The 144,179-nt window shown below is 42.9% G+C and overlaps 1 protein-coding gene across 1 annotated transcript; it reads right to left on the reverse strand.

Annotated features, from left to right (window-relative positions):
• Window positions 1-8,325: 8,325 nt before the first annotated feature.
• Window positions 8,326-79,340, reverse strand: LOC146045091 (mucin-2-like). Its single transcript, XM_083163774.1, has 12 exons — window positions 79,216-79,340; window positions 73,493-73,631; window positions 73,298-73,411; window positions 71,477-71,656; window positions 66,632-66,871; window positions 64,994-65,150; window positions 59,060-59,188; window positions 54,844-54,988; window positions 23,334-23,368; window positions 11,154-11,300; window positions 8,858-8,926; window positions 8,326-8,492 (listed from the first exon to the last, which is right to left on the reverse strand). The coding sequence occupies exons 1-12, from the start codon at window positions 79,338-79,340 to the stop codon at window positions 8,326-8,328; spliced, it is 1,647 nt and encodes a 548-aa protein (XP_083019900.1).
• Between the last annotated feature and the right edge of the window lie 64,839 nt (window positions 79,341-144,179).

Consider the following 144,179-nt stretch of genomic DNA (forward strand, 5'->3'; position numbering starts at 1 on the left):
CGTTGCCTCTAACAGCTTCTGTAGCGCTGTTCCAGCGCTACAGAGGCTGAGAGCGCGATTGGCTGAGCTATGCGTCTCCATGGAGACGCATAGCTCAGCCAATCAGGACTGAGCTATGCGTCTCCATGGAGACGTATCGGCCAATCGCGCTCTCAGCCTCTGTAGCACTGGGACAGCGCTACAGAAGCTGTTAGAGGCAACGGAGAAAGACGGTTCTCTTCGCTGCCTGTCAGTGCGGGGGGAGCCGGCTGTGAAGCAGCCAGACCAGCGCTGGATCCAGGAATGGTAAGTAACGCTGGTGTAAAAGTGAGGTGTGTGGATGTGTGTGTAATAAACTTTTACTTCTCTGTGTGTGTGTTTTTTATAAACATTCTTTTTACAGGTGGACTACAAGTCCCAGCGGGCCCATTAATGCCCCGCATGCTGGGACTTGTGGTTCTCCAAGTCCCAGCATGCGGGGGTGGTCTGCTGGCACTTGTAGTTCTCCGGTATAAAGCAATGTAACGTATGATCGATTTAACCCTATCAGGCCGGCGTCCACTGGCCACGGACGCCGGTGACAGCCCCGGGCTTCAGCCCTGGACGGGTGAAGCCTGGGGGGGGGGGCCCTTTATTGGGGGGGTCCCCACTCCTCCAGATACCCCCTCCAAGGCTGACCAGCCACGGTGCTCATGGTACGGCCGGGGGACCTTGTGTAAAAAGTGTCCCCCGGCTGTGGCATGACACCGCGGGCTGTTGGAGCCCGGTGCTGGTTTCAAAATACGCGGGACCCCCAGATTTTTTGTCCCCCGTATTTTTGGAACCAGGACCGGCTCATTGAGCCCGGGGCTGGTTATGCTTAGGAGGGGGGACCCCACCCGGTTTTTTTTTAAACTTTTTTTTTTTCAGCACAAAATCGCATTTATGAAAATGCGCACATTTTCATGACTGAAAATGCGCACATTTTTATGACTAAAAATCGCCCGAAATCGCGGAAAATCAAATTTTTTTGCCGCAAATTCGCATCTCATTACATATGCGAATTCGCGGCAAAAAATGCGATTTTTAAAGCTGCGATTTGGTGCGATTTGTTTTTAGTCTAAAAATCGCACCCTATTACATTTCGCCCATAATATATATATATAAAAAAAAGGGAGAGATCGGCATGATGAACCAGAACCGGCCTGGACAATACTATGTCTGCAACATGGATATTAATATGTAGCACTTTTTAAGAGAATGCCCCACATTGATGGGACTATACCAGTAAAATCTTAATCACACAATACCCGGTCCTACATAGAAAGATTCCGGGATTAATACCAAAGGGAAGATACGTACACATGCAATCATATATAGTAAACCAGAGCGAGTCGGAGACATATGAAATGAGGATAGATCCTAAGAGGATACATTAAGAATGTTTGGAAAATGAAATTTACTAACGCACATCTCCGAACGTGATTCAAAATTAGACCCTATGACGGCAACCAATGAGAGAGCGTGTACACGCCCAGAATCATGAATATTAATTAGGGGTTGGTATATAGGTGACCTGAGCGCGCCCGCTCGGTTAGCCTTGAAAAAGCAAAATTGCGAAACGCGCGTTGGCGTGGATCGTTTAGTGGGGGTAGCTGGGAAATGTAATTTTGATTGTTTGTTTGTATGTTTAAAGTGCCCGACCAGTAGCCGGAGATAGATGCGGGTCACATCTCTGTGACAGCATATACCACCGCCGGCTATAACACGCGATGGTTATCAGTGTAGCCATTTGCGCCGTAGAGAGCTTGACTCTCCTGGCGATTTTTCGGTGTGCCTACTAGCCCTCACCAGCACTTTGCGCAGCCTCCTGGGGGTGATAGCTGCAGACGGGACGCCGTCCCTGCAGAATCTCCTCCAACTACGATCGTAGCTGATGATCTCGCAGCACGGCGCGTATGAGAGGCATTGTTTGTCTGGCCATTGTTAATTTGTTCACTTAAACAGAAACAGTGAACAAGTTACTATTACACCGCATGTATCGGATACAAACTAGGGTTTTGTCACTTTGTATAGGTGTGTTTATATAATACAGGGACACGGTTCCCCTTACATTTTGAAAAAACACCAGTGACTACAGATTGTACACCCCATTGCATTAGGGTACACACCAAACAATCAGCAGATTTTGTGATTATATATAAAAAATCCAGATATCTACCCCCACTACGATAAGGGGAGTTTCTCTCCCCCTTTTTAATGAGTCCAGTGTCAATTCATGTTGTATGTTTTGATTTTATATTTCGCACCTAATTTCTTAAACTAATTAATAATAGTTATATTTTAGAAAAAAACTTTTCTCTCCTCCCAGTGCACCGCCAAAAAAGACTTTCTGTTGTTTCCCTTGTAACTATTGTATTACTGTCTGGTGGTAGCACACCTCATGATTACATAGAACATCTGCTACGAATTATAATAAAGAGGTTCAAATACATTATCTTTAATTCCAGTGCGATCAATCACCCCTCTTCCCCCAGTACTGGGGACATCTGTACAATCACTACTGAGGATACGATATGTAACTGGCAGTACTGGGGACATCTGTACAAACACTACTGAGGATATAATATGTAACTGGCAGTACTGGGGAAATCTGTATCTGTCAGTACTGAGGATATGATATGTAACTTGCAGTACTGAGGAAATTTGTACAAGCACTACTGAGGATATGATTTGTAACTGGCAGTACAGGGGACATCTGTACAAGCATTACTGAGGAAGTGATATGTAACTGGCAGTACTGGGGACATCTGTACAAGCACTACTGAGGATATGATATGTAACTCGCAGTACTGGGGAAATCTGTATCTGGCAGTACTGAGGACATGATATGTAACTGGCATTACTGGGGACATCTGTACAAGCACTACTGAGTATATGATATGTAACTGGCAGTACTGGGGACATCTGTACAAGCACTACTGAGGATACGATATGTAACTGGCAGAACTGGGGACATCTAAACAAACACTACTGAGGATATGATATGTAACTGGCAGTACTGGGGAAATCTGTATCTGTCAGTACTGAGGATATGATATGTAACTGGCATTACTGCGGACATCTGTACACGCACTACTGAGTATATGATATGTAACTGGCAGGACAGGGGACATCTGTACAAGCACTACTGAGGATATGATATGTAACTGCAGTACTGGGGACATCTGTACAAACACTACTGAGGATATGATATGTAACTGGCAGTACTGTGGAAATCTGTACAAGCACTACTGAGGATATGATTTGTAACTGGCTGTACAGGGGACATCTGTACAAGCATTACTGAGGAAGTGATATGTAACTGGCACTACTGGGGATATCTGTACAAGCACTACTGAGGATATGATATGTAACTGGCACTACTGTGGAAATCTGTACAAGCACTCCTGAGGATGTGATATGTAACTGGCACTACTGGGGATATATGTACAAGCACTACTGATGATATGATATATAACTGGCAGTACTATGGACATCTGTACAAGCACTACTGAGGATATGATATGTAACTGGCAGTACTGGGGAAATCTGTACAAGCACTACTGAGGATATGATATGTAACTGGCAGTACTGTGGAAATCTGTATCTGGCAGTACCGAGGACTTGATATGTAACTGGCTATACTGGGGACATCTGTACAAGCATTACTGAGGAAGTGATATGTAACTGGCAGTACTGGGGACATCTGTACAAGCACTACTGAGGATATGATATGTAACTCGCAGTACTGGGGAAATCTGTATCTGGCAGTACTGAGGACATGATATGTAACTGGCATTACTGGGGACATCTGTACAAGCACTACTGAGTATATGATATGTAACTGGCAGTACTGGGGACATCTGTACAAGCACTACTGAGGATACGATATGTAACTGGCAGAACTGGGGACATCTAAACAAACACTACTGAGGATATGATATGTAACTGGCAGTACTGGGGAAATCTGTATCTGTCAGTACTGAGGATATGATATGTAACTGGCATTACTGCGGACATCTGTACACGCACTACTGAGTATATGATATGTAACTGGCAGGACAGGGGACATCTGTACAAGCACTACTGAGGATATGATATGTAACTGCAGTACTGGGGACATCTGTACAAACACTACTGAGGATATGATATGTAACTGGCAGTACTGGGGAAATCTGTATCTGTCAGTACTGAGGATATGATATGTAACTGGCAGTACTGTGGAAATCTGTACAAGCACTACTGAGGATATGATTTGTAACTGGCTGTACAGGGGACATCTGTACAAGCATTACTGAGGAAGTGATATGTAACTGGCACTACTGGGGACATCTGTACAAGCACTACTGAGGATATGATATGTAACTGGCACTACTGTGGAAATCTGTACAAGCACTCCTGAGGATGTGATATGTAACTGGCACTACTGGGGATATATGTACAAGCACTACTGAGGATATGATATGTAACTGGCAGTACTGGGGAAATCTGTACAAGCACTACTGAGGATATGATATGTAACTGGCAGTACTGTGGAAATCTGTATCTGGCAGTACCGAGGACATGATATGTAACTGGCTATACTGGGGACATCTGTACAAACACTACTGAGGATATGATATGTAACTGTCAGTACTGGGGAAATCTGTATCTGTCAGTACTGAGGATATGATATGTAACTGGCAGTACTGGGGAAATCTGTATCTGTCAGTACTGAGGATATGATATGTAACTGGCAGTACTGGGGAAATCTGTATCTGTCAGTACTGAGGATATGATATGTAACTGGCAGTACTGGGGACATCTGTACACGCACTACTGAGTATATGATATGTAACTGGCAGTACTGGGGAAATCTGTATCTGTCAGTACTGAGGATATGATATGTAACTGGCAGTACTGGGGAAATCTGTATCTGTCAGTACTGAGGATATGATATGTAACTGGCAGTACTGGGGAAATCTGTATCTGTCAGTACTGAGGATATGATATGTAACTGGCATTACTGGGGACATCTGTACACGCACTACTGAGTATATGATATGTAACTGGCAATACTGGGGACATCTGTACAAGCACTACTGAGGATATGATATGTAACTGGCAGTACTGGGGAAATCTGTATCTGTCAGTACTGAGGATATGATATGTAACTGGCAGGACTGGGGACATCTGTACAAGCACTACTGAGGATATGATATGTAACTGCAGTACTGGGGACATCTGTACAAACACTACTGAGGATATGATATGTAACTGGCAGTACTGGGGAAATCTGTATCTGTCAGTACTGAGGATATGATATGTAACTGGCAGTACTGGGGACATCTGTACAAGCACTACTGAGGATATGATATGTAACTGGCAGTACTGGGGACATCTGTACAAGCACTACTTAAAATATGATATGTAACTGGCAGTACTGGGGACTTGATATGTAACTGGCACTACTGGGGACATCTGTACAAGAACTATTTAGGATATAATATGTAACTGTCAGTACTGAGGACATGATATGAAATTGCAACTACTGCGGACATCTGTACAATAACTATTTAGGATATAATATGTAACTGGCAGTACTGAGGACATGATATGTAACTGGCACTACTGGGGACATCTGTACAAGAACTATTTAGGATATAATATGTAACTGGCAGTACTGGGGCATATTTATCTGGCAGTACTGAGAACATGATATGTAACTGGCACTACTGGGGACATCTGTAAAACACTATTGAGGATATAGGGCCAGATGTATCAAGCTTCAAAAGTGATAAAATAGAGAGTGATAAGCACCCAGCCAATCAGCTCCTGCCTGCCATGTCACAGACTGTGTTTGAAAAATATCAGGCAGGAGCTGATTGGCTGGCTGTTTTATCACTTTCCATTTTATCATTTTTGAAGCTTGATACATCTGGCCCATAATGTGTAACTGGCAGTACGGGGACATGTGTATCTGGCAGTACTGAGAACATGATATGTAACTGGCAGTACTGGGGACATCTGTAAAACACTATTGAGGATATGATATGTAACTGGCAGTACTGGGGACATCTGTATCTGGCAGTACTGAGGACATGATATGTAACTGGCACTAAATATTAGGGATGTGCACCAGCCACTTTTCGTGTTTTGGGTTTTGGGTTCTGATTACCTTGAGGTTTTGGGTTTTAATGGGTTTTGCCAAAACACCTCCTAAACGTTTTTTTTGTGTTTGGATTTTTTGGGTTTTGGGTTCTGATTTTTTTTTTTTTGAAAGCATAAAAACTGCTAAAATTGCAGAATTTGTTTTTTTTTTATCCTACGCTATATTAACCTCAATAACATTCATTTCCACTCATTTCCATTCTATTCTGAACACCTCACATCTCACAATATTGTTTTTAGGGCAAAAGGTTGCACCGAGGTAGCAGGATAACTATGCTAAGCCACACAAGTGTGCGGCACAAACACGTGGCTCATGTAAGAGTGGCACTGCAGTGGTAGATTCGGCAGTACTAGGCACCAGACGGTAGATACGACAGTATTAGGCAGTGGGCCCCAGACCAGACAGGTAGATACGGCAGTACTAGGCACCAGATGGGTAGAAAAGGCAGTACTAGGCACAAGACAGGTAGATACATCAGCAATACTAGTATGTGCACCAGCAGAATTTATAATAATTAATTTTATTATTAGGTACTGCTTGGCACTCAGTGGCACACGTCAGTGCACCAGCAGCATGGAATTTTTTTTTACAGTCCCACGCAGCACAAGTAATATTTTTTTTTAAATTTAATTATATATAGCAGCCTAGTATGTAGTTGTACTACTAGGTAGGTACACTTAGACAGTAACACTGCCAGTGGCAACAGTGTCCTGAGTAAATAATACTGGCAACCTCTATTCACAGTATTCAGTGCAGGCAGCACCAGTGGACTATATATGATTAAATTAATTTAGTATTAATAATATAGCAGCCTAGTAGGTAGAGAAACTAAACTACTAGGTACTGTAGGTAGGCAGTAGCACTGCCAGTGGTCACCACAAAAGGTAGTTACACACCACCAGTAGCATACTATTATGCAGTGCACCATCAGAATTTATAATAATTAATTTTATTATTAAGTACTGCTTGGCAGTGGCACTCAGTGGCACACGTCAGTGCACCAGCAGCATGGAATTATTTTTTAGTCACACGCAGCACAGGTATTATTTTTTTATTAAATTATATATAGCAGCCTAGTATGTACTAGGTAGGTACACTTAGGCAGTAGCACTGCCAGTGGCAACAGTGGACTGAGTAAATAATACTGGCATTAATATAATATATAATATTACAGCACAGCACCAGAGGTAGTCCCCAGCACAGAGGAGACAGTATTACTACAAGTACACAGTTAGACTGTCCTCCTTGCTAGGGAGATCCCACCCTAAGCAGAGAGGAGAACAAAGTTCACAGCAGCACTGAGAGACAGCCCCAGCGAATAAAATAATTACAGCACAGCACACACCAGAGGTAGACCGCACAGAGGACAGGAGACAGTAGTTCTACAAGTACACAGTTAGACTGTCCTCCTTGCTAGGGGGATCCCACCCTAAGCAGAGAGATGAACAGAGTACACAGCAGCACTGAGAGACAGCCCCAGCGAATAAAAAATATTGCGTTCAAGGTCAAGCTCAAGTTTAAGCCCCAGCAGCAGCACCAACTCTCCCAACCCACTACTAGACTGAAGGGAAGATGGCGGGCGCGGCAGCCGCTGTTTAAAGCCTTGCGAAATCCGGTGCCGTGCGATGACGTTCTGCCCACGCGGCCAGACCCAAGTCAGGTAGGAATCTCCAGAGCGCTGCTCGGAACTGGGCTCGGAATGATGACGTCCGTGGGGGGCTCGGATCTCTGGAATCCGAGTCTGCACATCTCTACTAAATATGTGCAAGAAAATGATTGCTTGGCATTTAAATTCAGTATATGAGATAGAATACAAACTTTCTTTCATGTTTTAAATCTTTCATGTTTTGCTATTTATGTGTATTTCATGTGTTTGCTGTGTTTGTACAACATAAATGCAAGATACCTCATTGAAATATAAAAATATTCTGAAATACAGAATAATCCGTTATCCAAAATTCTTCTAGTCCCGAGCATTTTGGATAAGGGATACTCAACCTGTACTACAAAGGAATCACACACAAGTACAGTAACATACGGTCCTGTCTGTTTGGACTATGGTCTATCTATCTACAGTACCTAGAGCTGCCCATCCTTTTTCTGTTCCTAGATGTTATGGCAACTGGTGCCGAGCCACAGTTACTTTGAGAGCCCTCCGCGTTATTGGTTCAATTTTACATCTTAGTGTAGGGAACTGGAGCATTCCTTCCCACTGGGATAATTACTGTACCTAACAAAGTAGAAGTTGTTGGCTTTTCACTGGTTTCCTTTGATGCAGTTGATAAACCAGCAGTTGTTGTTTGTTGTCCAGTAGTTGTTGTTTGTTTTCCAGTAGTTGTTTCTATTTGTTGCCAATGAAGTGGAAAAAAAGAAACATTACTGAATGCTGCAACTGCTTAAGAACTCTCCAGAAAAAAATAAACACCTAAGGAACCACTTCACTGAGTCCAACATATGTTTGGTCTGTATTATGGATATATTGTACTAGACTCTTCTACTGCATATCTTGTACACTTTAGAATGTATTTGGTAGACATAACTTACATTGTATGTACTGTTTAATATCCGGTTTTATTTTATCTGTATGTAACATTCGAAACAGCTTTACCACTTTGCTTTGACAAAGGCTGTTACTAGTTAAAACTCATTGCTGTCACTTAGGACAATCTGGGGAACTGGAACATTACTTTACACTGGAGTAATTACCTAACAAAGTAGAAGTTGTTGATGCAGTTGATAAACCAGAAGTTGTTGTTTGTTGTCCAGTAGTTGTTCCTATTTGTTGCCAATAAAGTGGAAAAAAAAGATACATTACTGAATGCTGCAACTGCTTAAAAAAAAAAAAAAAAACTTAAGGAACCACTTCACTGAGACCAACATATATTGTTGTATGGATATACTGTACTAGACTCTTCTAATGCATATTTTATCTGTGTGTTATATTCTAAAGAACTTTAGCACTTTGCTTTGACAAAGGCTGTTACTAGTTCAAACTCATTGCTGTCCACATCACCATAGTATTCAGTATACAATACCACACGAAGTATGAATAATTTCCACAGCGCTAGTAGTGATGTTTCCTTATTCTCATATGGGGTGAACCCGAAAAATGTATTTCATTTATGTTACATTGATGGGTATTTTTGAAATGTGCCGATAGGGCATGTGCATCTAAACCTTTTTTTAATGTTCCTTAGATGTTCACTTAGTCTGATTTTGAAAGGCCTTGTAGTTCTGCCAATATAGAACTTAGAACAAGTGCATTCAATTGCATATATCACATTGTTGGAATGACAGGTCAAGAAATCCCTTATCTTGAAGGTTTTCCCATTGATCTCAAGTTCCTCTATCTTCATTCCAAAAGTGTTAGGTCTGTTCTTACACACCACACAATCTCCACATCGATAAAAACCTTTGGAGGAAATGGTTGATTTTTTGGGGGAAAGTGGACACATGCTTTGAACCAACTTGTTTTTTAGGTTCATAGCCCATCTGAAAATCACATTGGGGACTGGGGGAATTTTATCACCAACTACTGGGTCCTTTCTGAGGAGATCCCAGTGTTTTTTGAGTATTCTCTTAACGTTATAATGTTGGGAGGAAAAATTAGTTATAAATTTGTACTATTGTGCTATTTGTACAATGGATGGATGCTGATGTAATGAGGCACTAAAATAGAAATAGTGGTATGAACAAAGATACGCCAATACCATCTCCATTTCCACCTTGAGCGTGACCCGCAAGACGGCTAATGGAACGCAAACGTCATATCCCTTCACGAACAGAGACGCCGTAAGTTCAGTCTCCGGCGAGACACTGCTCTCATTTGAATCAGCTGCGGCAGCGGGGAGAATTCTAAACTACGTAACGGAATGCTTTATATTTGTATATGTTTTACCCTGGGAGTTCTTAGTGGATAGGTAATCTATGGCCCTTATTTAGATCTGATCGCAGTACAAATTTGTTCTCAAAATGGGCAAAACCATGTGCACTGCAGGTGGGGCAGATGTACCATGTGCAGAGAGAGTTAAATTTGGGTGGGGTGTGTTCAAACTGAAATCTAAATTGCAGTGTAAAAAGAGAGCAACCAGTATTTAACCTGCACAGAAACAAAATAACTCACCCAAATCTAACTCTCTCTATACATGTTACATCTTCCCCACCTGTAGTGCACATGGTTTTGTCCATTTTGAGAACAAATTTGTACTGCGATCAGATCTGAATAAGGGCCTATGTCTGGAATTAGGCTGAACCTCTGCACTACTCCGTTTAGGTATTAAAACCCCACAGGGTGCCATTTCATTCACAAACCTTGAAGAAGATACTTAGTATTGAAACCGGTCGGCTCTTTGAATGCAAAGGAGGATTGCAGAGGTTCTCATCATTGTGGAGGAGCTTCCAGGGACGCCTGTGTTTACCATCTTATGCTCTGACTGTCTGCAAGTTTTGTGGACATATTCACATGGTGAGAGTCCTCTGATCATATCTTCTATGTATTTTAAACTATTTTTTAATTAAAACGTATTGCACCATGATGTCTCTCTTATCCTTCTGAGTTTAAACGGCATATTGGAAGAGAAAGACAAAGGGAATCCTCTGGTGGTTTTTATCCCCCTCAATCCAAAAACGCTGTTGTCTACTGATATTCAAGTAGACAATATAATCTGGTACGAGTTCATCACTTCAGGTGTTTCATATTGTTGCCACGTAATTCAATAACAATATTACACTATTGTTGTTTTTGATCTTTTTTTCTTTTTTTGGGTTCACCCCATATGAGAATAAGGAAACATCACTACTAGCACTGTGGAAGTTATTCATACTTCGTGTGGTATTGTATCATTGTGTGTGGAGTGGTTCTTCACTAATTGGATTAATTTCCCTTAGCTGCTTATTAGCGCACGGTCTATTAGTCTGAATTCTATTTTTGCTATTCAGTATACAGTTTGGGGGTTATTCTGGTTGACATGCAGCGCTGCGAGGATTATTAGTAATGCTGTACCCGTGTAAATTTCTGTGGTTGTATAGCATGAAGATATCACAGTTCCATTCAATCCACAAATCACAATTGTACAGTTGTCGTAACCTTCGTACACCTGGATGCGGTCTCCAATTTTCAACAATTGTCCTTGATATATACAGTTGCAAGCTGAATAATAAATGCAGTAATGTAACAGTCAGAGGGAAGAAAAATATTTTCGGACCACAGGACCTTAACAATGTTGTATAGTTAGGACGCCTTCTTTCTACATCAGATACCTAAACTTTTTTATATTTTTTAAATATGACATTGTTAAAATAAATTATTCAATTGAAAGTTAGTATAATATATTGAAAGAAAAATCAATAATGTTTACCTACATCGCCACGCCACCGCCCCCATTGGCACTTAGACTGCAGTCACATTTTTCAGAATGAGACCACGGTTTATGGGGTCATGCATGCATGCTGCTGCAAAATTGTAAAATTGCCCATTTGTGGGAAGCTGGAATAGCCCCTAAGAGTGATCACTAGCACAATTTATATCAAGGCACAGTGAATATAGAAAAAAGCTACAGTACCACTAATAAATTCTACCATATAATGAATAAGTTGTACACTCTTGAATATTATGCTTAAAATGATGAGCTTAGAAGAATTTTCATTGTGATCCATATAACAGAATATGGAATATGGAACTTTGAACACTGGGTATTATTCAGACCTCTTTGATAGGCTGTGCATATTCACAACCTAGCTAATAGGTAAGAGATGTACCCGCCCCGCCAAATGTCCACACCCCCACCGCCAGTACAAGAACACATGCATTCGCATGTGGCCAAAGGGGAGGGAAATCATTAGATGGTCGCTGATCATCAAATGATATTTCTCGTCTTCGGTATTAAATGTCAGTCTAAATTGACTTTTATTACCAACGGAGATGGCCGAATTTGGGGCGGACACTGGTGACATGTGATCCATCAGCTGCGAGCAGGAATCAACGATCTGCATTTCCAGGGGAATGTCCAGCGTTTTTATGGGGATGCCCATAAAACTCTGGGTGTTGTCCTTCTTCAGCCCCCTGCCCATCCCTTCCCTCCCCCTCTGGAGCAAATGGCCCGGCGAGGGGGAAACCCATCTAAGCAGTTCAATCCCAGGGTTTGCACATGCGCATACACGTGCATGTCCAAAGCCAAAACATTGGAGACGGGCGGAATTCAGACCAGAACTAATCTGAATCGGCCCTATTGTGTCTGTAATAAATTGAGTTTACCACAGATGAACAAATATATATATATACTCCAACTTAAATGATCCAGTCACCTCGGTGCCATCCGAATAGTAGTGATAGGTAGTAAAGAACAAACAGCGGCACTCATAGGTTTTTTCAAAAATATATTCAAAATGTGACCATAAACCAACGTTTCGGGGACTAGCCCCTTTGTCAAGGTGTAGGTAGAACAGTTCTACCTACACCTTGACAAAGGGGCTAGTCCCCGAAACGTTGGTTTATGGTCACATTTTGAATATATTTTTTAAAAAACCTACGAGTGCCGCTGTCTGTTCTTTACTACATATATATATATATATATATATATATATATATATATATATATATATATATATAGACTTTCTGCGGGGCTGGGCACTCCTCCTAGAAACGTAGTACTTTGTTGAGTGCCCTCAACGAAGGAAATGTAGACTTTGAAAAAAGGCTCTTTTATATATAGACTTGTAGAATGAAGCGGCACTCCAACCAATGTAGACAGTGAAAAAAGGCTCTTTTATTGGCAACGTTTCAATACGGGTGTATTATCTTCAGACTCCTTCAGCCTGAAGATAATACACCCGTATTGAAACGTTGCCAATAAAAGAGCCCTTTTTCACTGTCTACATTGGTTGGAGTGCCGCTTCATTCTACAAGTCTATATATATATATATATATATATATATATATATATATATATATATATCGAAACAGGTTGTTGTTTGATGCAACAAAAGCGCACTCACCAGACTTCATCCACTGTTAAAAGGCAAATCTTTAATCCATGTCACTTAAAATCATCAAGCACAATCGACGTTTCGAGTCATACAACGACCCTTTGTCAAGACAGCTTATGGTGTTTTACTCCATCTGAACAGCAGCTGACTGAACAAGTCACAGACCCCCTGAAATACCAATGCGCTCCGCCTCCAAGGTCGGAGTCTCACAATCTTAACCAATCATACAACTATAATCAGAGGACCAAAGCAGTGATCTCAGGTGCAGTATTACTTACCCCATCAGAATAAAGGAGATACACCTGCACGCTGCCGCGATCTCATAGCAGACAGCGTGCGTTCCATCTGAGTAGATGGATTTCCTCTTCCGGTTATGCGTGTCATTGCCGCATCATCGCGTACCCGGAAGCTGGTCCGCGTCATCACTATAGTGATGCGCTATACATATCAGCCTATCGGCAGCGATCTCCCTGCGTTCCAGTATATTATATACACTTCCTGGTGCGGCCATTTGCGTTCCACACACGGAATACACTGATATGTATATTTTAAAGCCATAAATCTTTTAAATTGTGGTTTTATCAGGGTGCATTGTTATTGCTCAGCCAGCATTCGCCCAGTACAATAAAAACATTAGTCTACACATTTAAAATTTGCCACTATCGATGCGATGGCTACCACCATCGGTCATCACCATTGCAATCGATGTTGGCAAAAAATCACTCTCCAGTGTTTGATATCACTATCTACCTAGAAAATAATACATAATACAAACCCAGGCAAGGAAAAAATAAACAAGAACTCTACTTATAGAAAATTGCAAAATAACAAATATCACAAATCATAGAAAATCACTAATGCTGTGTACTTGTCATCAATATTACTGCTCCTCCAGGAACATGGTCAGAGTGTTCTTCTCATTTAGCCCTTTCGGTGCTACGGTATCAAGATGATGTATCCAGAAAGCCTCCTTTTTAAGGAGTGTCAGTCCGCGATCACCCCCTCTTGGTGATGGGGGTATCCAATCTATCACCATATAACGGAGATTCGAGACTTGATGCTTGGCACTCAAAAAATGCATTGCTACTGGTTTATCTGTAGTGCCCGTAGCTAATGCAGCCCGAATGGTGGATTTATGCTGGCTTATCCTCTCGCGCAAAGTTCTTATAGTTTTTCCCACATATGACAATCCACATGGGCACATCAAGTAGTAGATTATGTGGTCTGATAGGCAATGTAGCCTATGGCGCAAGTAGATCTTCTTCCCACTATGTGGGTGGCAGAAGAATGTACCCACCATCAGTCCTTGGCAAGTCGAGCAACCTAGACACTTGAAGCATCCTTTCTTCTTGGTCATCCAGTTGCTATCTGGTACTTCTAAGTGTCTCGTGCTTGTACGATACAAGGTATCCTTTAGGTTACGACCTCTCGTGATACTCAGTAATGGCTTGGTTCCCTTCAGTTTTTTGAAGGCCGGATCGGTATCGATCAAATGCCAGTTCTTACGTATCGAGTTTTGTGTTGTACTCAGATTTGTATCACAGTGTACATTAAGTACCAGGCGTTCCTGTTTAGTCTTGTCACTCGTATCAAGCTTCGTCTGGTGAGTGGCTCTAGCTTTCCTGAGGCATCTCTCGACATCTTTCTTGTTGTATCCTCTTGTTAAAAATCTCTCGAAACACTCCGCCACTTGTTCCTCAGCAGTTTCACCATTGGAGTTATTGCGTAGTACTCGAAGAAATTGGGATACAGGTAAATTCATTTTTAACTTTGGTGGATGGTGGCTTGTAGCCCACAATAATGTATTGCGGTCAGTCTCTTTCCTGAAGAGTGTATATTGAAGTACGCCATCTTTCTGTGAAATAGTCACATCAAGGAAGTTTATCCCAACAGTACTACAAGTAGCTGTGAAGCGCACTGGACTCGCAATTTCATTTAAATGAGTCACCATGTCATTAAATGTATCCACATCACCACGCCAGATAACAATCACGTCATCTATAAAACGCTTAAAGTACAATAGGCGATCACCATATTCAGGTATTATATGAGTTCTCTCGTAATGGTCCATGTACAAGTTCGCGTAGCTAGGGGCCACATTGGACCCTGCAGCTGTCCCCGCTAGCTGTACAAAATGGCTGCCTTCATACATAAAGTGATTTTCCTTCAAAACCAGTTCAAGTAATGACAATAAAAATTCTACTGGGGGGCCTTTACTCTTACGTGTTTGTAAGGCTTCTCCCACTGCAAAAAGACCATCATTGTGGGGTATAATTGTGTACAATGAGCACACATCAAGTGTGCCCAGCACCACATCATCTGGTAAAACCCCAATTTGGTCTAAATCCTTTAGCAGATGGCCGGTGTCTTTTAAGTAGGTAGTGGTGTCTCTGACCAGGGGTTGTAGATGGTAATCTAGAAATTTGGCCAGGGGCTGTAAAACTGAACTCCTGGCCGAAATAATGGGACGTCCTGGCGGGTCCACAAGTGTCTTGTGGACCTTTGGCAAGGTGTACATTACCGGACAAACCGGGTGTGCCACTGTTAGAAATTCAACTTCGTCCTCATCCAACCATCCCTGGTCACCACCTAATTTAATCAAGGCATCAGCCTTGTTTTTTACCGTCTGCATCGGATTCTTTGTAACCTTCTGATATGTCATGTGGTCCGCTAATTGTCTCTGGACTTCTTTGTTGTATGACACAAAGTCCTGCAGAACCACTGCCCCTCCTTTGTCTGCATTTCGTATTATGAGTTTATTATTATTTTTTAAGGAGGTCAAAGCTTGTCTCTCACTTGGACTCAGGTTATCAAAACATTTTTTTTGTCTGGCTTTCAGTTTCTCGGCAATCTCTATCAATTACCCTCAAAAATGTCTTGAGAATCGCATTTCTGGAGGGAGGGTCAAAGTGGCTGTTTTTCTTAAATTTTTTAGTCAAAGTTGGGGGGATTTGGGGAGTCTGTATAGTCTGGGGTCTCTTGGGTTGGTTGTCAAAATACTCTCTAAGTCTCATCTTCCTTCCAATTTTGTAGTGGTCCACTGACCAATTGAAGGAATTGAAGGGGTTGGTAGGGATAAATGATAATCCCTTTGACAAGAGAGATTCTTCAGCTGGGGTTAGAATATGGGAGGATAAATTAAAAATTAATTCCTGCCCCCCTTCCCCTTTCCCCTTGGATGCCCTCTTCCTCTTCCACCCGCCACGCCTTGGGTGCGGCCTTTTCTTGGACCATCTTTTAGGCCCAGGCCACGATCTAAAAAAGCCGTGGAGGTGGATGCTAGACCAGATGGTGGCAGAATATCATTAGATTCTGCATCTGACGATGAATAAGAGTTATATCTATCGGAATCATTATCCCTCTGCCATCTGGGTGCTCTCTGCGTTTTACCAAATCTTCCCTGATTATTTCTCTTTGTCCCATCACCTGCGAGCCAGCGGTAAACGCTGTGTAATTGGTAGTCTTGGTTGACCTGTTCCAATTTTTTCCTTTTAAATGCCACTAATTCGATCTTATACTTCTCTATCTGTTCCTGCAAACGACCTAACCAGTCCTCATTTTTGTCATTTTTCAGGATATTAAGTGACTCTCTCACAATTTTTAATTTCACTTTTTACTTTAGTTAGTTCACCCCGTACTTCTTCTATCACTAATGCTATTAGATCTAGGGAGCATTTATTCAATACCCCACACCACCTGACGCAGAAGCCTGGGTTCCTGCGCCCGATGGTGATGGTATTGGCAATCCTAAATCCCCGGGGTATCCTCTTTTTTCGGTAATAATCCGAAAGGAATTGCCCATGAAGAAGTAGATCTATTTCTCGTTTTTTTAATTTATTTAATTTATTATAACGATCTGTTGGAGTTTCTGTGGGGAGTTTACTAAATTCTAATTCGTTGAAGAGTATTTTATCAACCTCATCATCTGTGAGACTAATCTGTACATTTTCAGCGTCACTTAGCATACCTTCATCTAAGAGGCCTATACTGGCGGCCATCCTGCAGTAATAAGATCCTAAAAAGTAACTAATCAAACACTGGAGAGATATAAAAACACTGTAACAATTCTGCTTAAATGGAGTACTGCACACATAAATGCATATTAGAAAACATACAATATAGCAAAAAAAGAAGTATTAAGATAAATTCAATTATATCAACTTCATGTTTTTCTTTCAAATGGGTGCCCCTTTAAGAGAGACTCAATCCAATAAGTCCTCCAATATATCCTGGGTAGCAAGTAGCACTCACAAAACTCCTTAGTGACAACTGCTGGGGTGCTTCATACAAAACTTAGGTCATAGCAAAGTCCTCCAATGCATGCCATAGATATCCAAACAGGTTGTTGTTTGATGCAACAAAAGCGCACTCACCAGACTTCATCCACTGTTAAAAGGCAAATCTTTAATCCATGTCACTTAAAATCATCAAGCACAGTCGACGTTTCGAGTCATACAACGACCCTTTGTCAAGACAGCTTATGGTGTTTTACTCCATCTGAGCAGCAGCTGACTGAACAAGTCACAGACCCCCTGAAATACCAATGCGCTCCGCCTCCAAGGTCGGAGTCTCACAATCTTAACCAATCATACAATTATAATCAGAGGACCAAAGCAGTGATCTCAGGTGCAGTATTACTTACCCCATCAGAATAAAGGAGATACACCTGCACGCTGCCGCGATCTCATAGCAGACAGCGTGCGTTCCATCTGAGTAGATGGATTTCCTCTTCCGGTTATGCGTGTCATTGCCGCATCATCGCGTACCCGGAAGCTGGTCCGCGTCATCACTATAGTGATGCGCTATACACATCAGCCTATCGGCAGCGATCCCCCTGCGTTCCAGTATATTATATACACTTCCTGGTGCGGCCATTTGCGTTCCACACACGGAATACACTGATATGTATATTTTAAAGCCATAAATCTTTTAAATTGTGGTTTTAACAGGGTGCATTGTTATTGCTCAGCCAGCATTCGCCCAGTACAATAAAAACATTAGTCTACACATTTAAAATTTGCCACTATCGATGCGATGGCTACCACCATCGGTCATCACCATTGCAATCGATGTTGGCAAAAAATCACTCTCCAGTGTTTGATATCACTATCTACCTAGAAAATTAAAAATTAGAAATTAAAAATAAAAAATTGTGAGAAAGAGTCACTTAATCCTGAAAAATGACAAAAATGAGGACTGGTTAGGTCGTTTGCAGGAACAGATAGAGAAGTATAAGATCGAATTAGTGGCATTTAAAAGGAAAAAATTGGAACAGGTCAACCAAGACTACCAATTACACAGCGTTTACCGCTGGCTCGCAGGTGATGGGACAAAGAGAAATAATCAGGGAAGATTTGGTAAAACGCAGAGAGCACCCAGATGGCAGAGGGATAATGATTCCGATAGATATAACTCTTATTCATTGTCAGATGCAGAATCTAATGATATTCTGCCACCATCTGGTCTAGCATCCACCTCCACGGCTTTTTTAGATCGTGGCCTGGGCCTAAAAGATGGTCCAAGGGGAAGAAAAGGCCGCACCCAAGGCGTGGTGGGTGGAAGAGGAAGAGGGCGTCCAAGGGGAAAGGGGAAGGGGGGCAGGAATTAATTTTTAATTTATCCTCCCATATTCTAACCCCAGCTGAAGAATCTCTCTTGTCAAAGGGATTATCATTTATCCCTACCAACCCCTTCAATTCCTTCAATTGGTCAGTGGACCACTACAAAATTGGAAGGAAGATGAGACTTAGAGAGTATTTTGACAACCAACCCAAGAGACCCCAGACTATACAGACTCCCCAAATCCCCCCAACTTTGACTAAAAAATTTAAGAAAAACAGCCACTTTGACCCTCCCTCCAGAAATGCGAGACATTTTTGAGGGTAATTGATAGAGATTGCCGAGAAACTGAAAGCCAGACAAAAAAATGTTTTGATAACCTGAGTCCAAGTGAGAGACAAGCTTTGACCTCCTTAAAAAATAATAATAAACTCATAATACGAAATGCAGACAAAGGAGGGGCAGTGGTTCTGCAGGACTTTGTGTCATACAACAAAGAAGTCCAGAGACAATTAGCGGACCACATGACATATCAGAAGGTTACAAAGAATCCGATGCAGACGGTAAAAAACAAGGCTGATGCCTTGATTAAATTAGGTGGTGACCATGGATGGTTGGATGAGGACGAAGTTGAATTTCTAACAGTGGCACACCCGGTTTGTCCGGTAATGTACACCGTGCCAAAGGTCCACAAGACACTTGTGGACCCGCCAGGACGTCCCATTATTTCGGCCAGGGGTTCAGTTTTACAGCCCCTGGCCAAATTTCTAGATTACCATCTACAACCCCTGGTCAGAGACACCGGCCATCTGCTAAAGGATTTAGACCAAATTGGGGTTTTACCAGATGATGTGGTGCTGGGCACACTTGATGTGTGCTCATTGTACACAATTATACCCCACAATGATGGTCTTTTTGCAGTGGGAGAAGCCTTACAAACACGTAAGAGTAAAGGCCCCCCAGTAGAATTTTTATTGTCATTACTTGAACTGGTTTTGAAGGAAAATCACTTTATGTATGAAGGCAGCCATTTTGTACAGCTAGCGGGGACAGCTGCGGGGTCCAATGTGGCCCCTAGCTACGCGAACTTGTACATGGACCATTACGAGAGAACTCATATAATACCTGAATATGGTGATCGCCTATTGTACTTTAAGCGTTTTATAGATGACGTGATTGTTATCTGGCGTGGTGATGTGGATACATTTAATGACATGGTGACTCATTTAAATGAAATTGCGAGTCCAGTGCGCTTCACAGCTACTTGTAGTACTGTTGGGATAAACTTCCTTGATGTGACTATTTCACAGAAAGATGGCGTACTTCAATATACACTCTTCAGGAAAGAGACTGACCGCAATACATTATTGTGGGCTACAAGCCACCATCCACCAAAGTTAAAAATGAATTTACCTGTATCCCAATTTCTTCGAGTACTACGCAATAACTCCAATGGTGAAACTGCTGAGGAACAAGTGGCGGAGTGTTTCGAGAGATTTTTAACAAGAGGATACAACAAGAAAGATGTCGAGAGATGCCTCAGGAAAGCTAGAGCCACTCACCAGACGAAGCTTGATACGAGTGACAAGACTAAACAGGAACGCCTGGTACTTAATGTACACTGTGATACAAATCTGAGTACAACACAAAACTCGATACGTAAGAACTGGCATTTGATCGATACCGATCCGGCCTTCAAAAAACTGAAGGGAACCAAGCCATTACTGAGTATCACGAGAGGTCGTAACCTAAAGGATACCTTGTATCGTACAAGCACGAGACACTTAGAAGTACCAGATAGCTACTGGATGACCAAGAAGAAAGGATGCTTCAAGTGTCTAGGTTGCTCGACTTGCCAAGGACTGATGGTGGGTACATTCTTCTGCCACCCACATAGTGGGAAGAAGATCTACTTGCGCCATAGGCTACATTGCCTATCAGACCACATAATCTACTACTTGATGTGCCCATGTGGATTGTAAGAACTTTGCGCGAGAGGATAAGCCAGCATAAATCCACCATTCGGGCTGCATTAGCTACGGGCACTACAGATAAACCAGTAGCAATGCATTTTTTGAGTGCCAAGCATCAAGTCTCGAATCTCCGTTATATGGTGATAGATTGGATACCCCCATCACCAAGAGGGGGTGATCGCGGACTGACACTCCTTAAAAAGGAGGCTTTCTGGATACATCATCTTGATACCGTAGCACCGAAAGGGCTAAATGAGAAGAACACTCTGACCATGTTCCTGGAGGAGCAGTAATATTGATGACAAGTACACAGCATTAGTGATTTTCTATGATTTGTGATATTTGTTATTTTGCAATTTTCTATAAGTAGAGTTCTTGTTTATTTTTTCCTTGCCTGGGTTTGTATTATGTATTATTTTCTAGGTAGATAGTGATATCAAACACTGGAGAGTGATTTTTTGCCAACATCGATTGCAATGGTGATGACCGATGGTGGTAGCCATCGCATTGATAGTGGCAAATTTTAAATGTGTAGACTAATGTTTTTATTGTACTGGGCGAATGCTGGCTGAGCAATAACAATGCACCCTGATAAAACCACAATTTAAAAGATTTATGGCTTTAAAATATACATATCAGTGTATTCCGTGTGTGGAACGCAAATGGCCGCACCAGGAAGTGTATATAATATACTGGAACGCAGGGGGATCGCTGCCGATAGGCTGATGTGTATAGCGCATCACTATAGTGATGACGCGGACCAGCTTCCGGGTACGCGATGATGCGGCAATGACACGCATAACCGGAAGAGGAAATCCATCTACTCAGATGGAACGCACGCTGTCTGCTATGAGATCGCGGCAGCGTGCAGGTGTATCTCCTTTATTCTGATGGGGTAAGTAATACTGCACCTGAGATCACTGCTTTGGTCCTCTGATTATAGTTGTATGATTGGTTAAGATTGTGAGACTCCGACCTTGGAGGCGGAGCGCATTGGTATTTCAGGGGGTCTGTGACTTGTTCAGTCAGCTGCTGCTCAGATGGAGTAAAACACCATAAGCTGTCTTGACAAAGGGTCGTTGTATGACTCGAAACGTCGACTGTGCTTGATGATTTTAAGTGACATGGATTAAAGATTTGCCTTTTAACAGTGGATGAAGTCTGGTGAGTGCGCTTTTGTTGCATCAAACAACAACCTGTTTGGATATCTATGGCATGCATTGGAGGACTTTGCTATGACCTAAGTTTTGTATGAAGCACCCCAGCAGTTGTCACTAAGGAGTTTTGTGAGTGCTACTTGCTACCCAGGATATATATATATATATATATATATATATATATATATATATCCAGCGATACATATACACTCATATATGTGAACACCTTATTCATTTTGTGGGGTACATTTCTTAAAGCTTCTAAAATGTAAAAATGTGATGTTGCCATATCAACCAATTAGATTCTGTCTATTATTCCTCTATTGCATCATAGAAAATGAGAAACACAATCTTATTGGTTGCTATGGGCAACATTACTTTTTTTTTATAAGGTTATTAAATATACTGTACCCTAAATTTACACTACCTAATTGAGTACAGTGTAACTGATATTCTATTATAGTGATTCCCATACTGGGGCAGGTGTATTAAGCCTGGAGAAGAGATAAACTGGAGATAAAGTGAAAGGAGATAATCCACCAGCCAATCAATTCCCAACTGTCATTTTCAAACACAGTTGATTGGCTGGTGTGTTATCTGCTTTCACTTTATCTATATTTGGGGCCTCATTCAGATCACTTTGCTCGGACATGTGCACGGACGGAAGCAAATGAACCATACCCCGCCTAGTGTGTGGATCTCCCTTGCCACCCATTTGCACACCGAATTTGGCCGCTCGGCAAACGAACGGATGTTTTATGTGGACACCCATTTGCATGCCTGTGGAAACCTCCCCTATCATTCAATGGTCGCGCTCGCCCCTGCACGAGTGTTCTAGACCACTCATAGATATGAGTGAAGGGATATGGGAAGGCAGCTGACATCCGGTTAAGTCAGCTCTCCGCCCCCCTGCAGGCACATCACATTTCCCTGTGATATGCCCATGAAATGCGGGGCATGTTCATATGGTAATGGTTCTGATAAGGCCGCAATGCCCATCTCCACCCCCTGCTGAGAAGGCTAGGAGCGAGCACTTGGCGACTGGACCTCTGGCCACGTTCGCTCGCTCCCTGCATACAGACATGCGCAGAAATGGTTCTGCGCATGAGTATACACAGAACATTGGTACAATGGCCGAATTTGCGCCCAAGTGAAGCGATCTGAATAAGAACCTTTATCTTCAGTTTATCTCTTATCCCGGCTTAATACATCTAGCCCCTTGTTAGTTGAACAAAAACTGCGACAAGGGAGAGACATTTGGCTGCAGCGCAGGATTTATTTTCTTTTTTATAGACTCTTGCATTCTTTGCACATATTTCTTGAACTATTATGTTTCCAGAAATACCAATATTTTGCTTTCACAAATAGTTGATTCAATAAAAGAAAAACATTTTGCAAACAATTATTTATTTTAAATGAAGCGTTACCTTTTCTTTTCAGACAACATTTAATAACATAATTAATATATTTCATATTCTTTGCTCAGATTTGTAGTTGGAAGCAACGTACCATAATAACACTGAATTCCTGTTAATGTGCAAACGCTGGAAAAAACAAAAACATTAAAACATAAAGAAGAACTCAAGAATAAAAAAGAAAAACATAAAATAGCCAGAAATCATGAAATGTAAAACATATTTATGTTTAGTATGATTTCAAATAATGAACAGGGGTGGATTTGGGGGTGAGGGCGCCCCTAGGCTCAACAATAACCCCCCTCCTAATTGTATTATTTTTATTGATTACTTATAACCCCTCATTTGATAATAGTCAATTGAATGGATTAATAAAGAAGCCCCTACAGATGGAGCAGCTGAATGGCATTCATCAGAAGGGGGCGCGCACCCACAAGACGCCCGTCGCTGCCCTCCGCTGGCTTCCCGCTGTTTCCCCGTCTCCTCCGTAGCTCCTGACAGCCCCCACTCGCCTTGCCCATCTCCCTGAAGCAGAGACGGGCAGGGAAGCCTCTCCCCGCTGCCATGCTGATGGGGGACACACGAGCGTGTGAGACACTTGCACGTCCCCATCAGATGGAGCACCTCTCCACCAGCCTGGGCCAGCCCAGGACATCTGGTGATCCTGTAGGCTTTCTGACAGATGCTCCATCTGATGTAGGGCAAAGTCTGAGAAAGGGGCAGGGATACACTGCACTGTGCAGTCAATGCCAGCAGTATTGGATAGAGTTTCACTGTAACTAGTGCTCATGACACCTTTTGATGGCCCTTCCTCCTTTGGGTGTGATGCCAGGGGGCGAGGGTGATGACACCTGGAAACCACAAAGGTCTTCGGAGTTCGGCCGTTGTGGTGAGCACTGCTTTCATGGCGCCATTCCATGCAGCCTGCAAGCCACAATAGCCCACAGACATGTAGTTATGGCCCTGGGAAAGCAGAAGCAATGGCAGTGTACCAAGCGATGATGTAAGGTAAAAAGGAGGAGGTGGTACACTTTTTTATGTTTTATGCCTTTCTTCCAACAGGACCCCTTCCAGTTCCAGTTCATGAAACCGGATACTCTGGTCTCTCTGCTTGCACTCCATACTTTCCTGCTCACACTCTAACTGCCTGGTTCTGCTGCTGCAGAACCCCCATATTGGACAATCTTAACGCTGTTTTTGCTCAGCAATGGCATGTCCTCTTTGCATTTTAGTGTACAGTATAGTGGTTCCAATACTCAGCAGATGGAAATTGAGTGAAACATAAAGGTGTATATCCAGTGTCTGACTGGGGCATGAAGGGCCCACCAGGGAAAAGCACTCACAGGGGCCCACCGAGGGGCATGGTCTTTTTGGAGGGGTGCGGCCACCTGACCATAGAGGAGTGGCTATACACTATGCGATTTTAGGCCAATTACATCCGATTTCGGCACTTTGGGACGATAATAGGGCGAAATTGGCCCAAAATCACAGGTGTGTGACATCCGATCCGTACATCCCCCACCCTGATAATAATGCCCATACGTCCCACATATAATAATACAGCAAAAAGCCCCCCCCCCCCAGATAATACAGCACATAGGTCCTCCACACTCAGATAAAGCCCCCCAGATAGTACAGCACATAGCCCCCACCCCAGAATATAATACATTACATAGGTCCCCCCACTCAAATAGTACAGCACATAGGCCCCCCATATGGTACATTACATAGGTCCATCCACTCAGATAATAGAACAGCACATAGGCCCCCCATATAGTACATTACATAGGTCCTCCCACTCAGATACTAGTACAGCACATAGGCCCCCCCATATCATACATTACATAGGTCCCCCCCACTCTAATAGTACAGCACATAGGCCCACCATGTAGTACATTACATAGGTCCCCCCACTCAGATAATAGTACAGCACATAGGCCCCCCATATAGTACATTTCATAGGTCCATCCACTCAGATAATAGTACAGCATATAGCCCCCCCCCCCATATAATACATTACATAGGTCCCCCCCACTCCAATAGTACAGCACATAGCCCCCCACATATAATACATTACATAGGTCATGCCACTCAGATAATAGTACAGCACATAGGCCCCCCATATAGTACATTACATAGGTCCCCCCACTCATATAATAGTACAGCACATAGCCCCCCATATAATACATTACATAGGTCCTCCCACTCAGATACTAGTACAGCACATAGCCCCCCCCCCCCCTTATAATACATTACATAGGTCACCCCACTCAGATAATAGTACAGCACACAGACCCCCTAAATAGTATATTACATAGGTCCCCCACTCAGATAATAGTACAGCACATAGGCCCCCCACATAATACATTACATAGGTCCCCCCACTCAGATAATAGTACAGCACATAGGCCCCCCATATAATACATTACATAGGTCCCCCCACTCAGATAATAGTACAGCACATAGCCCCCCCCCCCATATAATACATTACATAGGTCCCCCCACTCAGATAACAGTACAACACATAGGCCACCCATATAATACATTACATAGGTCCCCCCACTCAAGTAGTACAGCACATAGCTCCCCCCATATAATACATTACATAGGTTCCCCCACTCAAATTATAGTACAGCACATAGGCCCCCTTCATATAACACATTGCATAGGTCCCCCCAATCAGATAATAGTACAGCACATAGCCCCCCCCCTTATAGTACATTACATAGGTTCCCCCACTCAGATAGTAGTACAGCACATAGCCCCCCCCATATAATAAATTACATAGGTCCCCCCACTCAGATAATAGTACAGCACATAGCCCCACATATAATAAATTACATAGGTCCCCCCACTCAGATAATAGTACAGCACATAGCCCCCCATATAATACATTACATAGGTCCATCCACTCAGATAAAAGTACAGCACATAGCCCCCCCATATAATACATTACATAGGTCCCCCCACTCAAATAGTACAGCACATAGCCCCCCCCCATATAATACATTACATAGGTCCCACCACTTAAATTATAGTACAACACATAGCCTCCCCCATATAAAACATTACATAGGCCCCCCACTCAGATAATAGTACAGCACATAGCCCCCCCATATAGTACATTAGATAGGTTCCCCCACTCAGATAGTAGTACAGCACAAACCCCCCCCCCCCCATGTACTAAATTACACAGGTCCCCCCACTCAGATAATAGTACAGCACATAGCCCCCCAATATAGTACATTACATAGGTCCCCCCACTCAGATAATAGTACAGCACATAGCCCCCCCATATAGTACATTAGATAGGTTCCCCCACTCAGATAGTAGTACAGCACATACCCCCCCCCCCCCATGTACTAAATTACACAGGTCCCCCCACTCAGATAATAGTACAGCACATAGCCCCCCAATATAGTACATTACATAGGTCCCCCCCACTCAGATAATAGTACAGCACATAGGCCCCCCATATAATACATTACATAGGACCCCCCACTCATTAAATAGTACAGCACATAGTTCCCCCATATAATACATTACATAGGTCCCCCCACTCAGATAATAGTACAGCACATAGCCCATCCATATAATATATTACATAGGTCCCCCCACTCAGATAATAGTACAGCACATAGGCCCCCCATATAGTTCATTACATAGGTCCCCCCACTCAGATAGTTGTACAGCACATAGGCCCCCTACATAGTACATTACATAATTCCCCCCACTCAGATAACAGTACAGCCATAGCCCCCCCATATAGTACATTACATAGGTCCCCCCACTCAGATAATAGTACAGCACATAGGCCCCCCACATAATACATTACATAGGTCCCCACTCAGATAATAGTACAGCACAATAGGCCCCCATATAATACATTACATAGGTCCCCCCACTCAGATAATAGTACAGCGCATATGCCCCCCCTATAATACATTACATAGGCCCCCCCCACTCAGATAATAGTACAGCACATAGGCCCCCATATAGTACATTACATAGGTCCCCCACTCAGATAGTTGTAAAGCAAATAGGCCCCCTATATAGTACATTATATAAGTCCCCCACTCAGATAATAGTAGAGCACATAGCCCCCCCCCCCCCCATATAATACATTACATACAGATGGAGCCGGCTTGTCTTTGCAGGGGATGGCTGCAGAATCGCCAGACATCATCTGCTCTGCGAAAGGGGACGCACGCGCACAAGATGCACGCGCGTCCCCTTCCGATGGCGCTTCCCCCGGGTCCCCCCGGCTTGTCGGCGGTCACCGGGGTCCACACCGCCTCCCCGCACCCCCCCCCCCCAACCCTGTCCGTCTCCCTGAAGCAGAGACGGACAGGTTCCCGTCGCCCCGCCGCCCGGAAACTGAGACGCGCGTGCGAGTCTGGCGATTGCCAGCAAGAGGGAGCCCGGCTCCATATGTAGGTCCCTCCATTCAGATAATAATACAGCACATAGGCCCCATATAATACATTACATACAGTAGGTCCCCCCACTCAGATAATAGTACAGCACATAGGCCCCCCCCCCCATATAATACATTACATAGGTCCCCCACTCAGCCACCACCACCATTTTAACTATTATTCACGGGTCTCTTGTTTTTTATGTGAGAGACAACATATTTTATTTTACCTGTGGGGACCAGTTTGATTGTTTTTTCATATGGGGGCCAATTGTTTTTTCTTTCCCTGTGGGGATCAATGTTTTTTTTTATGAAAGTCAAGTGGTTGTGTTCTGGCAGTTTTTTTTATCTTGTTGGTGTGTCGTCAGTTAAAAAAGGCTAAAAATCACTGATTTAGGCAAAACAGTGCAATCACACCAAATAGCAAAACCAACATTGAGTAAATATACCTTGCTAACATACAACTTATGACTTACAGTATACCCATGGGTAGTATTTACAAAGAAAATTGATTTGATTTTAACTAAAATACTTATGTTAGACGCCGCCGTCCGGGTGCTGGAGATCCCGACGGTCGGCGGATGTCTGGCGGGCAGCAGAGCGCTGGGATGTTGCCCAGCAACGTCCCAAGCCCTTCTTTCAGTCCGGGGCATCAGGGCGTTGCCCAGCTACGTCCACAAACTGACGTCACAGCCAGCGGGTGCCAGTTTTTAATAAATAGCCGGCGTCTGTTGGGAACAGACGCTGGTTATAGCTTCTCTCAGCCTGCCTGTTATATTGTGTTCCTGGTTCCTAGATATCCTCGCCTGTCAGCCTTGCTTGGTCTGGTGTCCTTTGGATGGTCGCAGCTTGCTTCAGCCTGTTATCAGCTAAGTCTGGGGTTACGAAATATGGAGAAAGAGAACGTGTGTCTGGTTTGTGGTGCACAAAGAGAATTAATTAGAGTCAATAAAATTTAACCTTTAATTTGTTTATATTTAAAAAAACTGTGAACAATAAAACCAAAACACATAAATTGACAAACAAAGTGAAAACATAGTGCGTGTTAAAAACAGCACATGCGGGGACTTGTGTGTCTTCATTCAGTCTTTAATTGATATGTTCCTGTTGTGTTGCGTTTTATTGGAAACAATATATGCTCCAAGTGTGGGACAATTCCTCTTGTAACACTTGTTGCTGTTTCTGTAAACACTGTTATTTCTTCATTAATTGGTAATTGTTTCAATGATTTATACACTCCTGCTACCTATTTGTACAAAGATTTCAATAGTTGACAATGTGTCGACACTCTGGTACAGTGGTGAAACGGAGGGTCTATACGTAACCTCACAATAGTACAATCCCTAGATAGTAAGATACTGTATGCTAGGGGACTGACTATGTCCATTTTAAGTTTGTTTGTACTGTGTTGACACTTCCGTGTCGATGGTGCTTGTTGACAGGTCGCTGGACTAATGCAGACACTCAAACAATATGGGATATACAATTCATGTATGTTATGCTGCCAAATTGATATAAATGGTCAGGCAATTTACTGTACCCCAATATTGGGATTTGTTATATTATGCGAATTGAGCTGTCCGCAGGTTTATCACATGCATAAAATTAATAATTAGCATGATATGTCAAACAGTAGAGTATAAATAGCAATGCTACTCTTTTAAGGTCACAGCGTTTTTAATCGTATCATAGTGCTGTGGCTTGCTGGCAAGTGAGTAATGATTTAACAGCCACACATATATTGTGTTACTGTTGTGCTTCTAGTTTGACTCTGCTGCTATGTATGTGCAGACATTCAGCCAAGTCGCAGATCTCTAAGCCACAGGGTCTGTACGGAAACTCACAATAGTACAATCCCTAGGTAGTGAAATGCTATACGCTAGGGGACTAACTGTGTCCGTTTTCAGTTTGTTTGTACTGTGCCGACACTTCCGTGTCGATGGTGCTTGTTGACAGGTCGCTGGACTGGTGCAGACACTCAGGCAAAATGGGATATACAAATCGTATATATTATGCTGCCAAATCAATATATGGTCAGGCAATTTACTATACCCCAATATGAAGATTTGTATTATGCGTATTGAGCTGTCCGCAAGTTTATCACATGCATGAGATTAATAATTAGCATGAAATATCAAACAGTAGGATAGAAATAGCAATGTTACTCTTTTAATATCACAGCGTTTATGATCATGTCACAGTGCTGTGGCTTAATGGAAAATGAGTAATGATGTACGGAAACTCACAATAGTACAATCCCTAGATAGTAAAATACTATATATTAGGGGACTAGCTGTGTCCGTTTTTAAGTTTGTTTGTACTGTGTCGACACTTTCCGTGTCGAAGGTGCTTGTCAACTGGTCGCTGGACTGGTACAGACACTCAAGCGATATGGGATATACAATTCGTATAAATTATGCTGCCAAATTAATATAAATGGTCAGGCAATTAACTTTACCCCAATATGAAGATTTATATTATGCGTATTGAGCTGTTCGCAAGTTTGTCACATGCATGAGTTTACTAATTAGTATGATATGTCAAACAGTAGAATTAGCAATGCTACTCTTCTAAGGTAGCGGAGTTGTTAATCATGTCACCGTGCCGTGGCTTAATGGGAAATAAGTAATGGTTTGACAGCCACAGATACGTTGTGTTACTGTCGTGCTTCTAGGTTGACTCTGCAACACTGTTATATATGTGCAGACATTCACCACCACCGCAAGATAACAGATCTCTAAGCCACAGGTATGAAGTTGGTAAGTCTGCGCTAATATCTAGGGTGCCTACCCACAGTGTTAATTATTCTGGAAATACAGCGTATATGCGCTGCTGTCACAGCGTGCTGACAGACGCAATATAGACTGTCAGATTAGACGAATTTTACAGCCCTAAAAAGGGCTAACATAGATAGACGCAAACACAAATGTAAATTCTGAGACTGTGCACACAAGTGAGCCCACACGGCCGTGCTGCCGGCGCGCGCGTTTCGCTCCCCGCTTTTTCAAGGCAAACTGCCTTGAAAAAGCGGGGAGCGAAACGCGCGCGCCGGCAGCACGGCCGTGTGGGCTCACTTGTGTGCACAGTCTCAGAATTTACATTTGTGTTTGCGTCTATCTATGTTAGCCCTTTTTAGGGCTGTAAAATTCATCTAATCTGACAGTCTATATTGCGTCTGTCAGCACGCTGTGACAGCAGCGCATATACGCTGTATTTCCAGAATAATTAACACTGTGGGTAGGCACGCTAGATATTAGCGCAGACTTACCAACTTCATACCTGTGGCTTAGAGATCTGTTATCTTGCGGTGGTGGTGAATGTCTGCACATATATAACAGTGTTGCAGAGTCAACCTAGAAGCACGACAGTAATACAACATATCTGTGGCTGTCAAACCATTACTTATTTCCCATTAAGCCACGGCACGGTGACATGATTAACAACTCCGCTACCTTAGAAGAGTAGCATTGCTAATTCTACTGTTTGACATATCATACTAATTAGTAAACTCATGCATGTGACAAACTTGCGGACAGCTCAATACGCATAATATAAATCTTCATATTGGGGTAAAGTTAATTGCCTGACCATTTATATTAATTTGGCAGCATAATTTATACGAATTGTATATCCCATATCGCTTGAGTGTCTGTACCAGTCCAGCGACCAGTTGACAAGCACCTTCGACACGGAAAGTGTCGACACAGTACAAACAAACTTAAAAACGGACACAGCTAGTCCCCTAATATATAGTATTTTACTATCTAGGGATTGTACTATTGTGAGTTTCCGTACATCATTACTCATTTTCCATTAAGCCACAGCACTGTGACATGATCATAAACGCTGTGATATTAAAAGAGTAACATTGCTATTTCTATCCTACTGTTTGATATTTCATGCTAATTATTAATCTCATGCATGTGATAAACTTGCGGACAGCTCAATACGCATAATACAAATCTTCATATTGGGGTATAGTAAATTGCCTGACCATATATTGATTTGGCAGCATAATATATACGATTTGTATATCCCATTTTGCCTGAGTGTCTGCACCAGTCCAGCGACCTGTCAACAAGCACCATCGACACGGAAGTGTCGGCACAGTACAAACAAACTGAAAACGGACACAGTTAGTCCCCTAGCGTATAGCATTTCACTACCTAGGGATTGTACTATTGTAAGTTTCCGTACAGACCCTGTGGCTTAGAGATCTGCGACTTGGCTGAATGTCTGCACATACATAGCAGCAGAGTCAAACTAGAAGCACGACAGTAACACAATATATGTGTGGCTGTTAAATCATTACTCACTTGCCAGCAAGCCACAGCACTATGATACGATTAAAAACGCTGTGACCTTAAAAGAGTAGCATTGCTATTTATACTCTACTGTTTGACATATCATGCTAATTATTAAGTTTATGCATGTGATAAACCTGCGGACAGCTCAATGCGCATAATATAACAAATCCCAATATTGGGGTACAGTAAATTGCCTGACCATTTATATCAATTTGGCAGCATAACATACATGAATTGTATATCCCATATTGTTTGAGTGTCTGCATTAGTCCAGCGACCTGTCAACAAGCACCATCGACACGGAAGTGTCGACACAGTACAAACAAACTTAAAACGGACATAGTCAGTCCCCTAGCATACAGTATCTTACTATCTAGGGATTGTACTATTGGGCCTTATTCTGATCGGAGCGGCCAAACGTGCGTACGTTCACAATTACCGCACGCTAGCCGTACGCGGCCGTTAGGGTTAAGTCCGCCCACAAATCGGCCGCTTGCGTACGGGCAGAAATAACGTAGAAGGGGAGTGGTGTACAAATGAGCGTACGGCAACGTACGCGGTCGGCCCAGCCCTTACACTCCGTCGACTAGCGTACGACTGAGCGTACGGCGCCGTCTACGGCCGTCTTTCCTCCGTCTCCCCACCGCCTTCTTGCGGCGATCTGAGCGTACGCCAGCTTGCACGGACGGGTCCCTATTGTTTTCAATGGAAAACTCAGCTTATGTCACCGCTCGTGAGAGTGAGCGTACGTCCGTGCACGCTGGCATACCCTTCACATATATGGACCTGCAAATCTTGCCTCTCAACTACTAATCTGACAATTGATTAATTAATCTATTTGTTATTCACTTATTGTTTTCTATTAACTCAATTGTCTACCTTAATAAAGACCTAATAAAACTACATTTTAAACCACATTACATGTATATTTGTTATGTTCTAATGTGGCATTTTAATCACTATCTATGTGTCCCCATATTGCTGTTACTTTTAAATCAAGTTATGTTGGTGTTTCTGTATATGTACTAAATTATGTCCATAATTAGTTTGTCCAAAATGTGTAACATGTATACCTACCCTGATGTTATGTGTGATGTTTTAATCGAAAAACATTAAACATTCATGCATTTTCACTATGTGTTATTTTACTCAAAAACACACACATTTACACATCAATCATTACCCCTCACCTCAAATTACTAATATAACTTACATTACACATCTGTATGTACCTACCCTTACAAGCCCTCTAACATATTTATTATTAAAAACACAGGCAATTTATAATACAATATCAACTTTTATTTCTTACAAACATAATAAGGGGGGGGGGGATAAAAAAAAATTAAATGCGGGCCTCCAGTAGGCCAAAAAGAAGTTGCAAATAAAAAAGGGTCAGGAAGATCTCCCGAATAAGGGCTGCCACCTCCTCCTGCTGCTGTTCAGTGTCTGTAGTGAAGGGATAAAAAAAAAAAAAAATATATAACATAAACAAATGTTTGTTGTATTTGTACATAATAAAAAGTTGTGAGTTATGTGTGAAGGGCACATACATTTTTAAACTACATTGAAGATGGGTCTGCTGTAAACACAGTACTAAAAAAAAATATGTTAACACACACATACTGTACATAGTAAATAACATTAATTCAATTACTCCTTCATCAATGAATGTATGCTGTATCCCAATTGGTACTTTGTTTTTGGGGGACTTTCCTCTAACCTCACAATTAGCCTGTGCTATTTAAGGGTTATGACATTGTTGTGGCTTAAGCACTCCTTACTATTTTAAATTTAGGACATTGCTGTACAAATTATAGGCCTACAGCTGTAGGCCTATAATTTGTACAGCAATGTCCTAAATTTAAAATAGTTTGTAAAGCATGCATCCGCATGGCCTCACACACTATTACCAAAACAATCTCGACATTTAAGTTGCACCAGTGGCAGATTAAGCCTTTGGGGGGCCCGGGGTACTTTAGAGCGGGGGGCCCCCTTGCACTTGTCATTACTGGCCGCACACTGCATGGCCGAATATTATACTGTCAAAACATAGAGTAAAGGCAGAATAAACTTGGTCAATGGTTACCTGCAGGGGATATATATATATATATATATATATATATATATATATATATATATATATATATATATATATATATATATATATATATATATAGACAGGGGGTTGGCGGCACTCGGAATAATAATAGACACCATATATATATATATATATATATATATACACACACCACATGAAAAGCCTGTGTTTGTCCCTCTGCCCCTTACTCTGGAGGAGACCTCACAGTCCTAGTGCTGCCTCTGATTAAAAACCCTCCTATGACTAAGCTGCTGCTGCTGTTCTCCATGGACCTGAGAAGTATGTAATGAGCTCCACCAATCAGAGCTCAGCACAAACTTCTCAGCCTCTGTCCTCTGGTGCAAAGTGTCATGGGACTTAGTCAACTCCCAGAAAAGCACTGCACACTTGTGCAATCAGTGTGCCTTGCCTCCCGATGCTCAGCACCATAAATCATTGTCACATTGGCAGATAGGTGAAGCTGCAGCACTACCCCACCCATGCGCAAAACATTTAGCAACAAAAAAAAAAACATAACTTAAACATTGTCTTTTTAAAAAAAAAAAATGACAACCACAGGGGGCCCATAGCTAGAGGGGGTCCCAGGGGCACTGACCCCTTGCGCCTCCATTATAATCTGGCCCTGTGTTGCACATCATGCTGGGAACTGGAGTTACCCAACACCACATAACTACCACACCACTAATGTCGGATATCTCATTGGATGTACTGTTATGTCAATTATTCAAGGGGTGAGGCATGGACACACTCAAAAAAACCACCAAGGGGACCCTTGTTCCTGGAGAAGGACAGGACACACCTCATGGTCGCCCTGCAGTGATATGTTGCAACTAATGTTGATGTTGGATACACATATGTGGTTGTTGTGATTGCTTATGTGTAGAAATGTGTAGGTCAACATTAGACACATTATTTACTTACGGCTACTTGAGCCATCCTGGGCGCCGCTGGTTGGCTGTGGAGTGGTTGGGGAAGGCAGGAGCAAGGAGGATGGTCCTGGTCTTTGGCCCGAGGTACTGGGTGTTACTGGGGAGTGGAGAGGTTTGGGGGTGGGTGGTGGAGAGGTGTAGGGGGGTTGGAAATGGGGTGGGGAGGGGGGGGGGGTGTGGGTTGTGGAGGGGGGGGGGGGGTTGTGGAGGGGGGGGGGGGTTGTGGAGGGGGGGGGGGTTGTGGAGGGGGTGGGGGATGGGGAAATTGTGTGGGTGAAAACTGCACCCTGGGTCTCCTCTTCTTCCTCCTCCTCTTCTTCCTCCTCCTCCTCTTCCTCCTCCTCCTCCTCCTCTTCTTCCTCCTCCTCCTCTTCCTCCTCCTCTTTCTTCTCCTCCTCCTCCTCCTCCTCCTCCTCCTCTTCTTCCTCCTCCTCTTCCTCCTCTTCCTCCTCCTCTTTCTTCTCCTCCTCCTCCTCCTCCTCTTCTTCCTCCTCCTCTTCCTCCTCTTCCTCCTCCTCCTCCTCGGCTGCCTGGTCCCGGGCTGCCTGCTCCCGGGCTTCAATGCGTGCCCTTGCCCGTGCTGAAATGTTCATGTTGATGGCATAGAAATCGAAGATTGGGTTTCATAAAAAAGGGGGAAAGAAAAATTCACATTAGTCATGCTCATAACCTTCAAAATTATCATTGCTGTGAAATTTCAGACATTTATCATGCAAACTATTTGATATCCTACACCCAAAAACTGATCAACTACTTAAACCCCCCTATACACCCCCATATACACCCCCTATACACCCCATATACACCCCCTATACACCCCCATATACACCCATATACACCCCCTATACACCCCCATATACACCCATATACACCCCCTATACACCCCCATATACACCCCCTATACACCCATATACACCCCCTATACACCCCCTATACACCCATATACACCCCCTATACACCCCCATATACACCCATATACACCCCCTATACACCCATATACACCCCCTATACACCCCCATATACACCCATATACACCCCCTATACACCCCCTATACACCCCCTATACACCCATATACACCCCCTATACACCCCCATATACACCCCCATACTCAGGAACATATTTATAAAAAGTACACCAAACATTGCTAAAAAACGCTGACATACTAGTAATCAAAACTTACATCGGGCAATATGGCGGCGAAGGCTGCTGAGTAGAACCGGCTGCCGCCGGCGCAGGTCGGACCAGCGCCGCTCAACCTGTCCCAGGCTTCTGCGGACGCCGGTTGTTGAAAATATCAGGCGGCGGGCAGCATTATACGCCCGCCGCTTGTCCGCATTAGATACATATGGGCCCCTGGGCCCCAGGTGACGATCCATCACTTCCACCAGGGCCAAAAGCTCACATGTAGAAAAGGGCCTGGCTCTTGTAGAAGTCATATTGGCAATGGCGCAGTTATTAATTGCAGGTACATATATCACTTTTGGTGCTTGCTGATTGGTCGAAAAAATTGTTTGTTTGGTATTAACTTTATTAATCCCTCTTATATTAACAAACTGGATGCGAATAGAAACTTACGCGGACCGTTCCGATATACACACCACAACCAACAGCATGCATTCAATGAAGAGAGAAGTACTGTATTTACAGTGTGCGGAAAATAATACACGCACCCCGTCTACTCCTAACTACGCTGCTTAAAGGGGGCTCAATACACCAATTGCCATGAAGAGAAGTACTGTATATATATATAGTAAGCGGAAATTAATACACGCAACCGTCTACTTATAACTACGCTGCTTAAAGGGGGCACGATACAGCGATATGCATGGGGAGGAGTACTGTATATACAGTAGGCGGAAAATGATACACGCAACACTCTACTTATAACTACGCTGCCTAAAGGGCCACAATGCAACATGTTGCTGTATGACAATTTCATACACATTACATATGTAAGGAAAGCATTATAACGTGATGTTTTGAAATGTGACTCACAAAGCATACACGAACTCCAACAGATACCAGCTGACAACACTCATCATTGGAATGACAGGTGCACACATTTCACGATGTAGCCCACAATGCTCCACAACCTGAGTAGATACATATACGGGTGATTGATCAGGTGCATTGAGACCTGCGTAATTTAAGCGGCAATTATCGGCGGGAAATATCGGCGTAAATTTGCATATACCTTGCGGGGAAAAATATACGCCCCCTTGTTCGTGGCGGGAGATTAACATATAAATATTCAGTCAGATGCAGGCCACAATTGCTGCAAACATGTCTGACTCTGACGATTCAGCAGCAGAGGACGCTCTGCAGAGAGCACAAGCCGAATCCATGCTTCAAGCATTACAGAAGAGGGAAGAGGAGCGGAGAAGGAGGGCCCAAGAGAGGAGTCGCCTGCAAGATCAAGCGGGCCCCTCAGTAACAGGCCCTGGTGAACCTCCACCAGCTCCACAAGGGCCAAGCAGCCAGCCAGAACAAGAGGTTGCATCTCTCCAAACAGGTGTGACCCAGCAGGTGCATGGTGAGAGAGCTGGGGCCACCAGAAAACGTGCTGCAACATCTAGGGTGATGACTGAGCAGGATACCACCACCAGAAGGAGAAACCCTGCATTTGTAGAGGCCGAAATGCGAATTCTCGTGCCCAGGGCACGCGAATGGATTGAATTGGCAACCAGGAAGCCAGGTGCCAGTGCAAGGAGAAACCTTTGGGACAAGATCACAGAGGAAGTGAACCAGGTGTCACCAGTGGTCAGAACTTGGGACGCGGTGAAGAAAAGGTTAGTGTGTTTGTCAGGGCAATTTGTTCAGCAGTCTCCAGCAGGAACTGAGGCCCTTATTCTAGTTCTCTCTTTCTGGCCAAATATTTCTTAGATGGACAAAACCATGTGCACTGCAGGTGAGGCAGGTGTTACTTGTGCAGAGATAATCAGATTTGGATGGGGTTTTACACCTGCCTCACCTGCAGTGCACATGGTTTGGTCCATCAAAGAAATATTTGGCCACACATGGCACAAAAGATCACCCACACTAGGAAATGTCACGTAGCTAGGGGTACCACCTAGTCCCTTTAATTCCGGACACATATTAATTACACAGGTTCTGTGGCTGGCTGACTTCAAGACTCCACTTCACCTAATTTTAAACTGCCACAGAACCTGTGTAAGTAACATGTGTCCAGAATTAAAGGGACTAGGTGGTAACCCTACACGTAGCACAGTGGTGCACATATCTCATGGTGATATTTGTATTTTTAAACTTGTAGGTGGACTGACTTCAAAAGTGCCCTGAAGAGGAAGATGACTGACCGGTACAACCACAGCATGTCCACCGGGAGCGGTCCTATGCCTGACCATTTGGAGTTTACCCCCCTGGAGCTGGACTCCTGTGACGTGATCGATGTGGGGGAGATCAGGGGGATCTCCAATATGGACAGTGAGCTCCCGGTGGAGGTCTTTGCTGCTGCTTTTGATGGTAAGTCACAGTAATGCATTGTATTTAGAAAGATATTTTTTATTGCGTATGTGATGGTGACATTGTTTTCAATTCTTATCCTAGCAGAAGCAGAAAGTCAGGATGTACCGGCAGCATCGGCCTCTGCAGAGCCACAGGTGGAGCAGGTGGTCCAGCCTCCATCAAGACGTCGCCCCCAGCCCCAGCCACAGGAGACATTGAGTGAGAGCCTGTTGGTGACGCTGGACAGGATCGAGCAGCAAGGGGTGGATGCTGCGATCCGTCAGCAGCAGGTGGCGGATTTTCTGGCGGAGTGGAAGGCCACAAACCAGCTGCAGGTTGAGGCGTTGAACCGCATTAATGAAACTCTGGCGGCTGGCATGCTAAGCATTGGCCAACACCTCAGCCGCCAGAATGAACTTCTTGCGGAGCAGCTGTCCACCGCCAGGTCCCTAAGGGACAATCCCCCATCTGCTGCCCCACCCCAAGCTGCTCCCCAACCTTCCACCTCGGCTGACCCTCCTGTGGCGACTAGGGGAAGACGCCGAAAGCCAGCTGACCCAAAGGCCCCTGTCCCCAAGGCCCCATCTAAAAGGGGCAAAAAAGGGCCCAAATGAGACCTGGGTCACTTCCTCTGTGGTCGGAGGCCAAAGGTTTAAATTGCACTGGACATCCGCTTCCTGAGTTGCCCATCGATCCATTTGCGTGCCATGGGCATGAAAGTTCGTATTTTGACCTCTACAAATGCAGGTTTTTTTTTTGGTGGTGTGTATCTTGCTTAGTAGTCACCCTGGTTGTTGCAGTACGTATTCTGGTGTCCCCATTTCTTTCACCATTGCATTTGCAGGGTAACACATGTTTGGAGATATGCAACCTCTTGTTCTGGCTGTTTTATTATTTGTGTGTATATTTTTTTTTTTTTTTTTTGATTTCTCACATTAAAGTGTCAAGCTGTGATGCTGAACAGCAAATAAATTAATTTTACAAATTAAATCTAAATGGTGGTATGTGTAATTTCTTGTGTGAAACAAATACTAGATTTATGTGTACTTACTGACCAGGGTATTTTTGAACATTTGTTGAAGTGTGGTGGAAGTTTCCCATGTGTAACCCTCTCCATGGCCATTCCCATGTTCCTATCCAACTTTTCCCTGCTAATTAGTTTGTGTCAGCACATGTGCAGAGCAACTTAATAGGTGAGAAAGCAGTTTGTGTGCAGGTGAGGTAGCTCCTACAGTAGTAGGTAAAAGCAGGTCCAGAACAATGCTTTCCTCATGGAGTGGGTGAGGCAGACAAACAAGGGTGAAAAGGTACATTTGTGTAGGAATTCATATGTGTCCTCCCTAAAAAAAGATGTGTGAATGGGCCAAACATGATAAATTAGCTTGTGAACAAACATGCATAACTTTTAAAATATATATGATTTGACAGTGTCATAAGCAGATGTAGGAATCCTTTGTTAGAGAGATGAGAGTGCAATAATGTGATTGGTGGCATCTTACATCCAGAGTGTAGTGAAATCCAAATCATAGCAGATGAGATAGTGGTACAGGTCATAATTTGGGGTACTATACAAAGATTGTGTTGAAAATAGTGGTCATGTGCTTCAAACATTGCAGAAACATCGTTTGTAGCTGTTAGATGTGGTTTATGTTATTGTATCCTAAATACAAAACCTATGTTAGTATTAGAGTGAACACGTTGACACATGTCGACTTGTGTAGATTGAGTGTGCTACTGCGTAAAGTCTATGAAAGCAGGTAGTGAATGTGTCAGTTTATCAAATACCTACCTTAGCGTATAAAAAGATTCTTACCTTAAATTAAACAAACCTTTAAATGTGGAGAAGTATAGAAACATAAGCTTCCAATGTGTTTGCGTGCTGCATGTGTGGCTTGCAGGCAGTGAAATCATGGTTTGGAGTTAATAGACTGCAGCATTGCTTATTACATTCAGGTGTATGTGTTTGAGTACTAATCAGCGTTAATTAGCCAACTCAGGCGCACGCTGGCAAACGGTATCTGTAGGAGTGGTTTTAGCTGTCGGTTGGCGGCCGCCTGTTTGGTGTCCGAAACGAACGGTGCCTTAGTCGATCGTGCGGTAGTAGCACCGCTCATTTCTGGTGCACACCCCCGTGTACGCCCATATTTACGCCCATTTTCCCTCATTATTTCGGCCGCTCCCATCAACACGCCCCTATGCCGCCCCATTACCCGTACGCTCGCGTATAGGTTTTTTCGCACGTTGAGACCCCGGCCGTAAGCGTTGTGGCGTGCTCGCGCCGGCGCATTAGCGTATCTGCACATGCGCAGATCGTAAAAAAACCCGGAACGTACGCGTACGGCCCGGACGCTCCAACCAGAATAAGGCCCATTGTGAGGTTACGTATAGACCCTCCGTTTCACCACTGTACCAGAGTGTCGACACATTGTCAACTATTGAAATCTTTGTACAAATAGGTAGCAGGAGTGTATAAATCATTGAAACAATTACCAATTAATGAAGAAATAACAGTGTTTACAGAAACAGCAACAAGTGTTACAAGAGGAATTGTCCCACACTTGGAGCATATATTGTTTCCAATAAAACGCAACACAACAGGAACATATCAATTAAAAGACTGATTGAAGACACACAAGTCCCCGCATGTGCTGTTTTTAACACGCACTATGTTTTCACTTTGTTTGTCAATTTATGTGTTTTGGTTTTATATTTCACAGTTTTTTTAAATATAAACAAAATAAAGGTTAATTTTTATTGACTCTAATTAATTCTCTTTGGTGCACCACAAACCAGACACACGTTCTCTTTCTCCATATTTCGATACATCTTTTTGTGTCAGTGGTAGCACACCCCTAGGAAGTACTACGATATTAATCAATTATCTCAACAACAGGGGGCCTCTATTCATACTCGAATAACATAACAACCGATCCTGTGCGGAAGATTAACCAACTAAGTCTGGGGTTACCCTGCATATCCTTTGTGCTCTTATATTTTGATTATTTACCACAACTGTTCATTGTTGCGTCCCACTGTGTATTATTCTACTCTGGTACCAGTGCGTATAGTGTTTATCTTTCCTTCCACTGAGTATTGTTACTCCTTAGGGGGCTTCAGAGGTTCCCTGTCTCTGGAGGGGTCCCTGGCCTGCTCTTCCCGGGGTTACATATACAGTTACATAGAAGGTGAGGCTGAATTGCATCCATCTAGTTCAACCTATGTTTATAGTAGCTTATTCCTTGCTATAGAGTATGTACTGGTATTTTAAAGACAGATTATGTTACTTATTCGTATCCATGGATGTTTTTAACCAATAAATGTTTATCGAACCTTATTTAAAATGTATTTATAGTGTCTGCCGACACCACTTCTCCAGGAGGAGAGTTCCAAAGTTTGACTGCTCTGACTGTAAAAAAAATTTTTCTTGTGGATGAACAAACTCTTTTTTCTTCTAATCTAAACTCATGCCCTATCGTCCTAGATTCCCGTCTAGTAGAAAAAAGGGTGTTTGACAGTTCCTTATATTGGCCCCTAATCTCTTATATATTTAGCCAGATCTGTCACTCATCCCCTGTGTATATAACATTCCCGCCCAGCGGGATACACAAACCCGCCCTCCTAGGGAAAAGACCAGTGTTCTATGTTTATAACGTTCTCGCCCAGCGTTATGCACAAACTCGCCCTCTCTAAGGAAAAGACCAGTGTTCTACTCACCCCACCCCCTTGACATCACCTTCCCCCACCCAGCCAGGGCTACAGTACATGCCCACCATCCACCATTTCTCCACAGCCACCATCCACCGTTACTCCCGCACCCCCCTAGGCACCCGCGACCCCCCTCCCGCAATTCGCGGCTCCCCCGCGACCCCCCTCCCGTGATTCACGGGACCCCCGCGACCCCCCCTCCCGTGATTCACGGCACCCCCGCAACCCCCTCCCGAAATTTGCGAACCCCCCTTCCACGATTCAAAAAAACCCCTCCCGCGATTCATGGCACCCCCGTGATTTGTGGCCCCCCCATGACCCCCCTCCCACAATTCATGACCCCTGCACCCCCCTCCCCTACCACCCCCTGCGCCCACCCCCCTCCCGCGATTCATGGCACCCCCCGCGCCCCTCCCGCGATTCACGGACCCCCACAACCCCCCCTCCCACAATTCACTGACCCACACAACCCCCTTCCGGAATTTGAGGACCCCCCTTCCCGCGATTCAAGCCCACCCCTGCACCCCCTCCCGCAATTTGCGGGCCCCCTCCCGCTAATCGCAGATCCCCGCACCTCCCGCAATTTGCAGACCCCCCTGACCCCCTTCTGGCAATTTCCCCCCAGCGGACCCCCGCGACCCCGATCCCGCATTTCACATACCCCCGTGAGAATGGGGGATCCTGTACCGCCACAAGCATGTGCCGACCCTTGGTGGTGTTAATGTCGAGTTTTATACACGCCATTTTAGGATAGTATGGCCGCCATTTTGGTTCGCAGAGTTGCGCAAATAAAGTATACATACCCGAGTCTGTGTGACAAAGTGGACCAGAAGCGCAGCCATACTATTACACATAAATTCACAATACCATGTTTACACCAAATAAAATATAGTTAATTAAAGGATTAGTGCACTACACATAGTTTAATTAGAAATACACGATTGTTTCTGTACATGTTTGGTATCATTATGTTCAGTGTCCCATACGCAGCATTCCGGTCGCAGCCAAATATTCGCAAGTCCCATGGTCTGATAATTACGGACAAAATACCTATTATATGTATTTTTATCATGTGTCCTGAGTGAGGCCATCCCTGAGCTGGTTCTTTCTTTTATATTTTTGGAACTGCTGATGAATCCCCTCACCAATAACCCGGGCTATAGTTCAATCTGAACATGGCGAGCTCCGACCGGACTGCGCTGCGCTATTTTCCCTGACGGTAAACATTTGTATTCCCATTTTATGTGATGTGGCTGATTATGATTGTACTGTTTCTGCATCTTTGTAAGTGTTTTAAGGTACTTATTTATTGTTAGATAAGTGAGTCACGTGTTACCCTGTATATTTTTATTTCTGTAATCCCCTTTTGTCCATTAGGGACTAAATACACTATTTACGGAGTTTCTATCTCCTCACCTTTTTACTGTGGTCTCGTCTATTATTCGCATCTAGCGATAAGGTGTATTACGGACATTGTCCTTTAAGGTGTATTCGCAGATTGGAGACAAAGTACTGCGAAGGGATCTCCTATTAATGCATTGGTTCTTCCGTGTATAATACACGATAAAGGTACGCTACGCTGCGCTAAGTTTTGTTCGCACGTAGCTAGAAATAAAGGGTACGCAGGTTACGGACATAATACGTAACCTACGCTTTTCACTTATTGTTCTTTGATCATATAAAAATCGGTATTGACAATTGGGGGCTGGCGTCCGGCCGTTTCACACTCAAGAACTCGGTACCAAACGCGTGGCTTGACCTATACCAGCAAAAGGGTGGAAGTAATTATTATCCATTGCTGGATAGGCCAGGTCCGCGGGGGTGCAGGGTTTGAGAGGTGCTAGCGTTTGAACTCGAAGTACAATAAGTGAAATCCAAGGAAACATTAAGCCACGTGTTTTAAAGTATATTTAAGTGTTTAGTAAACTGTACTTCTGCCTGCCACAAGTAGTTTAACGGGGTATAGTGTCTTGAGTTGCTTGTTCATTACAGTATATGTGCCACGTGCAATAAGGTTCGCACACGTGGAGACAAAGGCCTTTGTTTATTATAGTACATAGAGGATCCCTTCTGTGCAAAACTATAACTTTTATTGTTAGTTACTGCAGGGCCAGGGACTCCGCCATGTGGCGATAAGTTCTGGGACTTTTACAGTAACGTGAAGCGTCTATTGTGTATTACGCAAGGTGCGCGCGAAATTTTCGCATCTTTGTACGTAATTTACGGATTGAGTGCGGGATTTATTTCGCATCTTTGTACGTAACTTTCGGACGGAGTTAAGGGATTTTTTCCATATTTATGCGCAATTACTGCGTATAGCGAAACCCGAGCGCGACCTTGCAAATACACTATAGAACACGTGGGTGGCCGATTCATCGGCGGCCTGTGAACAGGTTTAACAAACGCACGTACACTCGTGGCTGTTCACTGGCACTGCACATGCAGCACACATAGGAACCCAAAGGTGAACAGTATTAATCACTAGCTTTATTTAAAACAGTATAGTAACATACTGTGGATAAGGCGGTGATTAATAAGAGAAAATAAGTTTTTCTTTTATTGTTCATTTTCCCAAAAACAAGCAACCCAAACATTATTTTAATAGATTCCTATAGCCATTTTAAAGGGATTTATACCTGCATAAGTATCTAGTGAGAAACTACCAACCTGGGAAGATTTTTCTGTACAGAAATATTTCAAGTTTAAGCGTAAGACCAAGGTGTAACTAGCACCCAGTGTGAAACAAAACTGAGGTGAACGGGTGTGTGACGACACGACTCAAGCGTAGTAGCGCAGTCCAGTGTAGGACAGTCCAGTGTAGGACAAGGTGCACGTGACGACGTGCCCATAGGAACTGCCCCTTCCGTGGACCTACCTATTTTGATCCACCGGGAGGGTACAAGAAGCTAAATCGGAACCCCGTGATCTGATTAGCTGCTTTAGAAAACCAGTTTTTGGGGACACAGGAAAAACAAGTTTTGTTGTGTCCTGGAAAAATTTGGCCGCACCTTGCAAGTTGACTAGTAGTTCGCTACTAGCCGAAAGACTTGGTGATTGAGTACATTACCTCGCATAGTGGGCTTCACGCTTAATTGCGGAATAGTGCCATTTTGTGGAGGAGGAGTGTTTTGGGAGCGACTCACTGAATAAATGACCCACCGGTGTCTACTAGTTGTGAACGTTTATTCCTGTAACCATGGGTAATAACGGGTTGCACAGGGATGCCGTGCTAGTTAGGGAGGAATCTAGTCGACCCAAAGGGTCGGCAGCTTCCATAATGTGTTGGAGCACAGTGAACGAGCAGTTTTTTACCAAAAGAAATGAAGAAAGATTGACACAAGGTAGCAAGTTAGAATTTCCCAGTGTTGGTGGTTTCGATCCAGAAGTCTTATCAGCAGTTAGAGATCAGATATGTTTGCTCATGCTAACTCGAGGAAAGAGTTGAACAGAATGAATGTCTAAAATTGTGGCAGAAGGAAAGTACAATCCAAAGGGAACATAGTTATCCGTCAGATGCAAGTATAATCAGCCACAGGAATACGAATGTTTCCACTCCCCAATATGTAAAAAAGGGAACAATTCAAGTCCAAAATGAAACCAAAAATAACCTGAAAATGAATAACTTGTGTACTGTTTTTACCCCCTATAAGCAAGATACAGAAGATCCACAGGAGGGATTCCTGACATCAGCCATTTCTTGCGAAGCTAGCGGAAAGGAGAGAGAGGCTGAGACAGCCCAAGCTGCTGCTGCCATTCTGGTCGAGGAGATGGCTGATGCCAGGAACACAATTGGAGACACAGGTAAGTACACACAACACAGCACAGAGATAGTTATTCCTGGGATGTTGTCCAATGGTGCAGGGGGGATACAAATCCACCCTCTGCACACAGTGGAACCTCCTTGTGGACGGGGAGACAGGGATGAGGTAATGCCTGTAAAGGATAGCAACATGCACAATACGTGGACACGATTGGAACGTCATTCAATCATCAAAAATTTCCCTGATCCCAGCAAAGATCTGGCAAAGTGTCAGAAATTTGTAAGGGAACGGGGAAATTCAGATGAGCCCACCAATAAGGATTGGCGATACATGTTGAGAGCTTGCCTCCCTTCACACATAGATGTCCAGAAATTCATTCGAGACAGTGGTGTGGAGGGCGATAAGATTTTAACTGAACAGGGCAACCAGGAAAATATACGCCTAATAAATATACAATTGGGTGTATATTTCCCAGCGACGGTTGAAGATACTCTGATGTTCACCATCAAACAAAAAGATGGTGAGTCTGCCAGCGGATATTTCAACCGTGCTTTGCAGGCATTGCCAAAACACTCTGGTATCCCCGACCCCAGGGACAACATACATCTTAAGGGAGTGATTGTCTCTGTGCTGATACAAGGTCTTAGGGAAAATTTGAGAACCAGCATAGAAACCATTCACCCCAACTGCAGACAGATGACAATACATACTTTAAAGAAATCTGCTGTTGATCTGGACAAACGATTTATGACAGAAAGACAGACAAACGGCATGCAGAAACTGATAACAGCCGATAGTCACACTTTTAGTAAGGATCCAACCAATAACATACCACACCCAAGGCAAGACACGATAAGACAAAACCAAACGGTATGTTTCAAATGTGAAAACAAAGGACACATAGCCAGACATTGCAGAGTAAGTAACCATAGGAAACATAACACATATGTAAGTAACTGGGAGACACAATGGGAGAAGACAGGTAGGTCTCAACACATAGCCATGGCCCCACCTAGTAGCCAACGCCGCCCTAAGCATGACACATATATGCAAACAGGGAGTAGGACACACACATACACCCCACAACCAGGTAACGTAAGACAATATCTGAGGGAGGAGCCTCAGATATGGGTAAGTGAAATGGTTTAAATGTAAAAGTTTTTTTTAATCAAACCCGTTAAACAACATTCCCTCCTGGTCTAGGTTGTGCCAAGCAAATAGCAGTTACAATTGGGGTAACAGGAAAAGTGCAGCATTACCCATAGGTAAAACAAATAGAGATCATAATCGGGCCCTTGCATATCAAATGCTCTGTCTTATTGACTGCAGCGGCTACGATTGACCTTCAAATTACAGAACTACCTTGAAATATAAGTTATGTCTGCTGCTGGACTCCAGAGAATTCATAACTTAGAGACAACAGGACCAGTATGCACGAACTAGATGCAAAATTGTTAGATATACCCCCATGACTAATGCTGCACTGTACTGTTATAGATTTTTTTTTTACCCATCTAAGGTAGCTAAAAACTTCAGCACAAATACCGAGTTCCCTTTGAACTAAAGATGGGCAGGACACAGGATTAATGGCAACGATAGCTTCAAATAGAAACCCATTTAAAAACAAAGAGCATAGCCCCCCAAAGTACAGCGTCACCATTTGGAACCTGAGGTTGAGCGGGAAAAATACCCAGTGAAATAACAAGGTTCCCAAAAGAGAACTTTTAGCTAAATACCCCTAGACACAGCCCATAGTCACAACCACACTGGGAAAGAGAAAGAAGGGAGGGCTTACAGATCAGAACAGGAGTTGAAAAGGGTAAGAACCAAATAGTTGAGAGCCAATTCCCCCATAGTGCCAAATCCTGGTGTCATCCAAATAAAAGAGAAATTTTCTGTTGAAAATAAATGTACACATAACTGTCATTAATTTTTCCTACCCTTTTGAGTTTTTCTCTCTCTCTTTTTCCATTTTTTTTCCTTCCCCTACTCTTCTGTTCCAGCAACTTTAGAGAGCCACCAAGCCCCTCCCCCAGGTCTTGCAGGATCGCACACTGTCCTTACGGCCCACCAATGGGTTGATACCAATACAATGGGTTAATGATCTATTGTTATGTCCTTTTCTCATCCACAACACCAGCAGATGGCGATTGACAACTTCTGGTGTATCCTCCTGAGGCAGGACATAAGGTATCTCAGGACGGATTGCGGTTGTGCCTGAACAGGGGGGGGAGGGGGGGAAATCTGGGACACATTAGTAACAAAACCCACAAATGATAGAAAGAAATAGTTCGAAAAATCTGTCGCACTCCCAGCAGAGAAATACCCATTGTGAATATGCGGTAACCCATAAAGCGAGTAGTCACAAAATATAATTTTTCAGTACATTTTGAACAAAGTCCCAGTAACCTTAAGCATTGCTCCTTATGTTACCCAGGGCAACCACAGCCACCATCTTGTGAAAAGCAGTCCAAGTAGTGCACAAAGCATTCCCCTTCAACAGAGAATGAAAAGGGTTGTAAAACGCATTTACATATAAATAGGTGCAACCACAAAACCCATGTCCTCACAGACAGATGTGGATAGTAAAGAATGAGAAACAGGCCTGATTACAGCCTTTGCACTGGGTATGACTGACACAAGAGACCATGTGATTTGGAATACTAGACCTGCTGAGGGGGCGACAGATATAGTGACGTAAGAAACCTGGTGATGCCAGGCTGACCAATGTCGTACTGCAGTGTACAATTAAACCCAGTTACTCGAGCACTTCCTACTTGTCTACACAGTGTAGTTGCTATAGCACTACCGGTAAACAAAACTGAGAATGTGGTGTTGGGGTGTGTTTTAACTGGTTATGCTCCTCATATAGTCTGGACACTCCTAAAATTCTGCCTAAACAGGTGAAAAAAAAAATATTCATCAGCCAAGTTCACTATATGGGAACTTGCATTGATGAATTCTATAAATGTTACCAGTAAAATGGGTAATATTGTAAACCCAGCAACACTCTTACCAGGTGTGCCCTCCAAGGCACAAAGGGTGGATTGGTGCTGAGGTTGCTGGAATGGTGGAGTTTAGTGGGAGCTGAGACGAATATGATTGCATGACATGTTTGAATCAGACCTTTGCAGCATGCCCCCAAAGGGTGGTAACAACCCATTGGAAGAGGTAATTCATTTTTTTTTCTCTCCCTCCCTCGTTCTTTCCACAACACTGAGAGGGGAAAATTGTACACTGGCTATACCGTAATAGATGGAAAAGGCATAGTAGAGGCTGAACCCATTGGACGTCTCACTCAGCAACAGCAGCCTCATTAGTAGTACTGCAGGCTGAGAGAAAAACAGCCAATATTCATGCCGACTCCAAGTACGTTTTTTGGGGTAATGCAGAAGATCTTAGGCCCTATGGCGCCTTAGAGATGTTTGTTTCAGTAGCTGGCACTCCAGTGGCGCAAGCGTTGTAAGTTTAAAAGATTCCTGACAGTCACACAGCTGCCGGACAGAGTGGCTGTTATCAAGTGTAAAGCCCACACCTTCGATAAGGATTCAGTGTCACTTGATAATGAACATGCTGACAAGGCAGCTGGGTGAGCCATGCGCTCTGCGGATAATGTTTGTGTTCCCCCTGTAAATATCAGTGTATTCACATAGAAATACAAGATTTGTGTCCCCTGCAGGAGAAGCAGTCTGGAAGCCGAAGGGATGTGGACAGGAATAGAAAGATGGACAAGGAAAACCAGTGACTCTGAGAACATGCCAAACTGTCAGGGCAGAGATAGCCCATGGCCTGACTTGTCTTGACAGGGAAGGTATGTGGAAAATTAGTCCGAAATTACTGGTGTGCCCACAGACAGGTAAGACGACAGGGTCATGCCTTACTTGTCTGGGGAAAGAAACTGGAACGGCTGTTCCCACAGAGCCATCTCCACATCCCTCCTCCAGCAGGATCCTCTGCAGGTAATACAAATTGACTTTGTACAGTCCACTCTAGAAGCGTTTTAGTTATTTATTTACTTATTTTTATATATATATATGTGTTGATGTTTGTGCGTATAGATATGGCAGCCCAGAAGCACCCCTGAGTATGCAAGTATATATGAAAGATTTTAAGTCATGTGTAAACCTCTAGGGACTGATGGTACACCCCACAATCTCTTTTGTAGTGGGTAGAATCACTCTCAGAACTCCACCTCATTTGTCCCCATCGAAACATTGCTTGGCGGGCAGCCACACGTTATGGTAATCCCACAAGGAGATCCTAGACCACACCACGAAAAAAAATAATAATGCAAATGATGTATCCACACCTGGAAAACTGCAGCAAAAGGACTTTGTTGACACCTGTTGTGAACTGTCATAACCATGAACCAGGAGATGTTGTTGTTTCCCCTGCTTTGCCATATACAGGTTGCTTGATAGACCTTTGGAAAGAACCACCCCAAGTCTTGTTGACCAGCACTACCTCAATAACAAAGTCGCAGAGAGAGAGATTCGGGTACGTTCGTCCTACTGCCAAAGACCAGAAACCCAGAAGGTCCTTACATTCGAGGGCGAAAGAAAGAAATCGCTAGAGGCACCATTTCGGGAGGACTGGAGAGCAGCAAAGGTCAAGCAACCTGTACAAGCTACAAAAGGGACTGTGACACACCCCACTGGTAACAGGTTGGAAGGATCACTAACAAGTTTTTTCCTTTCTCAGTTTTCTCTATTATTTTGGGTCCTATTCTTGTCCCCCCCACTATCCGTTCTTATCTTCAAAGTCAAGGATACTGCTGTCGCACTGCTGCCAGGTATTGGACAGACGATACAGAGTTCTGAGAGTGTGTTACCCGTCCAAGTTTAGGTCAAGGTAGAAACTATAAGCTTGACATGTTACCCAGGACCGGATGTTTGATAGTAATAATACCAGCATACTTAAAAAAAAAAAGCATACCAAAAAGAGAGACAACAAAGAATTCCAGGGTCTGTTGTCACAAACAACGCCTACCAAAGGATGCCATATCTGAAAAACAATTGTATATGTTGTAACCTCCCTTGTTTTTATTTTTATCCCAAAAATTGTACATTATCCTTCGTCACCCTGAGATTGTTCGATAAATGCGGCCCATCATTTATCCATGATCCTGGATCGGCCAAAGAGCAGATGGTTTACTCCCCTTATATGTTTAATTCACTGATCCCAATTTCTCTGTTAGGATTATGAATTTCTGTGTTGTTATGAAAAATGTTTGTTCTGTGACAGTTTTATATTTACTGTCAAAGGGTGGACTGTCAATGTCGAGTTTTATACACGCCATTTTAGGATAGTATGGCCGCCATTTTGGTTTGCAGAGTTGCGCAAATAAAGTATACATACCCGAGTCTGTGTGACAAAGTGGACCAGAAGCGCAGCCATACTATTACACATAAATTCACAATACCATGTTTACACCAAATAAAATATAGTTAATTAAAGGATTAGTGCACTACACATAGTTTAATTAGAAATACACGATTGTTTCTGTACATGTTTGGTATCATTATGTTCAGTGTCCCATACGCAGCATTCCGGTCACAGCCAAATATTCGCAAGTCCCATGGTCTGATAATTACGGACAAAATACCTATTATATGTATTTTTATCATGTGTCCTGAGTGAGGCAAAGGAATGCAGTTGTAATTAGTTTGTGTTGCTGTTTACGACCCCCGACGACATGCCAGCAAACAAAAGGACACCAAAGTACCCTTCCCGCCCCCTGCACGTCTCCAAGCCAGATGTAATACCTTGCCCAATCACTGAGGACTGGACATTTGAACCCTGACCAATAGGAATGGCCTTTGTCCTCCCCCTTCTGACCCTATAAGATAGCCATCCCTGAGCTGGTTCTTTCTTTTATATTTTTGGAACTGCTGATGAATCCCCTCACCAATAACCCGGGCTATAGTTCAATCTGAACATGGCGAGCTCCGACCGGACTGCGCTGCGCTATTTTCCCTGACGGTAAACATTTGTATTCCCATTTTATGTGATGTGGCTGATTATGATTGTACTGTTTCTGCATCTTTGTAAGTGTTTTAAGGTACTTATTTATTGTTAGATAAGTGAGTCACGTGTTACCCTGTATATTCTTATTTCTGTAATCCCCTTTTGTCCATTAGGGACTAAATACACTATTCAGGAGTTTCTATCTCCTCACCTTTATACTGTGGTCTCGTCTATTATTCGCATCTAGCGATAAGGTGTATTACGGACATTGTCCTTTAAGGTGTATTCGCAGATTGGAGACAAAGTACTGCGAAGGGATCTCCTATTAATGCATTGGTTCTTCCGTGTATAATACACGATAAAGGTACGCTACGCTGCGCTAAGTTTTGTTCGCACGTAGCTAGAAATAAAGGGTACGCAGGTTACGGACATAATACGTAACCTACGCTTTTCACTTATTGTTCTTTGATTATATAAAAATCGGTATTGACAGTGGGAAATCCGGCCCTAGCTGCCACGCTGCTCCGCCCCCCCCACACTGGGAAGTCCCGCCACCGAGTTCTGATTGACCCACGGACTATTTAGTCAGATATAATAGATGACCATCGATAGCTACAACAATCGATGGTTATCCAAGTAATATGTTACTACTATCGATGGCAGGGTGCAAAATCACCATCAATGCCAACCATCGATGGCGTCTGCACCAATGCCCATCTCTAATCTGCAACAGCCAAAAACATTCACAACCCCTCATGCCCACAAACCTCTATCACTGCCCTGCCTCCTGTTCTCCTGCCCCGTAATTTCCACCAGTGGGGACCCGCTCACCCTGTGTTGCTCACATTCCCCTGTCATGCTTTACCCCCCAGCCTCCTGCTCTCATGCACCCTAACACCCACCCAGTAGGAGAAGACACTGACTCAGGGGCACCATACTGGACTCCTGTGCTGCCATGCTGGACCCTAACCCACTGGCAGAAGCTGTACAGTGTCCCCCACCCTCCTCTTTAGTCCCCTGTATGCCCACACACCCCTATCACTACCCAGCTTCCTGCTCTCCTGAACCGTAACTTCCACCACTAGGGAGTCGCTAACACTGTGTTGCCCACATACCCCAATCATGCCTCATAGCCCAGCCTCCTGCTCTCATGCACCCTAACTCCCACCCAGTAGGAGAAGACACTGACTCAGGGTCGCCGTCCTGTACTCCTGTGCTGCCACGCTGACAAAAGCTCCTCTTTAGTCCCCCTTATGCCCACACACCCCTATCACTACCCAGCCTCCTGTACTCCTGTGTCGTGACCTCCGCCAGTGGGGAGCCGCTGACCCTAAAACACCCTACTATACTATTGCGCACACACACACCTAAACAACCGCTTTTTAATTAAATAAAACAATACACACCCCCTTCCAAATCATATGCTCTCTATTTCACCTATAACTCAAGTTGCAATACAGGCATCTTTCATACAATTCTAACCATATTTCTCACATTACAAACGTTCACAAATTAAGGGGGGCGCAGCCCCTTACGACGGTGTGAAGAGCGCCCAAAGGGCGCGATGAATCACCTAGTATATTTATACATGTTGAGCATATGCCCCCTTAAACATCTTTTCTCTAGTATAAACAGTCCCAAATTGTTTAATCTTTCCTCATAGCTTAAATTCTCCATTCCCCTATTAAGCTTTGTTGCTCTTTTTTTTATTTTAATTCTATGATGTCCTTTTTATAGTGCGGGGCCAAGAACTGAACTGCGTATTCGAGGTGTGGTCTAAACAATGATTTGTACAGAGGCATATTTACTTTTGAGTCCCTAGTTTCTATGCCCCTTTTAATACATGCGAGAATTTTGTTATGTATCCCAAGGTGCATGACCTTGCATTTGTTCACATTGAACCTCATCTTCCACTTTTTTGCCCACTCATCTAGATTGTCAAGATAATTTTGAAGCGTGGTGACATCTTCTGATGATTTAATAACTCTGCTCAGTTGTGTATCGTCCGCAAAGATGGATACATTGCTGAGTAATCCCAGCCCAATATTGTTAATAAATATGTTAAATAAAATGGGCCCTATTATCGAACCCTGTGGCACTCCACTTAGTACTGGTGTCATATTTGATACGGCACTGTTCACAACCACTCTTTGTTCTCTATTACACAGCCAGTTCCCTACCAATCTACAGATATTTGCCCCTAATCCCATGTCCTCCATTTTATTTATCAACCTCTTGTGTGGTACTGTGTCGAAGGCTTTAGCAAAATCTAGGAAAATCACATCTACAGCGTTTCTAGTAAGTTAGTAGTCCTCTTGCTCCCGGTCAGCCCCCACGAATACGTTGTCCCATCCTAAGACCTGCCTGTAACGGAGTCTGGGCGGACCTAATTCGCCCTTACAGCTGGGACGGGTACAGGTGAAGACTAGGTTTGCACTGGTTTGTGGACTCTGAGCCGGGGCAACAGAGTTAGGGAGCAGGTTCGGGGATACTCTCCTAACAACTTTTATATAAGCTTTCATATGTTTTTCATTACCATTGTCACACACAGAAACGTGTTTAAGTGGTATTTGATTCACTTTTTCTCATATTGGTTTTCATTATGGTCACCTACAAAGCACACACTGCTGGGAACTATGATGACCAATGCTTGATCTAATGTTCAAATATTTCATTGTATTAAAAACAGCTTTATTTTAAAACTGATACCCATGAATGTCATCAAAAACATTGGGGGACATCTATTAAGATGGGAGTTCTATTTCACATCTGGTGGTGCTATGGGCAACCAATCAGAATCTACTTCTTATTTATTTAGCACCTTCTACAAAATAATAGATAGTATCTGATTGGTTGCCTATAGCAACATCCCATCTAAAATAAATGTCCCATTTTAGTAAATTTCCCCCATTGTGTTTTTTTCCGTATGCATTGAAAGCTAAACATTGTACCAGATTTCACAGATATTGCACGATTCAATCTTCTCTCCAAGTGTGTAATAATTTTCCTGTTTGTCCAGACAGCCGCATTGAGCCACACATTGCATTTCATCTTCATTAAAGTATGGCCTGTCCTTAGGACAGCTGGGATAGCAACCTATAGTATATAAAAATCATAATTTTATAAAATTACTTTGAAACAATAAAATAAACATATTTGTATTCACATTTTTTTAACTAGGATGATGCCATGACATGATGCATTTTTTGCCATAGTACATTGTATTTCCTATATGAGGTAATCTTTACAGGTCATTATGATGAATAAAGATGCTTGCTTGTCAATTTTCACACCTATTTTGACAAATTGGCACTCAAAGGGTTAAACATCAGGGAGTATAATTACTAAAGTGCCGGTTGATAGAAGTGGAGATGTTGCTCATACAGTAGAAACCAATCAAATTCTACTTATAGTTTATCTAACACCAAGTAGAAGATAATAGGTAGAATCGGGGTAACTTTGGCAACATCTCCACTTCTCTAATCCCATCCCAAACACCCCCGCCCCTCCCGAAGTACAGAAAATTCTATATATTGGAAACACAGATAACAATCTCTACAAATCATTTGCTCAGCACATGGTTTTTAAAATGGTAATAATAATAATAATAATAATAATAATAATATCTTTATTATCATAAAATGCTCACATACATGAACATTAAACGAAATTCAGTTATGAACAATACAAAAGATGAGAAAAAGACAATAAAAGTAGAACAATATGCAAATAAGATCTGTACCCAGAAAAATTCCGACTTAGAATTTAAAACACGAATTGCTGTTGGGAAGAAGCTCTCTCTGTATCGTTTAGACTTACACAAGACAGAACGATAACGCTTGTTGGAGGGGAGTAAGGAAAACATGTCGCTACTGGGATGGGAAGAATCCCTCAAAATACTGTTAGTCTTCTTGAGAAGCCGGGATTCGAATACATGGTGGATACTTGGCAGAACAACCCCCACTATTTTGCTTGCCACTGACACCACCCTCTGGAGGGCTTTACGATCAGCTGCGGAACAAGAGCCGAACCACACCACAATACCGAAGGTTATTACACTCTCGATAACGCCAGTATAAAAATTCACCAAGGTTCTTCTGCTCATACCAGCCAGACGTAGCTTCCTTAAGAAAAACATACGCTGGTGGGCCCTTTTTGTTGTGGCGTTTATGTGGGCACTCCACAGGAGGCCTTGTGTATTTTGGCGGCGCCCCCGATGTCCGTCGTACGATGAACGTATCGCATCGCATGCCATATACCCGATGGCATGCGATGCGACGCGATTTTGACCCCCTATACGATAAAAAATCGTATAAGCACCCTAAAGGGTGCTTTTGAGCACCCTAATGGGTGCTTACAATGTTAAATGCACCCCCACGCCACCCCCCCACTATAAACGTGAACCCGAAGCGTGGCGAGCGCAGCGAGCCCGCGAGGGGCGGCGGTACGCGTCCTACGACCTTTTCATACCCCCACTATCCACGTCGGCGTGGAGATGAGAATAGAATAGTGTGGCGAGCGCAGCGAGCCTCCGAGCCCGAAGCGTGGCGAGCGCACGCGGATACCTTCACAGGTAAACGCGTCCCTTCGCGGGCTTCACAGGTATCCGCGTCCCCTCGCGGGGCTCGCTGCGCTCGCCACGCTTCGGGCCATTAGGGTGCTTATACAATGTTTAATCGCATCGCATCGTATGGCATTGTATGCCATGTACAATGGCATACAATTTCAAAATTGTATGCCATAGTGCACTATCGTACGATATCGCGTTGCATCGCATACCATCATATACAGTACGTTATGGTATGCGATGCGATGGGCGCCGCCAAAATACACAAGTACCAATGGTTCCATTTTTATTATGGTGCTACCTGTAAATTCTCATATTATTGCTCTCCCTGAAAAACCTTGAAGCAAACATGATAAAAATCCTCCAAAATGGCTGATTTGGGAAAGCTGCACATTTTTGTGTCTCGGGCAGGATCAGACTGGCCCACAGGGGTACAGGCGAAATCCCCATTGGCCCCACTGCCTGGGGCCCCATCTCTTCTTCTAGGGATCATGTTCCAGCCTGCACATTTCAATTTTACAGTATGCATATGTAACCTTATACTGCACAGGACTGTGGTGTTTTATCTACATTGCATTGCTGTTATTAATCTGGTACATTGTAATGCATGCACTAACAGTATTTAATGTTTAAATGTATCAATGGCTCTTTAAAAAGTTAGCCACATACCCTCTGAGGACTGGTCACACCCCTGAATGTGGGCCTATACTGCTGCATTCCCCAGTGGGCCCTATCTGCCCCAGTCTTACACTACTCTCAGGTATTTATCAAAGGGATTTCACTGTAAATATGGGAGCTGTTAATATGGACTAAGTAAATTGCCATTTTCTCTTTCGATGGCATTAGCCTAGTGAAGCATATGGGGTATATCTTAGTCATTTTAATAAGCACTTGTATATGCATGGCCCAACCGACCCTCAAATGGGTTAAGGCCTCCATACACTATGCATTTTGCCCCGATTTCCAATGGATCGGGATGAGAAATCGTCCCAAATAGCATGTGTCTGACATCCAATATGATCCAATGCGAGGTCCCATGCGTACCGGATCGGTCTCGGACCACGCTGCACGTGAGATCTTGCACCCTTGCAGCAGCATGAAGCGGGGATTGTATGCATACATTGCATACATTGCAGCTCAAGGGGAATTGGATGCGTCTTCTCCCATAGGAGAAGTCGCATAGTATTTGAGGGCCTTTAGAATCATAGCCAGTGTCCTGGCATTTCACTAATGATACATACAGTACTAACAAAAGTAAATTCCAAATTGCTGCACTATACAGGGATAAGGAATGTTACTTTTTGGGGATTGGGTGCAGTTTTTATTAAATAGCCCCCCTTATTTTTTCAGACCTAGGGCAAAATGTAATAGGGTGTGAGAATCAGAAAGTGAGAGATTTTGGAGAGTTTCCCATTTTTTTTAAAAGCAGCAATCAATTACATGGCAAAATCAACCTGGTGTTTCAGTGTAAATGATTGCCGCTTTAAAAAGAATGGGGAAAAATCTCCCAAAATCTCTCACTTTGAGTTTCACACCATATTACATTTGGCCCCATTGTTAAGTAGCTTTTATATTTAGATAAACTACTAGAAAAACTCCATCTGAATAAGCCAAAGGTAATAATATTATGATATACTATATGTAGTGATGAATGGAGATAAAAATAAGCCAAGGAATGGATACATTTTAACACAGTAACTCTGTACTAGATCACACATTATCCCTTATTCTAGTTGACTCGTATTTTCGGGTGGCCACAGATTATTCTTAACCCCGCCTACCGTACGGATCGCTCACACCGTCCGAATGCGGTAAGAAGCCCAGAGAACGGACCATGAGTGGATGTTTCATGTGAACAATTCACCCATCCTCCGATGGTCCCCGACCATCGAATGATGGACCAAGAGGTCAGACAGCTCCAAGTGCTCCAGACCACTTGGACGTTTCTCCATGCGAAAGCAGGGATATGGGCGGGCAGCTGGCATCAGGCTATGTCTGCTGTCCACCCCCCACACGTGCGTCACGGCCGGATTACCATACGTATGCCCAGTGTTTTCATGGGAACGCCCATGAAACGTGGGGCATACGCATATGGTAATGAGCCAAAACAGCCTGTCACGCCCCTCTCCACCCCCTGTTCGGATTGTTCTGCCGGATCGTTTTCTGTACGTAATTCACGCCATATTCGGACGTGCGTGGCATTGGCACATGCACAGAAACGCCTCTGCACATGCGCAAACACAAAACATCGGCCGTCTGACTGAACACGCAGCCATCCGACTCAATCAGAATAAGGGCCACAGGGTGAAATTTAAAAGGATGAGAGATTCAGAAAGTGAGAGATTTGGTAAGAAATCTCCAGTATTTGTAAAACGGCAATCATTTACATTGCAAAACTAGTTTGATTTTGAAGTGTACTCTAGATGATTGCCGCTTTAAAAAAACTGGAGAATTCTTGCCACATTTCTCTCTGAATTTCTCATCCTATTAAATTTCACCCAATTTTGGAATGCCTAAGCCATCTACATAATCTTTAGATGCTATCAAGAAAAATATTATATGATTTTAAGATAACATTATACATTGTCTTATTGTTTTACCTTCCAATCCTTTAAGGTTATATTTGCATGTGCCACTGGGATTCCTGCAGGTTTTCATACAAGGCGCTCCACAGGCCTTATAGTGCCACTCACACTGATTCTTTTTATTGTAGTAATCACAGGATATAGCTGGGGTGTTTAAAAGAAAAAAAAAACATAAGGAGACTCACTCAGAACACTGTGTTTGGCAAAGCCTTATGGTATTGACAATCAGGTGTTTATGTAATAACCTGTGAGATGCAGTCAGGGGGGGAGATTTTGTCGAGTTTGCCCATATTTATTATTATAGGAGCAATTATTAATTTTATTTATTACCAGCTACTTATATAGTGCAGACATATTCCGCAGCACTTTGCAGAAAATATTTGAACATTCACATCAGTCCCTGCCCCAGTGGAGCTTACAATCTATATTCCCTACCACATGTACACGCACACACATTTTAGGATTCAATTTTTTTGGTATGGAGCCAAATAACCTACCAGTATATTTTTGGATTGTGGTAGGAAACCAGAGAACCCGGAGAAAACCCATGTAAGCACAGGGAGAATATACAAACTGCACACAGTTAGGACCATGGTGGGAATCGAACCCATGACCTCAGTGCTGTGAGGCAGTAATGCTAACCATTACACCATCCATGAGGCCAAAATCATTTAAGCCAGAGCCAACCTTTTTCAATTACTACTGATTAATAAATATGGCCAAACCTGCCAGAATATCTACAATAAATGCATCTGGCAGTCTATTACATAAGCCACTGTCTCTGAATAGACTAATAGCATATGAAATCGCCAATGACCACTTTAATTTTTTTACATAAAAACTGGTGAATAAGAAAGCGGAGTAACCTGAATAATCAATCAAATTGATTAATCAAGTTTACTGTTTAATTATAACTAATAGAAACTGCCATTTCCCACGACACATGTGTTTCATATACTGTCATGTTACTATTGCAAAACAGTCTGAAAACTACAGAGGTTGGAAATGTGCTTCAGAGCCGCAATTATTGACCTTGGCATTACTGCTGCTGAAGATCTGCTGATCACATGGCTTGGCCCACAGTCCACAGAACATATGAAGAGACTCAGATCTGTCCACATTATAAATCCTGCAGCAGGCCTCATTGTTGCTTGGGAAAGGTTAGAATGAAGCTTTGGAAGTCCTGAAACCATAGAGAATTCTCTGTTCAAACGGTTGTGAAATTTCCCAAAGATATCCGGAAAGCACAATGAGAAATTCCAGAATCTCAGAGACTTACTCTTTGAGCTGCTCCTGGCCAAAGCAGATACTCACTTACCTGGCCTCTGCTCATGGGGTAAACTCAATAGTTTCCAAGCTGCCATACGGTATTGAAGAAAAGTGGACTACACTTGGGTCAAGATATGTGGAAATAAAGTCTCCTTTCCTACTTTTTTCTATTTTTTTTTTTTACGTTTTATTGTTTCCATTTTAAGATATCAATACATACAACAGGGGTGTACATTTCCCTGTAAACATTTTATACAAGACAATACATAACATACCAACAAACAACAAAAAAGAAAGAAAAGAGAAAAAAAATTACAAGTCTTGACAGTCAAGTTTACTTGATAGATATAGTCAGCTCTATACATTTGTATTTATACTTTCGGGGTAAAGAGGGCTGGAGAGGGGAAGGCAGAAGTTAGGTATGTCTCCTCGCTTTCCTGGTATCTAGGTTTCTCTCTAAGTTTCTCTTGGTGTCTTTCTATATTCATCTATATTTACTGGTGGTGTTATATTATTATCTGGAAATTCTCCCATTCCCTCCATAGGTTACATATTTTGGAGTTTTTTCTATTTCTGTGAGTTTGTCAAGAATATTGCAGAAACCAAGAATGACCCAAACTTCTCCTACAGTGAATCAAGTCATGCTGGTTCACCTACTTACAAGTATGACAGTCCAAACTCTAACTACAAGAATCACAGAATTCCAGTGTCAGTGAAATAGTTCTTCCCACACCAACATCAGCTCCTGACAAGAGCAACCAATGTGAAATGAAAACTCATAAGAAACAAAATCCCCTCAAGAAATGCATTGATTTCAGAAAGAAACCACTCCAGGAATGCAAGGAACTTCTAAAGGAATTTGTGGTATGATTCAGATGTTGTGCTTCTACTGAATATTTTGCTAAGAACTGTAAAACTGCTATGAAGTGCATAGAATGTGACCATGAGGACCACTCGCAGGCATTTCATCCTTCTCAACCCAATCCTACACCACCTGCACATCTCCCTCCTACACCAAAGCATGACGGGGAGATTGCAGATCAAACATCAAGTCCTACTACTATATCTTCTTTGTGCACTAAAGTTTGTGAGGAAGATCTTTGTGAAAAGTCTTGTGCAAAGATATGTCTAGTCAATGTATATCCCAAGAGACAGCCAGAAAAGACTTTAAGATGTGTATATCATTTTGGATGACCAGAGCAACCAATCACTCGCAAGTCGAGAACTTTTTGATCTGTTAAACTTAAAAGGAAATGCTTACAATTTGGGTACCTGTGATGAAATTACAGAGGCTTCTGGAAGAAAAGCCAGTAAACTGGTTGTAGCTTCTCTCAAGGACAAACTTGAGATACCCTTACCCATACTTGTTGAGTGTAACCAGATACCATCCAACAGAGAGGAGAGTCCAATACCCGAAGTTGCTCTTCATCACATTCACCTAAGACCTACATCCAATGAAATACCTACAGATGGAGCGCTTCTTATTCTTGCCCAGGGATCGCCAGAATCTGTCCGCTGGCGATCGCCTGCGGAGAGGCGATCCATCTGACTGGGACACACGTGCATCTCACACGCACGCGCGTCCCAGTTTCCTGTCGGCGGGGGGACGGGAACCCTGTCCGTCTCCACTTCAGGGAGACGGACAGGGTTAGGGGGGTGCGGCAAGGCGGCGAGGACCAGGGCGACCATCGGTGAGGCTGCGGGGACCTGGGTGGAGCCCTGTTGTAAGAGGACCCGCGCGCATCTTGTGCACGCTTCCCCTTACGGCGGCTTGCGGGGGATGGCGGATGGCGACTCTTCCGCCATCCCCTTCAAAGATGTCTCCCGCTCCTTCTGTAACTTCTGCACGGTAGAGACATTCTCAGGGTACATAAAGTCTGCCAACATATCAAAGGCCAAATGATGCTTCATTTGCCCAATGCCTTGAGCTAGGTTGGGTTATCTTAGACAATGTCTGCATAGAGAGGATGAAGAAGCCAACCAAGATTTCCTCACTTAAGACATACGTCTTGCCTAATGGTCGCAGCACTCATTTCAGCCATGCCTATATCATTATTGGGTGAAAGAGAAACTGGGCAGCAGTAATTTGCAGCATGACCATCAAGATAACATGAACATGATCTTGTCTTGGGATGACAGTCTTGGATCAATTGTGTTTAATTCAACAAGTGAGGACAGCAAGTTAGCATATGCAAGAGAAGATAAAGAATTTCTCAAGATATTGGACAAAGATTTTACTCAGGATGATTGCAGCAGCTCGGTAGCACCTTTACCCTTCCGCTTTCCAAGAGTGAAACTATCAAACAATCTACAGCAAGCAGTTGATTAGATCTCCCTTTTTAAAACAAACTCTAAAGGGGAAACCTGAGATGGAAAACATTTTGTGGATTTCTTGTAAAATATATTTCATAGAGATCACACAGAACCTGCTTCATCAACATCCAACCTTTGTGAGATATGGTTGTCACCTCCAAGATTCTTGTATGGTGATTTTTGCTTAACTCCTACCAATACCAACTACGAGCTGGTCGATCCCGAGTCCGACAAAGAAATTGGGCCCACAAGCTCTACACTCTACACTACCGTGACTACAAAACTGAAGCTGAATTCACATCATTTTGACCATTTCTCAAGTTGGTCATACTTATTAGGCGCTGCCGCTCACCTAATTCACACTGCTTACTGCTTTTCAAAGGACACTTTAACAGAGTGTCATGGTTCACATATCTTCAAGGAACTGCAATTAAGCAATTTCATATCTAACAATGGGTGCACCCTCATTCATCCCATATTGGAGGATCCTGGGAATGCATAATTGGAATCACATACAGAATCCTTGATTCAATGTTGCTGGACCACAAGTCATCTCTTAACCATGAAGTTTTAGTCACCATTCTTGCAAAAGTATTTGCCATAATTACTGCAAGACCACTTGTCCCAGAATCTTAAGGCTCTGATTCTCCAACCATTCTTATTAAAGAAGAAAGGAGCTGCTTCAATTCCTACTGAAATCTTTGACCACAATAACATTTACAGGCACCAATGGAAACATGTTCCACCTGTCCAATGTGTTTTGGCATCACTGGAACACATAGTATCTACATATGCTTCAAAATTGTCACAAATGGCAGATGTCCTTTGTTCTTTTGAAGGATAAAGAGGCCCATCACAATGACTGGCCAATGGGACTTCTCACCAAGGTTGTCATCAGTGATGATGGAAAGACTCGTAAGGTGGAGGTCAAAGTGACCAAAGGAGGCTCTGTCCGAGATTTCTTCTGTCCAATCACTGAATTAGTGCTTCTTTTTTAATGGAAGATTTCAGATAAAGATGTGCTTGGCTACTAGATTCATCTCATGATGGGAAGAAATTTACTTCAAACTTACAGCTATGATATACTATTGACACTTATTATTTGGATTACAGATGGAGTGCTACTCATTCAGGCAGGGACTGGTTTTGGATTCGCCAGCCGCCAGCCCCCTGCCAGCCAGCGGAAGGGGATGCACCTCCACAAAACGCGTGCACATCCCCTTCAACCGGAGCTCTTCCCGGGTCTCCACCACCTCGTCGCCATCCCCCATCATCGTCCCCCACCTCTCCGCTCCACCCCCTAACTCTGCCCATCTCCCTGAGGTGGAGATGGGCTGGGTTCCCATTCCCTGCTGACAGGAAACTGGGACGCGCATCTGTGTGGGACACTCGTGCTTCCAAGTCAGATGTAGCGTCCGCTCGCCAGTGGGGGTGGTCTGGCAACCTTTCTGGTGTCTCACATCTACAAGCGCCCTGTGTGGGAAGTGGGTGGGCAGCTGACATCCACTGACATCAGCTGCCCACCACCTGCACCTGCGACATCAGCCCATATCCATAGGAGCACCCTATGTTTTCATGGGAACACACATGAAAAGCTGGGTGTTCCTATTGGTGCAGCCCGTTGCCACCAGCCCCCGCCCGTGCTGCTAGCTGTGAACGGGATGGGGAACAAGCATTGTCGACCTAACGACCTTATACCCTCTTAATACTCTAAATATATCAACTTTAAATCTATGGGTGGCCATAGTTTAACTACAAATTGGCCACCCTCTATATAAAATAGATTTATTAAAATCTGATTCATCCAGGTTAGCCTAATTCAAGTTTATATATTAGTGCAGATATTGCATTGAACATTTGGTTTTTGGTTTCAATTTATTTTGAAACCTTGTATGCCTCCACAGGCATAATTTATATCAACAGCTTAAAACATAGGCCTGTATTCAATCCCGGACAAAATTTTCACCTCTCATGTTTGTGGGCAAATTGGATTTGCCTATTCAATCCTAGTGTTTATTTTTCGCCTTTTTGTGAAAACCGTGTGTACTGTATCAGCGAAATTGCTGCAAATTCATTTGTTTTGAGGAATTTGCAGCCGTTTTCACCTGTTTTGCTGCAGCTTTTGCCCATGCCGATGAAAATGTACTAAAAAATGGGCCTTAGGGCCTACATATTTCACTAAAGGGATGATATAAAAATAGTAATATTTACTCACTACTACAACCCAAAATAAAGAATGAAATTGTGGTTCCTTGTGTATCCAATACAAAAACACAAGTACAGTAATATATATCCAGGTACAGGTGCATTAAATGATCAAGATACATTTTTAAGGTAACAAATCTATTTTCTTACAGCTTTACTCACGGCAGAAAGATGGCGATCTCCACTCTATACACACACACTCTTCTGCACAAGCCTGGGCGTAAGCGGAGATCGCCGTACAGGAACAAGAACAATCTCCACCAATGTCACAAGAACACGTGTCTCTGACACAAGCTTCATAATATTTCTCTGGGTCAACCTGCAATAAAAATATCAGCATTAAAATTTAGTAAGGTAATTATATGATATAAAGGGGGGTAGTCAATCCCGGGTCACGACTGTTGGTACGTCCTGACAGCCGGTGCAAGTACCTCAACCGGGCTGCAGGATCAGAACCACACCAGAGTGGTGGGTGGCCCACCCATGGAGGTGTGGCCTGACGTCCCTAGGGGTCCGACCCTGAGACACTCCCCCGGAAGCGGTGCGCACCTGCCTCGGTGAACAGCCGATTCATGCTACTTCTCTGGCATATAAGGTCAGCATATGGAACTGTTCTGTTTATTCTTTTTTGCACTATCACTCTAGCACTTTACTACTGTCCGTCCTGATGAAAAGGCCATTGGGCCTTGAAACTTTGACATACTGTAATGTGACAACTTTTTTCTGCATCACTAAAAATGTATATTCTTTAAAGTCAGGAGAGTGCAGCTCATTATTCCCAGGGGACCTGGGGATGCTGTGTTCTACATTAACTTTCTAGTGAAGGCACCCTGGCAATGTGACACAGTATCCGAGAGTGCCAAACTTCAACATTGATATATATATATATATATATATATATATATATATATATATATATATATATATATATGTGTGCGCTGCAGATTTTATTAGGAGGTGCACTATCAAAGGGGTATGTGTGTGGCAACCACTGTTGTGCATGTCTATTACTGCCCATTTGGTGTGTCAATCAGGCGTGTCTACCATCATCTATTGGCACTCAGTACAATATAAAACGTCTCTCAGCCACAGCATAATCTCCTGCCTATTTCAGTTTTAATCTTCTCATTACTCTGTGTAACAGTAAAGGCAAATAAAGTAAAAAACATATATGGATGACGCAGGTATGTAGTGATATGACAATGGTCTAGTACAAATAATAATGCAAAACACGTAACTGATTGATGGGCGCTTCTTTTAATGGAATACAGTTCTAAAAAGCAAAAGTCTTTGGTAAAAGGTATTGCAGATATTGCTAGCGGCAGGGAGGTGTTTATAAGGTGGGAACAGCATTAGGGGGTGCGTGTGCACCCCTAACACTCAATGTGCGCACACCTATGTATATATATCTGGGCAGCACTGATGGTGTAATGATTAGCATTACTGCCTCACAGCGCTTAGGTCATTGGTTCAATTCCCACCATGACCCTTACTGTCCGGAGTTTGTATATTCTCCCCGTCCTTGCGTTGGTTTCCTCCGGGTACTCCGGTTTCCTCCCACAATCCAAAAATATACTGGTAAGCTAATTGGCTCCTAACAAATTAACCCTAGAATGTCTGTGTGTGCGTGTACATGTGGCAGGGACTGATGTGAATGTTCAACTATACTCTGTAAAGTGCTGCGGAATCTGTGTGCGCTATATATAAAAACTGATAATAAATAAATATAAATATATATATATATATATATATATATATATATATATATATATATCTGAGCTAGATACATTGGTATAGTACCTCACTGTGGCATTTAGCAAACACATCACTGATGATAATATTGCACTGCTTCTGGGCCCAGGAAATTCTGTATGGGTTGACAAGACATGGGTCTTTTGATATGTAAACTTCCGGGCATTCTGGGGACACTTTCCAGCTATCTCTGAACTGTTTCACATCTTCAACCACACATTCACTTCTTGTAGTGAAATCATTGTTGCTGTTGCCATCAAAGTTTCCACAAAGACCACAAACTTTTCCCTGGAGAGTAAAAAATCAGATAAATGCATCAGATAATCTATTAGACTTATACATGTTATACTCATTTGTCACTTTACACGTATTTAATACAAAATGTAATAAATGATAAAAAAAAATGTTCTTTAAGAGGTAGTGGGGGAAATATACTTATATATATTCGTATAAGCTAATTACGCCTATTTTAGGCATCTTCGTATTTTCGGCATTTACTATGCCGAAAATACGCCTATTCATATTTGTATTCATATGAATATTAATGTATACGCCATTGAAAGAATACAACTAGGAAGCACCATTCTTTCGAATGGTGATTCCTAATTTATGGGATATGGACGCTAAATGCCGGTAAAATATGCCTGGAAAATACACTTCATTTTCCAGCCGTATTTGCAGAAGCCTGGATGGATCAGTCAGATCCCTGCAGGCTTCAGTGTAAAAAAAAAATGGTGAAAAATAAATAAATAATTAAAAAAATGGCACGGGGTCCCTGCCCCATTAACATAACCAGTGCCAGGCTCAAAGAGCCGATCATGGTTTTAAAAAACCAGGGAACAAACCAAGTTGGGGTTACCTAGATTTTTTTAAACCAGCACCAGGCCCAAGGGCCGGACCTGGATCACAATATATGGTGGACAAAATGAGTAGGGGCCCCCTGTATTTTGTGAACCAGCCCCAACCAGCCAGCAGGGTATTTCCACAGCCGGGGGGAGACTTTTTATACAAGTCCCCCTGGCCAAAGCAATTGCCTCCTGACCGATCAGCCTGGGCAGGGATCCTGGGGAAGTGGGGACCCCCCCAATGAAGGGGTTTTACTTTCATTGTGTGTGTGTTTTTACTTTACTATTTGTCTTGTACAAGTTCCCGTGGGCCCTTTAATGCTCCACATTCTGGGACTTGTGGTTCTCCAAGTCCCTGCATGTGGTGCAGGCTTGCTGGGACTCATAGTTCCACAGTAATATGCAATAGTTTAATCTATTTTGTACATTACCATCGTCCTGGTGCCCACCTCCCAGGGACCCCGGGGACAGCCCCAGGCTTCAGCCTGGGCAGGTAAATTCTGGAGGGGGAGGACCCCTTTATTGGCTGACCAATCAGGGGGTAAATGTTTTGGCTTGGGGGACTTGTATAAAAAGTCTCTCCCCCCCCCCCCCCGGCTGTGGCATTACCCTGCTGGCTGTTGGGCCTGGTGCTGGTTCACAAAATACAGGGGGACCCTACTCATTTTGTCCACTGTATTATGTCAACCAGGACCGGCCCTGGAAAGTTTGGTGCTAAGTGGGCTGCTTCTGCCCAATGTATGACCAGTAATCATAAAGCACCATACTCATGGTTCTGTGTATTCCTCCATGTAATGAAGAGTCCCTGAGTGGTGAGGAGCTCAAGGTTACTGGGGTCCATCCCCTATGCAAAGCTGCCGCAGGCTGATGTGGTAGAAAGCTTAGGGGCAAGAGTTATTTATTGGATTTTCCCCCTATGTATATGGAGGTGGTGGCCATGGGTTACAAGGGCCCTTTATAGTGTATGCAGGTGCTAATGGTACCCCACATTTACCATCTCTGCAGTGCAGTGGTATCTCTTTACCCTCATGTAGTATACTTTAGTGGGTGGTCTGTTGTGTCTACTATAAGGTAGCTTAGTTATTTGAAAATTGGGTTGATTTGGTTGCACATGGCAGTGGAATCACCACACCTATTTTGAGCTCCAGTCCTTCATCTTTGTTAGGCGTGCCTGCAGCAATTCTTTTTCTCAGCATTTTTCAAAATGACCATGTCTCCAGACTTCTTTGGAGCTTCTAAAACCTGTAGCCATGGCCCCACATCCACTAAATTTGGATGTTCATCTTCCTGCAAAGAGCTCTCCAACCCTTTATCGGCTATGACCACCATCTGTAGATCAGTGTCACTGGCTGGTACTTTATCTCCATGGGTGGCTGTCCAAGTGCCTGACGTAGTGGCTGCCAAATTGTACAACAAAGTTGCATGCCCACAGCTTGTTCATTTTCAAAAATAGAAAGGGCCATGTGCTGGTCATATTTTGTTTCCTTTGGGTGTTCATAGCCCAATTTTTCATTCATCCCTCTATCACATTCATCTGCTTCTGTCTTTTTTGATGATTTTATGTCAGCTGATGTTGTGGATATTTCTGCAGGTGACCTTTATGAGGTCCTGGTGGATTTGCCTAATGTGCCCAGTAATCAAGAAGATGGTGACCACCATGTTTATACTGGTGATTCCATTGTAGACACTCAGCAATATGGCAGATAAACTGTACTGTATCTTCAAGCCTTTAAGAATGGACTCCTACCAGAGGGCCCTTCATGCTCTGGTCCTACACTGTCTATACCCAACATTCAAAAGAGACTATTTCAAGACTGAAATATTGTTTCATGCAAATATTCTCATGAGGATTTGATTAATAATTTATTATATCTTAATAACTAATCATTTTACAAAATGCCTTCCATTACAACTAATAAGTGACCACATAGACTATAGAAAGCATTTGGCATCTTCATGATTATTTTTAGTTTTCATTTATTTCAGGTTTCTGTTATTTGTTAATCATGTTTAATTTGAATAATTTTCACATTTTATATTATAAAAAATAAAAAGTTCCTTCAAATACAGTAATGTAAGGAATTCGAATGTATTTGTTTGCTTGCAGGATAAATACTGGCTGCTTTTGTGTGTAGTTCCAACTTGACAGACAGCTTTATTATGTACAAATTTGGATGCACCTCTTTTAAATCCAGGTAATTTTATGGAGATCAGATTCAGCAACTACTCATTTCAGCTTCTGATACCTACCTTACTCCCTACCTAAAAGCTAAGCATTGTCTTTTCTAACCTTTTTATCCCACGTATGAAATTTGTTCTTATACATAAAAAAATTTTGTTCATCATTCTTTCTTTTCACACTGTGTTTTTTTGTGCACTCTTTGTACCACCCTCATTGGATGAAATACATTTCCTTATCTGTTTTTATACATTATAACTCATAGTCTTATTATTCATAAACTTAAAACACACATTGCCGAGTTCCAAAATATCTTTAACTATATATGTGTATATGTATATATACTACATATATTCCAATTGAAAGACCGCACTCTCACTTATAATAGGCAACAGTGGAGTGCCCATAAGGGATGCATAGGGAGCATATGGACCCCTAACATAGTCCAATTCTCATTATGAGATATGGGCACTCGCCAGTATAACATAAAGATCCGTTTGTAATAAAATCAATGGTTGTGTTAGGAACCATTAATAATGGTTCAGTTCTGTTTTGTGTTCTGTTCAGTTTGTGTTTGGCATTTGACTCTCTGGTGGCCTCCAGTGGTAGGTCTGTGCCATTACAGCTCAGTATTCTGTGAAGTTAATTTATTCACAAGTCTGAGAGGTAAAGAGATTGTTATCACAGCTTGGGAGCTGCCTGGATCTCTCCCATGTAAAACTAATTACTTGAGCCATTCTTAAGGCATTCTCCTTAGCTCTGCCCTGCCAGTGATAGCTTCAGTTCCTGAGTCCTAGCTTCCTGTTACTTTTTGCAGGTAGCTGCTAGTTTCTGTTTCCTGTTTCCAGCTGGCCTCTGTCCGGTTACTGCTCTGGTAGGAGCTCACCAGCCATCTGTAGGTCTTTACTTCATTTCTCCCTGCACTCAGCCCAGTGTGCAGCCTTCCTGGCCTGTGTCAGTTCCAGCCTGCTTACTTTCAGTAGCAGAATCCTGCCTGTCTGCTCCAGCCTGTCAGTGCCAGGGGATTCTTCCCTGTGGTGGTTTCCTGTCTCTTCAGCTGGTTCCTGGTCTCGTGAGTACCCATGATAGGGGTCTGGTTTATTTCCTTATTACTTGTGGCTCTCCTGAGCATATCTTTATTTTCCCACCCTCTGCTTGGTGTGCAAGGGTGTCAGCAGTACGCTATATCCTTATTTGCACCGGAGCTGTAGCGGGCCTAGCTAGCTATTACAAACGTGGCGACTACAGGCGAAGCCTAGCATCCGCAGGAGTCAGTCATCTCACCTTGGGGGTCAACAGAGTCAGTGTAGTATATTGCTGTGGCTGTCCTAAACAGCAGTCACGGCTTCACACCCGAAACCATAACAGGTTGTTTATTGTATAGATTCCATCATTGTAATTTGGAAATAATTGCATAACCAATGTTCCCCGACGTTTTGGTCCGTCAGAAATGGACCTTTATCAAGGAGCATTAATTGGTGTAACACGATAAATAAGGTTCAGCATGGTGAAGACAGACCATCATGGTGGGTTGGTGAAGGACATGGGTCCTTCCTCTCACCGTGATGGTTTGGGTCAGAAAATACATAAAATGCAAAAACACTTTAACCCTTTGAGTGCCAACTTTGCTGTGAGAGATGTGCAAAATATCTGCAAAAAATGCCAGCTCTGATGTCGAAAGAATATGAATCACTTTAGTTATTGTCGGTAAATGACCTGGTCAATTAATTGAGGTTTTCTTGAACACTGCATCAAAAAAAGAACAGTCACTGTGAGAGCCACGTGGGCATTTTTAGCGGATATTTTTCACATCTCTCACAGCACGGTTGGCAATCAAATGGTTAACATTTAATTGGATTTATAGTTTACCTTAAATTGTTTGCTTAGGTGAATATATATGCTTGTCATTTTGTCCCATGTAAGAACTAGTCCATTCTTGAACTCTACGACTAGAAACAATCCCATATGTTCAAACTTGTAAGGTATCTCAACGTCACTTGATCTTTCCACAACCTCTATCTGTCCTTCCGTGAGAATTAAAATATTGTCCTAAATAAATACGACAAACTTTTTATTTGGTAAAACAGATGGATAACGGATATCTCAAAACAGCATAAACATATTATTTTAGGCAAAATTTTAGGAAAAGTCATATATCCACCATATCATTATACCTCCTGATATCTTGAAAGGAAACATTGGAATGCTCCCAAAAAGGGTGTGTGGCCTTGACAATAGCTTCGTAGCCATGCCATGCTAGCTTCGTAGCCATGCCATGCTCGCAACCATGTACCATTTTGGATGCAATTAGGTGTAGGGTTAATTTTAAGCTAGCATATGTCCATAAAAATGTCAACATTGTGTCAATGTCGATATTGGTATGTGATCTGGTGACATTTTAAATATGTCAACTTAATAAATGTCAACATTCTGGTTGAACATGTCGACATTATGGTCTCAACATTTTGAATATCAACATATTGTACAACTCCCTTGAAATTATGTTTTCAGCCCTCAGGATCAACATTATTTTGCAAGAATGCATCAGTATGACTGACTTTAAATACAATTAAAGCAGTGCTTTTTGCACTAATGATATTTGTCTTGGATATTTTAGAAACCTTCTAACTAATCTTTGTGGGCAACAACACCAAACTAATTTCCCCAATAATTAAAAGGTTTGCAATGTCTAAAAGAGCCATCCCAAGGCATAAGCAAACTAGGCAAATACCTGAGAGCAAGCATTCAAAGCCTAGCACCGGCTCAGATTTACTATGGGGCAGAATCCGCTGCCTGCTCTGCCTAGTGTGGGGTAAAGCCTAGTGTGATGACGATTGGGGCACGTTACTTATGATGCCACTCCACTTCCTTCAACAACAAGGAGCTCCCTCCTTTTTCCAGAAGGAGGGAGCCATCAAACACTTTCTTGCAAAATGCACCAACATTTTTATTTGTGGCTCCACAATATGCTGTCTTGGAATGTTAATAAGGAGCAATATGGTGTGGTGAATGGGAAAAAGGAGCAACAGACACTACTGTGTGTCATCATGGGCACTACTGTGAGTCATAAGTTGTATAAGGTAAAGTTGTACAACTTTGTAACATAAGATGAATAAGGGACACTACTGTATAGCATAACTTGTATAAGGTAAAGGGGTACTACTACTGTGTGGGGTTATGTGAATAAGGGATGCCAATGTATGACGTAATGTGAAAAAGGGACACTATAATATGATATGTAAATAAGATTGCACTACTGTGTGTAGCTTAATTTGAATTGGGTGCACTATTGTGTGTAACCCCTTCCCAGCAAGCGCACAGACTTTTATTATGGTGCTCAAATTTGTTGCACCCTGTTCCTACTGGCACAGGGTACCAAGTTGAAGATTGCTATGAATAAGTGGTGTTGGGTAGTGCTTTCTGCTGTTGCTGGATGATGGGTTCTGTGCTGGTAGAGGGGTGCTTGATCAGAGACACCACCAGCACCCCTGCTATGGGGCAGCAGCCAAACTCTTGCCTATGAAATACAATTAATTAAGGTCAGCTTTGATGTCAAATATATAGTACAACCTTACTTTGGAATATATATTCTAATATTAAGATCCATAATCCCTTGCACAGCCATCATTTGTACAGTACATTATCTTTTAGCACTTTTTAGAAGGAATTTATATATCATGCAATACTCACTTCCACATACACGGTTATTGACTTAGAGCAAGATGTTCCTGTTGTCCCACAGGGTACGTTCTCAGAGATAACTTTAAAGGTTCCTTTGTTTAAATCATCAATATTGCAGTAATCCTAAATTAGTATACAAAAAATGTTGTAAAATGTATTGTACATGGTGTCTAATGACTTCTCATTGGAAGTTTCTCACTGTACCTGAACCAATGTATATTCACAGTCTCCATTGATTGTATAGCGTTTATTGTCAAAGGTTATACAATGACCTTCTCCATATACAGTGCATATTCCTTCTTTTTCTATAATGTCACACTCCCAAGTTTTATTCCGGCATACACTGTAGAAATATCAATAGTGTACAGTATTTCTTAGCATAATAACTTATTTCAATGTAAAATATAACATACACAGAAAAATACTGCAAATAAATAATTTAAAGCTACCTATCTAATATTAATATTATTAGTGTCATGCTGTTTGTCTGAGCAGTAAATATCATAACCAAATTAAAGGTCTTGGTTTGTAGATTTGGAGAAAAATATTGGCACTGCTGTAATTTGCATCATTTTGGAGTTATGTTACAAAACATCCACCTGCCATTTACAGTGCATCACCATGGTTCTCTGGAAAATGTGACATTCGGTGAACTTTCCTGTGCACATGCTGGCTGGTATGGAACATGTGACCTGCTGGGTGATGAGGAAATGGTGACATTTATTTGAAACCTCCCATTAAGGAGGGATTATTCAAAATTAGATTTTAAACAAACCTTTGCCCTGTTGAAACTGGGCACATGATCTAATTTAGTGTTTATTCTAGCACCCGCTATCTTTGAAAACCCATGCAGTTTCTCTTCCCTGCCTGGGGTGTCACTGTCTGCAGTGGTGTTTCTGGCAAGCATATCTATCCATCTTCGTCAGGAGGTGTGGTTAACTCAGGTACGTATCAAGCTTTTATACTTTATCCTATCCACAGGTGCCGTCATTATACCATTAAATATTTGTTGAAGGCGCTGGCAAGCATTTAACAACATCAATTATAGACAAATTTACAATCATATATCAGGCAGGCTGACACCTGGCAGCAAATATATACACATCCATCAATTTTTATAATACATCAATTTCAGGATAAAAATACATAGATAAAAAACATATGTATATACATATATAATAAATAGAAAAACTACAAAAATACAAATATATCAAAAGCTAAAAAACAGTTAATAATGTATATGAAATCTGGTGCCGGGTCTCAGTCTGTAACAACAAAAAACACATTAGCAGCAGAAATATTCAAACACTTATATCATGCAGTTCTGCAGTCTTAACAATATTAGAAATATGTCCATTTGGTAGGTCCTATGCCTATTTAATTGAAAACCCGGTACTTGTGTATTTTGGCGGCGCCCCCGATGTCCATCGTACGATGAACGGATCGCATTGCATCGCATGCCATGTACCCGATGGCATGCGATGCGATGCAACGCGATTTTGACCCCCTATACGATAAAAAATCGTTTAAGCACCCTAAAGGGAGCTTTTGAGCACCCTAATGGGTGCTTACAATATTAAATGCACCCCCACGCCACCCCCCCACTATAAACGTGAACCCGAAGCGTAGCGAGCGCAGCGAGCCCACGAGGTGCGGCGGTACGCGTCCTACGACCTTTTCATTCCCCCACTATCCACATCGACGTGGAGTTGAGAATAGAATAGTGTGGCAAGCCCGAAGCGTGGCGAGCGCAGCGAGCCCCGCGAGGGGACGCGGATACCTTCACAGGTAAACGCGTCCCATCGCGGGCTTCACAGGTATCCGCGTCCGCTCACCACGCTTCGGGCTCGGTGGCTCGCTGCGCTCGCCACACTATTCTATTCTCAACTCCACGCCGACGTGGATAGTGGGGGTATGAAAAGGTCGTAGGACGCGTACCGTCGCCCCTCGCCACGCTTCGGGTTCACGTTTATAGTGGGGGGGTGGCGTGGGGGTGCATTTAACATTGTATGCACCCATTAGGGTGCTTAACATTGTATAAGCACCCATTAGGGTGCTTATACAATGTTAAATCGCATCGCATCGCATCGTATGGCATTGTATGCCATGTACAATGGCATACAATTTGAAAATTGTATGCCATCGTGCACTATCGTACGATATCGCGTCGCATCGCATACCATCGTATGCGTTATGGTATGCGATGCGATGGGCGCCGCCAAAATACACAAGTACCGAAAACCCTGTAAATATAACGGTGAGCAGCATTCTTATAAAGACAATAGCCTAAGCAATTTTTTGGCATGTATATATACATGAATAGCAGCATACAAAGACAATAAAGAGAAAATAGAGAAAATAAAGGCAGGGTCAATTCTAATATTAATGAGATATGTCAACATAATAAGGTCGACACCACCACTGTGAACACAATGTCAGATCGCAACTTCTTATCAGCCCGAGGCACAGAGCACAGCTCAACAGTGTCCTTCGGACCAGACAGCTGACGATACAAAGACATCGATCAATCACAGGAAGGGGGTGATGTCGCATCCCTCATTTAAACCCCACGGGGCCATAGTTCCTAGCGTGTAAATCCAGAATGTTTCTCTTTTACTTAGTTTTTTCTGGATATCCCCGCCACACTCATCCAAAGTAACACGCTCTATCGCTTTAAATGTTAAATTATACACATTGGAATCACAACAGTTCATAAAGTGTCTGGGTACGCTATGTAGGACAACCTTATTCTTTATGCTTCGAGCATGTTCTAAAATACGCAATTTTAGTTGCCTCTTAGTTTTGCCCACATAGCGTCTCCCGCACCTACACTTTAAGAGATAGACCACATTAGTTGTGGTACAACACATACGGCTTTTAATCTCTAAAAACTTACTGTTATCATGGTTGTAAAATTTGTGTCTATCACGACTAGCATGTCGGCAGATTTTACATTTATTACATGGGAAAAAACCTTTGGTTGAGCACAGCCAACCATTACTGCTTTCAGATTTTAGAACAAAAGGTTTTTTCCCATGTAATAAATGTAAAATCTGCCGACACGCTAGTCGTGATAGACACAAATTTTACAACCATGATAACAGTAAGTTTTTTGAGATTAAAAGCCGTATGTGTTGTACCACAACTAATGTACACATTTAAAGCGATAGAGCGTGTTACTTTGGATGAGTGTGGCGGGGATATCCAGAAAAAACTAAGTAAAAGAGAAACATTCTGGATTTACACGCTAGGAACTATGGCCCCGTGGGGTTTAAATGAGGGATGCGACATCACCCCCTTCCTGTGATTGATCGATGTCTTTGTATCGTCAGCTGTCTGGTCCGAAGGACACTGTTGAGCTGTGCTCTGTGCCTCGGGCTGATAAGAAGTTGCGATCTGACATTGTGTTCACAGTGGTGGTGTCGACCTTATTATGTTGACATATCTCATTAATATTTGAATTGACCATGCCTTTATTTTCTCTATTTTCTCTTTATTGTCTTTGTATGCTGCTATTCATGTATAAATACATGCCAAAAAATTGCTTAGGCTATTGTCTTTATAAGAATGCTGCTCACCGTTATATATACAGAGTTTTCAATTAAATAGTTATAGGACCTACCAAATGGATGATATAAGTGTTTGAATATTTCTGCTGCTAATGTGTTTTTTGTTGTTACAGGCTGAGACCCGGCACCAAATTTCATATACATTATTAACTGTTTTTCAGCTTTTGATATTTTTGTATTTTTGTAGTTCTTCTATTTATTATATATGTATATACATATGTTTTTTATCTATGTATTTTTATCCTGAAATTGATGTTGTTGGATGTGTATATATTTGCTGCCAGGTGTCAGCCTGCCTGATATATGATTGTAAATTTGTCTATAATTGATGTTGTTAAATGCTTGCCGGCGCCTTCAACAAATAGTTAATGGTATAATGACGGCACCTGCGGATAGGATAAAGTATAAAAGCTTGATATGTACCTGAGTTAACCACACCCCCTGACGAAGACCGTAGTCGAAACGCGTTGGGCGTGGCTTATTCCTGCTGACGGAGTGACATCCTTTCTTCCACTTCTGGTCTGCAGCTGAGCGGCGGTGCCCTGTACATCCTGGAAGGCTCCACGGTGACTGAGTTTCTACTAGGCTGGCAAGCATATCTAATTAAACTTTCAATGTACGTGAGCCTTATTGTACAGTAAAATTGTCTTTGATTATATGCTCATAGTCGCGTCTCTTCTCTTGTTTTTTTGCACTTATATATATATATATATATATATATATATATATATATATATATATATACATTTCCTGGTTTGGATCTCACACAGCACACTTCACCCTACCACGGCTAAAGTCTGTATTGTGAAACCTATACTTGATAATTTTGTGAAAGAGGATCTTATACATTGGTGGCGACTTATTCAAATTCTGGTCAGCCCTAAACATCGAAGTCAGTCTAAGGACCCTATGGATCACAAACTTGAGAAAAAGAAAGGTTTCTACTGTCCGTATTGCCCCTGATGAAGTCACGTGTGTGACGAAACGCGTTGGGTCACTTGTGTTTCTGACATCTGACAACTGTGAACAAAAGAATCATTGTGCTGATCCAAATGGACATTTTGAAGTGTTATTAAATTTATGTTTTTATCAAAAATTGCTCTCTTATTGGGGAGCGCCCTCTGAACACCCATTGTTGCATTTCTAAACCCCAGGTCCCGTCTAACAGGGGACCTCTCAGAGGTGCTGCTCCATTTTATATTTGGGGTACCCTTTCTTTTTCTATATATATATAAATGTATATATATATATATATATATATATATATACGTCCATATGTTCTGGCACTCACTGATAATGGAGGTAACTGCTCCCATTGCTATCCTCATATTGGGACTACATGTACCATGTCTCCCATATAGACTGCAGATAGATGGCGGCACTTGGGATAAATAAGCCTGGTCTTATGCCAAGGTTTCAATGCTAGTGTACATTTGTCAGGGCGTTACAAAATGAACATGAATAACTCACAATTTAAGTGCTCTCTCTCCCCCCACCCTCGGCGCCTGCGGGAGCCGTGCGGCAGCGTTGCAGCGGCGGCTGCTCATGATGACGTCACCAAAGTGCACCCGTCACCATAGTTACATATGTAAAGTGCGTTCACATCAAAGAAGGGAACATGCTGCTAAACAGTACTGACAAAGTGTGGCCGTACTGTTACCTACAGCATAGATGATGTGCCTGTAGATATTTATGGATAGAGCTTGCTTGGAGTAAGATGCCTATACAGATATTTATTTAGATTGCAGAAAGCATCCATAAGAGATGCCTTCATTAAGCCATCTAGGGGGCGATGGCATCTAAAAGGGCAATCCACCTGCTTTCACATTAGATAAGTTTTAACCCCCTATTTCCACCCCTAACCGAAGGGAGGATGATATCTATCATGCGGTAACATAATGAATTATAGGATGTTTGAGTGCCGAGAAATGGTGAGCAACTGGTTGCTCGCTGGTCCCTTTCTCAACGGCTTGTCGGATGGCCCACCGATGGGCAGCCATTCTGTCTTTGAATCTACACTCTGTTTTGCTGATATAAACTAGGCCGCATGGGCATATATGTTGATACACCGGAAACTGGCTGGAGTGAGCGGCAGAACGTGATGACGTTGGTCTGCGCTGCCTGGTGAGAATCCGTAAGGGCGCACCTGATGACGTCACAGATGACGCGAAGCATTAACGGGAACGCCCACGATCGGAGAACGCTGGTGAGTACCCTTAAGTGGGTGTGCCTTTTAGTAAGGTGGGTTTTCCTTGAGTATTTATTTGTTTCATATTTTATTTTCCTAGATGCCAGAACTGCACTTTTTGCTACCATTTAACATATTTCCCAGTTATTACAAGAACAGAATATACTTACCAATTTTCACAATGAAATATTGCTGTTTCTCCTGGTTGATAACTTATTCCATGGTGAATACAGGGACATTCTTCCTCTCTTATGCACGTTCCATTTTCACTTAGACGTAATCCCTCTGGGCACATACAGCCTGATGCGCACAGTGGGCTGTACTGTTATGGCACCATGATTGAGAATATGGATATAGGGAAATAATATATCATACAAATATTACATAAGAGAGGCAATTAACATTACATAACTACAGTATATAACTAGTGTTCATTCTAGCAACCTTCATCTACCGAAACCCATGCAGTTCCACTTCCCTGCCTGGGGTGTTGCTGTCTGCTGTGGGGCTTCTAATACATTGTGGTCTGTATTTCTGCATTACTATCCAGACCAGAGCTGTACTAGAAGCACCACAGCAGGCAGCGACCCCATGCAAGGAAGAGGAACTAGACAGGTTTTGGAAGATGCAGGGTTGCAGTATATGATGAATACTAATAGAACTATATCAACTGGAAAGTGCTTCCTTGGTAATTTAATTTTTTTTTTTTTATAATCTTTGTATTAGAGTTTTCAATAAAGAATGAATATTACATCAATTCAGATATTATGTCGGCATGGTAAAATAAGGTCAACACAATTATACATATACATGAGCTATCAATGATCTTAGTGAATGAACATTTTTGGTATATGTTCTACGTCAAGAACCATTTCTCGCTGTGCATGAGGTGTTACAATATCCACGGAGGGCATTGAGTTGCTATCTGTAGATTCCTACACAAACTAAAGGTAACAAGATCCCCAATCAGAATGTCTGAGCATTAGTCTCAGTTAGCTGTGGTAAGCTTATGAGGAGAATGAAGAAAATAGATTGTTGTAATCATCCTGAAGAAGTCTGTATGGAATTCCAATACCTTCTGTTTATCTTATGACCAGAGGCCAACATCTAGGGATTCTAGGAGTTTCAATGTAAACAATATACCCTTACAGTAGTAAGATTGAGTATCTTACTGTATATCAGCAAATGCAATAATTACAGCAATAATTGTGATAAGTTTTAGCAGGTTAATGTAATCTGACCCATTGTTATAATAGAACAATTAAACCACATCGTAGTTAAACTAAGGAATGATTTAAACATTAGTTAGACACAAGGACATAGGTAAGAACATAGAGGGTAATAATAATTAGGGATGGAAGAGAGATAAAAAGGGGGGGAGGGGAGCGACCAAGACATCCGGAATAATTGAAGTAGAGTACTTGATAGAGTGTAACCAATAGAGAATAGATCACGTAGCAAAACCATGGACTTAGTATTTTTGGTGAGTGGCGTGTTTCCATTCTTTATGGATTTGAGTTTGAACATCGGGGTCTAGAGTATCGACGAAGAGTCCCCATTTTTTGAAGAAGGAGGGGTTTCCCTTTATCTGAGTTGGCAGTCGCAGATTTTCTATCGAAATACATGAATTGCAGTAATTTGTTATGTACTCCAGTGACCGTTGGTGAAGATTTGTTTAGCCAATGAGTAAGTATGTCAGCAGCTGGATGATATTTGATTGATTGTGACCCAGATTCCAATTAGAGAAGTTGACTAATAGGCAAGCCACAGGGTCCAGGACCACTTGTAATTGATATGTGCTGTTAATGTAGTATGTGAGCTTTTTCCAGAATTTTTTGATGTATCCACATTCCCAAAAACAATGAAAGTATAAGGCAGAAGTAATACTCCACTTAGGGCAGTGCCCTGTATTAGAGTCAGCGAAATGTGCATAACGAGCAGGTGAAATGTATGTCATGTGTATGGTGCAGAAGTGCGTTTCTTGTAAATAAGCAGAGCTTAAAATTTTCATAGTGTATTCGTCGTTTTTACTAATAATTTGTGAGGAGTATGTAACGCGTCATTTGAGTAAATATTTTTCCCCACCTATTTTCTGTAGTTGTATCCGTCAACATGGTGTCGAGGGCCCCAATTCGATATTTGGATATGTGTGTCAGGAATAGGGGTTGCAGTCGAGACATGTAGGTTTTCATGTAGGGGACATAGGTAGTGTCTGAGTTGTAGATACATGAAAAACTGTGTGGGATGTTATATTTGGTTTGCAGTTGAGTGAAAGATAGACTATGACCGCCCGGGTCAAAGACCTTGGAGGAGTTTGAAATTCCTATATCATGCCAATGTCTGAAGGTTGTGTTAGGGGTGGCGGAAATGCTGGGTTGCCCCAAATGGGAAAATAACTGGTATGTAACAGGTTTCTAATTAAGGTTTTGTTGACTGATACACAAGCCATGTATATGTCTTTAAAAAGTGGGTTTAGTAGTATGGTTTGGTCTGTCTTTTTTAGTATGTAAAAGGCCACTCGGGGAGAAGGGGTGGAAGTGAGCCTCATCTAGTCTGGAGTCTGTGTAGGAGTTGTTGTCCGTCAGCCAATCAGCAATACATTGGAATGAAGTTAAAGTGTTATACTGTATACTGAGAAATTAGGTAAACCGAGTCCCCCAGCCCGTTTTGGGGCCAATAATTTACTGAGGGCAAGTTTACTTTTTTTCCTTTCCATAGGAATTTAGTAACAATTTGTTAAGTTTGCTCAAATCTGCCCTAGATAAACTAAGAGGAAGTTTCTGCATCAGATAAAAAAGTTTGGGGAAGATAATGCTTTGGATCACAGCTACTCTACTAAAAAGGGACAGTGGGAGCAGTGTCCATCCATCAAGTGTTATAGATATTTTGTTTATCACTGGGGAGTATTTTTTCTGGTATAGGTCTGACAAAGCTGCGGGGACTCTGATTCCCAAGTATTTTATATCTTAGGATGTAGTAGTGAACGGAAGGGAGTCTATGTATTTGTAGAGGTGTCTGTGTTGGGGAAGTAAAGAATCTCAGATTTGGAAAGGTTAATGCGGTAGCTGGCGACAGAGCCAAATGAAAATATAAGGCGTAGTATTTCAGGGATGGTGGATGAGGGGTTAGAGATAAAAAGGAGCATGTCGTCGGCATATAAAGACAGACGGAGCTCCTTGTTACCGACCATTATTCCCTTGTATATCTCAGATGTTCTCAAAGCAATAGCCAGGGGTTTGAAGGTGATAGCAAAAAGGAGGGGAGAGAGGGGGCAGCCCTGCCTCGTGCCCTTTTTTATAAGAAAGGTGTTAAGAGTTTACCTTTACTAGCTATTTGGGTGTGAGGAGATGAGTATAAACATTGGAGTATTTGAATGAACTGATCTGGGAAACCGAATTTGTAAAGGGTATTATATAAATGGGGCCACTCTATGAGATGAAATGCTTTTTCAGCGTCTAATGAAAGAATTCAATTATTTGAGGAGGGGGAAGAGTTGGAGGTGGAAGTGTAGACTGCCATAAGAATCCCCTTAACACTATGATTATGCCTTTGGGTTTGGGGACAGTAATAAAGTAGACAGAGATGGCCATGATGTCTTCACTTTCAATAAGAAAACCGAAGATTTTGCACAATTAATGGGAATATACACAAATATCCCCATATGGCAGGTATCAAATAAATACACCTGTAAATGGAGATTCTCTGACCATGTCATAGCATGCTTACTGTGATTTACAATTCACCACCATCAGTGACAGCTCCAGAGATTGGGGCTGCAGCACAATACAAAATTCAAAGAGGAGAGAACCACCAACTGCTAGTGAGCCAGTTTGGAATTGTGCCTCCCCTATTTGAATTTTGAACTGTGCTGCAGATCTCCCTCTGCAGCCGCCACTGACCGCAATACAAAAATGGGAGGGAGATCCAACTTTAACTCCCTTAAATAGGCATTCACATATCCTATACTCAACATTCCATTGGATCAAACCAAATGCACCAAACACGATAATTCAGTCACATGCCCACAATCCCAAACACCACCTTGAGGTTTAATCTTACTTAGGATTATTCAGCCTTTCATTCTTCAGTCATTCACTCAGCATTTTTCAGCATCAGTGTGAACAGGATGCAGCCAGCATCCTGAAGGTCAGTATGGCAGATTTCAGTTTAGTGATGCCGGCATCCTGACTGCTGTGTAAACAACAGCACTGCAGCTTCTAAAGAATAGGGCAGTGTTAGGGTTAGGCCCCTACCAGGGAGGGTTAGGGGGGAAGAATGAGGGTAAGTATACTTTCCTAATCCTTGTTGGGATTTCCTCCTTTGGGATGCCGGCATCAGTATTCTGATTGTTGTGTGAACAATCAATTTCTTGACATTAAGTCCCTGCAGTTCTCTAACATATTAATAAGCAATATCTTTCAATTACCTTGTTATGGGGCATACACATGGATTGATTTAAGCCCCATCTCTTAGTGATCTGACCCATAGCTATAACGATGCACTGGCCATCGCCCACAGATATAGCGCATGCACTGTCTATCCTTCTTGATCGCTCAGCTTACATCGTGGGCGCATCGCTTGTGTGCCGTGATCTGTGCTGAGCGATCTGTGCTGAAGCACCTTGCTCAACACGAAGACTGAGGCGTCCCGTGTGTATGGGGCTTAAAACTAATTTTACAGTAGCAGCAATGAATCTTTGTGTACCCTCAGTAGATGTCTCTGCCGGTGAATGGTGCTCTTTGTAAATTAAACACAAGGAAGAGTGCATTTACTGTGCTGAATTAGCCAAGAATAAACTGCATACTCACGCACTGTGCTTTGGATGTGTGACAGGTCTGAGGACACTGTGCTCCCATAGCATTTGAATCAGCCATTTCACAATCAAAGTAAATCATTGGATATGGACACACTAAAATAAAGACATGAACACTTGTATTAACAAATGTAATAGAAATGTATCACTTCACTAGTCATCAAAAATAGAATGATATATTTCACTACAATGATTGTGGTACAATTTTTTTTTCATTCATATTTAAAAGAAACAAGTATACTACACAGTTATCTGTGTACTCTATTGCCCCATTCACACCAGCCTTTTTTTCGGGTTGGCCTCGGGAACAACCCGGGTGTAGTGCTGGTGTGAATGGGCCCGGGCAAAAATCCTTGAAGCAATGCCCTAGCATTTCAACCCTGTTAGCTACCGGGGTTGTACTGTACAGTTACTAAACTAATCTAATGACAGTAAATATCATGAACCAAAAACATAACAAAAAACATAAACAGAGATATGCCAGTCGCACTGGATATGTAATATGAAATACAGTTAGTAACCCCTCGTAAACAGATATTATCTATATTAGTTTACTTGTTTTTACATTCGTTGTGGATAGAAAATGGGGGTGCTACCACAGACACAAAATTGAGCAAGTTAAAGAAGAAAAGGATGGAATGTCACTGGGTGGTGCACATAAGAAGAAAATTTAAATAAAATGTAACCTTTATTAAATACTAGAATAAAAACGTTGCGAAATTATGACATACAATACACAAATGACAGGACAATACAATGGCATGTATTCAATGCTTTTTGCGAGTCAGGCTCACTGTTCGCTCCTGCATGTCACCGTGACCTCGCTGAAGCACTCACCACTTTTAATCATCTCCTCCTTTCTGTCTGTCTCCTTATTCAACGCTTCTGCAGCTCACCATCCCTTTTTGCGAACTCTGCATAATTATGCGAGGGGAAAAGGGTGAGCTGTAGCAGGAGAGATCAGGTTTCTCCTGCTCTCCACGTGAGGTGTGCAGACTTGACTTGTGTTTGAGCAGGGTGTTTGGGGGATCTGTGGATCTTGGCTTCTGAACAGGTTTAAGGTTAGTGTTTTGTGCAGTGTTTTTATTACAACACATGGCTGTGTGACAATTTTAATTGGGTTTGTGGCTGCAGACTGGTGCTGTGTATTTTGTCCTCATTTATTCTTATTATTGTGTTGTGCTTTGGCCGTGGTTTCAGTGCCCTGGGTTTTTATTTTATTTATTTTGTAATTGTTAGCGTTTTTAAATGCCTTTTTGGGGGCTTTGGTTTAGTTTTTTTTTGAATACACCCCTAAATTGTGGTTTTATGTTAGGGGGGGTCTCCCTGAGCTTCCCTGCCTTGGTTTAACTAGGAGCATTACTGATTACTGATTACTAGGAGCATTACTGATTTCTTATTGGATACCATTAAAATAACTTATTAAATTCCAAATAAATTAATATAGAAGTACAGCATTATGGCACTTGCAATAAATACATTAGAGTACATTTTTTTTAATTTATAAGCCATAAAAAACAAAAAAAATAACAACTTTAACAAAGATAGTCCTACAGTTCACCTAAAAAAGATGCCAAGGGAAAAATGGAGAACTGCTGTAAAAAAAGAAACCAGCAGGACTCGCAATTTGTGCATTGAATACACTTTTGGAGAGAGACACTAAAATCCCCATTGAACAGAAATGGTGAGAAGTGCAGGGTGAACTGAGTTAGCTTCGCAAAATATTTTTGGAGAAGCAACAGAGCTGAATACAGGGAAGCACAAAATAGGAGAGAAAAGTTCACCACTCTCCAAAAAACATGCACACTCACCGTTATTTACGGCGACATGGAGCATTGAATACATGCCAATGTGTTTAAAAAGGATTCTTTGATCCTCACACAGTGGTTCCCCAACGCACTCGCCTTCCCAATATATATTTTACTATAAGGTGATAGCAGACATTTGACAGATAGAGGGTATAATGCCGGCTGCAACCGTCCCTTATTTATTTATCCCTTATTAAGGATTTTAGTAAGGAGAACAATTGTCTGGTATTTAGAAAGTGTTTTTGCGGTATTGGAGGTAGGATATGTGAGCACAGCTTTCAATTCAGTGTACAATGTCTGGCAGTATGTACTGCTCTTAGATCTTACATAGATGGGCTATTGTTGTGCTGAACACTATGATCCTGCGTGCTGATCGGGCATAAGGTATGGATTGAATTTCCAATACCCTGTCTACCTGCAGTTCAGAGAAGGGTACTTGGCCGCAACCCCTTGTTTTTCGGTGGGGATAGAGTGTGTAACCAGGGACAATTGTCTCAATTTTGTCGGGAGAGGATGCAGCGTTTTGAAGTTTGGGTACGCGGATACAAGTGTCAATCTCATGTACAATATCTGGCAGTGTGTACTGCTCGGGGATTCCAGGTAAGTAGACACAATGTTAGTAGGTGCTGAATGCTAGATGCAGAGATCCCTCGAGCCTGCCAGGCACAGAGTACGGATTGACTTTCCGACGCTGTGTCACCCGCCGCTCAGGGGGATCCGCGAGGGGCGGCGGTACGCCTCCTTCGACCTTTTCATACCCCCACTATCCCAGGGTTGCCTACCCTACCGGAATGGCCGGGAGGGTCCGGAAAATCGGGTCACCCTCCCGGCCCCCCGGAAAGGTGGCCAACCTTCCCGGATTCTGGGGGACCCCCGCTCCCCCCCTGATTGCGCCGCCCCCCCCCCCCTTTCCGCGTCGTTTAAATTACCTTATGTCTGCAGATCTCCGGGGAGGGTGCTGGGCTAAAGCATCATAATCGCGTCATTTAGCCCCGCCCTCTCCACGGAGATAGGCAAACTAAGTGACTTTCCTTCATGGGGGTGGGGCTTAATGATGTCACATTTAAGCACTGCCCCCGAGCTCCTGCTGAAAGTCGGCAACCCTGCACTATCCACATTGGCGTGGAGTTGACTTTAGATAGTGTGGCGAGCGCAGCGAGCCACCGAGCTCGAAGCGTGGTGAATGCAGCGAGCCCCCCGAGGGGACGCCGATTACATGTGAAGTAATCCGCGTTCCCTCGCGGGGCACGCTGCGCGCGCCACGCTTCAGGGCTCGGTGGCTCGCTGTGCTTGTCACACTATCTAAAATCAACTCCACGCCGACGTGGATAGTGGGAGTATGAAAAGGTCGGAGGACGCGTACCGCCGCCCCTCGCCACGCTTCGGGTTCACGTTCGGGTGGCTGTTGATAGTGGTGGTGGCGTTAACAATGGGGGTGCATTTAACATAGTAATCACCCATCAGGTTGCCTGTACAATTAAAAATCGGGTCCAATTTGGTCGCATTGCATGCCATCGCATGCAATCGGATCGAATGCGATGCGACCAAAACTATGTTGTATGATGGAAGTCTTGGGCGTCCAGATAATACACAAGTACCCACATTTTTACTGCGATCAGATCTGAATAAGGGCCTATATGCAGTGTGAACTAAAGAGATGAAATCGCATGTGACAATCACACCGTGTGTGGGCACCATAACAGTATTTAAGAAAAGAGATAAATTTGTCAATATAGCTTTAGAAACATAAAAGCATAGATTGTGATGCACATAAGAACCACTTGGACCATCTAGCCTGCTTTTTTAATCATTTAGGCAAACTTAATCCACAGGTGACCGTAGCCTGCTATGGGCCTCATTCAGATAACATCGGTCCTGCGTGCATTCGCATGCAGCACAGATGTTGTGTGTCTGCGCATGTGCAGGCGGGTATCTGTGACCTTTCTGTTCGCCGGGTGCACGCACCCATGGTGGCATGGGGGGGGAGGGCGGAGATGGGCGGGGGGCGCCGGGCTGCCCCATTACCATATGGGAATGCGCAGCGTTCCATGGGCGTTCCCATGAAAACGCTGGGTGTTCTCATGGTAATGAGGCAGTGACGCGGGTGTGGGGGGCGGGTAGCTGACATCACCAGATGTCACTTGCCCGCCCATATCCACGCCAGCGTGCACGCATATATACGCAACTGAAAAGTCACTTATATATGCGTGCACGCTAAACATCATTCGATGGTCGGTGACCATCAAAAGATGTGGGCAGTCACCCGAGCCATGCGAATTGATGTTTATGCAAACATCCATTCGCAGTTGTTCGGGCGAAGCCGCACTTTGAGGGGGCGGGGGGGGGGGGGGGGCGGTCGTTCGCCGGCCGGGTTTGGTGGACTCGTGAGAATACCACGTTATGAACCTATGGTAAGAGGGGTCCCTAAAAAGACATAATTGTATCCAGTAGGGTTACTAGGAGAATGATACTGTGTTGGACTAGCCATAGATTCTTCAGATCATAGGCATTATTACAATTATAATAATTTATTAATAAAACCCTTCTAAATTAAAAAAAAAAGTATATTTGTTCCATTACTTATGATAAACACACACACTATATATACATCCATACTAGGTGAGCCCAACCTCTATATCCACTTTACGAGACAGGACTTCGTTTACTGTAGCAGCACCCAAATACCCAGGCTTACTACAATTAGGCACAGGCACTCACTTTCCAGCTGGTTAATTCTTCTCTGAATGTTCTCTCCTGTCTCCTCTCTATACATCCGCATTCGGTGAACTCATTGGTTAATATCATCTCTATACTGATGCCACTCAAGTCTACCTTTGCTCACCCTCTCTCTCTATCTCTCTCTCTGTATATATATATGTATATATATGTATATATATATATATATATATATATATATTCAGGGGGGGAAAGGCAGCAGCACTCAGGGGTTTATTGACAGATATGGGTGTTCTTTTGAAAATGGGATGTTGCTAAGGGCAACCAATCAGTTTCTATTATCTTCTAGAAGGTGCTAAATAAATATGAAGAAGATTCTGATTGGTTGCTATGGACAACATCCCATCTTCAATAGAACTTAGATCTTCGTAAAGTTACCATTCACAGTCTTCCAAAATACAATGCAATTACAACAGAATCCCCACCGTTCGGAGCCAATTTTGCCAATGTGTACATTATATTTACTGTACTAGTGTTATCGATATGGCATACCTTTTTTTTCTTGGTCAGTACACTTTATTGTTCCATTTTTGCAGATGCTATAATTATAAAGAAAAGGAAATGACATGGAAATTTGACTAACATGAAGTAAAATTCTGTATTTTGGTTTATTATGATTCATTTAAATTTCTCTAATTAATAAAAAGTTATATATTTTTTTTTCTATTTTAGACAGCCATTTTGAATAACTAAAAATATTGGCACCATTGATTTTTTTTTTAACTGCTCATGAAATTGTATATGTAACCAACTTTATTTCTAGTATTGTAAAAGTTTATCCCAAAATAAAACTAGCTACAGTACATATGGAGTAACAAGGGGTACATGAAAAAGATAACACATTGTGAATGGGATAAGGTAATTAGGTTGACCACTGAAGGTCTGACGGCTTAATAAAAACCATGAAAGACCTTTTGACTCTAGACCTTCCCATTGTCGACCTAATGCTTGTGTCGACCTTCCAAACCTGTCAACCTTAGCCACGTCAACCTATTTCTTGCCCTAAGGCCTGTTGACCTTCAGTGGTCAACCCAATGCATGTCAACCTAAATTGGCTCGACCCAATGACCCATACCCATACAATAACCTAGCTATGGCGCATGATATTAGAAAAATAGAAATAGGACATCCCCTAGGGGTCAGAACTTGGGGGCGCTTGTCAAGAGTGGCTTAACCAGCAGCTGTTCAGTGAACGGGGTAATTAGTCCCATATGGAAAGACAAAAGAAAAAGCAAATATGAACAGCGCACATGTGATGAGAATCGATGAACAAAAGATTTATTATACAATGAAAAGTCAAAATTAAAATGAGATCAATGTAAATGCATGGATGTTAAAAACAAAATAGGGCTAAAATGAATTAGCACAATTGATTTGCATATAAAACAATGTGGGGGGGGGGCTGTAAGGTGGAAATATTACTGGAGAGTCCATTCCTATTTTAACCCTAGACGGATATGATGATATATGATATTTACCACCCGTATGGATGTCTCCGAGTGTCCACGGGTCGGGTGGTTTTATAGTGCTCGGGTGCTACCAAATAGGTGGATTGTAGATGGTGTGTTACCAAAAGGCTGTTCTTGGAACGGAGGCACATGGAGGTAATGTCCTTGGTGGAAAAGGCAGGTTTGTAAATCCAGGGGTTGGTTCGGACTTCAATCCAGATGTGTATGGTCAATAGAGGGGGGGTCCCCAGTAGCTTCCTGATGCGTTTCACCACTCCTGGTGGCTTTATCAAAGGTGGGTCTGTTGGCCTGTTGACCTTCAGTGGTCGACCCAATGCATGTCAACCTAAATTGGCTCGACCCAATGACCCATACCCATACAATAACCTAGCTATGGCGCTTGACATTTCTGTCTAATAATTAAGGAGAATGTCCCACTCTTTTCTAATTGTAAGCAAAATATTCAGATTGCATCTGTGACTACATACAATATATGTAAATAATGCTAAGGGTTTGATTTAGAGTTGAATTCACAATTGATTATTGAATGACTGAGCATGTATACATATCATAGAGCACATGTTCGAGCCAAAATAGAGACAGGAATCACTAAAATATCTAATCGCAATCCCCTTGCAACCTGACTGACAGGAAGAGTGCATTTTAGTGTGGACCCCAGCCATTTTCTTGGAGTGTCAGAAAAAAAATCAGAAGGGGGTGTGTGATGTCAGTGCTGGCCTTGATCAGTCTGTATCTGTCACAGAGTTGTAGAAGGGTCAGACTCAGGGCTTAAAGTGGTCCCGGAGAGGTGGTGGAAATCCCTTCCCGTAACAACGACCCCCCTTCCCATTAGGCAGATCATAGACCAGTGCCAGGGAATTTGTGCCCTACCACCCATAAAGGGATAATTGTCCCACAAGGAAGGGGTGTGGTCACACAATAGTAACTCCAATTAAATTTACTGTTCAGGACTGTGGGAGAGGTGAAACTCAGTACCCCCTACCAATAGAGGTGGTGGAACTCAGTTCCACCCCATTCCCCCTCACTTTAACCCGTGGTCAGACTTACTGACATTTGCACACACTGGGAAAATCATTAGATGGTTCATGAATTGCGAATGAATGTGCGGCAAGATACTGTACCAGATTGTGATATTTTTTTAATTCACTCACAGATTTACACAGGGCTGGTTTTCTCTCTGTCTGGGAGATGGCTAACAATAACTACTTGAAATCATCTGCAAATTTGCAGACAAGTGACCAGGTCTATACCAGGCCCCAAATGTAAGAGCCTGTTAGAAAATGGGGGTGCAGAACTTTGTGCAAAAATGCCTATATTTTTAAAGGGGCAAACAAACCTGATTTTGCCTTGCAAATGATTGCCGCTTTTAAAATACAGTATAGGCATTCTTGCTCAAAGTCCAGTACCTCTGGCTAAATCAGTAAGAAGTAAAATCTGATGGGCAACATCCCATCTATAATAGATCTCCAGTTTTAGTAAATTTACCCCCAAAAGAATCAGCTACAGCTACAGATGGAGCCCTTGTCATCTTTGGATGGGGCTCGCCAGAGCCTCCCCTCTGGCAAGCACCGGCAGATAGGGACTACTCTGAAATGGGCCGCGTATGCATTTCACGCGCACGCGCGTCCCAATCCACCGTCGGCGGGGCAGCAGCATCCTGCTCCTCTCCGCTTCAGGGAGACGGGCAGGTTTTTTGGGGAGGGGGAGGGCGGGGCGGTGAGGGGGACCGGCGGAGGTGGCAGGGACATGGGGGAAGCTCCGTTGCCATGGGGCATGCAAGCGTCTTGGTGGGAGCCGGCGGCTGGCGAAAGTATCGTCAGCCCCTGCAAAGTTTAAGCCGGCTCCATCTGTAAATGGAATCAGAGGATCTGCATGAGCACAGAAAAAAATCCTTTATTCACAAGTAAGGGTGAATATGTAAAGTTTAGGAGCAAACAAGTACGGTTGCCAACATAGTGGGTTCATAGAATCCCACTACCTATGCAGATGCAGTTGAAATCGGAAAATTATGGAAAAGTACTTGTGATCTCAGTGATAATTCCAATCCAGATCATTTAGACAGTGCCACAGTAACATTAGGACTGTACATCTGAAATATGTATTCTTTTCAGAGACAGAACCAGCATTGGTGTAGCAGGTGCAGTGCATCGGGCGACTCGGGAAAGGAGTCAACTGCTGCCCTGTCACCTTCTTCCTGTTACCCACTGTCTTCCCCTGTCACCAACTCTCTCCCTGTCACACTCTGCCTTTCCCGACATCTTTCTTCATCCTTTGCCTCTCCCTGTCACCCACTGCCCTGTTTTAAATTGTGTACTCGGGTTGGGGTAGAGGAGGGGAGCCATGATTATATTTTTGCACCTGTGCTCACCACCCACAAGTTCTGTCACTGAGTCTATCATCTGCCAATGTAAAATCAGTAGAACAGCATGTATATTCCGTAATGCACAAGAAATGTCAATAGCACTGCAAGCATATTTTGAATGTCCATTAAGATGTATTAACCTGAGGCGCACTCTGTACGGCACTAATCTAACAGCATGCAAGAACATGAATTAATGTATAGATACTCTGCATGCATTATAGAAAGAATGTGTCATTACTAAGAGGGTCATTCTTGTTCCACCGGGCCCCTGCGTGCTTGCACGGGGGAACCGATGGTAAGCCTCTGCGAATCCGCATGTTCCCATGCAAATTTGGGTGGGACCTCCGGTGCCGGGTGGCTGACATCACATGACGCCGAACCTGTCTACGTCCCAGAGTCCGCAAATATAAGTCAGTCACCACTGACTTGCATTTGCGAGCCCTGGAGAAATCACTTGATGGTTGGCGACCATCGAATAATTTTTTACTGCTTGTGGTTGCCCATAGCAACATATCATCTGAAATAGAACTGTCATTTTAGTAAATTTCCCCTAATTAGTGGGAACCATTATTTCATACAACTCTCAGATGATGCTACAAGGCAGATGTATGAATATTTCCGGGGAAGTAGTAGAAGCCTAGACAGACCTAGGAATAAAAGTGTTAGAGTCTGATAAATGAGAATATGAAAATACTGTAAAGCTCTTGCTGTTTTCTAAAGAGGAATGGTATCCAGCATCAATTAACAAGTGCCCACACACATGAGCAAAATTCAAAGCATGGGCTATGTTAAGTGTTCCATACCCTCCAACATGACCCATTGCATTCAGTACACAATGCACTGTTCCTGGGCTTCCCTCTTAATGTATGAGTGCCGTCACCTGAGTTGAAACACCCTTCTTGTCAATTTCCTCATTCCACACAGGAGATGGCACTCCTACATTAAGAGGGAAATCCAGGAGCAGAGCATTGTGTACCAAATGCAATGGGTCATGTTGGAGGGTATGGTGTTACAGATCTAGATAAAAAAGGAATTCTGGGCAGCAACAGTCCTTACTGTGTATACCTCAAAATGTAAGCACAGACTGCAGCAATCAACAATAAAACACCTTTGGAAGCGGGGCTGTCTTAATGGCATTTTGGACCCAAACAATGCACTGGGGCCCCTACTTAAGTTTAAAAACTCATAACTTCCTGCAGTGTCTCTCCACCTGCTATCAGCCGTCCAGCAATTAGCATTAGCTTACAGCAGGGGAAGTCAACTCCAGTCCTCGAGAGCTACCAACAGTTAATGTTTTCCATGTCTCCTCACAGAATCACAAGTGAAGTAATTAGCTCCACCTGTGGATCTTTTAAAATGTGTCAGTCAGAAATAAGTGCACCTGTGTACCTGCAAGCTGGAAACCATGAACTGTTGAATTGGAGTTGGCTACTCTTGGCTTACAGTCATGAACTTTTTAGCTGCAGGCTGGTAGATAATGTTTCCCAGCAGCTCTGATTTTATGTTATTCACAACCAAAGCGGCTGGGCAGCAATCTCTACTAGCAACCAAAGAAACTCTGGAAGCACCAGTGAACGAATGTTTGAAGGCCCCTAAACTTGTGAGGCCCTTGTTGGAAGTGAAGTAGAAAGCCGTGTGGTGTTTATTTGGGTTTAAAGCATATATCCCCCAATTTTGATGCCACCTATAACGCAAACTGTATATAGGATCTGGAAATACTCATATGCAATCATGTTAGATACCAGCTGAAGTAAAATGCTAAGTTGATAATTACCTTTGCTAGATACAGCTATAAAAATAAGACAGGATATTTTAATGTATCATGAAATACTAACAACATACCTCCCAACATGACCCTCTCCTAGAGGGACACATTGCTCTGTTTCTGGACTTACCTCATAACGTATGATTACCATCACCTCCTGGAGAGGGTCATGTTAGGAGGTATGTAACAATAATTTCTGATAATCCTGACCCGTTCAGAACACAGAAACCCTTCATAAAGAGCTTACATTACCATATTTTCTGTCCCACTCGCAGAGGTACATTGGGTAACACAGGAACTCCATTGTAGTAACACGGGCAGTCTTCCATCTTCACACACAAACCCTTGTCATCTACATATCTTCCTTTTGGGCAGACACAACCATCAACTGGAGAGAACTTAATGTCACATGTAGAGTCTGGCTCAGCCAGTGTACGGCAGGTGGGTAGGCAGATAGTCACTGTATAACTATACTCAAAGGATGGAGGACAGTAGCTTTTGAAATTTCCTTTGAGGGAAAAAAAAATTAATTATCGAACAAAGAGGAACATAGTATTTGACAGCATATAAGAACTACACTATGTGGAAGAAAGTCATTGGACACCCTGGTTTAACTCTGAAATAATGAAATCTTCCAGACAAAGTGAATATGGACTCTTCCTACATGTACAAATATGGAAGCAAGCGTCGTAGCAGATCATTTGCTGATAAAATGACGGACAGGAAACGCACTTGGTTATCATGGTCGAGCTGCGGCTCACAAGCCTCTGATCACAAAAACCAATACACGACAGACTTTGTTGGTGTAAGGAGCAGAAAAACTGGACAGTGGAGCAATGGAAACAAGTCCTAAGGAGCGATGAATCACGCTTCACATTGTTTTGATCAAATGGGAGAGTGTGGGTAGGGCGAACGCCTGTTACCCGAATGTGTAGTGCCAACAGTAAAATTTGGAGGTGAAGGCATCATGTTCTGGGGTTGTTTCTGCTGGCATGGCATGGGACCACTCGTTCAGGTGCATGGGAACATGACATTGGCGACCTACCGAGATATTCTGGATAACTTTGTGGCATTTCTATGGGAACGATGATTGTGTGTTCCAGGACGACAATGCAACGTGTCATGTTTTGATGGCTGCAATGGAGTGGTATGACGAGAACCGCGTCACCCGACTAGCGTGGCCTGCACAAAGCCCTGATTTGAACCCCATAGAACATCTGTGGGACGAACTTCAGCGCTGATTGTGGCCGCGATCGCCTCACCCTTTTACACTACCACAGTTGGTGACTGTACTGCAGGAGGAATGGCACAATATCCCACTATGTGTGCTACACGAACTTGTGGAAAGTTTACCACGACGAGAAGCTGCTGTTATTGCAAAAGGTGGACCTACCCCCTATTGATTGAAAATAAACGCATGGTTTACGTTGACATGTGGTGTCCAATGACTTTCTTCCATGTAGTGTACTTAGCCCATCTAGTCTACATCTTTTTTATTATCACACAACCAATCAGATTCTATTACACACTGAATTAATAATAGAGCTTACATTAATTAGAGCAAGATGGCGATGCAGACGGCTGCCTCGGTACTGCACTGCCAAGCAACCTTTTTATTTTTACCTTTCTTTTATTTGTGTGCACCCAAAGTACACTGTAAATAGATACAGCAGGGACAAACCCCTTGGCCAAACAGTATGGAGCTGCTGGCTAGCTCAGTGGTCCTTGCTGCCCTCTATTCTAGTGTTCTGGCTGTGAAGCCAGAGCGGAGCTCCCCACTGCGTCCTCGCAGCAGCCCATGGAGAAGAGACACCACAGCAGGGAATGTGCAGCTGTCTCCCCTTTGAAGTCCCTGCAGTGGCCCCTGGAGGGAAAACCATGAGAAAGAGGCAGGAGGAGGATGTGGCACTCCCAGGACAGAACAGCCTCAGACACAACTTTAGGCATCAGGCACCTGATCTGTAATGAAACCAACCCCTGACCTGGCATCCCCACTCCCGTTAAATCCTGCAGCAGCACCTGGAGGAATACCATCAGAGATGGAGGTGAGGAGGCTCCTGCGCCGGGAGACACTAGCAGTAAACTCAAAACCAGTGATGGTCTAGCAACCTGGAGGTCAAACAGCAGTGTGACTGCGGCCTCCAGAGATGATGGCACAGGGCACACCCCCCAGAACAGGAACAGAATGCTCCAGCCCCACAGCGGTGAGACTGCAGCATGCATAGGCAGCACAGCCCCCAGAGAAGGTAGCAAGTATAAGTATGGGATGCATAAGGGCTGTCGTGCTGGGACCCTACTCAAGTGGATCCGCTCTTCCAGCAATCCTACTCTCAAATACCCGATCCCTTGAGAACAAGATAGGTGATCTGTCCCTGGTCATAAATGATGCCAGGTCTGGCATTGCCAGTTCATCCATCCTATGCTTCACTGAGACATGGCTAGATGACCTTAATGCTGACTCCTCAGTGACACTCACACAAATATGGAAGTAAGTTCACAGTGCTGAACAATATATTAAATATTCAAAAGAAGCCAATAAAGGTCTGCATGCCAATCCTTTAAAAATTGTACACAATCTCTTTATTCAAAAAAGGCAATCCAGCATATGGAAAAAATATTTTTTCTGTGAAAAAATATATAAAACAGTCTAAAAAACACAGTCTAAAAAAGAACTTGTAACCAAAATGTTTCTTGAAGGGAAAAGATTTTTGAAATAGCTCACCAGATCCTTGGAGACACTTGTACTCGATGTGCAAAGTTTTAACAGGGCCACTGCCACTATAGTGGGTACTTCAGGGTAGGGGACTGCACTGCAACTGTGGCTAACCCTCCTTCCCCTTACAACTTCCCCTTGTTGGAGCTGCTGCAAATGTGTGCCTTTGGATGGAGGACCGTACTGTCACTGCGGCTATTCCTCCTCTCCTTTCAGGTGCTCTACATAGCTGTCAACCTAGGGCTGCACCACATCCTGTAGAACCTGGACTGTCCAGGAACTTATGCAAAGGTCCTATTTTTTTTACTTCAGCTCACTATTCAAAATAATCATCCACTGCACCCTGCAGCCCAATCTTATCTCCTTAGGGGTCCCAGAATCAACATGTTCTTGGATCATTGATTTCCTGAATGCAAAAAAAAAGTGATGAAAGCTGCATCATTCTCATCCAGCGTGGGCACAACCAGTACGGTTCTCCCTACACACTAATGACTGCACCTTGAATGATTATTCAGTCAAAATCATAAAATTTGCAAATAACACCACTGTGATCACCATAATCAAGGATGAGGACAAGTCTGCATCCCGATGAAAAGTGTCAGGAACCTCCTTGACCTTAACCCCCTCAAAACGGTCAAGATGGTGGAGGACTTTAGAAGGAAATCAAACACCATGCTCCTGCTCGTTCTAAAAGACAATGTGGTGTCCTGGGCCAACTTCTTCAAATTTCTAGGGCCAAAAATCTCCCGAGACCTCAAATGGGGACCCAACATAATCACTGTTGTCAAGAAGGCTCAGCAGTGGATGTTCGTCCTGAGGCAATTCAGGAAATTCAAAATCCCCCTACTTCTACACCACCATCATAGATACAGTCCTATACTCCTCAATCACAGTCTGGTATGGAGCTGCCAATGAGAGTGACAGATGGAGGCTGATAAGGGTAGTAAAGTCAGCGGAAACATTTGTTGGGGCCAACTTCCTACCTGTCCAGGAACTATACCTATCCAAGGTCAAGAAGCATGGTGGGAAAATTATGGCGCATAAGCTACACCCTGGCCACAACCTGTTTAAAGCACTTCCATCAGGAAGTCGCTACAGGTCCATCCATATGAAGTCGACCAGAACAGCTAAAAGCTTCTTCCCAATAGCTGTCCATCAACAGAACAATGTTTAATGCATAAAAGATCATTTAATATGTCAAGCCCTACAGTATGTCCACATTGATCCTGCATGTGTAATGCTTGTAATGTGTGTTATGTATTGTCCCCTACATATCCTTGCTTGGCAATGCAATGTCACTGCAAAAATATCCTAGTATACATAAGTATACCTGGCCAGTAAAGTGGATTCTGATTATTATATACTGTAGGTAACCACATCCCTACAGGTTCTTTGTAAGGATATATATCCAGTATGCCTATCCTAAACTTGTTTAAATACTGTAGCTCTACTGTCTTATTCACTACACTTTCTTTTAAGTTTTTCCTCTAATTTTCCCCAAACCTCCCTCCAGTCTCAAGACATGTCTTCATGGGCCTTATTCTGATCGGTGCGGATATTCCCGCTTGCGTACGGGCCGCCGATGTTTATCGTCTGCGCATGTGCAGAGGTCACTCTGCGCATGTGCAGGCGATTTCGCCGCATGGATTCTTTATACGCCGCACAGGGGGCGTAGAGGGGCGTGAGGGGCTACTTATCCTCATTACCCTATGCATACGCCCCGCGTTTCATGGGCGTTCCCATGCAAACGCGGGGCGTATGCATGGTAATGAGGCCGTGACGCGTGGGTACGGGGCGGGCATCTGACATCGCCGGATGTCAGCTGCCCGCCCCCATACAAGATTTCACACGGACAAGTGTCCGTGTGATCTTGTGTTGCGGGACCTGGTGGAGCGTGCGGCCCTGCATTCGATGTTCGGCGACCATCGAATGCAGGGGCTGCTCCCACCATGGAGGAGGCGTATCCCCGTCCACATTCATGCGGACCGCCACATATCCGCATACGGACGGAGGTGGCGATCCGTATGGAAGGCGGGGATTCGCCAAGACGGACATCACCGCATATTTCTGATCGGGCCGCACCGATCAGAATAAGGGCCCATGTTCTAATACTTCTCTTCTTTGAAGAATGTTTCCTTCCTGAACCTTGTAAAAAAGTCTGCAGGCATTGTGTAGGACTTTAAACCCTTTCCAATTGATGGGAGGTGGACAAGTATGGCATATTTTTATAATTAAACTTAAATAGAAAAATCCAGCAATATATCTGGCTTGTGGGGATAATTTAAGTTGTTATATACACCCAAAATAGTTCTAACTTACTGCAAACAACTCCTCTCCATTCAGGTATCATGATGCCCACAGAAGCACAGGCCCAAACATAGGAGGACATGGCAGCACACAAACAGTCCTCTGCTCTTTTACATGAACAAGTATCAAAGAGACAGTTCTAAGAGAGAAAAGATGCATTGCGAAAATTATAAGTATTTTATATATGATATATGTACAACAGGGTTAATTTTTTTCTGTACAATAGCACAGATAGACATTATGTACTGATTCTTAGCAGGGGCATTACAGGTGGTGTAATGGTTAGCATTACTGCCTCAAAGCACTGAGGTCATGGGTTTGATTCCCACAATGACCCTAACTGTGCAGAGTTTGTATATTCTCCCCATACTTGCGTGGGTTTACTCCGGGTACTCCATTTTCCTCCCACAAACCAAACATATAGGCAAATTGGCTCCCAACAAAATATTAACCCTAGAATGTCTGTCTGTGCATGTACATGTGGTAGGGAATATAGATTGCAAGCTCCACTGGGGCAAGGACTGATGTGAGTGTTCAAATATCCTCTGTAAAGTGCTGCAGAATATGTCTGCGCTATATAAGAAACTATTAATAAACAAATAATAATAATAATAAATATACAATTTTGCCAATATGTATCAAACAACATGTAGTAACCTTCAGACTAAAGTAATGTTCTATAAAATTAGAAAAAAAATGGAAAAAATAAAATAAGTGGGACTTCTATTTCAGTAATCGTGTCTCAAATTATTAGGCCAATCTGGAAGAATTTGCAAACAGTCATTGCAGAGCGTATATATCTGTAGCACAGCTGTGTAGTTCCGTTTTGTGTTATTTATAGGCATAAACATTACCAAAAAATAGTCCAGGTCCATTCCCTTTTTTATACTTACAATTTTACCATAAGTAATTGGAGTTACAGAAAGAAAAACAATCACTTCCGTCTATCAAGGGGAAAAAAAATCTTTCCTTTAGGAATTAACTTCAAAAACATTTCATGTCACAAATGCAAGGTGCATTCAGCAGACTACACCAAAATTGTATTCAGCCAGTAACAACACAAGTAGATTACAAGATGGTTGGATTCCAGCTGGGACAAATGGATAGTGTGCGTATGCAAACTCCACTGTAAAGTTGTGTACTTGGCTTACAATTTTTACTATATAGTCAAAATCGTATAGATTGTTAGCCAACATCGCACAGTGATAACTCTGCGTGCGATACAGATGCATGGCACACGAGGTCGGTATTGCATGGATAAATAGATTGTGCATTGAAGGCAACTTTGACTATGTTGCTTGTAGTGTATTTGGCCATAGGCCAAATACCACATAGTCAAAATCTCAGGTGAAGATATTCAAGATTGTATGTTTTGGGTCGTTCAAGGGCAATTGCATAGTCAAAATCGGCCATAGCACATTTTTAACTGTTCACATTGGAAGCCAAATAGTCTAGAATGGCCCTGTCCACGCGGAAGACCTTGACCAGCAATTACCTCCAAAATGTACAGAGGGACCTGTGATTGTGAATTCCAGCTGGGACAAATTAGTAGTCTGTGAAGGCGAGGATGTATACACTGAAGAGGGTGAGGAATTGGATGTTGATGGTGACATTATGCCTATTTAAAGTACTAAAGCCAGTTGTGCAAGGCCAATTGCCAGCTTATTTCATGGGGGGATTAAACAAACCAATCATTTCAGCCAAAAATTACAGTCCCTGTCGCAGAAAAGATTGGTTTGTTAAACTGTGTATGTCCTGGTTAATATATACAGTTGGGAGGACCCAAAGAAAATACCATCTTGAAACTCTTGTATTTGTATTCTGAGTATTTTTTGGGCATAGTTTACAAAACTGGTATCCTGACAGTGCCACTCCTGGATGTGCAACATGTTTGTGCCGCCCAGTTCTGTCGCTTTGCTTAGTCGTCCAGCCTAAACTGGATAAAAACAATATTGTGATCTGTGAGGTTTTCAGAATAGACTGAAAATTAGTTACAATTAATGTATTTGAGGTTAATGATACTGTAGGAACAAAAACACCCCATATTCTGTTATTTTATTTATTTGTTTTTTATTAACAGTTTCTTATATTGCTCAGCACTGGCTAGATAATATTTGAACATTCACATCAGTCCCTGCCCCAGTGGAGCTTACAATCTTTAATCCATACAAACATGTACACGCACACACAATCTAGAGTGATTTTTTTTTGGGAGCCAATAAACCTACAAGTATATCAGTGCTGTGAGTTAGTAATGCTGACCATTACACCATCCGTACAGCCCTTTATAATAATAAAAAAAATAGATCCAAAACCAAAAATGGCATGGTGCTCACCACTCATTGTTAGTAATCATTTTTAGAAAATAATATTATTGTACTTTACCTGATGGTATATATCAGGGCTCAGCGAAGCATGACAGGCAGCAAATGGTCCTTCTGTGTCAATCAATACGCCACACCAATACTGAGCATACTTTTCTGTGTGCAGATATAAAGAGAGGATGGTTAAAAACACTAGTGCAGTCAAATGTCTTGTTTAATGGAACAATAACATATAATGGAACAATAATACACTGCTCAAAAAAATAAAGGAAACACTTAAACAACACAATGCAACTCCAAATCAATCACACTTCTGTGAAATCAAACTGTCCACTTAAGAAGCAACACTGATTGACAATCAATGTTGCATGCTGTTCTGCAAATGGAATAGACAACAGGTGGAAATTATAGGCAATTAGGAAGACACCCCCAATAACGGAGTTGTTCTGCAGGTGGTGACCACAGACCACTTCTCAGCTCCTATGCTTTCTGGCTGATGTTTTGGTCACTTTTGAATTCTGGTGGTGCTTTCACTCTAGTGGTAGCATGATACAGAGTCTACAACCCACACAAGTGGCTCAGGTAGTGCAGCTCATCCAGGATGGCACATCAATGCGAGCTCTGGCAAGAAGGGTTGCTTTGTCTGTCAGCATAGTGTCCAGAGCATGGAGGCGCTACCAGGAGACAGGCCAGTACATCAGGAGACGTGGAGGAGGCTGTAGGAGGGAAAGAACCCAGCAGCAGCAACGCTACCTCCGCCTTTGTGCGAGGAACAGGAGGAGCACTGCCAGAGCCCTGCAAATTGACCTCCAGCAGGCCACAAATGTGCATGTGTCTACTCAAACGGTTAGAAACAGACTCTATGAGGGTGGTATGAGGGCCCAACGTCCACAGGTGGGGGCTGTGCTTACCGGATGTTTGTCATTTGCCAGAGAACACCAAGATTGGCAAAATCGCCACTGGCGCCCTGTGCTCTTCACAGATGAAAGCAGGTTCACACTGAGCACGTGACAGATGTGACAGTCTTGAGATGCCAAGGAGAACATTCTGCTGCCTGCAACATCCTCCAGCATGATCGGTTTGTCAGTGGGTCAGTAATGGTGTGGGGTGGCATTTCTTTGGGGGGCCGCACAGCCCTCCATGTACTCACCAGAGGTAGCCTGACTGCCATTAGATACCGAGATGAAATCCTCAGACCCCTTGTGAGACCATATGCTGGTGCGGTTGGCCATGGGTTCCTCATAATGCAAGACAATGCTAGACCTCAGGTGGCTGGAGTGTTAGTTAATGATGATTGATGATAGCAGTTTGTTAATGATAATTGATGTATTCTAAACAAACAGGCCAATTTGGCTGTATAATCAATCTGTTCATCGGGTCCCGGTGACGTCACTGAACAATATTGGCAGCCGATATTGTTCAGTGTTTACATACAATATAGGAACCCGCAATCAATATTCTTAATTATCCACAGTACCTATACCTTTAACAAAACATTTTTCACATTTACAAAATTAGTTTAACCAGTAAAGCGATTGTCCCTGGAAAACTGTAATCCAGAGGTGGCCGGACTTTTATCACCTGGTATCTACTTTTTGTACATTTACTTACCGGTGATCTACCGGTGTCTCCCCTGGGCCAAATATTCACCTCCCAGTGCAATATGCCTCTTACACATTATGACACAAGGTACAAGCAAAAATTCACATTATGAGTCAAAATTTACATTGCGACACACAGTACGAGCCAAAATTCACATTATGAGCCACAATTCACATTATGACACATGGTACGAGCCAGAATTCACATTATGACACACTATGCCACCAAAGAATCAGATCAACTATGCCTACTTACCTAACCCAAAGAGTCACCTGTGCCCATCCATCCTGCTACCTGACCTTCTGGTGACAATAACAAAGCTGCCATATAAAACCCCATTCCCTGGGACAGTGCCCCTCAGACGGCTGCCCCTCCCCCCTCCCCAAAAAAGAAAAAAACAAACAGTAAAGTGTTTTTCAATTGAGAAATTACAGACAATATGGGCACCACAAAACTTCATCCCATTGCACGGGGATGAACAGAGACCCCTTTTCGCCACCTCCTCCACAGCAATGTAAAAAAAAAAAAAAAAGAAGCATCTTACTCTTAAGTTTGTATTTTCTTACTGCCATTGCTGTATTCTACCTGCTGCTATATTCTGTCCTGCGCCACTGAAAGTATGCCCACTGCAGGCACAACATTCCCCCCTCCAGACTCAGCTTCCCTCCAGATGGCAACTTCTCACTCATTGTAGACCCAATTTAGGGTAACAGTGGTGTGGGGTGCCGTGCCCCTGGACTGGTTGGGCTGGGTGGCTTTAGTGCGGCATGCCCTTACATTTTATTAACACTTTTCCCTCACTAACACTATCTCTCTCTTATTTTAATTACATTTCATTTATCTCTCTCTTTATATATAGCTTCGGCTTCCTATCACTAATTATTAACACTTAGTATCTCACTGGCATGCCGCTCTAGGCCTCCTAGCTTATGATAGTTTTTGGGGTGCCACACCCTGCACCTAGATATAGCGCTAGGGACCCCCAATATACAGAGAAGCCTTGATGCGGCTTGGGGGCATGTCATACACCTGCGCAGGTATATGTAACCAATATCTCTGAATTCTATTATCATGTAGTGTTCAAGATTGGTTGCTAAAACTATTCAGTGTGCCGGGGGAACCAATGTCTTGTTACTTACTAAGTATTAACCCCTCCCTTGCATGCACCTGAAAAGTTTTACTGAACTAATTTGAGCATCTACCACTATCTGTATGTATGTTGTGAGAGGCAGAGAGGAGCTTGTATTAGGCGGAGATGCAGGTCCTGATATGCCACATGAAGTAGTCTGGGGTTGCTCCAAGGTAGGTAGCTCTTAGTTCAGATATACCAAGTATGGAGCCATTATCATGTGGCTCCTTGCTGACTAATTGTAGACCCAATTTAGGGTAACAGTGGTGTGGGGTGCAGTGCCCCTGGACTGGTTGGGCTGGGTGGCTTTAGTGCGGCATGCCCTTACATTCTATTAACACTTTTCCCTCACTAACACTATCTCTCTCTTATGTTAATTACATTTCATTTATCTCTCTCTTTATGTATAGCTTCGGCTTCCTATCACTAATTATTAACACTTAGTATCTCACTGGCATGCCGCGCTAGGCCTCCTAGCTTATGATAGTTTTTGGGGTGCCACACCCTGCACCTAGATATAGCGCTAGGGACCCCCAACATACAGAGAAGCCTTGACGCGGCTTGGGGGCATGTCATACACTTGCGCAGGTATATGTAACCAATATCACTGAATTCTATTATCATGTAGTGTTCAAGATTGGTTGCTAAAACTATTCAGTGTGCCGGGGGAACCAATGTCTTGTTACTTATTAAGTATTAACCCCTCCCTTGCATGCACCTGAAAAGTTTTACTGAACTAATTTGAGCATCTACCACTATCTGTATGTAACTTCTCACTCTCCTCAGCCCTTGCAGTGCAGTACAAGGGTGTGTGGTGATGACACCTGTGCACCCACACAATGCATTACTGGGACCGCTCACGTGGGCTTAATATTAATAAAACTATCACGATCTACCGGCGAAAGGTCTGCGATCGACTGGTAGAACACAATCAATGTAATGGCCACCTTTGCTGTAATCCAAATAATACCCCTTTCAGACCGCACTCTCAACCCGGGTTATAGCCGGATAGTTACGTCGCTAACCTGGGTCAAAGTGTTGTGTGAAAACGCAGTACTTGTGTATTATCACGGTGCCCCCAAAATTAAGTCGCACGACTTTTAATTGCATCGCATGCCATAAACCGGATGCACACCAATGCGATTTAAAATGGTATAAGCCCCCTATATGATTTTAAATTGTATAAGCACCCTAATGGGTGCTTATAAGCACCCTAATGGGTGCTTACAAAGTTAAATGCACCCCCACGCCACCCCTACTATGAACGTGAACCCGAAGCGTGGTGAGGGGCGGCGGTACGCGTCCTCCGACCTTTTCATACCCCCACTATCCTCGTTGGCGTGGAGTTGATTTCATATAGTGTGGCGAGCGCAGCGAGCCACCGAGCCCGAAGTGTGGCGAGCGCACGCGTATTACTTTACATGTATTACATGTACTCGCTGCGCTCACCACACTATATAAAATCAACTCCACGCCGACGTGGATAGTGGGGGTATGAAAAGGTCGGTGGATGCGAACTGATGCCCCTCGTGGGCTCGCTGCGCTCGCCACGATTCAGGATTATGTTCATAGTGGGTGTGGCGTGGGGGTGCATTTACCATTGTAAGCCCCCATTAGGGTGCTTATACAATTTAAAATTGCATCACATCGCATTGTATGGCATTGTATGACATATACAATGCTATACAATTTTAACATTGTATGACATTGGGCGACATCGCATCGCATACCATCGCATGCCTTATGGTCTGCGATGCGATGGGCGCTGTGATAGTACACAAGTACCAAAACGCCACCCCAGGTCAAGCAATCTGGAAATTCAATCCTGTCACGACCACGGTTGAAGCGGCTTTGACCCAGGTCAAGGTGCAGTGTGAATAGAACCCAGGTCGTGTGACCTAGGTCCTGTTCACAGTATAGTGGAGGCAGCACCGTCAGCTCCAAGCGCTGCCTCCTCCCCCGCCCCCCTGATGAGCGCCGTCGCTCAGCCTTGCACCATTTGATGTCACCAATCTGGCAATAAGCCAGGTCATACGTGGAGCTTTCAGACCGCAAATGCCGGGTCGTTTGTGGGGCGGACTCATGTCCTAATCTCCTAATCCCAGATGAAACCCAGCATTTGTGGTCTGAAAGGTGTATTAGAGATGAGTAGTTTTTTTTTTTTTTTTTATACAAAACACAACTGAACTTTTGAGTTTCGAATTGAACCGTGTCCATACTTGGGTCACTTTGGGGTCTGGTCTCAGATCTAAAAAAAAACAACTAATTATGGCCCTCATTCTGGTTGACTCGGTACGCAGCAAAGCTTGCAGTTTACCTTGTCCCAGAGGGCCTGCCCCGCTGAAGGCAGGGCGGGTTACTGATATCATGTATTGTCAGCCGCCCACCTCCAGCACCCCACGTGACAACTGAATTCCCATGGGGACACTGCCCATAAAACACTGGGCATTCCCAGGGCTGACACCCGGCCTGGCCCGCCCCATTACCGCACTGCTTGTGCCAATGTATGACTATGTAAGTCATTGAGTTTGTTCGCCTTGGAAGTCTGCACCTTCGCATAAATTATTATGTGCATGCGCAGTAGCCAACATACCCTGTGCGGGGACCGATTTATTTAGAATCACCCCCTGTGTGTGTTTTTTTTTATTGAATCCCTTTTGCTTTAATGTGATTTTAGCTGCTTTTTTATTTATTTCCAACCCTAGCCCCATGACTACATAAACATAGCTTAATAGAACCACTCCCTTTTCCTCGCCTTGGCATCCAAACCATGCATACAAAGTAATAAAGTTCTAAAACTTCCATTACATATACTCCTCTCGGGCAATATGTCCCGCAGATGGCCACCCATGGTCAAGCAAGCAGCTATGGTATGGAGGCAAGTGGAGGAGATAATGGGTAGCCAAGGTATAGACCCGGAGACACCACTGCATAACGCCCGATGTTTAGGGGAATTAAAAGAATTGCAGATGGATAGGACATGGGGATCAGTGGGACTGGTTGAGATAGGGCAGTTATATGACAGAGAGGGGTTGAGGACCTATATGTCATTAAAAACTGAGTTTTCCGTTCCTAATGGTTACCAGTTTAGATACTTTCAATTAAGGCACGCCCTAGGGATTCAGTTTGAAAAAGGTTTACCTAATATAGCAGACTCTCCATCTAAAAATCTACTTAAAAGATCAAAAAGGGGCATGAGGTATCGCTCCTCTATAGATCCCTTTTGAATGAACAGCAAAGGGAAGGACTGGAGGACTTGAAAATTAAATGGGAAAGAGACATACGTGCGATAACAGTGGAAGACTGGGGGAAAGCACTGGCAAACACACCTAAAGCAACAAATCAGATCAGATTCCAACAGATCCAATTATATATAATTCATAGGGCCTATATTACCCCAGTCCGTATGCATAAATTTGGTGGCAGAACTAATACTTACTGCCCCAAATGTATGGATAGTAATGGATCATTTTTTCATTTGATCTGGGCTTGCCCAAGTGTAGGTTTTTTTTGGGGCGAGGTGATCGAGATAATGATGGCTCTGGGCATTCCAAAAACAATGTGCAGCCCTAGAGGATGTATTTTAGCTATAACTGAAACATCACCCTGGACAAGGAGGATAATTCACTGTTCATTAGCCTATGCACCCTCGCTAAAATATGTATAGCCAGGAAGAGGATGACGGGGGAGGGACCAGAAATAGCTACATGGATAGCCCCCGTTAACTCAACAATGAAACACGAAAGATATATACATCTAGCCAGAGGGACGGACCAAAGGTTCTACAAGATATGGAAGAGATGTGTAAACTGGAGGGAGATCAACAAAGGTCGCAGAAATAGTATGTCAAGAGGCCATATAGACTAGTAAATATGAAGCTAGTTAACTTGTTAACCCGGGAGGGAGGGAGGGAGAGAGGAAGAGGAAAGGGGTGGGAATGGGTATTGAAGGCCATACATACAATGACGACTGAAGTCTTTTTCCTACTGCTATAGTAGAGGTTCTAATAGAAGAATTCTGGGACCTGACCTGTGAGCTCCTATAAACACTGAGGTGTATAGAACATCATATAAGACACATGTAAAATAATAGATATAAACACGCACGAGAAATAGATAGTGTAAAACATAATAAACACTTAATCTAAAAGGCACTAGAAGAATGGGTATAGAAAAATAAGAGACAGTGAGCACCATAGAATATATAAGAGGAAAATTTATAAACACTTTTGGTGATTTAAGTAAGCATGCACAAAAATAAATAAAGAAGCAAAATATAGCACACAACTTTAGGAGCAGTTATGCCTACAAAATAAGGAGAGTCACAGCTCGGGCGCCCAGAATTGTATAAATCAAGGAAAGAGAGAATCCAAAGATGAAGGATACATGCGCTAATAGAGAACTATGTCTAAAAATGAACTATTGATGAGAGTTATCTAGAAGAAAACTGTAAATGAGCCAGGAACAAGAATGTGATCAATCTGTACTTTATAATACAATGGCTTTTCTATTACCCTTTTAATGTTTGTATGAAATGGAAAAATTAATAAAGAAAATTTAAATAAAAAAAAAAAAGTTCTAAAACTTCCGATCTGTCTTCCGAACATCCTCCTTTTTAATGTTGATGCAGCATCAGCCAAAGCACACTTTACCCAATAATCCAAGACACAGCCCGCTTATTTAAAACCAGTGGAGGATTTTACCTATGGGCTGCAAGAAAATCCCATGTGATTTTTTTTTTTATACCATCAGCTGACTTCTTGGGTGGCCAACCAATCAGTGGCAATGAACCCAAAAATATGTTATGGTAAAGGCCCCCATACATTAGGCCGTCCTAAGGACAAGTTGGATCTAATTTCTCCTGAGCTCCCCCGGCAGCTTCCTGGGAAACTCACTATGATTTGGCACTTGATGTGCCATGTTTTACATGGGATGAATTGCATGCAATTTATCCCAGCTGTGGAGCTGTGGGGGCAGGAGAAAATGAAATACCTGGGCAGTGTGGAGTCCAGGCTGTGTGAAGCACCCAGGGGCTGTTGGTGCAGTGTTCGGGAAGTCTCCAGTTTCCAGGAAGCGCTAAGCTTATGCACTGCACTACAGACAGCGGCCACCCGCTGATTGGCTGAGAGTGCTCTCTTTCTCAGCCAATCAGCGGCGAGGCAGCAACAAACATATGTTTTCTTTGTCAGCTGTAAACTGCACATTCAGTTATGTTTTTTTGCATGACCTGAAGAAGAGACCACAAGGGTCTTGAAACATCGTCACATCGCCATTTTGATTTTATGCACCAAATAGTCCGACGAGTGCCGTTTATCAATCTCACCAGCGTTTATTTAAACATTAGCTGGAGTCTACATATATACAGTATATATATGAATATAGTAGGAGTATATATATGAACAGCTGTGTCACACCTACTGTATGTATCTATCTATCTATACACAAACACACACACACACACACACACACACAGTTTTCACTTCATTCAACAAGCCAATAGCCAATTTGCTCAAGGAAACGGGTTTGGGAAAGTGATATCTCCATTTACATGCATAGAATTAAGCTTAATGTGTGCTGATAATAAAACAAGCATGAAAGAACACCTACTGTAACGGCCCACAGCAGAAACTGATTCTTACCTATTTCCATGCCATAAATGCAGGGGTGTTCATGACACAGTTTCACATTTTTGCATTTATAATTAGCCTTCCATGTATTTGCAAACTCAACAACGTTGCTTTCCAATACTCCATTGTTAGTCGTAAAGTCATCCTTCTGAATGTTGTTAAAGTTTCCACACAGCCCTTTATAAAAAGAGCGAGAGAAAGATGGGGTTTTGCCAATTGCACAGGACACAAAAATATTTATAATTGGTTATTGGGATAGACTGGACCTTCTATTACAGTGTGACAAAAATGTTTGTATATATTTTATGAAGGTGTGCGACCTCTGGACATTTAATTTTTGATACAAGAAAAGAGAGAAAAAGTATGTCCTTAATATGGTGCACCTGAATTTTTTTTAAATGTAACTTTTATTAGGTAATTGTAAAATTAGCTGTGAAATATAAAAAGAAAAGAAATATAAAAAGAAAACACATTCAACATGAAGTGATATAAAGAAAAGGACAATAAAGTGTTTAAAATAAGGTGGTGAGCAGGTGGCACACTGTAATAAACACTTTTGATTCACAATATTTTTGTCAATATGCTTAACTTTATTTTACCGTGTTCAAATGTATTCCCTTTAATAAAGGCTACATAGCCTGGGACTTGTCTGCAACATTTCGAAACATTTTATTTCATATTTAATTACAAAGGAGATTTGTAACAATCTGTTGGAGGTGCTGGATTGCGAGAGTGTCTGTTCAAAAAGGTGTGTTACAGTTTTATATCTCTAAATATTACTTTAATTAGTGAGAAGTGGACTGATTTTAACACATAGAGTTCACCTTCACCCACTAACTTGCTGCTGTGTAAAATGCAGCTATTATAACGGCTTTTAGTATATACTGTAGATATTAATGGCTCCTCAAACCAACAGCGTTATTACAGCCAGAGCTGCCGAATATCATGGATTGAAACAAACTCATTAAGGGCATCCCAATCAATAATGGGTCCCTATTTGATCCGAGTTAACGGAACAAAACCTTTAATAAAAACTATTTTGGAAAAAAAAAATAATGGGTCCCTATTGTGGTAGTTAAAGCCGTTTCACACAAGGATTATTAAGGATTTTTACCAACAAACAGTTATCAGGCACATGGCAAATGGCACTTTCATCTGTGCAGATCTGCCCTTGTGTGTGTCATATGCTACAATGTGTCGCAATGGTCAGTTCAATGTAATCAGTTCACTGTCGGCTTTAGTACACTGAAGCCGGGATAGCTGCAAGCCGCGGTAATCCACACGATCTTGTAGCCGGTAGCTATATGTACAACACACTGTGTCTTAGGAGCACAGCTCTCCACACTGTCCGCACTCTGTCTACCTCGCTATATGCAGGCACGGTGCTGAACGTTTGCGCTAAGTGCAGCGTTCGCCACCCAAATCGCGTGCCTGTCTCCTCTATAGTAATGTTATATCACAGATGAAGCAATATATCACATTATTTAACACATGTAAAAGTTTCAGTGTACCACCCTGCAAGCACACCGCTAGCCGGCATATGCTTCGCAGAGTAGCTTTTTCAAAAGCCAACCCGAACAGGAGCCTCGCAATGTTTAAGTACCCTCCTAGATAGGATTTCATCCAATCATATGTTTCCTGCATCTTGGCAGACTTCATGTGCCCTCCCCTCATGTGTTATCCTATGTATGTTCAATTGGAGTGGGAGTGGGAGGTTATTATTATTCCATTTATCGCAATGGTAGTAAGTGAATAATCCAGACAGTTATCCTTGCGTGTCATATGTATATTGGAGTTTCTCCAATATATCCAGTAGACAGAGAAAGCTTGGAGAATAGTTTTCAGCATATTAAATCATTGTATTTTGTTGTATAATTCTTTATTAGGCGTGCATACTTTGGAACGTCAACACAGATCACTAGGGGCCTTATTTTGGTTCATTCTTTCTGACAAAATCCTTCTTAGATGGGCAAAACCATGTGCACTGCAGGTGGGGCAGATGTAACATGTGCAGAGAGAATTAGATTTGGGTGGGGTTTTACTTCAAAGTGAGATCTATATTGCAGTGTAAAAATAAAGCAGTCAGTATTTTCCCTGCACAGAAACAAAATTACTCACCCAAATCTAATTCTCTCTGCACATGTTACATCTGCCCCCCTGCAGTGCACATGGTTTTGTCCATCTAAGAAGGATTTTGTCAGAAAGAATGAACCAAAATAAGGCCCCAGATGTGATCTTAATTTTAATTGAGAGTTGAGCACGGGTTACTGTACTTCCAATTATCTTCACATATGAGGTGCGCAGTAATGGCACAAATAACGCAATGGGGATAAGTAATATATCATAATATATGGGAGGTATTAATATATTGTGTTGTGATGTCGACAGATGTACGCCAGCTAGCGGGGTGGTACACTGAAACTTTTACATGTGTTAAATAATGTGATATATTGCTTCATCTGTGATATAACATTACTAGAGGAGAGAGGCATGTGATTTGGGTGGCGAACGCTGCACTTAGCGCAAGCGTTCAGCACCGTGCCTGCATATAGCGAGGTAGACAGAGTGCGGACAGTGTGGAGAGCTGTGCTCCTAAGACACAGTGGGGCAGATGTATTAAGCCTGGTGAAGAGATAAACTGGAGATAAAGTGGAAGGAGATAACGCACCAGCCCATCAGATCCCAACTGTCATATTTCAAACACAGCTGATTGGCTGGTGCATTAACTCTTCCAAGTTATCTCCACTTTATCTCCACTTTATCTCTTCTCCAGGCTTAATACATCTGCCCCATTGGGGCAGATGTATTAAGCTTTAACAAGAGATAAATGCAAGGGTGATAAGGAGAGATAAACGTCCAGCCAATCACCTGCTAACTGTCATGTTACAGGCTGGGTTTGAAAAAAGTCAGTAAGAAGCTGATTGGCTGGACGTTTATCTCTCCTTATCACCCTTGAATTTATCTCTTGTTAAGGCTTAATAAATCTGCCCTAGTGTGTTGTACATATAGCTACCGGCTACAAGACCGCGTGGATTACCGCAGCTTGCAGCTATCCTGGCTTAAGTGTACTAAAGCCGACAGTGAACTGATTACATTGAACTGACCATTGCGACACATTGTAGCATATGACACACACAAGGGCAGATCTGCACAGATGAAAGTGCCATTTGCCACGTGCCTGATAACAGTTTGTTGGTAAAAATCCTTAAAAATCCTTGTGTTAAACAGCTTTACCTACCACAATAGGCACCTATTATTGATTGGGATGCCCTTAATGAGATCGGCTTCAATCCATGATATTCGGCAGCTCTGGCTGTAATAACGCTGTTGGTTTGAGGAGCCATTAATATCTACAGTATATACTAAAAGCCGTTATAATAGCTGCATTTCACACAGCAGAAAGTTAGTGGGTGAAGGTGAACCCTATGTGTTAAAATCAGTCCACTTCTCACTAATTAAAGTAATATTTAGAGATATAAAACTCTGACATACCTTTTTGAACAGACACTCTCACAATCCAGCACCTCCAACAGATTGTTATAAATCTCCTCTGTAATTAAATATGAAATAAAATGTTTCGAAATGTTGCAGACAAGTCCCAGGCTATGTAGCCTTTATTAAAGGGAATACATTTGAACACGGTAAAATATACATAACATTTAAGCATATTGACAAAAAACATTGTGAATCAAAAGTGTTTATTACAGTGTGCCACATGCTCGCCACCTTATTTCAAACACTTTATCGTCCTTGTCTTTATATCACTTCATGTTGAATGTGTTTTCTTTTTATATTTCGCAGCTAATTTTACATTTACCTAATAAAAGTTACATTTTAATAAAATTCAGGTGCACCATATTAAGGACATACTTTTTCTCTCTTTTCTTTATAAAAAGAGGGATTATTATAAATGACATATTAATATCTGGATCATGCAAAACCATTTTGATATTTGGGAGTGAAATGTGTCTCTATTACCCTTTGCACCGGGGCGTAACTAGAACTCTGCGGGCCCCATAGCAAAATCTTGAAACTCCCCCCCCCAGCCGGCCGGATGAATAGACGGAGAGACAGACTGACAAATGGGAGGGGGCTTTGATGAACAGGAGAGGGTATAGCCGGAGAGAGTTAGGCTGGCCCCTCTATCTACAGAGAGTGCAGGGGATGCAATTTGTATGAGGCAATCCCAATGCACCCTTCAAAGTTTTATAATTTTTATTTTAATCACTGCTGCCACAGGCCAGGTTGGGCCATCACCTCCTCCCTGTATATCCATTATTGTGTCACCCTCTGCCCGCATAGACCTAATTGTTCCCCATTTCCTCCAGTGTATAGCCATTGTTGTCCCCCCACACCCCATATATCCTTTATTATGCCACCTCCGCTGTTATGCAAATAAGTCTCCACCTTCCCGATTCCCCCTCCCCATAGTTTTTAATCCAGGTTGCCCCATCCAGGTTGTGAGCCCTGGCAGTCAGTATGATTGAGCATGTAACTTACAGAGTGAGAAAATGGAGGTGAAGCTGCTTTGTGTGCAGACTCCGGAAGCACTGTACAGTAGCTGCCGCTGCCACATCCTGTCATCATGAGCAATGCATGTCCCTTACAGGCTGAGAGGACGGAGGTTAAGCCGCTTCATGGCCCTTATTCAGATCTGTGCGGCCGGAGCCGCACACGGTGCTCCGGCCGCACAAACCAATCCCCGCCCACGATACGGATCGCCACGGCCGTCCGTACACGGACGGCTGGCGATCCGCAAGAAAATGGTGGGGCGTACGCCTCCACCATGGTGGGAGCTGCCCCCTGCATTCGATGGTCGGCGACCATCGAAGGCAGGGCCGCACGCCCCACCAGGTCCCGCAAGCTGAGACCACACGGACAATCGTCCGTGTGATAGCTTGTATGGGGGCTGAGAGCTGACATCCGGCGACGTCAGCTTCCCGCCCCCATCACTGGCGTCATACCCTCATTAGCATGCATACGCCCCGCGTTTGCATGGGAACGCCCATGAAACGCGGGGCGTATGCATAGGGAAATGAGGGTATGAAGCCCCTCACGCCCCTATACGCCCCCTTTGCGGCGGACGAACTACGTCTGCGGCGAATTGGGCTGCACATGCGCAGATTGACCTCTGCGCATGTGCAGACTGAAAACATCGGCGGTACGGCCGCACGCGGGCCGTACCGCACGATTCAGAATAAGGGCCATGGCATGTGCTGTCTCTGAAACTACATTAACTGAGGCGCCGGCTGAGCGTGGCTGACGGACGCGCAGTAAAGTGCTTCAACAGTCAGCCAGTGCCGGAGCTACTGTAGTTTCAGAAACTGCACATGAAGCAGCTTCACTTCCGTCCTCCGTGCTTTCACCCGGTAAGACAGTGACATGCTTATGATGACCGGATGGGGCAGCGGCAGCTACTGTACAGTGCTTACGGAGTCTGCAGCAGCTTCACCTCCGTCCTGTCAACCAGTAAGTTACATGCTGGTCTCACTATATCATAGAGGGTGCAGGGGATTGCCTTGCCCACCCCCCCCAACCCGCCGGGCCCCATAGCAACTGCATCCCCTGCACCCTCTATAGTTACGCCACTGCCTTTGCATGAAGGCACACAGTTTATTGTATTATCATTAGTAACAAGCTAGAAGTCACACATTTATATTACCCATACTTGCCTAGTTTTCAGAAATGGTTAGGGAGGCTTCTGAAACTCAGATGGCACTCCTGGCTCTCAAGGCCCTGCATCACGCTCTCTCCCTGCAAAACCCAATCAACAACTGTCCCTTCTATCTATCCGTGGTGCAATTCACGATAAACTTCATAATATTCCAGACCCCCACTTTACATTGTAAGTAATGTGGGTATTGTAAAGCAGGAGAAGAGGGGGGAGGGGGACCCGGGACACTATAGTGTCTTTATGCCTCCTGAATTAAATTACCCATATTATTCTTATTTTAATAGTCATACTTACCATGAAATGTGTGAATGTAGGAGAATGTTCATTACAAAATATAAATTAATTCTATTTAATCTTTTATCACTTTCTTGCAAAAATAAGTAAAATATATAAAATTTGAAAGTAAACGTTTATAGTTACCACACATTTTCTCCTTGTAAGATGAGTCTAGGACAACATACAGTTGCATGATTGGTGTAAGCTGCACCTCTAAATAAAGACCTTTGTTGGTATACACAACCATGTAGAATGAGGAAGGCCAGCAAATAGTCACACCAGCTGCAAAAGCAATAAGATATTCAAAATGTTCAATTGTAAAGATATCAATTTTATAAATCAGGACTGGACTGAAGGGTTACATATGGATGACTGGTGGTCAGGACGTCTACGGTAAAAAGGGTCAGGAAAGTACACTTACCGTCACCCTGCTGCCCCCCATATAACCAAAACTCTACCTTCTTGCAGCCTAACCCTAGCTCATGCCCCCCCCCCCAGCAGCCTAACCCACACTGCTAGTGCCTAAACCTAACCTCCGCACCCAGATGCCTAAGCCTAACACCCCGCCACAGCCTGACTGTAACCCTTCTCCCCACAGGCTAACCATAACCTTCCCTTTCCCCCAGCCTAACCCTAAATCCCCCCACTGGTACCTAAACCTAACCCCCATCCCCGGCCTGACCCTAACCCACCCGGCATACTCACCAATCGCGATGCTTCCTGTTGGGTTTCCGTTGTGTGTATATTTATTATTTCAAGGATGCAGCGCCGGTCTTTAAAGGGCAGTCAAGGATGCCGGCATTGGTATACTGACCATCGGCATCCTGACTGCATCCCATAATCAACCTGTTTTACTTCCCAGCTATGCAATTGGAAAGCCGATGTCTATTTTAAACACCAAAAGTATAAATGTACAGTATTATGATGAAATTGCTGCTATTGTCTTAAAAAGATCAACCAAAAGATAAATGCCTTGTATGCTGGTTGGACTGCTAACTACTGAACACAAAGAGAAATAATCCTATTGAATAAATGATTATATTAGTCATGCAGATGGTTATTGTATACCAATACCTTTAGCCATTCTTTTAATATCATAGGTCATCTGGGGAAAATCATTGTTGTCATATTTGATTTCAAATACCTACAGAAACAAAGATACATTCATTTATTAAATGGGAGACAAAGTAAAGAAAAATACTTTCTGATTGATTACTCTGCCCACGATGGATCGGATGCTTTGGTGAGTGGCAATACCCAATTTCGACTTACTCTAGGCAATTCAATTAAAAGTGATGCAGTCTATGCCCACATGGTAAAAGTAAGGATGTTGGACAACAGTAAGCATATGCATTGTGTGTAATCGCACATTGTTACCCAACAACGCATTTCATTGAACTCACAGGCGTATCTGCATGTCCCTGCAGGTCTGCATCAGTCCTCAAGTAAGCAAACATGTCATCACTGTACTAAGGGCCTGATTCAGACTTTTTGGAGCCCAGTGAGCAAGTAAAGGCTGCCTCACACTGCCCCACCTGAGGGAATTCTCGCCCATGTGCATGGCTGCGAATGCGTGCGCATGTGCAGTCATCCGGTAATCATTCATGCTCTTGCTTTGCCAATGAACTAGTTTGTATAGAATAATAAGGCATGTGCAGCTAATTTTGTGTGACCCTGACCCCTTCAGACAAAAGGGGCATGGCTTTGCGGAATGTCTGCACTCCTGAAGCCACACCCCTGTTTACGACACTGCGGATGCATGGTCAGCACTTTGTAAATTCTGGCCATGCCTCCTGTCCATTTGCATCATGTAAATAGACATAGTGCATAGCAGTTGACATGTCTCTCTGATGATGCACAATAGGCGATGATGGGAGGGGCGGCACCCGGAAGTCTCAGCAGTCGGTGCACACACAGGGATGTGGGTCAGTTCACCTATTTATCCCCTGCTATTGTATTGTTCACTTGGTTCTCACTATCTGCGAACCCCGAAATGTTGATATACATGGATTAAACATCCTCACTTGCTTCAACTGATTATTAGTCTCCAAGTGCCGCTTTCTTCTCCTCATATATATATATATATATATATATATATATCGATGGGTGACGACCGGCACTTGGTACAATAATTAGCAACAGGGAGGTGCCTTCCACAAAATAGATATAGTGGTGGTGTTTCAAATAAATGAAGACTGGAGGCGGCACTCTCAGAAAACCACAAACTTGTATTCAAAGCATTAAAAACATAATGCAAAACATGAAAAAAATCACAGCAAAAGTGGTGTCAGCATTGGCATGTCGACAGTTTCGAGGCCTTACGCCCCTTCCTCAGGACTGCTGACTGTGCAACATAACAAAACGTAGCAACAAAACTAAAGTGCAGAGAACCGTTCTCTGCACTTTAGTTTTGTTGCTACGTTTTGTTATGTTGCACAGTCAGCAGTCCTGAGGAAGGGGCGTAAGGCCTCGAAACTGTCGACATGCCAATGCTGACACCACTTTTGCTGTGATTTTTTTCATGTTTTGCATTATGTTTTTAATGCTTTGAATACAAGTTTGTGGTTTTCTGAGAGTGCCGCCTCCAGTCTTCATTTATTTGAAACACCACCACTATATATATATATATATATATATATATATATATATATATATATATATATATATATATATATATATATATATATATATATATGTGTGTGTGTGTGTGTGTGGGGGGGGGGGGTGTTGAGGCCATTTCTGTATTAGCCTAGTGGGGCTGGGACCCTTAATCAGGACCCACATACACATACTGTATTTGCAGCAGATATACTTACATAGGTTCCATTGTCCAGGAAAAGGTTGATCTGTGTCAAGCAAGTAGCGGTTTCACTATGGGCACATTTCTTCATTTCAATGGTCACTGAGAATGTATTATTTGCACATATCTGAAACAATAAGAGAATAGATTATATTTAATCAATTAGACATTAAAATGAAACAACCTGGACCTTATTTCCAAGGCAGTATATCATACAGATGCAGTAAAATTCCACTTTAATAGTGCTACAGATACAGTACAGTATGTGCATTAAGTTGTAAGGTACAATCAGCCGCTTGGGAAATTTGGTGCATTACTCACTAAAGGTCAAAGTTTTAGGTATAAGTGTACCATGGAGCACTCCTCTCTGTTTTATTTGTACTGTACTTGCTGAAGAGTGAGCATCTACAAGCCTACAAATGGAAATGTAAAACACTGTAGACTGTTAGTGCTTATGAAATATGTCTATATCTACTGTACATTACATGAAACTGTTTAAAGAGAACCTACATTAGTCAAACTTCTCTTGATTTATGTTGGCCATACACTAATGCAATTTGGCCATTTTTCCCCCCAACGGATCTGTCTGAGAAATAAGTTGAAAGTGTCCAAATCACATGTGTTTTACATAATATCCGGTCCGATGCATAGTCCCATGCGCATTAGATCGGAGATCGGACATGCTACACGTCCAACCTCCGACTTGGACATCCTCCCGGCAATGGAGAATAGGATCAAACATGATATATCATATGCAAAAGGGCCACATGTGATCCTACTTGGGGTTGCTCAAGGGGGTTTGGCTGTGATTTATCCATTTGTAGAAGTCGCAGTAATGTATCTGGGAGTCTCTCTCACATCCCATTCAAGTTCCTTTACAGACTTGTCTATAACTACTTCACCACTTCCCAGGCCTCACGCAGACTCCTCTTTGTTAATCCATTCATTCAGTCTCTTTGAGCCTGTCTTTATTAACGCATTTGTTTACATTCACACATACATACATACATACATACATACATACACTCACTTAACTTCATTCCACGTTACCCATCACATCCCTCTTTACCAGTGGTAATCTAGTGTAGATTATGTCCTCTTCCTTAGGCATCCCAGGGGTTACCAAAAAAACACTTTACCTCTAAAGTCTTCACTGAGGAGCAGCGTGTTTTATTCACATGCAGCCTCTCTGTATGAATGACAGGGACCTGGGTGACTCCTGTCAGTGGTAAACCCCTGATTCAATCACATTAGAGCACCAGTTGAGCTCTGCCAACTATTGGCTCCCATATTTACATACAGTAGCATTACAATTTCCATCATGAAGCTCAAGAACATTGAGCTTCATGATGGAAATTGGCGTTTGTGGCTGTACACAAAGTTAATTGACCTAAACAACAAGTTTGACCTTTATTAATCTTGCAATCCTCACCAAACAAAATGTTGCAATTATGGTCTGTTTAACCCTTTGATTGCCAAGTAAATTTGTGAAAATTGGTGTGAAAATTGCCAAACAACCATTTTTGTGGGCAACCAGGAGCACTATGAGGTCCAGATGGTAGAAGTCAAGTGGGAGTCAGCTGATCCGGTCCAGGACCGGATCAGCTGACTCCCACTTGACTTCTACCATCTGGACCTCATAGTGCTCCTGGTTGCCCACTTTCCTCATGCAGAGGACACTTCATTATTTTTTCCCCCATAACTGCTGGTTACCACTTCTGCCACCACGTTGGTTCATACTATATGCAGGAATCAAGGTTGGACATCCTTCTCTGGAATTACTGACCAGTTGGTCCCACAATCCTAACCAACCCTGAGGACACCTGCTTCACACTATCCCTGAGATTGGAGCCTCTAGCGACGCAAGTAACCCATGGCTCATACAACATCTAGCCCTACAACATCATTGGGTTTGTGCCATTATGGCCCCATTGTCGCATCCATCTGAGGACATTTCTGCAACCCTGCATTCGGGATTGGACAAACCCTAACCATCAGTGGTAACTATCAGCCTAGTGGGCACCCTCATCTCACTAACCAGTTGCAACCCCAATTTGCTAAAACAAACTTTTCATTGGTCCCCATTCAGCCTCCGGTCCAGATTTATCAATATATAATTAACATTTTTAACTATTGTTGTGTCATTTATGTCTTGTTTTTTAATTGCTATTAAATATTGTATGATCTTTCATCAAACCAGTGCCACTTTTCTTTTTCTTCTTTTTGCCTGGGTCTATTGGGGCTGACAACCCCAACATTAAGTGGCAGCTTTTGACAGAACACCCTTGGTAGCACCTGTCTGTGCACCCTAGGGAACACACCCACCTTTACCTTCTTAAACACTAGCCCACTTATCATCACCTTATGGACGTTTGGCCTGTTTTAACTCTTTTATAAATAACTCTTACCATCAGGATATTTGTTGTCTTCTTCCTGCTACCATTTGCAGGAGCTTTTCTGCTCCTCCACTACAACATTATCCCTGTGGCCTCCACACACTGGCCCAAATAAGCCAGCACCAGGGGACTAAGCAATGGCGTGGCAAGCATATTTAAATTGCTGCAGCCATTTTGAATTTACGTTGTGAGCTATTGGCTTGCTCGTGCATCATATTTTAAATGAACTGCAACACCTTTGTGCATGGCCACTGACGAACTGTGCAGTATCAGCTGACCAAAACTGGATCCCCACCAGGTCTCATTTCATCAGGATATGGTGCAAAGCTTCCACCAGATCCAGTCCCACTGCCATGCACAGGATTTGACCTGGTAGATCCGATGAGAACATTGGTCAAAACAATCATTGTCACTGAAAAACAGCTTATCCTTAAATATGATTATATGTAAATAGTAATTTATGTAACACATACTGTACAGTGGCTGAATGAACATTGTTTGTGACTTGGGAATGGATCAGTCTTAGTGGCTTCAGGAAAATTGTCCTTATGCATTTTACCTTTGTCAACACGTAACTACATATCCCATGAAATGTATAATGAGCTTTATCAAACGTGGTGATGTGGGATCCACCTTCCACAGAACAAATACTTGGGCATGGAAGTTCTTGACAATTCCAGTGACCATTAGAGCATAAACTACAAAAAAAGCAACAATTACATGTAAAATGTTACTGGTGTTTCATCTTTGTATATAAATACATTTTTGATTAACTCATCCTACTACAATCTTGCATTGAGCAACTTATCAACACTAAACACTGAATATACCTTATGGAATCAATACATATTATTTATACTAACATTGCTTAAAGATACTGTAGAAGTAGTAACAGCTTTTATGTCATAAATACAATATTTCTGTATATTCACTATGGTTATAATCAAAAATTGCCTATTCCACACTGTTGGCAGAATGTCTAAAAATTGAGTAAGTATAATATACAAGACGTGGACATGGGAGGTTTGAAAGAAAAAAAATTCTAAAATCTGCACACAAGGTTAAATATTTTGCTATGCAAGGAAAAAATACATGAAAGGGTACTGTACCACCAAATAATAAATAATAGTAATAATTGTATTTACACTACCGTTCAAAAGTTTGTAGTCACTTAGAAATTTCCTTACTTTTTAAAGAAAACACTGTTTTTTTTCATTGAAGATAATATTAACTTATTCAGAAATACACTCTATACATTGGTGAGTTGGCAAATGACTATACCAGCTACAAATGTCTGGTTTTTAACCCCTTCACGACATTTGACGTATATATACGTCATGGCCGGGAAGTACTTCCCGACCGTTGACGTATATATACGTCATGGCTTAAAACTGTCACTGCGTCTAGAGACGCAGTGACAGAGGGACGATGTCTGCTGTCCCTGACAGCAGACATGTCCGTGCATGCCCAGGGGGGGCGGCGATGCCGCCCCCCCGTCGGCGATCGCTGTGATTGGCTGTTCATTGTGAACAGCCATTCACAGCGTTTTCTGTGTCACCGGCGAATAACGTTCGCCGGTGACACGGGATCGGAGGTGATTGGTGCTGTAAAGTACAGGACCAATCACCGCGGGGTGTAAGGGTGACACTGGTGTCACCCCACCTCACCCCTCCCGCCCCCAAAGGCCGTGATTGGTTCGTCGGACCGACGGACCAATCACAGCCATGGAGGGGGGTTTAAACTAACGGTGACTGCACTGCAGACGCCATTCCGGTCTGGAATAGCGTGCAGTGCGGTCACCGTGCCCAGCTGCCGCCTATACTGACCAGAACCCATCCAAAATACTTACCTGATCATTGATATTGCTTATGCTTGTGACATCTTGTGACATCCTGTGACATCTTGTGCTGCTGCGATTTATTAGATAGAGAGAGAGTTAGAGAGAGAGATATAGAGAGAGATAGAGAGAGATAGAGAGGCCTAGTGCTATATTTTGTGCTGCTGCAGTGTGATAGAGCTATAGATAGAGAGATAGAGAGAGATAGAGAGAGATAGAGAGAGAGAGAGATAGAGAGAGAGATAGTGACAGATTGTGCTATATATTTTTTATATAACTGAAAGAGATATAGAGAGAGATAGAGAGAGATAGAGAGGCCTAGTGCTATATTTTGTGCTGCTGCAGTGTGATAGAGCTATAGATAGATAGAGAGAGATAGAGAGAGAGAGATAGAGAGATAGTGACAGATTGTGCTATATATTTTTTATATAACTGACTGCTGCCCCCCCTTTTGTGCTGATCAGTATAAATTAACTGATCAGCAACTTTTTGGGGGCGCAGGTTTTTTTTTATATATAGATATACCTGTCAGTGCTGCTGCTGCAGTGTCATAGAGTGATAGATAGTGAGAGATAGAGAGATAGAGAGAGATAGTGACAGAGAGTGATAGAGAGTGCTAAATTTTGTGTCTGCTGCCCCCGCCTTTTGTGCTGATCACTATATCTGAGGTGATCAGCAACTTTTTGGGGGTACAGAGGTTTTTTTTTTATATATACCTGTCAGTACCACCAAAGGTTGTGCACCTGCTGCCCCTCACTGGTAATCAGTGTCGCATCACTGATCACCTTTTTTTATTTTTTGTGAGTGCTGTGGGGTCTTTTTTACATTTTTTTTTTTACACACACTGTGATTTTGTGTGTGTCCTGTGGCCACTGTGCGCTGATCAGTGACGTACATCACTGATCAGCTTTTTCGGCACAGGGTTGATCTATTTTTTTTTTTTTTTGGATCAAATTCCTGTTGCCTTTGAGCGCTGTTCAGTGACGGACGTTACTGACCAACATCTGTGCTCAATTTTTGGCGCAGGACCTTTTTTTTTTTTTAACCCCTTCCATTTTTTTTTTTTTAACCCCTTCCATTTTTTTTTTTTAACCCCTTCCATTTTTTTTTTTTTAACCCCTTCCATTTTTTTTTTAACCCTTCAATTTTTTTTTTTTGTATTTTTTTTTTTCTGCACTACATACACACTACACACTACATACCCCCCGGGTTGAAATAAAGTTTGTACCCCCCCCTACACGATACACGTGTTGAAACATTTCACTACCAGTAACACAAAAATATAAATGGCATCCCAAATGTCATCCCAAATGTCGTCCTAGTCATCCAGGAGAATGTATTCGGTGGAGGAGGCATATGCCATGCTTGCCTCTGACTCTGACACAGCCAGTGAGGCAAGCGGGGAATTTGAAGGATTTGTCTTAAGCTCCTCTTCCTCCTCTGATGATGAGGGACCCCCTCAAAGACGCCCCCGTAGAGCAGCTGAGACCCCCCCCCAATAATTGATCTCGTATGGACCCCACCACCAGACAATTTTGAGCCCCAGGTTCCTGAGTTTTTGGCCATCCCAGGAATCCAATTTGATTCAACAGGTCTCAGAGAAATTGACTTTTTCAAATTATTTTTCTCTGATGATTTTATAAATTTAATGGTGGACCAAACTAATTTATATGCCCAGCAGTTTATTGCTCAAAACCCCACGTCATCATTTGCTAGGTGGACCCCTGTAGATGCAGTAGAGATGATGACGTTTTGGGGTCTGGTGTTACATATGGGCATAGTAAAAAAGCCACAAATTAGGCAATATTGGAGTACAGATGTTCTGTACAGCACCCCATTTCACCGTATGGCCATGCCCCGGGCTCGTTTTGAGGCAATCCATAAATTTATACATTACACCGATAATGCACAGTGCCCACCCAGAGATGATCCCACCTTTGACAGGCTATTCAAAGTCAGGCCGGTCATTGATCATTTCAGTGCCAAATTTGCAGAGCTATACATCCCTGATAAATGTATTAGTATCGACGAGTCCCTTATACATTTTAAAGGAAGGGTTAAATTCCGCCAGTACCTTCCCAGTAAGAGGGCAAGGTATGGCATAAAAATGTATAAGCTGTGTGAAAGCACCACAGGGTACACCCACAAGTTTAGGGTATATGAAGGGAAGGATTCAAGAATTGAACCGCCAGAATGCCCCCCCTCCCTCGTAGGTGTTAGTGGAAAAATTGTCTGGGATTTAGTGCACCCCTTCCTGGATAAAGGTTATCACCTCTATGTGGATAACTTTTACACCAGCATCCCCCTGTTTAAGGCTCTTGGTTCAAGAGGTACAGCAGCTTGCGGTACTGTGCGCAAGAACCAAAGAGGCCTCCCCAAAACGCACATTGCCCAAGTACTAAGAAGGGGTGAAAGCAGGGGAATATGCACCGAAAATATGTTGTTGGTCAAATATAAGGACAAGAGGGATGTCCTTATACTGACAACAATTCATGGAGACAGTACCACCTCCATCCCTGTACGAGGTACCAGTACCCACACCTCAAAACCAAATTGTATCCTAGATTACAATAAGTACATGGGCGGAGTGGATCTTTCAGATCAGGTACTGAAGCCGTACAGTGCCCTGCGGAAAACAAATATCTGGTACAAGAAGCTGGCCGTGTATATCATCCAGATGGCACTGTATAACGCTTACGTGCTATTCCGTTCTACCGGCCAGAGGGGGACATTTATGCACTTTCAAGAGGAAGTCATAAAGGGCCTAGTATTTGGGAACCAGCAGGCAGAGGGCCCCAGTACTTCTAGTACTGGCCCCCGTATTGTACCAGGGCAGCATTTTCCCAACGAAATCCCCTCCACTGCAAGAAAGGGCAGGACACAAAAAAGGTGCAAAGTTTGCTATAAAAAGGGAATAAGAAAGGAAACTATTTTCCACTGTGAAACTTGCCCCGACAAACCCGGCCTATGTATGAAGGAGTGTTTCAAAATATACCACACATCTATGGATTATTAGGTTCATCATTTCACCGTGCTTCGGGGGTCTTGCTAATGCCATATAGCACCCACCATTCATTCCACCAGAATCTGAGCTGCAAAATCCAAAAATCACTCCTTCCCTTCTGAATCCTGCCATGCACCCAACTGGTATTTTTTGGTCACATGTGAGGCATTGCCGTACTCGGGAGAAATTGGGGCACAGACTTTGGGGTGCTTTGTCTCCTTCATTCCTTGTGAAAATGAAAAATTTTGAGCCAGAACTGCATTTTTGTGTAAAAAAAATGTAATTTTTCATTTTCACAGCCCAGTTGTACCACAATTGGTGAAACCCCTGGGGGTTTGAAATGTACACTATACCCCTAGATAAATTCCCTGAGGGGTGTACTTTGCAAAATGGGGTGACTTGTGGGGGGGTTCCACTGTATTGGTAATGCAACATAGCACCCACCATTCATTCCACCAAAATCTGTGCTCCAAAATCCAAAAATCACTCCTTCCCTTCTGAGTCCTGCCATGCGCCCAACTGGTATTTTTTGGTCACATGTGAGGCATTGCCGTACTCGGGAGAAATTGGGGCACAGACTTTGGGGTGCTTTGTCTCCTTCATTCCTTGTGAAAATGAAAAATTTTGAGCCAGAACTGCATTTTTGTGTAAAAAAAATGTAATTTTTCATTTTCACAGCCCAGTTGTACCACAATTGGTGAAACCCCTGGGGGTTTGAAATGTACACTATACCCCTAGATAAATTCCCTGAGGGGTGTACTTTGCAAAATGGGGTGACTTGTGGGGGGGTTCCACTGTATTGGTAATGCAACATAGCACCCACCATTCATTCCACCAAAATCTGTGCTCCAAAATCCAAAAATCACTCCTTCCCTTCTGAGTCCTGCCATGCGCCCAACTGGTATTTTTTGGTCACATGTGAGGCATTGCCGTACTCGGGAGAAATTGGGGCACAGACTTTGGGGTGCTTTGTCTCCTTCATTCCTTGTGAAAATGAAAAATTTTGAGCCAGAACTGCATTTTTGTGTAAAAAAAATGTAATTTTTCATTTTCACAGCCCAGTTGTACCACAATTGGTGAAACCCCTGGGGGTTTGAAATGTACACTATACCCCTAGATGAATTCCCTGAGGGTTGTACTTTGCAAAATGGGGTGACTTGTGGGGGGGTTCCACTGTATTGGTAATGCAACATAGCACCCACCATTCATTCCACCAAAATCTGTGCTGCAAAATCCAAAAATCACTCCTTCCCTTCTGAGTCCTGCCATGCGCCCAACTGGTATTTTTTGGTCACATGTGAGGCATTGCCGTACTCGGGAGAAATTGGGGCACAGATTTTGGGGTGCTTTTTCTCCTTCATACCTTCTGAAAATGAAAAATTTTGAGCCAGAACTGCATTTTTGTGTAAAAAAATGTAATTTTTCATTTTCACTGCCCACTTGTATCAAAATTGGTGAAACCCCTGGGGGTTTGAAATGTACACTATACCCCTAGATGAATTCCTTGAGGGGTGTACTTTGCTAAATGGGGTGACTTGTGGGGGGGTTCCACTGTATTGGTGCTTGGGGGGTCTTGCTAATGCGACATAGCACCCACCAAAATTCCACCAGAATCTGAGCTGCAAAATCCAAAAATCACTCCTTCCCTTCTGAGTCCTGCCATGCGCCCAACTGGTATTTTTTGGTCACATGTGAGGCATTGCCATACTCGGGAGAAATTGGGGCACAGACTTTGGGGTGCTTTGTCTCCTTCATTCCTTGTGAAAATGAAAAATCTTGAGCCAGAAGTGCATGTTTGTGTAAAAAAATGTAATTTTTCATTTTCACAGCCCAGTTGTACCAAAATTGGTGAAACCCCTGGGGGTTTGAAATGTACACTATACCCCTAGATGAATTCCTTGAGGGGTGTACTTTGCTAAATGGGGTGACTTGTGGGGGGGTTCCACTGTATTGGTGCAACATAGCACCCACCATTCATTCCACCAAAATCTGTGCTGCAAAATCCAAAAAACACTCCTTCCCTTCTGAGTCCTGCCATGCACCCAACTGATATTTTTTGGTCACATGTGAGGCATTGCCGTACTCGGGAGAAATTGGGGCACAGATTTTGGGGTGCTTTTTCTCCTTCATACCTTCTGAAAATGAAAAATTTTGAGCCAGAACTGCATTTTTGTGTAAAAAAATGTAATTTTCCATTTTCACATCCCAGTTGTACCAAAATTGGTGAAACCCCTGGGGGTTTGAAATGTACACTATACCCCTAGATGAATTCCCTGAGGGGTGTACTTTGCAAAATGGGGTGACTTGTGGGGGGGTTCCACTGTATTGGTGCTTGGGGGGTCTTGCTAATGCGACATAGCACCCACCAAAATTCCACCAGAATCTGAGCTGCAAAATCCAAAAATCACTCCTTCCCTTCTGAGTCCTGCCATGCACCCAACTGGTATTTTTTGGTCACATGTGAGGCATTGCCGTACTCGGGAGAAATTGGGGCACAGATTTTGGGGTGCTTTTTCTCCTTCATACCTTCTGAAAATGAAAAATTTTGAGCCAGAACTGCATTTTTGTGTAAAAAAATGTAATTTTTCATTTTCACATCCCAGTTGTACCAAAATTGGTGAAACCCCTGGGGGTTTGAAATGTACACTATACCCCTAGATGAATTCCCTGAGGGGTGTACTTTGCAAAATGGGGTGACTTGTGGGGGGGTTCCACTGTATTGGTGCTTGGGGGGTCTTGCTAATGCGACATAGCACCCACCAAAATTCCACCAGAATCTGAGCTGCAAAATCCAAAAATCACTCCTTCCCTTCTGAGTCCTGCCATGCGCCCAACTGGTATTTTTTGGTCACATGTGAGGCATTGCTGTACTCGGGAGAAATTGGGGCACAGATTTTGGGGTGCTTTTTCTCCTTCATACCTTCTGAAAATGAAAAATTTTGAGCCAGAACTGCATTTTTGTGTAAAAAAATGTAATTTTTCATTTTCACTGCCCACTTGTATCAAAATTGGTGAAACCCCTGGGGGTTTGAAATGTACACTATACCCCTAGATGAATTCCCTGAGGGGTGTACTTTGCAAAATGGGGTGACTTGTGGGGGGGTTCCACTGTATTGGTGCTTGGGGGGTCTTGCTAATGCGACATAGCACCCACCAAAATTCCACCAGAATCTGAGCTGCAAAATCCAAAAATCACTCCTTCCCTTCTGAGTCCTGCCATGCGCCCAACTGGTATTTTTTGGTCACATGTGAGGCATTGCCATACTCGGGAGAAATTGGGGCACAGACTTTGGGGTGCTTTGTCTCCTTCATTCCTTGTGAAAATGAAAAATCTTGAGCCAGAAGTGCATGTTTGTGTAAAAAAATGTAATTTTTCATTTTCACAGCCCAGTTGTACCAAAATTGGTGAAACCCCTGGGGGTTTGAAATGTACACTATACCCCTAGATGAATTCCCTGAGGGGTGTACTTTGCTAAATGGGGTGACTTGTGGGGGGGTTCCACTGTATTGGTGCAACATAGCACCCACCATTCATTCCACCAAAATCTGTGCTGCAAAATCCAAAAAACACTCCTTCCCTTCTGAGTCCTGCCATGCACCCAACTGGTATTTTTTGGTCACATGTGAGGCATTGCCGTACTCGGGAGAAATTGGGGCACAGATTTTGGGGTGCTTTTTCTCCTTCATACCTTGTGAAAATGAAAAATTTTGAGCCAGAACTGCATGTTTGTGTAAAAAAATGTAATTTTCCATTTTCACATCCCAGTTGTACCAAAATTGGTGAAACCCCTGGGGGTTTGAAATGTACACTATACCCCTAGATGAATTCCCTGAGGGGTGTAGATTGCAAAATGGGGTGACTTGTGGGGGAGGTTCCTAACTTTTAGCACTTATGGTGCCTAGAAACCTACATGGTGCCTAATAAAAAATCTCATAAAAAGGAGGCTCCAAAATCAAGTAGGTGCTCCTTCTATTATGAAGCCTGTGGTTTGGTCAACGTGCACACTAGGGCCACATATAGGATATTTTTGAAAACAAAAGAATTGGGGGAATCAATTTTTAGTCACATTTCTCTAGTAAAATCTACTGTATTCGTTAGAAAAATGTATTAAAATTGAAACTCTGCAAAAAAAAAGAAATTTTGAAATTTCACCTACACTTTGTTTTAATTCCTGTGAAACACCTAAAGGGTTAACAAACTTCCAAAATGCTGTTTTGAATACTGTGAGGGGTGCAGTTTTTGAAATGGCATCATTTATGGGGGTGTCTCACATACAAGTCCCTCAAAGTCACATCAGAACTGAACTGATCCCTAAAAAAATCAGTGTTTGAAATTTTCTTGAAAATTTGAGAATTTGCTATTCATATTGTAAGCCTCCTAGTGTCCAAAAAAATTAAAAGGAAGTTGAAATAATGATGGCAACATAAAGTAGACATATGGTCTATGTTAGTTATTAACTATTTTGAGTGGTATGATTATTTGTCTCACAAGCAGAAAATTTAACATTTTGCAAATTGCTAAATTTTCCATTTTTTCACGATATTTTGGTATTTTTCACAAAAAAACACAGACTGTATCGACCCAAATTTACCACTAACTTGAAGTACAATGTGTCACGAGAAAACAATCTCAAAATCACTGGGATAAGTAAAAGCAAAAAAAAGTTATCCCCACTTAAGTGAGACATGTCAGATTTGAAAAAAAGGGCTCTGTCATGAAGGCACAAACTGGCTCTGTCATGAAGGGGTTAAAATAATACTGCCCATTTCCAGGAACCATCACTCCAGTTTTTTAATGGTACATTATGTTTGCTAATCACATTATAAGACTAATGGATGATTAGAAAACCACTGAAAACCCTTGAGCAATTATGTTAGCATAGCTAAAAACGGGTTTGCTCATTTTAAAAGATATAAAACTGACTTCCTTTGAGCTAGTTGAGTATCTGGAGCATCACACTTGTGGATTCGATTTTACTATCAAAATGGCCAGAAAAAGAGAACTTTCATGTGAAACTCGACAGAATAGTCTTGTTCTTAGAAATGAAGGCTATTCCAATGCAAGAAATTGCAAGAAAATTAACATTCCCTAAAACGGAATAATTTACAAATTCGGAGCAAATAATCAACCATGTGTATGCATAACTCTGTAATTGCAAGAGAGAGCACCACACATCTGGAGGATTGTAATTTAAAAATATTTTATACAATTTTTTTTAACTTAATCCAGTAAGTAAAAAAAAAATTATTTAAAACATACAAAATCAGCAATGCATACATATCAACAATAAGAAAAAAATATAATAAAACAGCTCCTCAAAATCTAATTACGAATGGCAGATAGTGTTAATCTGCTGTGATCAGCTCCGAAATGGTACCACTTCATTAGAAATATTTATTTTATACTTGGTGAAAGCCAAATTGAAAACAAAGTCTCTCAATAGTAAAAAAGTAGTGCGATAAATTATATCGGGTTGTGAAAAAATAGTAATGTTCAGATAGGCAGTTCTCAAAGCCTTAGTGTCAGAATTAGCCAATCTAGGCAGTGAATAAGCCCACTTGGTTAAATTCAAGAGATGACCTTTATAAACACATATACCGGCAATATCTCAGTTCAGATATCTCTGTATATTTGCCTCAGCCACACGATGATATGGAAAATGCGGCTCGAGCTACACGTGCCAAGCGGTCGGCAAAAGCCGGCAGGCCGCTGTAGATGAATCGGCAGGGAGCGAGCCGCAAATACTTGTGCAGGGTATAAACTTACAAGCTCCGGTCGGTAGCAAGTAGATGAAGAATGCTGGCAATATGCGGTAGGAGGCGGAAAGTGCCGGATAGTGATGAGATGGTGGTGGGGAATCCGGGCAGATGTTATTGGGAGGTTTATTATCTCCAATCTTTATCCTTGATGCGTTTCTCTGCTATCAATGGGTTGTGGTTTTTATTTTTTTATTTGATACAGTGTAAATTGGTTATATTTATATATATTTTTTGATGGAACAAATTATATACCATCGTGCCTGATAGATTTTTTTGTTAATTTCCTACAATGGTGTGTACTACTCCCTTCAGAGAAAAGCACAAACATGCTCTAACCAGAGTAGAAAGAGTAGTGGGAAGCCCCAGTGCACAATTGCGCAAGAAGACAAGTACATTACAGCCGCTAGTTTAAGAAATTAATGCCTCACAGGTCCTCAATTGTCAACTTAATTAAATGGTATCTGCAATATGCAAATCAATTTGGCAGACAGGAAGTTGGCGATTGGTAACCAGATGCTTTCATGGAGTGTCAGCTCCAGCCTGGGAAAACCATTCAATGGTGAGTGAACTGCCTATGGATGTTGTCACGATCCATCACTTGATCGTATTCTAAAATGATATGTATCCCATTGTGTGTGTTATAAATGTTATATATTATAATCTTTCAGTTTAGATGTGACCTAAGTGGCTGGGACGAAATGGCTGAAAGGCTATACAGGCCGAGGGAGAGCAAATTCTGTCTTCCTAAGAAGATTACCAGACCACAGGTTCTAAACTTTGATGTATAGCAATTCGACATGTGCAGATATGCAAGCCACCAAACTTTCTGGCTAGTCATAAACCCATTCAAGGGTGAAAAGATATAGATCTCGTTACAATATCTCTTTCTCTCTTTGAAGGAGACTTGGCCCTTAGAGTGAATACTATATTTTCCCTCTTATTGATCCCTAGCACTTATAGGGCCTACACACAATTAGGGTTTTAGGCGCATTTTCTAAGTGATCTGACTTAATTTGTCTAGATTGTTTCGAAAATGTCCCAACATCGCTACATGCGTAGGGGCCATAGAGTTTTGCTATTGCCAGGCAATTAAGAACTTGCGTGTTTAATCATCATTGCCAGTGTTCTCCCACCAGAGAACACTGGCGCTGACAGATTGCTCAGCACACATTGCTGTGCGGCGCTTCGTGCTAGCGTTCTTGCTGAGCGATCTGAATGATCTACTGTAGCATTGCTCAGATTGCTCAGCACACATGTCCCCGTGTGTAGGCCCATTATATCACACATTCTTATTGACAATTAGAGTGGACAACTGGTCCAGCATCAATACACTTATCTCCTTCACCTGTCTTGCCACATTGGTGGATAATAAAGATGTATTCTTACAGTCTGAACCAAATTATGGTCATATGCACTAGAGAAAGATATTTAAAATACCCCTTTTGTCCTGCATTCAATGAGCATATCCTGACATGACAGATTATCCAGAATGTATAATATGCATTTGTGATATTAGATAAACTCACCAATTATAACAATGCCCATTGTAAACTGACCCCGGTGGATAGAGTTCATTGTTGTAAATGCAAGAACAATTTTCTTTGAGGATGCATCCCAAGTTAGTTATATCATCCAACACATATCCTGAGAAGACAAACAATGGCTTTGGTGATCTAGGTAATAAATTTGTTGATTTATATTCTACATAGATATAATGTTCTAGCATAATTATCTATCTATCCAGTGATCTGCCTCTTGGTGGGTGGTGGGTCTACGAACATTGACATTGGGTTACCAATATTTACATTTTCTTATAAACCTTATTGAACTGTTTTTCGGCCATTCTCAACCAAAGTAGAACTTCAGTAATTTTATTGTTCATCCTGTAACAATGTGTTTGAAGAACATTTACAGACATTCTGATAAATAAATGTGCTGTTTGTCTTCAAAATACACGAGTAGGCGGATTATAAACAGAATTTCTGATTGCTTATATTTGGTAAAGCATTTAATTATAGAATTTGTAAAATGTAGAAATTAACATAGAAATCTAAACTCAACATTTGTATAAAAATTGAATCTTGAAGTCAAACCTCATTCTGCAGTAGAACGTTGAAGGTTATCCTCATACTATAGTACAATCAGGGCTGCCGAGAGGTAGGATAATATTTTTGGGGTGTGGCCTTATTGCGGGAGGCGTGGCCACCTCCCTTGATTAGGCTACACCCCCAAAATGTTTAGGGGGTGAAAAAAACTCTCTAAAGTCAAGGGGGAGTATTATTGCCCCCCTCAGCAGCAGCAGGACATACACTGTCAGTGAGACGCTCATGCTGATCCTGCTGTCAGCACAGCACATGCTGTAGGTGTGTGCTGCTGCCCTGGAGGGGGAGGAGAAGGTGGGACCAGGGCCCCCATCAGGGCCCCTCCAGCTAACTCGGGCCTGGGTAAGTAGTACCACCCCCCTTTCAGCGGCCCTGAGTACATTGTTGATTGTAATTCTAACACTATAGTAATATTATGTCAGTACTCAAGGCTATTTTTTTGTGGTCTGCATGTAGGATGATACAGGAGATCCCAGGCAGAAATAATACAGTAGGATATATGTCCTATTCAAGAATAATGGCTATACAGTACAGTATTTCTGCATTTTCTTCAGCTGATACAGAACCTACAGCAGACTTTAAGTACATTTTCAATTCATTTTCTACATAAATGCGTATCATTGTCTAATAATGCATTTTGTCTGACAAATAAATGTTATATATTTTTTAATTGTACAGTATAATGATATTGGCACATATCCCCATTTTGTTATTTTATTATTCATGACTTCTGTACATTTCCCCTTTATTTTCTCTCTACTGGGTGAGACATTCTGCACAAACTTAATGTCTTAAAACAAACTTTAAGCTTATTTTACTAGAACCCAACAATAAAGTGTTACATTATTACATTTTGACCTCTGGTGGAATCCTTGTGAACTGCTACGGCCTTATTTGAAGTATATCTGATACCAAAGGCTTTATAAGGCAACAACAGATTCTTAATTGTGTTGTAATTTTTATGACTGATTAAAAGACTCAACATGAATAAATAGGTGATTACATCTTTCCACTTTATTGACAGCATGAACCCCTTTGGCTTACCCTTTGGACAGGTGCACCCTGCAACACAGGGTCCTTCACAATAAAGCTGTCTTCCTGGATTGGAGCAAGAAGGAGCACAAGGCGGGCCGCATTCCTTGTAGATTAAGTTAGCAGGACATATCTTATCTAAAGGAAAAACAAATTATTTTATCACATTCATATTCTTAATGGAGTTTACAATCTATAATCCCTACCATGTTTTTATACACACACATTCACTCTTAGGTTAATTGTCTTCCAACAAAAATTAACCCATCTGTATATTTTTGGAATGTAAGAGGAAGTTAGAGTACCTGGAGGAAACCCACGCAAGCATGGGGAAAATGTACAAACTCTGCACAGTTAGGGTCATGGTGGGAATTGAACCCATGGCCTATGTGTTGTGAGGCAGTCAAGCTATCCACTAGACCATCAGTGCTGCCCCTTCCTTCACATGCATGGGAGGCACTCTTTGGGTACTTGTGTATTATCATGGCGCCCATCGCATCGCATACCACTAATTAAAGTATGCGGTGGCATGCGATGGCATGCAATGGGACCTGATTTGAGCCTTTCCCCGGGCTTGAGTATACAATTTTAATATTGCGTCGCATTGCATGCCATTATAATGGCATGTGATGCGATGCGACGCGGTCATGCCCGATTTGGTCTTATTCCCATGTTAAATGCCCCCCCCAGACCCGATTTTTAATTGTATACCCACCCTGATGGGTAATGACTATGTTAAATGCCCTCCCATTGTTAACGCCACCCAACTATCAACGCCAACCCGAAGCGTGGTGAGCGCATCCAGTGGGGTGGCGTTAACAATGGGAGGGACATTTAACATAGTCATTACTCATCAGGGTGGGTGTACAATCAAAAATCGGGTCTGGGAGGGCATTTAACATAGGAATAAGGCATCTGGGTGCCTGTACAATTAAAAATCAGGTCCAATCGCGTCGCATCACATCGCATGCGATCACATCGCATGTGATGCGATGCAAGTGATTTTTTGGGATGTACAATGCCCTGCAATGGAAAATGTGGGCGCCGATATAATACACAAGTACCATTCTTTGGACTATTAATATTACTGCATAACTCACTCCTGTCCCTATTTTCATGGGACTGTCCCGCATCCTGCCCAGGGCCGGCAGTGTCCTGTGAGAGGGGGAGGGGGGGGAGGGGGGCAGTTGGGAGTCCCCCCTGAAAAGTCACAAAAGCACAAACTTGGCATAGAAACATGTCCCCTCTGCCTCTCTCAGGGGTAGAAGTACACTACACATAAGCCAGGGATTGTATATTATGATAGAGAGTAAGTGGAGCCAACCACTACTTATACTCACTGCACATCATAGGGTTTCTCCATTCTGGCGGTCTTCCTCCAGCTAGTGCACACTGGTATGAATACTCAGCAATAGTGTTACATAGACAAAATGTGCTTATTGTCTTTAAGTCTTTGCAGAGACACATATCAAGCATGTAGGCCTCCACATATAGATCTATCTTCACAAGTCTGTTGCACATTGCCCACTTTTGGTTTCTGAAGTACCTCAGACACGTACGTTTCTAAAAAAGGACACATGTAAGAATATAGCTGAATAGCGAGTTATGTCTTATTGTACCCTATACAACTAAGTATAACTACATTTGTGCAAATATTTGTATTGGTGTATCATATCTGCATACTCAGGTGTGTTCTCATACAGTATTGCTGTTGTTGCACCAAACAACTCTAGACCCATGTGACAGGACTCATGTGACTTAACACATTTTTTACTCAAATGTGCATCTTTTTCACACATATTTATCAATCAGGTGCTTAATTAGACTTCAGTGATTAATTTGATATGCAACACTATGCACCCGTGTGCTAATGAGCCTGAAGCGGTATGCAAAAGTGCTACAATGCTAGGATGCACCAGGAGAATGCGCTGGTTAATTCGATGTTCTAGCTGATGTTCTGTCTGTGACTGAGTCTGTATATGAAGAAAAATGTAACTTAAAGTGGGAGAAAAAGCATTAGCCGATACATCATTGCACTTCATATAAATATTTAGCGGGTGGGGATTATTCACTCTGTGCCAATTTTTCCTGACAGGAAATATGGCCACTAGTCTATTCAATGCTAGGCATTGAAGGTTGCCAGATCCGACTTTTTTAAAGTTGGATCTGTCTTGTCGGAAACGGACGCGTATTGTCGAACTCATGGACGTTTTCTGACAATTCATGTTTGTTTACAACAATGTATAGTCTGAACATTTCATTCCGACTGTCGAGTTAGTGTCAGATTCAGTGAAAATGGTTGGGATTCCAACTGTCAGGTCGTTCTGACAGTTGGAATTCCAGGTTGAATACCCCCATACCGTGCATATGGCGGGTGGTGCTGACCTGTTCACTAGGCTGCAAGTATACACAGCCCAGCTAGCACGACCGAATCAGGCCCATTGTTAGTGTGTGGGGAGAGGTTTTTTTCTTTAAATCTGCACACAGATGAATGAAACCCTATGTGATATGGGTGTAGACCGCTATATTTAATTTGGCTAGCGGGGGTACTATCCTACCAACTAGATATATATAGTCCAAAAAAAGAGAAAGAAGAAAGTAGTTGTAGCAGATGCACTCAAAAGAACTTGGGGTGTTTATTATATTATGGAAGTATTCTCCAAATTATTATCAAAAGCAGGGAATCGTGTTAATCTTTATTGGATCATGGATTCAGGAAACCCCCACTATAGTTGCAAAATTCAAGATGTTGAAATATAGGACATACAACATACATGTACACAATATAGTGAAAAAGAGATAAAAAATAAGTGTTAAATAGACTTTGAAATGTAGGCAGGTGGGGCTGGGAAGTGTGGTGCTTATTCTTGACTTGGGATGAATACATCCAGGATATATTGCAGGAAATAGTAAAGTTTAATATTTCTGTTTCCTTTGATATATGTCTATACACTTGACATGTTATTGGCTTTATTTAATACACATCATAGAGAAAGAGGAATATATCCTTGCAGGACCCTTAGTAAGCACTCGTTGATGAGTACTCTTGTAGTAAGGTATAAATTGGGATTTGCCAATACGTGGTTTTTAAAGAAATTCACACGTGGTGGTTTAGCCTTTAGATATATATAGGACAGTGTATATTCTGCCTGAGTGTCTTGAGAATGTCATAGGCAGTATTATGACAATTATATTGCACTGGTTTTAATGTATATACAATGTGCCTGAATTGGCTTATTAAATGTAAAGTGATAAAAATCTCCCCATTTAGTTACAGCATAAACACCATTGGATTCGATACACTATTAATGTTGCAAAGTGTGTAATTGGCTGTTTGCCCAGAAATACCTCAAGTAATATTGTTGCGAAGGACAATTTATATAGCTGAGCTCCAAAGGGCTCTAGTTAATCACTGCTGCAATTCTGACACCTTGTGGTGTTAGGTGAAATTACTTTGTGATTACATCAGCAAATCCTTCATATGCAATTTAGTATTCATCATAGATTTGCAAGTGCGGGTATCCGCTTAAGTCTCTTAATACAGTCAACATTATTAGGAATACAGTTTCATGCAACCACTAATCACAGCCCACTATCTGACACTACAAACGTTAGGACACGTGTTTCGCAATTACAACTTCTTCAAGCCAACTGTTGGCTTGAAGAAGTTGTAATTGTGAAACACATGTCCTAACGTTTGTGTCATAATACTACCTATGACATTCTCAAGACACTCAAGACACTCAGGCAGCATATACACTGTCCTATATATATATCTATAGGCTACACCACCACGTGGGAATTTCTTTAAAAGCCATGTAATGGCAAATCCCCATTTATACCTTACCACAAGAGTACTCATCAACGAGTGCTTACTAAGGGTCCTGCAAGGATATATTCCTCATTTCTCTATGATGTGTATTAAATAAAGCCAACAACAGGTCAAGTGTATAGACATATATCAAAGGAAACAGTAATATTAAACATAACTATTTCCTGCAATATATCCTGGATGTATTTATCCCAATTCAAGAATAAGCACCACACTTCCCAGCCCCACCTGCCTACATTTCAAAGTCTATTTAACACTTATTTTTTATCTCTTTCACTATATTGTGTACATGTATGTTGTATGCTATATGGCCCCCTGTAAAGGTGTATGGCCCCCCGGAAAGATGGGCAACTCTCACGGTGGCAGAGTTTTAAATTGCTGCGTTTTGCAGCTTTTCGGTGGAGAGGCTAACTATGCAAATCACATCTATTTAGCCCCGTCCCCTCCCTGAAGACTCACAAATTGTGGGATTTGCATTACTGGAGACAGGGACTAATGATATCCCCATCAGCCCCGCCCCCAGAAGTGCTGCTGAGTGCTGACAGTCTCCTCTCCAGGGTTCTCCTGGAGAGGAGACTGTAAAAGTCAGCAACCCTGGGTTAATCACAATAGAGCGCATTAAAACATCAGTAATGTCTTATTTTCATTGACACCTATTGCTGTATTGAGATATTCTAGTGGGAACACACTACAAGGGGTACATTCACCTCTTTTCATTTTTAGAAGCTTTATAAAATGTAGCCGCTAGCTGGAACATACTGTACTACTAAAGCACTGTCCTTCCTTATGTTACTTTGGGGGAAATTTACCAATATGAAAAACCTAGTTTTTCGTATTGGTATTTCCCCTACGGTTGCATACGACTGTTTAAGTCGTATGCAAAGTAGTGTTCCGGAGGGGAAATTACAAAGCAGTCAGATACGACTGCTTTGTAACCCTCCGATGGTGTAACAATTCGTATTAGCGGCACATATATACGGCTGCTAATACGAATTATTTCTAGCAGTCTGCACGGATCAGTCAGATCCGTGCAGGCTGCAGTGTGTAAAAAAAAAATAGAAAAAAAAATAAATATTAAAAAAAAAAAAACGGCGTGGGGTCCCCCCACAGCTGTAACCAGCACCAGGCTGAAGGAGCCGGGGCCGGTAATTAAAAATCAGGGAACCCAACAAATAGGGGTTCCCCGAATTTTTAATTACCGGCCCCGGCTCCTTCAGCCTGGTGCTGGTTACAGCTGTGGGGGGGACCCCACGCCGTTTTTTTTTTTCTATTTTTTTTTTTCTATTTTTTTACACCGCAGCCTGCACGGATCTGACTGATCCGTGCAGGCTTAAAGCAAATAGAACAGGAAAATGGTGTTCTATTTTCCTGTCGTATTTGCGTGGGTGTTTTACACCACTAAGCAGCCGTATTATCAGTACGGCTGCTTAGTACATCAGGAACCACCATTCTTTTGAATGGTGATTTCTGTCGTATCCTATCGATGGTGTAGGACATTTGTATTTGTAAAAACAAATACGAATGTTCCATCTTAAGGACTACGAATTGTTGTAGTTTTGGGATTGTAAATCCAGAAAATACAAATTCGTAAAAAAAAGGTGTATTTCTCCCTACGAATACACCTTTTTTCTACAAATCCATTTTGGTAAATGTCCCCCTTTATGTTTTCTTGAATGTAAAAACATTATTGATTTGACAAAGAAATGTGTGCATTTATAGATGCACCTACATTTGTCTTCATTTATAAATGATCCCAGGTTGCAGACTATGTCATGTTATTTTATGTATGCTTACATAAATATTGCAGTTTTCTTTTGGATCTGGTTCAGGATCTTCACAGATTTGTTCAGGCTTCCTAAATTTGTGCATCTTTCCAAATAATAGAGGATCTAACAGCTTTCCTATATAAGACAAATCATCACAAGATCGGTAAAAATATGAATTCATAAGTGGAATATAAGGGCGATATCCTCCTAGCGGCTGTGAGTTACCACAGTTAATGGATTCCCCTGGGGCTATCCTATTAGCCACATACACAAAGCATTTAACGGGGATAACACATAAAACTGATAAGCAGCACCTGGAGATCTGTTTTTGTGGCTATAACATATGGGTCTGGGCAGGCCCGGTGACAGGGGGGAGTCAAGGGGTACAGCTGACCCGGGCCCGCTGATCTGGGTCGTGAGACATACCCGGCTGCTGCTGCTCCTGAGGAGACTCACTGTCAGGTGTCAGCAGTGCTGTGTGGGGTGAGAATATGTGACAGCCTCCAGGAGAAGCAGCAGAACAGGAGGCTATCGGGTGTCCCAGGATTCTCAGTAGCCACAGCAGCACTCACCCCCTAGCCTCTCCCTTCAGACACCCGGCATCCTTGCTTGGCGGGTGGGTGGAGCTACATTGGTCCCGCCAGGGGCAGGGCTAAATGGGCGGAGCAATGCAGCTGCTTCTTAAAGTTCAGTGAGTTCAGTGCTTCCTGCTATTGAATTTGCTATGGAGGGGACACAGTGGAGAGGCTGCTGGAATTCCAGTCCCACACAGGCAGTGAGTGTGTTAGTATTTACAGATGGAGCCTCTTTCTAGCAGGGGCTGGTGATTCTACGGTGCTTTCACCGCCGCCTCCCCCGGTGCAGAGAGGCGGAGGTGGAGCGGGCAGGGACACACAGCGGCGCCGTCTGGAAACTGGGAAGTGCATGTATATGAGACGCATGTGGGTCCCAGTCAGAAGGACCACCTCTGCGCCGGCGATCACGTGTGCGAGCATGCTGGCGATCCCCGGCCAAGAACCAGGGGCACTCCATCTGTATGTGGGGTGTTTTAGGCTGGTGAGGGCAAATTAGGCCTCAGGGTATGAGGGTTAAGCACTAGTGGGGACTGGGAGTGTCAAGATTAGCTTGTGGGGGGGGGGGGAGGATCAACATGATAGAGCGCAGGTCGCCGGGTGAGGGGTTGCGTCAGTGTGATAGAGTGCAGGATGAGGGAGTGTGTCAGTGTAACATAATGCAGGCCGCAGGGTGAGGGATCATGTCAGCATGATATAGCGTAGTTCGCAGGGTGGGAGATTGTGTCAGTGTGATAGAGCGCAAGCAGCAGGGGGAGGGAGTGCATCAGTGTAATAGAGTGCATGCCGCAGGTTGAGGGATTGCGTCAGTGTGATAGAGCACAGGCTGCCGGGTGAGGGATTGCATCAGTGTGATAGAGCACAGGCTGCAGGGTGAGGGATTGCATCAGTGTGAGAGAGCACAGGCTGCAGGGTGAGGGATTGCATCAGTGTGATAGAGCACAGGCTGCAGGGTGAGGGATAGTGTCAGTGTGACATAATGCAGGCTGCAGGGTCAGGGATCACGTCAGCATGATAGAGCGCAGGCCGCAGGGTGAGGGATTGTGTCAGTGTGATAGTGTGCAGGTTGCAGGGAAAGGGAGAGTATCAATGTGATAGAGTGCAAATCGCAGGGTGAGGGATTGTGTCAGCGTCATAGAGCACAGGCCGCAGGGTGAGAAAATGCTTCAGAGTGATAGAGTCTAAATCGCGGTGTGAGGGTGGGCATCGGTGTGATAGAGAGAGGCCGTAGGGTAAGGGAGCGTGTCCAGTTTAGGTTCAAGCATGGGAGGGAGTTCGTAGCATTTAAGAGGGTGGGGGCCCTCCGTGCTATCCGTGTATGGGGCTCCTAGTTTTCTTTTGCCAGCCCTGGGTCTGGGGGCCAGATGCGCTAAGCTTCAAAACTGATAAAATGGAGAGAGATAATCAACAAGCCAATCAGCTCCTACCTGCCATGTCACAGACTCTGTTTGAAAAATGTGAGGCAAGAAGTGATTGGTTGGTTGTTTATCACTCTCCATTTTATCCCTTTTGAAGCTTAGTGCATCTGGCCCTGGGACCTTACCTAGATCCCATGTGTTATTGGTTGATAGTGGGTAGTTTAGTGCATGGCAAACATCGGCTACAGTAGATTTGTTGGGCAATCCTCTCGCACCCTTTTAGAACCCCTGCACCAACTCTAAGCCTATTTTCTCAGCACTACATTTTGGGGCACGGGGCCATGATGATGAAATCATGCCACTACACGCCTGAACAGTCCACTTTCCTACCAGGCATGCCACGTATATGTGCTGACCAGGCGGCATCCTCCTGGAGGAAGGGGAAGAAAGGTAGGTCAACAGTTGGGCTAAAATCACTATATTATCCTATTTTTCCATGAGGTAACTTAGGAGACCCCCCTGACAGAGGAAATGAGGTTGGGAATGCTGGTTAAACTATTCCGTTTAAACGTAATAATAATTGTTTACACATTTGATCAGTCCTGTCCCTTACCATTGTAAATGAGATCATTTCCAGGATCAAGGTTATAATCTCCACATAGACCACATGTTTCTCCCATGTACTTCTTGTTGATGGTCAACTACAACAAAAGAAAATCAGAAAAGCATTTTTGCCAGCCGTTGCTTTGAAAATAGAGACAGACAGTGGTGTATCAATCCACAATACTTGGAGGTGCTGGGTAGCTGTTAGCGCTACAGATCTGTGGGGGCAATGGTACATCCCTGCCGGAACCTGAAGATACTTGTCTGCTGTCCTGGTGCGCCAGCCCCAATGAAAATGCCTCTTCCAAAATGGCTGCTGCCTCAGAGAAGACAATTATTAAGATACGGGGGGAGGGGGGGTTTGGGGCCTCTAACATTATTTATAAGACATATTTTGTACCTAGAAATATCATTGTCGGTGCAGACAGCATACACCCATAGTGACTGGATGTATATTGTCCTGTATGAAACTCCAAAATTAATAAGATATTTATTTAAACTGTCTGGAAATACTGAGCAGATGTTGCCTGTGTACTGCATTGTGATGCATTAATTAATAGTTACTGTATAGTGACATACTGTACTCATTTTTACATACAATGGGGGAAATTTACTAAGCTAAATTCGTAAAAAAGCTATGGATTATACTTACGATAATTCCTTTTCTTGGTTTATCCCTCTCTTCCTTCTATTTAGACAGGTATTGGTACTTGTGTAATTTCACGGCGCCGCCGCGCGCACACTTTGTCTCTGAAACTTGGCAGCCTGCCAGAAGCTCTGTTTAACTGTGTGTGTGCCGCTCGAGCTCTGTTTAACTGTGCGCGTGCCGCTCTAGCTGTAAGCTACGTATTGTCAGCTTACGTTATCAGCGTAGCGCCGGGCAGCAGCAGTAGCATTGCGCTGCCCAGGCGCTGGCAGGTCACTGTGGTACTTGTAGTTTCACAGTGAAATAGGCAGCCCTGCGCACCGCTGACAACCGGGGCATGTAAAAGTGGACACCCCGGGCACACCCCGGCACACCGCTATCAAAGGGGGAGTCCCCCATGCAGACACTAAATTTAGACGCTTTAGCATCTGAAAACCGGACTACCTGCTAGCCGCTAACAAGCCGGGGTTTCTGGACTTAGACGCTAAAGCCTCTGAATTTAGTTGGGACTAGGGGTACATCTAAATTTAGACACTAAAGCATCTAAGTTTAGTTGGGTCTAGGGGTACACTATTGAAACCTGTCCACAGTGCCACTAGTCGACGCAACAGCTGTCGACCATGTAAATTCCACTATCCACGCCAACCCGAAGCCTGGCGAGCGGCGGCGGTACGCGTCCTACGACCTTTTCATACCCCCACTGAGCCCGAAGCGTGGCGAGGGGACGCGGACACCTTCACAGCTATCCGCTTCCCCTTGCGGGCTTCACAGGTGTCCGCGTGTGCTCGCCACGCTTCGGGCTCGGTGGCTCGCTGTGCTCGC

Source organism: Crinia signifera, chromosome 11 (genome assembly GCF_055691185.1).
Source record: "Crinia signifera chromosome 11, ASM5569118v1, whole genome shotgun sequence".
Classification (NCBI taxonomy): domain Eukaryota; kingdom Metazoa; phylum Chordata; class Amphibia; order Anura; family Myobatrachidae; genus Crinia; species Crinia signifera.

What these genes read in the sequence shown, in the direction of transcription:
- LOC146045091 (XM_083163774.1), bottom strand. Translation starts at nt 79,340, where the DNA reads ATGTGCCCAGAGGGATTACGTCTAAGTGAAAATGGAACGTGCATAAGA. An exon ending in TGCAATATCTGTGAAATCTG is followed by an intron (nt 23,369 to 54,843) that starts GTACAATGTTTA and finishes TGTTTTTTCCAG; the next exon opens with CGTTTGCACATTAACAGGAA. An exon ending in AACAACTTCTACTTTGTTAG is followed by an intron (nt 8,493 to 8,857) that starts GTAATTACTCCA and finishes GGCAACAAATAG; the next exon opens with AAACAACTACTGGAAAACAA.